The sequence below is a fragment of the Chinchilla lanigera genome, unplaced genomic scaffold, assembly GCF_000276665.1.
Source record: "Chinchilla lanigera isolate Chin_1 unplaced genomic scaffold, ChiLan1.0 scaffold00132, whole genome shotgun sequence".
Taxonomy (NCBI): domain Eukaryota; kingdom Metazoa; phylum Chordata; class Mammalia; order Rodentia; family Chinchillidae; genus Chinchilla; species Chinchilla lanigera.
In genome coordinates this window covers 2,823,593-2,967,771 of record NW_004955533.1, presented here as the reverse complement: position 1 = coordinate 2,967,771, position 144,179 = coordinate 2,823,593, and the positions used below count along the sequence as shown (strand labels likewise).

Here is a 144,179-nt window from a genome sequence, read left to right as displayed (position 1 = left end):
AGAATGCTGTTCTGGGCTCAATGTTTGTACCCCCTCAGTGCTCATGTGTTGACATTTTGACCTACAAGGTGATGGTGTTAGGAGGTGGGGTCTTTAGGAGGGTGATTAGTACACAAGAGTAGAGCCCATGTGGGTGGGATTAGTGCCCTAGAAAAGAGACCCAAAGTAGGTCCTTGGTCCTGTCACCATGTCAGGAAGGCAGCACTACATCAATGGACCAGGCAGAGCTTGAAATGCCAGCACCTTGATCCTGGATTTCCCAGCCTCCAAGACCATAAGAAATCAATTTCCATTGTATACAAGCCATCCAATTTATAGTATTCTATTTTAGCAAACAGATTAAGTTAAATATCATTGTGACAAGGTTGCCAATTTGCCCAGGTGTTATACTGACATCTCTAGAGGCCACAGAGGAACACACAGAAGGAGGTCACCTCCACGAGGGCATCAGTCAGTTAAACCCCGATAATGACTGCACAGCATCTTTGAAGACAAATGCAAACTAGAGCTGATATTATGCTCATCTGCACATGAATCCTGCTTACTCAGGTCCCCGGGGAGAGGTCTGAGCTGCTGGCCGCAGTGAGACACACTGTGGGCATGAGCTGACCCTCCTAGCCTTCCTTGCTTCTAGGAACTACACTCCCCCAGACAGCAGCCATGTTCCCCCCTAGCTTGGCCAGGGACGGAGGGTGGGCAAGGAGCCAGCCCCTTTGCCGACAGGGTCCTGCACTCAAGCTTCGTGGGGTGGGATAGAAGCCAGTTTGAGTTAAAACCACACTCACTGCCTTTTACCTGTGGACATTCCCTGCACATATGTCAAAACTTGAGTACAGCCTCAGGATTTCCTTCCCAGCCCAAGGTAAGGCCAACATCATCTTTAGAAAAAGAAGCTGGAGAGGCTGTGGAATTGAGGGCCAGTCTGTGCTTCCCCACCCACTGCTAGCTGTGTTTTTTGCTTTAAATTCTATGGACAGTTGCCCCAAGAAAATAAAACAATCAAACACTTGCCCAAGATTTGATAAGTGTCCAAGACACGTTGGACACTCCTAACTCAGATTAACTCTCTCACTACCTTTCCAGAGTAATATTACTCAACAGAGAGGCCCAAATTATGTCTCTTCCTAAAAACGATTTAAGGAAAAACTCTGTAATAAGAAAATCTTGGGGATCTTGGCTACAGTCCATCCTAGGAGTACTGACAACCTCAGTGTCACTGCTTCTGGTTGGGCCTTGTCTCAGAAGATAACACATAAGCCCAGCAAAGATTTCCTAAGAAAACTAAAAGAGGGGGGAAATGTAACAAAAAAATACACACACACACACACACACACACACACACACTCGTGTATGTCAGTTTCTTAGTTGCCCAGGTAATAGTTTCTCTTTCAGTTCTGGCTGCTCCTGTTTCTTAGTAATGACTCGTCACTATAATTCACATTATACAAACCAATTCCCAAAGGCCAGGACATTCTGCCTCTGTACTTGCTGCTTGCTTATCCCATATAAGCTCTAGACCACCAGAGATCAGGGCCTGATATTCTGGGAATGATCCCAATCAAGAACCTTTGATTTAAATAAATCTGCCTCCAAATCCTGGGTGTTGTTTCAGTGTTTCTGCTTGCCAGTCCAGTCTAAGCGGTTAAACGCTATTGCTGTGTGACTATAAGGTCATACATGGACTCTATTTTAACTTAGTCTGCACCTGATGAATCTAGAGTGGATAATTTCCTTTGAGCCTCATTGTTAGCTCAGCTCTGTATTAACGGGAAAGTATACTTTTTTCTGCTTGTCAATAAATATTAAGAATTAGCAGTATAAACTTTTGAAACAATAGACTAAAAAATCATAGTCTTGGTCTTGCAGGTACCTAAATTTCAGGATTATCTGACATGAATCAAGAGAATGACCTCTAACAGAATGGCCCTCAATTTTACCATTTCTCCATTGATGGGCATTTGGGTTGTTTCCAAAATCTAGCTATGACAAATTGTACTGCTACAAACATGAGTGTACATATATCGCTGTGGTATGAGGGTCTCAATTCTTTTGGGAAGATACCCAGAAGGGGAGTCGCTGGGTTGAATGAGACCTCTAATCCTATTTTTTTTAGGAATCTCCACACTGATTTCCATAGTGGTTGCAGCAGTCTACACTGCCATCAACAGCGGAGAAATGTTCCTTTTTCCCCACTACTACACCAGCATTTGTTGTTGGTTGATTTTTTGATGATAGCCATTCTTTCTGGAGTGAGATAGAATCTCAGGGTTGTCTCATATTACATTTCTTGACCGTTCAATGATGTGGAATTTTTTTCATATATTTATTTGCCATTTGTATTTCTTCATCTGAGAAGCATGTATTCATCTTAGATGCCCATTTTTGGATTGGGTCTTTGAATTTTGGGTGTCTGATTTTTATGATTCTTTATATGCTCTGGATAGAAATCCTTTGTCTGAGGGACAGTTGGCTAAAATTTTTTTCCAGTTTGTGGGTTTTCTTTTCACTATGTTGATGATTTCTTTTGATGTACAAAAACTTTTCAATAAGATGAGATCCCAGTTGTTGATTCTTTGAAATATTTCCCATCCAGTTTGGTTTCTATTCATGAACTCTCTTCCTACCCCTTCTCTTCAAAATTTCTACCTACTTTCTCTTCCAGGAGATTTAATGCTTCTGTTTTAATATTTAGACTTTTAATCCATTTTGACTTTAGTTTGGTGCATGGTGCTAGACATGGCTGTAGGTTTGGTCTTTGGCATGTGGAAAGCCAGTTTCTTCAGCACCATTTATTAAAGAAGCTATCTTTCTTCCAGTGAACATGTTTGGCCCCTTTGTTAAAGATAAGGTGGCTGAGTGTGTTTGTAGTTCTGTCTGCATCTTCTAATCTGTTCCATTGATCTTCAGGTCTGTTTTTGTGCCAGTACCATGCTGATTTTATCACAGAAGCTTTGTAGTATAATGTCAAGTCATGGATTGTGATGCCCCCTGCTTTGCCTTTGTTGTTCAGGATTACCTTTGCTATTCTAAGCTTCTGATTCCAGAAGAATTTTCGTAATGTTTTCTCTAGATCTGTGAAGTACACTAATGGTATTTTTGATAACAGAACTAAAACAAACTTGTGAACAAATGGACTTAGTAGAACTTTACAGTGTTCCACCCATCAACATCAGAATACACATTCTTCTCAGCTGTACATGGGACATTCTCTAAAATAGAGCTTATATTATCTCATAGAAGATTTTTTATTTTAAAAGTAAAAGAACAAAAACATATTAACAGACATCCATTTACAAAGTAGCACAAGAATAATACAAGCAATATTGAATTACAGACAAGGTAACAGGGAATTAATAATAGTTAATAATAATTAATAATTTAATAATAATTAAATTGAGTTGCTTAGCTGGATACAAAGTCAATACTCAGAAATCAATAGCATTCCTATACACAAACAATAAACTCACTGAGAGAGAAATTAGGGAAACCATACCCTTCACAATAGCATCCAAAAAAATGAAATACTTAGGAATCAATCTAACAAAGGAAATGAAAGATCTATACATTGAAAATTACAGTACTCTGAATAGAGAGTTTGAAGAGAATTTCAGAAAATGGAAAGATATTCCTTGCTCATGGTTAGGAAAAACCAACGCTGAAAATGGGCATACTCTCAAAACTGTCATACATATTTAGAGCTGGATTTCTAAAACTTATAAAGGTAGTTAATATGTACCTCAGTTATATGTGTGTGCAGGAGTGTCTATAGATATAGCTGGTCTTTGAACTGTTTGCAAGATGTTTTTTTAACTTTTTTAGAGTTTTATGGCCTGTATGATGTATGTATAATTTATTTAGTCTACTAGTTGCCAGTGCTACAAATGCAGGCCCATTGTCACTGCCAATCATTAAGGGTAGGCCCTATCTAGGGATAAGTTTTTTTACAGCAGGACCTTACAAACTTTTATTGTCTTCTCAATATGGGTAGGGAATGGGAAGTCAGGGCCAGTGACACAGATGCTGAAGCCTGAGCCAGCTGCAGGGGTAAGGGTGCCAGTGCAGTGGCTTGAGCTTGCAGAACATGTGGTAGGGACAGGTCTGGTGGCTGGGGTTGATGTTCCAGTCAGTAGGATCCCTGGAGAGGAGCTTAGGCCTCTGGACTGAATTATTTTGTATCATTGGTAGCAGGTTTCCAAACAGCAGCAGAAAGCTGTTTGCTATGCAGATCAGCCCTGCAGGAGAGTTTTGGCCAAAATAGTTTTGTCCAAGGTGTCCACAGCATATCTAGCCTGTTGAACTGCATTTGTAACAGAGCTAGTTCCATCCATAAACAGGGTGTACTCAGCATCTGTCAGAGACACACTTTTTAGAACCGTTCATCCCAGTACAGCATGTGGCACCTGGACAGCTAGGTCTCGGTCTAAAGTGAGCTTGTCAGCTTTCTTGTTCAGAAGTACAGTGGCTGTTAGAGCATGGAAGCAAAGGTGGGGGGAGGCAGCCCTTACAACTGATTCAAATATTTGCCCCGGTAGGCCACTAGGAACTTCTAGAGGCTGACAGTCTGAGTACATATAACTCAAGGACCCAGATATTGTAGAAGCCAGCAGCTCCAAGACAGTTGTGGAAAGTTTTTTTCCTTGTAACCAGTTTCTGCCAGATATTGTAGTAGAGCTTTTGTGCCTTTCCAGCAGGCAGCTTGGGTATCATCTATCAGAAAGGCAGTGATCTTCTCCAAGAAGGGTAAACAAGTGTTTAAGCCTCTGGGAGGTTGAGTCCAAGTCAGTTAACCTTTGAGTCAAGAAGTTGGGCCTTTGCCAAGAGAGGTTGGCTGACAGGAGACAACTGAAAGCCGAAGAAGGCAATCTGTAGATCTAGGCAGGTATACCAGAAGGTTGTGTGTGGTAGAAGACTGGGCAATGTATATAGAGGGCAGTTGCAGTGGCACTGGCAGCTCTGAGATCATGAACTGTCCTTACAGGCAAGAGAGTTGTATTTTATCAATTTGACAGTCTATAAGCATTTTGTGGTTAAATTTTTAGCATGGGATATTGTTTGATGCAGGCAGGGGTTGCCCTGTGGAGTTTCACAGTCAGAGGCAGGTGATGCATCGCCCAGCCTCAGAGCCCAGGGAGCACTGACAGAATTGTAGAGCTGGAAGGGACAGAGAAACAGGCTGTCTCAGAGTGGCCAAATCTGCGGTCAGAGCCTCTCTAAAAATAGTGGCAGAGTCCTCAGACCATTGTGGCTGAGTTGTTGTTAATGGCACAGAGATCTTACCCAGGGTGATTAACAGTCTATCAGGCTGAGGTGTGGCTGGAGGCCTGTTTGTGTTTCCCAGGGCATCTGACAGCAGTGGGGTCATGGTTAGGTGACATGGCCAGGCCCAGAGGTGAATCTTTAGTCTGTACTTCTGGGAGGAGAGTTTTCAGAACTTCAGGACTGCGTTTGTGTCTCAGACTGATGCAGGCATCACCTTTCTCTCGGGGAACAGTCAAAGTTGAAAGTGCAGGGTTAAATGAGAGGGAGGCTTGGTGTGAAGGAGATTTCCTCCCAGGCTGTAAGTCTGTGCCTCACAAAAGGGGAAAGAGGCAAAAGTCCCAGCGGCCCCAATTTCGGTAACTTTTTGACAGAGGGAACTTTTGAAGGCAGAGCTCTGTTCCGCTGTCTACCAGGAAAATCACAGGTTTGTCCCCAGCTTTTGCAATGACTGTAGGCTCTTGGGGGCCCAGTCTGACAGAGCTCAGTCTGTCCTATGTATTTAGGCCCAACAGGACACAACTCATCTGCCAGGGCTGGCAGTCCAATTTTTTTTGCAGTCAAAATGTGGAACTCAGAAGAGAATGGTGACAGTCATGTCGGGTGGGAATGAGATGACTCATCTGACGAGGATAGGCATGTCCTGGGGGGACTGTGGAGCTGAATGCAGGCAATGGCTAGCTGGAGCCCATTCAGTTGGTTGGAAGTAGATGAGTTGGAAGTGGGGAGTGAAGCTATATGTGTTGGTAGCAACCCTGGCAGCCAACAAGGGTTCCAGGGAAGAATGGGCCCCAGTTTTCTTTTTTTTTCTTTAAGATGCAGGGAGGGGTGTGGTAAATGAAACCCTATAAAAGCCTCTTTTCAAGCAGTCAGGGATCGTGGGTTTTAACTAACTAGTTCCCATCTCTGACTTCCTACATGTGTACTGTGCACCCTTGAACACAATGGCCCTGCAGACAGAGTGGATGCCCCTCAAAGAGAGAGACCATTTAGATGCCCACCTGGTCACACCCCTTGTGGTGATTTAGGTGAGACTTAGCTAAGGAGGGTGCGAGGCCTCCGTTATGCCATATGTCAGTCACACAGAGCCACAGGTGAGGGCCCAGTCAGCCACCGTGGCCAGCGCTTCCCAGTCTTGGTGCACGGACGGAGCAGCCTGTTGCTTATGCTGTCCTCTCCACTCACTCACACAGTCATTCAGCAGCACTCGGAGGTTCAACACTCCAACCCCCTTGCCTTGAGGGTGGTCCTGACTAATGAGAGTTGATCAGACAGCTCTTTGACTCAAGCTGAGCAAGACTGACAGACAGACTAACTGGGGTGTCCCTGGGGGTCTTACCAGAATCAGGCAGGCAGGCAGACAGACAGACAGATTGCATCCACTTCCCTTTGGGGTCCAGTGTGAGCTGCTTGAGTGGGGAGCCAGGAATCCTCCTCCACACCTCCAAAGAGACTCAGGAAATCTCGAGGGTGCACCTTCCCATCACATCCTGGAGAGGTTCTTGCTCCATCCTTGAGGGCGATGACCACTGACCAAAGAGGTCTTACCTGTTGATACACCAAATGCAACAGCAAGAAGAAACTGAAATGACACCCAGGATTTGGAGGCAGATTTTCACAGAACTATTGATTCAAGTAAAAGGGAATCATTTTTGTTCCAAAATTTAAACTTGTATTAAGGAAAACTGCTAGAGTTAAAAAAATTTTTTCTACCAGTAGGATTTATAGATATTTGAAAACAACAATGAATAAATGTAATTATTAATACATTGCTCTTAGTTACTTTTCTTATTGCTGAAACAAAATACCCAACACCCACAGTTAAAGGGGGAAAGATTAATTTAGCTCACAGTTTGTGGACTGTTCATAGTCAGCTGGCTCCAAGACAGGGTGGGGTGGCAAAGGGGAGTCACAGTGGGAGGAGAAACAGTTCATGGCAGGCAGCAAAGCAGCAAAGTAGCAAAGAAGCTGCGAAGCAGCAAGTGAGAAGCCACAAGCAGTGACAGTAGCAGTCCTCTTTTTGTCCCTTACATTTTATCCAGGCTACCCTCCCTAGGGGGGAAACCTTAGCATCTTTAATCCTGGCATCACACCTTGAATCCATCCCAGTATCACATCTTCAATCCCAGTATCACATCTTCTAGATTCAGCCACCTCTGAAAAATCCCACCTATGACTGCATGAGGCTTTGGGGGGACATCTAGATACAAGCCATGACAATAGCCTAATGAGATCATGGACATACACATTCAGTACATGGAATGCCTTGCTGTCCTTTCTCAGGGTTGTGTAGATGACAACCAAGGTAGCCATGCATACACTTTATTCCCAGGATAACATTATACAGACCAATTCTAATGATGGTGGATGGAACACAGCAGTGAATGCAGTCAAACTTCCATTAGCAGCATCAAACACCTGAAATAATAAATCATACATACACAGTTATACAATTTCAATTTATTTTAATATTAAACATGGAGAGCAGGAGCCCTGCAAAGTGTGAGTGTTCACAATAGCCATCTAGAAAGCACACTAGAAAGTATTATCTTTCCTCCATGGGCCGCATTCCAGTGCCTCCTTAAATCTGCACATTCTTCCTGTCTTTTGCAGGCTCAGGCTTCAGCCCCGGCCTTGAGGCCATGCTGCAGGACCATCTTCCTTTCCTACCTCTGCCTCAGTGAGGACACGCTAGATGTCATCTGCTGTTCTCCACTGCACCTTCCATGAGGTCTGTTTCTTTTTTCTTTGTCATGGTTCACACATCTTGAATTCCTAAACTCACCCCTGTGTTTTTCCATTTCTGTGTGTGTGGAAGCATGACCATCCTACACAGGTGTTCCCCATCCATTGGAAGATCACAGCCAGCCCCAAGCAGAGCAAAGAGTTTTGGCAAAGTCCTCCTTCGTGTCTTCTGCAGAGAACGGATGGTGTTATTTTGACTCTATGCTTCTGCCGGACTAGAGTAAACAAAGATCTTGTTCGTTCCAATAAACTACTTAATTAAGAAGAGTTGTTGAAATGTCAATAAATATTCAAAAGGGAGCCTTTCTGGAGATAATTTGAAATTCAAATTATCTGGCTGTGATAAATGAGAGCTGATGGTAGAGATATTATTAGTCATTCATCTGAATGTGCTTATTAGTCCCATAGCAGTACTTAGCACAATGTAGAGAAAGGAAGGGACAGAGAATAAAGTCCTTGAGAAGCTCACCCAGACACCAAGCTGGCAAAGAAGGAAATCCACTTCTGTGCTTCTAACGAAGGCAGTTGTGCATCTGCTGGAAGCCAGTTGGAGACATGCATGCCCTCAGAACAGGGACGAAAAGATGTGAAATAGAAACGTTCTCTCTTAGGTGGTACCAACTTTCTAGCACCTGTGTCAGCTGAAATCCTCCTTTAATCACTACATCTCCCGTCATCTATTACCCTCACCCAAATTGTAAACCAAATTCCAATTCAGGAGCCCCCCTAAGGGAAAAGTAAGTGTCTGCAGCCTATATGATTGGGTGTTCCAATTTTTTCCATTGTCCAGCGCATTATATTCTATTGATGATTTTGTTTGTGTTTTTCTTTGTTCTGCTTTTCAGTTCTAGAAATGAAACCCAGGGTCTTGAACATGCTAAACATATGATGTATGTCTGAGCTGTATCCACATCCCCTTCACTGATAATTCTTGGTCCATTTCTGAAAGGAAAGAAAGAGGAGTGGTAGGTAGCAAACATCTAGTGTCTAGTAATGCCAGACCCTCCAGTGATCTCTCCTTATGAAACATGACCTCCAGTTTTTACTGAAGGCACCTGAAGTTTCAAAAAAGCTAATTAACTTATCCAAAAGCTTTGATATAAAATCTGGATAACTTTGGAGTTGTGAAAGGTTTCAGTTATATTTCTCTAAAGCTAAAAAAGTGGGTTAAATTGGCTCCTTGTTTTTATATTCATGTGTTATTTACCTTCTTTTTCCATACATTTGCATATAAATTCTGCCCATGAATGAGTGTCTTCAATTTTCAAGAATATTATAAACCTCAGTTTACAAGTTTTATAATTAGTTAAACTGTGATATTTATTTTTAAATGTATAAGTTTAAGGATATGGATTTATTATTCTATTTAGCTTAGTATGCAAATAAAAATGATACCACATCCAATATCAATACTTCTACCTATAGATTTTTTTTCCATTAGCTGTCAGAAGTGATGACAATATCAGAGCTAGAGTGTCAACTATGGATTCAAGCTAAAGTAAACACTTCTGAGTGCCAAGTTTTCTCAACACCAATTGCATTAATATACAAAACTAGACATAATCATACTACCCACACTCATTGTACATTAATGAATCTCGTTTCTAAGTAAAAGGTATTGCGTTTAATTTCTTCTCTTATCCTCAGATATTCAAACATTGTTAGTGACTCTCAGTTATGAAGAATAATAGCTTTCACTCTGGCACATTCACGCACGCATTCCCCGTTTTCCGAATAGTCCCGCTCTCCTTCCCCTCCTTCCACTTTTGCTCTCCCTTGACTCCAGTCCTCCCTTGTAATAGTCTCCTTACGACTTCCCTGTCATGTCTTTTTTAAAAATAATCTTTTTTACATTCCATGTAGGAGAGGAATACTGTTTCAATCTCTTTGCTTTTATTAATGTTACATGTTTTATACCCTTTTGGCCCAGTTTTGGTTCAATTTTGGTTGTATAGGTGTGTGTGTGTGTGTATAAACTTAGTAATTTCTTCTACGTTTTCCAACTTATTAGGACATAAATTTTTGAATAGTTCCTAACAATCCTCTGGATGTGAGTGGTATCTATTTCAATATCATCTTTTCTGTGACTAATTGGTGGAGTCTTCTCTGCTTTGATTGATTTAGTAAGAGTTTTTAAATCTTGTTTATATTTTCAAAGAACTGTTTCATTAATCCTTTCTGTTGCTCTTTTGGTCTGTATGTATATCATTAATTTCAGTGTTGATTATTATTATTATTTCTTGTCTCCATTCATTTTGGATGTGGCTTATTCTTGTTTTTCTAACATGTTAAGATGTGTTATTAATTTACTTATTTGAAATTTCTCAAATTTTTTAAATATAGGCACTTATAAACTCTTGGCACAGCCTTTGCTGAATCCCACAGATTGGGCTTTGTTGTCTTTCCATTCTATTTGATTGTAGGACATTTTAAATCTCCTCCCCCCCCATTTCTTCAATGATCCATTGATATTTCTTAAATGATTTGCTCATTCTCCATATGTTTGTGTAGTTGCTATGATTTCTCTTTTTGTTGATTTCTAGTTTCATTTTTTTGTTATTTGATAGGATACATGAAATTATATTCGTTTGTTGGTATTTGTTAAGACTTGCATTATGGCCTCAAATATGATCTATTTTGGTGAAAGTTTTGTGAATAATATGCTGAAAAGGATGTGTATTCCACAGTTGTTGGATTGAACATTTTGTAGATATCTGTTAAGTCCATGTGTTGGTTACTTTTCTCTTGTTGCTGGGATAAAATACCCGAAACACAAAATTAATGAAGGAAAGGTTTATTTAGTTCACAGTCTGTAGAGGTTTCAGTTTATACTCAGCTGGATCCAAGGCAGAATGGCACATGGCAGAGGGCAACAGTTCATGACACAAAGAGTACAAGTCAGATCCTGAGTGATCTGAATTCTCTGTCAATCTGAGGAGAGTATGACGCAGCTGCACTTTGGCAAAGTGTGCTCCAAGCAGCACAGTATGTGAAGACGGACCGTCGGTGGGCACTTGCTTTTCTAATATTTTCAGCACACTCTGGTCTGAAATACTATGATTTTACTCTATAGTGGAGTCCTTCATAAGTGTGGGATCTACTGAAGTATTTATCTCTGTTTTCATTTTGATGGTAAATGTCCAGAAATAGTACATCATTTCCTCTCTAACCATGCCTATGTGGGTCCAGTTTGTTGGTTGGGGCTTTTATTCCTGATATTGTTCAGGCTGAAGTGTTCAGCAAGGATGGGGCCAGACTAGGTGGTTGCTGAAATAAGGTGCATTTCTGTCAGTGGACTGGGTATAACACAGCCCCAACATGAACTCTAGCACTGTCCAGAGCAAAATCAACAATATCAGTATTAATCCCCACATGTAAACAAATCCAATCTAGCAATACACCACCAACACATAACCCCAGCACTAATAACAATAAGAAAAGAAAGGGGTAAAGACAGTGTACAGTATACCGAATGTTAAGGATTAATGTCACAAAGCATGACAAAACAAACCAGTAATGAAACAGAAAAGAACAACAGAAGTGATGTATAAGACAGAGGAAAATAGATGAAGAAAGAAAATTAAGTGTAAAGAAAAACTGAACATTTTTAAAAGAATTAAAATTGAAAATAAGAAAAAATATGAATGAATGGAGATGTGACAGGTGAAGGAAAAGTTGTGAAATAAGGAACAGAGCAAAAACAAAAACCAGAAAGTCAACTGAAGATGAGTCAGAGATCCTACAGTCTGAGGAGCTGAGCCAAGAAGCAGGCTCACAGTCTCTCAGGCACCTCTGGCGGTTCGGCCGATTCTGTGTGTGACACGCTGCTGCTCAGAGCCCATGCCGAGGTGACTATGGCTGTGCCCTGCAGTGCGGCTCGTGGGGAGAGCCGTTGCATGTACACAGGGGTGGGGCAATGAACTGAGTGGCAACCAGGGGACCTTGTCTCCAGCCCACCTCAGGGTGTGTACAACATGCAGGGCAGAGACACACTCCTCCTGCTTCTTCTGCCTGGATGTGCACCAGTGTGGCAAACAACCAAGCTTTTGTCTCCTGCCCGCTGCCGTCCCCTCTGAGCTCCTTGGTCTAAGCAGTCAGTAGCAGGATCTGTGTTTGGACCGCAGCCCTGTGCTTTTAGTGCCTGTACCTTTGTGGCTGTGTGCTCTTCTGTAAAGGCTTCCCCTCAACCTTAATGGGTCTCCAGAGCGTATCTGCGGGGCCTGGCAAATGCCAAGCTGCCCCACATCTGAGAATCACAAGCAATGGAGCTGCCCCGTTCTATGCTGGAGGGGAGGCCCAAGCGCAGCACACTCTGTGACCCCCTCTGTAATGCACACTCTTCTGAAGCCCCGAGCACGAGCACTTGCGCATCCACTCTCCAGCCAGCGGAGCTTCATGGTAAACTTCTTTCGCACAGGCTCGCAGCAGCGTGTCCACCAGGAGCTCTAATTCAGCTGCCCTGAGCCACCTCTCCAGGGAGGGTTAGTCCCTAATAACAGAACCCCTCTCAAGGTAGCTTCAGGTTAGTGTCCCCAGAGTCTGAGTAGACCAGCACCAAGCTGCGTGTGGGTGGCGTCACTCTCAGACCTAACTCAAACTGGTGTGAAAGTCTGGGGATCACGACTTTCCCCACCGATAGGAGCAGCACTTCCCTTAGCCTTGCGTCTTTACAATCGCTGCCCACCAGCCCCAAACTGGGGTTAAAGTTGACTGTTCTGTCGCACTCAGCATTGGTTTGAGAGATTTCCCCCATGGTTTAAGTTTCTTTGTGCTAGTCTATTGCTCGCAGAGCTCTTTCTCACTGTCATCGGATAGGAAATCTAAATCTTTTTATTTTATAAGCAAATGTCACTTTCTGAAAATTTTTCAGTGCGTACATTTCTATTTAATGAAGAGACTCAGTCTAAAAATAAGTAGATCTTTTCTGAACTTTTAATTGATCTGAATAAGCTTTTCTTGACTTCTTGATGTTCACCTTGCTTTCCAAAACAGCAGAACAATTTTCCAACCCCACCAGCAGTGTATGAGGCTTTACATTTTTCTGAAACCTCAGCAACTCCTATTTGCACTTTTTGGTTTTTGACCATACCAATCTATCCATCATGGTTTTGGTTACATTTCCCTGATGACTAATTGAGCATCCTTTCAAGTGCCTATTGGACATTTGTATTTCTTCCTTAGAGGTGTGAACTTATATCTTCTACCTATTTTTATACTAAGTCATTTGTATTTTGACTGTTGAGCTGTAACCGTTCTTTACATATCATAGAAGTCCTTTCAGGCAAATGATTCACAAATTTTTCCCTATTCTGTGGGGTGTCTGTTCATTTTCTAGATTGTGTGCTCAGAGCTACAAAAGTATTTATTTATTTATTTATTTATTTATTTATTTATTTATTTAGACAGAGTCTTATAATGCAGCCCAGGTTAGCCTCAAACTCATTGTGTAGCCCAGGCTGGACTTTGACGTGCATCTTCCTGCCTCATCCTCGCTAGTGCTGTGATTACAGGTGTGCACCATGTGTAGCACACAGAAGTTTTTAATTTTAATAAAATCTAATTTACCTATTTTGGTGGTTATTTGGATTTCTCATTTCATATTTAGAAGTTCTTTGCTAGATACAAGGCTGTAAATATTTGCCCTAGTTTTCATCTAAGAAGTCTCACAATTAGTTTTTACATTTGTATGTTTGATTTGTTTTGAGTGTTTCATTTGACTAGTTAACTGCTCCTGCACCATTTATTAAGAATACTGCTCTTTCTTCATTGAACAGTCTTTGCATCCTTATAAAAATAAGTTTATCACTGATATACAAATGTTCTTCTGACTTTGAATTCTATTTCACTGATCTATTAGTCTATCTCTGTGCCAGTACCACACTGTTCTGAGTATCACTGCTTTGTAGTAAATTTTGATGTTAGGAAGTGTAATGAGTCATATTTGCTTTTGTTTTTCAGTGTTATTTTGCTGTGCTGGGTCTTGTGCATATAAATTTTAGAATCATATAAATTTAGAGGAATCATATTCATTTCTGAAAAGTCACTTGGGAATCTGACAGAGGTAATGTAGACCAGTTTGGGAAGAACTGCCTTCTTAATCAAATGGAGTCTTCAATTCTAGAATTTGGGATGGCCTTCCCATTTATTCACAGCCTCTTTAGTTTCTTTCAATAATGTTCCATAGTTTTCTGAGTATAATTTTTTACTTTTTTGTTAAATTTATGCCTAAGAATTTTATTTCTTTTGATAGTATTGTGAATAGGTTTGATTTATTTTCCTACTTTCACATTTGGATGGCTCACCTAAGTGTAGAGAAATGCAATCAATTTTTGTTTTACTCTTGTATTCTGAAAGCTTGCTATATTCACTATTAGTCTAGTAGGACTTTAGGGAGTTGCATAAAATTTTGTATACATGATTATGCTGTCTGCAAATAGAGACCATGTCTTAGTTACTTTTCTCATTGCTGAGACAAAATACCTGCCACGCAAGGTTCAAGAAGGGAAGGTTTATTTAGCTCCCAGTTTGAGCAGGTTTCAGTCCATAACTGGTAGGTCCAAGGCAGCATGGCACATGGAGGTGGAAGGTAGCAAGAACAACAAAAAAGGAAAACAAAACTCTTTGTGTCCCTTATAGTGTATGTAGGCTACCTGTCCTGGTGTGGGTACAGCATTCACACCCTTAATCCTAGCCAGAACTGTGCCAAACCAATCAGCAGACTGGTTTGCTTAATCACACATCCTTAACGCCAGCATCAAACACTCTAAATTCAGCCACATTTGAAAAAACCCTATGACTACATGAAGTTTTGAGGTCACATCTAGACACAAACCATAACATTCCACCCTTGGAATGCAGAAGGCATTTAGTCCATCTCCAAGAATTGCTGAAGTCCTAACAGTTTCAGTACTGCTGAAAAGTCCAAGTCCAAAGTCTCCTCTGAGATTCCTGGTAAACTCTTAGCTGTGAGCCCATGTATGAATGAAAAGAAAGTTAAACACTTCCAATGTTCAATGGCACAAGATAGGCATTTCCATTTCAAAAGTTACAAACAGGGGTATACAAAACAATGGGACCAAAGCAAGTGCAAAATCCAGCCAGGCCAACATTAAGTCCTGTAGTTCTATGTCCAGCATCAGAGGCAATCTGTGGCAAGTTGTGAACTCCAAAGAGTTTGGGTGACTCTGCCCCTGTGACACTTCTGGTGGTCCTAGCTCCCAGAGCTTCTCTCTTGGACCAGCTCTACTCCCTTCTTGCACCTTTTCTCAAACAGTCCATGTTCCTGGATTCTCCAAACTTCTGGGGTCCCTACTGCACCTTTGGCTTCACACTCACAGCTTCACACACTTCCCTCTTTGGGGCATACTGCTTGGCCTTCAAGCCCTTCTCAAATTGGGAGGAATCCTTCTTAACTCCATAACTCATGCATTCTGTTTGCATCCAAAACCAGCACCATGTGGATGATACAAAGGTCTACTGCCAGGAGGAGCAAGAGCCAGGCAGGCTTCCCACTCTCTTGGCTATAGGGGTCCAGTGCCTGGATCACTGAGCACTCTAAACTCAATTCCAAGGAACAAATTCTTTACCCCACTGCCATTCTTGAACATGATGCAGCCACCACCATTCTGGAACATGGTGTGCTGGGGCTTTGTTCTCAAAGAAAAGTCTTTCACTTTTGCAATTTTGAGGTTGCAAAGGGTGGAGTCTTGCTGTTGCTTGTGATGCCCTTAAACTAGTTTTTCAAAATCTTCTCTACTTTTTCTTTGCAGTTCATAGCTTCACTGGAGCTTCCCCTCTGGCCAAATTCAGAATGTTTTAAATCATTCTGCTGGGCTCTTTGCTCTTGATAGATCTGGATAAAAACCCCCCAACAATAGCCATGCCACTGCCTCAACATTTGACTGCCTTGAAATTTCTTTTGCCAGACTAATTAGTTCCCCACCCTTAATCTTAGACTCAGGCAAAGTGTCTGGACACAAACAAAATGCAGACAAATTTTCTGCCAAAGCATAACACAAGTCATCTGGAGTCTGGCAGACAATGCAGTCCTTCTTCCCATCAGAAACTTCCTGAACCTGGACTTTACTGGCTTTCTGGTCTTCTTAGTTCTGAACAGAATCTCCCATACATTACAGCCTAAGGCATTCTGGTGCTACCTTTTCATCTGGCATCTCCAATCTTTTCTAAACTCTTCCCACAAGCCAGTCCTAAAGGCTCCTGAACCGCATGGTCAGGTATAGTCACAACAAGGACCCCAATTCTCTGGTACCAAATTCTGTCCTAGTTACTTTTCTCTCATTGCTCTAACAGAATACCAAACACCCAAAGTTAAAGGAGGAAAGGTTTATTTAGCCCACAGTTTGTAGTGGTTTCACTCCATAATCCGCTAGGTCCAAGGCAGGGTGGCACATGGCAAAGGGCAATGTTTTATGGGGGTGGAAGACAAGAAAAGCAAAAAGAGAGACTCTCAAAATAACAAAAAACAAGACTCTTTCTGTCCCCTATGTTTTATGTAGGTTATCTAGCCTAGTGGAGGTGTAGCAGTCACACCATTAATCCTAGGCAGAACTGCGCCAAACCAATCAGTGGACTGATTTACTAATCACACACCCTTAATCCCAGCATCACACACTCTGAATTCAGCCACCTCTGAGAAAGCCCTATGACCACATGAGGCTTTGGAGGAACTTCTAGACACAAACCATAGCAGACAGTTTTACTTCTTTTCTGATGTGGGTGTCTTTTTTTCCTCTTGTCTAATCATTCTGGTTAAAAGCTCTACTACAGTACTGAACAGAAGTGATAAGAAACGATCTCTTTGACTTGCTCTTGTCTTAGAGGGAACGTATGTGCTCTTTCACCATTAAATAAGGTGCTAGTTGTAGGGTTGTATAGATTTCCTTCTCCAAATTTGGATCATTTCTTTATTTCCAGTTTGTTGAGTGTGGGATTTTTCATTTTTGTTTTAATCATGAGTATGATAGAATGTGTTAAATGCTTTTTCTGAATGTATTGAGACGTTCATATAGATTTTGTTTTTATTCTATTGATATGCTATATTGCACTATTTATTTTTTAGAAGTTAACACAATCTTGGATTTCTGAGGTAAATGCTATTTGATTATGGTGTATAGTTCTTTTATATATTGCTGGAATTTTATTGGAAGTTTGTATCATAAGAAATATTGGTTTTCTTGTGATATCTTCAGTTTTGGTACTAAGGCAATAATGGAATCATAAATGATTTAGAGAAGTGTTTGCTTTGCTTTTTGAAAACATTTGTGACATTTGATAATACTTTTCCTTTAAGTACCAGCAGCTGCATGTACAATCTTGTCCTAAACTTTTTCTTTATATTTTTGAAAAATATCACTTCAATCTTTTCATTTGTTGTGGATTTATTGAGACTATTTCCTCTTGAGTTAATTTTCTTAAAAGAATTTCTCAGTTTCATCCAAGATATCTAACTTTTGCTGTGAAGTTGTTCATGGTTTTGCTGTATAATAATTCTGTATTTTTAAGATCAGTAGTTGTGTCTCCTATTTAATTTCTGAGTCTAATAGTTCAACTACTCATTTCCCTTTGTAAATTTGCCTAAAACTTTTTACATTTGGTAATCTTTTCAAAAAGCCAGTTTTTGTATCATTGATTTTCTGTATTCCAACCTAATTCTGACTATTAGGTATGATCAGTTTTATTGAAATTCTTACTTCCTAGAGACAGACTTAGAGTAAAATTTTATGCTTTATAATAAACCCGCACAAGTGATCTTTTTAAAAATGTGTGTGGCTTAGAAGCAAGACATTGTCCTTCAAAAATTAAAGGCCCTAAAGTTTATTTACATTTTAGTTTACATTTACTCATTATTTGGGGAAGAAGTACTATTTTTTTCTAGGACAACAATGTGTATAAAACTGGAAAATAATCCAAAGTAGTAGATCCTACAAAAAATAGTTTTCCTTCCATGGAGAGATTTATTCTTCTAAAAGACAGGAATTCCCAACTTGGTGAATCAAGTGATAATTTCTGCTCACTTGGGTCTGTAAGATACTTAAATTTTTAGGCAGTAATACTAAATAGTTTTTACTTGATTTGTTTAATAATATAAAATTTGAATTTTTACTTTAAATCTTACTGCTGAACTTCTCTTCTAGGGGAACCAATGACTGCTCTGAAAATGAGCAAAATGTCTATAGGTGAAGTAACTGACTAAAGCTATGACCAGGGGCAAATTTGATGGAAAGGGATATTGATTCCAGGTTATCTAAAGCAGCAGTCCATAAATTCTTGTCTATAAAAGCCAGAAAGTAAATAGTTCAGGTGCTGCAAACTCTAATCTCTGTCACAGACATTCCATTTCACCACTGTAGCATGGAAGCAGCTATAGATAAAACACGAGACTATTGTTCTGTTCAATAAAACTTTATTGTCACAAAATGACATTGGCAGCATAGCTCATTGTGTGTTGTTTGACAAACCCTCATTCAGGGGAATATGTAACCAAGGTAAATATAGAAATGAGCACTCTGGTTTTATCTCAGGTGGTACTTTTCTAATTTTCCTAAAAGTACATCCCCCCTACACCCTAAACAAATACAAAAGATTAAGAATTCTCTGTTCCATCCTTGAATTATGTTTTTGTTAATGGTCCTGAATCAATTTGGTAAGCTCAGCACAAGTCTCTGATTCCCCTCTTTCAGGACCATTTATTAATATGATTATTAAAAGGGATACTCATCCTAGTAAAGTTAACCATCAGCAGCCAACTGATTTCAACAAACTTTTAAAGTTTGAAGGAAAAATAGATGGTGATCTATTGGTGACTAATGTGACTCAAATAAAACACTCCTAGAACATGAAACGGCATTCTAGTCTAGGAGGATACTGTTTCAGGACATTCACAGAATGAGATAGAAATGTCCAGAAATCTTGGAAGTTACTGGAAATATCTATAAGAAGCTATCAGTACCATCAAATCTACACATTTGCTAGCATTCTATTATCTTCTCTCCAACAGCCTTCATTGTGTATTTTATCACCTGGATAAAGCAAGCAAAGAAACAACAAAAACAGAGTCTTCACAAGCACCTTCAGTAAAGAAATGGAAAAATAATTACTCATAAAGACCTAGCCTCCTAGAGAGGGCATAAGTAGCCTAAAAACAATGCTAATTCTGACATTGGGGTCCCCATATGTAAGTCAGCTTTCTGTTTGCTCCCCATAAAATAAAACATTTCTGCTAAAATCCCAGAAATATATTGAGACCTCTTATTTAGCCCTGATATTTATAGGAAAACCCTAGTTAAAAGAAAATCACACAGGGTATATGCTAACACCTGAGAAAACTACCAAAAAAACCTAGCAAGAGGTTATCATTCTTAGAGAGACAACCACCAGTGTCGGGGAGAAAATCAACCAAATTATCAAAACATAAAAGTTAGCCTTACAAATAAATAATTTGTGAGACTGATAAAAGTTTTACTATTATTGGTAGAATTTAAAAATTATGGAATATACAAGTCGAGAGAATGTTACTACCAGGACATAATCAGACAAAGCCGATGAAATTTGCTGTACATAAACCTAACAATATTAGTGTAATTACTTTAAATGTGAATTATCTATGCATCCTAATTAAAAGGCAGTGTTTATCATATGGGATTTTTAAAAGCCATTATATATGCTTACAAAATAAAATTGTACATGCCTATAAGAAATGCAGTACAATAAAAACAGGTATAGATTAAAAGTGAATGGATAGAAAAACATGTACCATATTAGCTATAAACAAAAGATTGGAATGGTCCTGTCAGTATGTGACACTGTACAACTCACAGCAAAGAAAATTGGTAAATATAATGAAGATGTCTCATAACATTAGGCTGACATAACAATCCCAAAATTTAGACACCTAATAGTGCAGATTCAAATTACATGAAACAAAAACTAATAGAAATATAACAAGAAATAGCCAAACCCACAACTATAGGCAGGGACTTTAATATACTTGATTTAATAATCACAAAGATAAGAAAATCAGTAAGGGTGTAGGTTTGAACAATGCTATCACCTAACATGGCCCCACTGACATTTATAGAATACTCCATCCAACAAGAGAATATACACTTTCCTTGTATGCTTATGAACACTGAAGACAGACACTACTGTGTCCATAAAATAAGTCTCAATACACTTAAAATGTTCCAAGCCATATAATGTTTGATCTTGGTTCCTATGAAATTAAATACAAAATAGCCCTAGAAAGATTCCTGGAAATGAGTAATTGCAAGTGTTTGCAAACTACATAAAACCAATTCTAAATAATCCTTAGATCAAAGAAAATACCAGAAGAGAAACTGGATAATATTCTGACCTGAACAAAAATCAAAATGCATCACATTAAAATGTGTGGGATATCATTAAGTGATACAGAAGGAGGAAATTTCAGTCCCAAACATTTATATTAAAAAAGAAAAGTCTCAGGTCCATGTCCTCAGCTTGTACTTTAAGGAAATGGAAAAAATAACAAAGATAAAAGAGGAAATAATAAAGATCAGAGTAGAAATTAATGAAATAGAAAAATAAGACTAAAAATAAACCAAAGACTTTTTAAAAGCAATTAAATAAAATGATCAACTCTTATCCAGACTCATCAGAATAAAGAGAGAAATCACACATTAGAGTTAATATCCCTACATATTCTACAGATATTAAAAAGCTAATCAAGGATTTTATGAACTTCCCACCAACAAATTCAGTAACTTAGACTTAACACAAAGATTATAAAGACAATCACGGACTACCCAATCTTACTGTACAAGAAACAGGTCAGTAACTAAACCTATAGCTATTAAAGGACTTCAGTTTGTAGTTGAAAACATTTCCAATAAGAAAAATTCAAGAGATGGGATGGTTTTAATCTACCAAGGAAAACTATTACCAGTTCTACACAAATGCTTCATAAAAACTGAAGACAAGAGAATAATTTTCAACACATTTTACAAGGCTACATAACACTGACTGACACTGACATGGGACAGAGACAGTACAAGAGAAATTACAGACCAGTATCTTCTGTGGACATGGATGACTTCTTTAAATTTCAGGAAGTCAAATTCAAAAATATGTTTACAAAGGATAATTCATAATAATCAAGTGAGGTATAGCCTAAGAATGCAAGATTGGCTAAACATTCCAAAATCAATAATACAACTCACCATATATTAGAAAGGAAAACTAACCCTACCATCATCCCACTGAGAGCAGAAATAAGCATTGGTCAAGGTCTAATATCCATTACTGGTGGGAACCTTTCAGCAAACTAAGAAGAGAAGGCAAATTACTGAGGCAGACAAAAGGCATTTATAAAAAAACCTAAGCAACTTAATGATGAAACACTGAATGCCTTCCCATGAGATCGAGAACCAGGCAGGAACGTCCTTGCCATTGTTACTCAACATTGTACTGGACTCCGTTTCTGACACAATAATGGAAGAAGTGTAAACAAAACACATTCAGTATTGTAGAAAATCTGATGGCATCTATTTTTAAAAGCTGTTAGAATAAATTAGTGAGTTTAGGAACATTTCAAGAACAAGGTCAACACAGAAAAATCAATTGTGTTTCTGCACTAGCAAAATCAGAAATTAAAAGTAGAGAACCATGATTTCCAATATCACCCAAAATATAACAGGAATAAAACTGACATAGTATGTGCAAGAGCTCTACATTTAAAATCAAAATCTATTGCTGAGAGAAATTCTAAAAGACTCAAAGCAGATGTTTTCAACTAATTTTTGCCCCAGGAGACATTCGGCAGTGTCTGGGACATTTCTGGTTGCTACAACCCAGGCTGTGGGAGTGGGGGTGGAGTAGGGTGGGAAATGTATGGGAGGGGTGAAAGGTCATTTATTCTCCTGGAATCTAGTGAATAGAGGTCAGGGATGATAAGCATCCTGCGATGCATAGAATGGCACCACACAACAAAGAAATACATGGTCCAGAATGGGTCAGGAACTATGTGGTCCCCACATAGGAAAAGCTACAAAGAATCAACAACTGGGATCTCATCTTATTAAAAAGCTTTTACACAGCAAAAAAAGTCACCAACAGGCAACCCACGGAGTGGGGAAAAATTATAGCCAGTTGTCCCTCAGACAAAGGACTTATTACATCTAGAACATACAAAGAACTGAAAAAACTCAGATCCTCCAAATTCAAAGACCCAATCCAAAAATGAACATGTAAGATGAATACACACTACTCAGATGAAGAAATACAAATGGCAAATAAATGCATGAAAAAATGTTCAGTGACATTTGTCATTCAAGAGATGCAAATTAAAACAACACTGAGATTCCATCTCACTCCAGAAAGAATGGCTATCATCAAGAAACCAACCAATAAGATATGCTGGAGGAGCTGTGGGGAAAAAGGAACACTTCTCCACTGTTGCTGGGAATGTAGACTGGTGAAGCCACTGTGGAAATTAGTATGGAGTTTCCTCAAAATCTAGGAATAGAAGTCCCATTTGAGCCCCCCATCCCCTTCTGGGTACCTTCCTGGAAGAATTAAAAACATTATACCATGGTGATATATGTGCACCCATGTTTATAGCAGGACAATTTGTCATAGCTAAACCTTGGAAACACCCCAGACGCCCATCAACCAAGGAATGGATAAAGATGTCTTTCTATATAATGGCGTGCTACTCAGCCATAAATAAAGATGAACTTGAGACTTTTATAGGCAAATGGCTGCACCTTGAGACCATACTCATAAGTGAAATAAATCAGACTCATATATATAAACATCCTATTATCTCCCTGTTGAGAGAAGCCAAAAGAGTAAATAAAGCCCAAAGTGTACAATAGACATTGTGAAATGGGAAGAAATTGTTCAAAAGGAAAGAGAAACTAGGATGGGGGAAAGAAGGGAAAAGAAAAAGTACCAGACAGCTAAGATAGTTATACTACTAGTTTCTCTTAATACATTGAAAAGAAAGGTTTGTGCTGATGCTGTTTGGACAATTTTTCATGCCTATATCTTGTACTCTGAGTAACTACTTTCAAGATAACTATACATATAGTATCAACTACTGTTACTGTCCTTTTATTTTATTTTGAAATTTTGTTTTATTTTTTTCTGCATAATAAAATAAAATAAAATTTGCCTAACAGTAAAAAAAAGAAAAGAAGTGCATGGTGCTAGTGTGTCAAGCCACAGAAACCTGGGTACAATGGAGAGGTAAGTTCTGTTTGGGAGTCAGGGGACACAACATGGCTACAGTGTCAGCTTTTCACACATTGAGCTATAAATTCAGTGCAGCCCTAATAAAATTCCTAGCAAGCTTCTGATTTATGCAAATCAACAAGTCAATTCTAAGATTCATATAGAAGGTGAAGGTCCTAAAACATCCAAAACAACTCTGAAAAAGTATAGCAAACTGGACAAACTAACACTACGTGACTTGAAGTATTATTATATAAAACTACAGCAATCAAAACACTGAGGTATTGAGCGCAACACAGCCAAATGGAATGGAATGAAGAATATACAGGCTTGTGTGTGTGTGTGTGTGTGTGTGTGTGTGTGTGTGTGTATACACGAACAATTGATTTCCAGCAAGGATGTGAACGCTATTCAGTGGGGAAAGGATTTTTTAAACAAATGATGCTAGAGTGATTTAATATGCATATGTAGAAAATGAACTTCTTTTGTCTCTCACACCATATGCAAACAACAGCTTAGTCTGTATCATAAGTCTAAATGTACTATGAAAAGCTTCTAGAAGAAACATAAGAAAAAGTATTTGTGACCTTTTTGAAACAAACATTTCTTAGATATAATGCAGAATTCATGACTCATAAAAGAAAAAAATGGATAAATTAAACTTCATCAAAATTAGAAACTTGTGTTCTTGGGAACATGATTAAGAAAATGAAAAGACAAGTCACAGGCCAGGGGGGAAAAACACTTACAAAGCATATTTCTGGTAAAGAATTTGTATCCAAAATATGTAAGAAACTACTTTCGGGACACAATTGGAAAGCAAATCTACTGGGAAATAGATTTAAAGGAACCTTTTTTTAACAAAGACAGACCGATGGGAAACACAAGGAAACATGCTCAACATCATTAGTTAACAAAACAATGAAAATTAAAAATAGAAAGAGTTAAAATAATTAAAAATAAAGTGGCTGACTTTATTTGGAGTGGATAGTGCTAGGTTATAGAAGAACTGGAATTTTACGCATGCCTGGTGAAATGTACAATGGTGAAAACATTTTGGGAAATTATTCGGTAGTTTCAACAAAAATTACCATAAAATCTACACTTAAATATTTACCGAAGAAAAATGAAAGTATAGGTTCATGAAAAGACTTCTACATAAGTATTCAGGTTAGCTTTATAGATGAGAATTAAAGTGGAAGCAGTTCAGATATCTGTCAAAGGATGAGTGGATACACTACTGGGGTACATCCCCACAGAGAACACTATTCAGATGTAAGATATAGTTAACTTCAGTACATACAGCAACAGGGATGAACTTTAAACTGTGATGAGAGTAGAGACAGAAACAGCACGATGTTTGGTTTCATTTATATAAAACTGTAGAGAATTCAAACTAATCTTCCACTTACCTGTTGTTGAAAGGTCATGAGTTTCTGCCTGGAGATGGGAATGCAGTGATTGCAGATGTTAGAAAGTGGCACTGGTAAACGTTTTGGGGTGGATGAAGATGGTTTCTGAGGCAATTCTTATTAAATTATGCACTTTACATGTATGTAGTTTTTGTATATTTTCTATAGCTCAAAAATGCTTTTCAGAAAATGCAACAGAATTGTTAAAAGGTAAAATAAATCTCCTAGAACACGTAGTTGATAGATAAATCAAAACAAACCTAGACTAGGATGGAAAGATGACCTGTCAAGAATTGCTGTACTTGGATCTGCTCAAGTCCTCAGAAGATCGGTATTGAGAGGTGAGGTCTAGTAGGAGGTGTTTGAGTCCTAGGTAGATTCTTTGTGAAGAGATCAATTGCTTTTCTCCTGAGAATGAATTAGCTACTCCAGGAATTCTCCTCACTTTTCTGTCTTTCATTTGTGCCTCTTTCTCCTGTTTTTTGTGTCATCAGTGGAAGGACCCCCAGATGTGACTGCTTGGATTTTCTGGCCTCCAGACTCCTAAAACACAACAAACCTCATTTATTTTTTAGTCTACGTGCCTGGGGTATTCTGTTCAGCAACAGGAAACAGACTATGACAAGGATCAAACCATTAACTGCAAACTCTGTCAAGTAGGAACATACGAGAGAAAATGGAGGAGATTTTCTTTAATAGAACAATGTCCTTCTATAACAGAACAATGTTTAGAGCTAAGAGATACAGACCTTTAGAGGGAGGTCTTCACCCAAGATCTAACACCATAATAAAGAAAGACTCACACTCCATGTACCACGTGAAATATCAGAAAGATATCATAAACCTTCCCTTAAATCAGGGTTCTTGCTGGGGCAGAAGGGGGAGTGAGGAGCTGGGGGTGAATCACCTATCAGTAAAAATGATCATCTGATATCACACTTGTTATCACTTCCACCACTACAGGATAAATCACAATAGTATGGTGATATCAGCATTTCAGGGAAACTAATTTTCAGTCCTTAAGTCAATACTCGGCTATCAGTTCAACGTAAAGACCAGGATGACCATTCAGAAATGCACAAACTTGAAGCACTTCAGCCATATACACCTTCCCTGGGACGTCAACTGGATGTGAGCTCAGGTGAAGTGCAGGATAAAATGCGAAGACACAGCAAGGGGGGAAAAGAGGGTAGAACGACTCCAGAAATCAAATGGAATGAAAGAATAGGAGGAAAGTTTTGCAGCAGATCCACAAGTAGCCAGTCTGAACGTGTACAGGTTCTAAGTCAGAACCATGGAGAAATCTTCATCACTGCCAGTGGAAAAGATTCCTAAGAGTCAGTTTAATGACTGAGTTGGTGGACAAGGTTCAGTGTATGGTAAGGAAGCATATAATTCCTTCCCCTTTAAGGAAAAAGAATGGAAAAACAGAGCAAGTAGTGAAGGTGAAGGGGAGGAGTTAAACCTAGGAAAATCTTCACACAAACGTACATGTCATGTTCAAATGAAAGGATGTAGGGAGAAGTAAGTAACTGACTTGAATATTAGAAATTTTGTCCTTCAAGCAGCCTGGACTTCTAAAGATGGAAAAGAAACCCAGGCAAACTGTTTAGTTCTTCTTTGAGTAACGTTTATGTAATGTTAGTAATATCGAAGTTGCTCATTAGTTTTCAATCCTTGGAATTAATTTATAAGTAAAATCCTGCAGACCGAACTGAAGTCGGAGTGCCGAATGTTCCTCGTCGACACAGCGACCCTGACTGGCTGAGCTTTTCTCCCATGCCATCCGCTAGCCTACGTTCTAGCTGGAGAAATTATAGCATTTCTGCGTTCGTTACCCTCTTGTCCCGACAACTATCTGTACACACTTAGACAAAATACTACACCTTCCACTGTGCTTACAGGTTGCCGCTTAGTAATGTAAGCTGCTCGCAGTTTTTCACTTTCAGGTTGTATCCATAAGCATAATATTCAACACTGACATATAATTTTAGGTTGTCTGGCTGACTGCAAACTTTTTAAACCTGATAATGTAAAAGGGTAGTTATAGCTAACCGAAGATAGGGGATGGAAAAGGAGAAAGAGAAATGCAATTAAAAACAACGGGAATGTGTGCCATGGCAGCTGTGGGTGGAGGACGGGGCAGCCGGGGGGATGCTCACCCCAGCCGTGGGGAGTGGTGCTGACCACAGCACTGTTTCTAATAGACAAGATGTGGAACCTTCCTGGGTGCCCACCCATGGGAGAATGGACAAAGAAAATGTGGTCTATACACACACAGTGGTGTAGTATTCATCAATCAGGGAATGAAATGCTCTCATCTGAGGTAAAATGGGTGGAACTGGAGGATATTTTGTTAAGTGAAATAAGCCAGACACAAAGACAATCCCACATGTTCTTTTGCTTTCATATGTGGAACCTAAAAAGTTGATCTCAAAGGAGGCAGGAGGAGTAGGTTCCGGTTCTCCGCAGCACAGCAGGGTGACTGTAATTAAAACTAACCTGTTACATATTTCATGACTCCCTGAAGGGAGGACTGTGAGGGCTCCAAATATTCAGAAATGATAAAGATATGACAATGCCAATCGCCCTGATTTGAGCAGTACACACAGAATGCAAGAACTGAAATAGCACCCTGTCCCCCATAAATATGTGCAACTATGCGCTAAGATGAAAAAGAAAAGCAGGGTGGGGAGAAGTACCCAACCCTGCTGAAAGGGAAGTGAGTTGTGCTGTGTAGGTGGGGTTTCACAGTCACCCGCCTATGGGGCCTAACTAATTAATTTTCTGTTTCAAGTTATTTTGTATTTTTGTTTTGTTCTGTTGTGTTCTGTTCTATTTCATTGCTTTTTTATGCTGAAGACTGAACCCAGAGTCCAGCATATGGGTGCTACTACAGGGCCATACCTTACCCCCAGGGAATTACATTTTACAAATAAGCATTCTCTACATTGCTTGCTGATGGATTCTGATTGAACCTGTTTATCTAAAGAAGCCATGGTCACAGGGTTTGAGTCCAGGTGACAGTACGAGTACCCCATTCAGTAACACTGATGGCTCATCCAATGTGGGACTCAAGGCCTTACCTTAAAAGTGTATCAAAGCATCAATGATGCAGTTTTCTCTGAAGAATAACGTTCTCACCCAGGGACAGCTGAAAATCCCTATCCCTTAGAAGCTAGTAAAAAGGAAGTTAGAAAAAGAATTATAAACTGGAGCCAAATATGAATGTGGGCCATAGCAGCTGTGCATCATGGGAGTGGGCAGTCTGGAGGGGCTCTCTGAGGATAACTGGACCCCACATTCAGTGAGGCCCTCTTCCAGCTGCCAAAAGTAGGATGCTTTCTACAAGAAACTTTCAGACCTTTGCTCAGAATTCCCAAACTCTCTCTTTGGCAGCTATTGGTCATCTAAAGTCATTACCTAGGACAGACAGTATTTAGCACAGTGAGGTAGTGAGAAGTGTTTCCCCCAGTGGAATCTAGCCATCAATACAGAATCAGTACGAAACATATCCGAGGCAGAGTGTCAGAGGAGAATGCAAAGATGAATCTGTACAATGGAGGGGCAGGACCTGCAATGAATTACAGAAGAATTTACATTGTTTTGCGTAGAGTCCATACATTTGGAGGTAAACCTGCTATTAAACACCTCCATTTTGTGAGATTTAAAACCACTCTGAGGTTTTTCTTAACGTGTTAGCAGATGCTCTAGCAGCCTGGGAGCCTCCAGATGTTATATTTCCACTGAGTTCTGACTGGGTGAGGTGCCCGCAGATCAGTCATTTATTCATTTCAAAGCATTGCTTCTTACTTTCTTGCTGGAAAGCACCAGGGAAATTGCCTCAAAATACCAAAGAAAGACCTATACCACCTTGGCCAAAGGTACTGAGTCCCCAGCCTTCAATATAAAACCATTTCTAACTTAAAACACTCATTTAATCACCAATACAAGTTAGAGTGCAGTGTGTCTAGTTGATTCCTGGAGTTCAGAATAAATTGTGATTTTTTTTTTTAAACATGATGGTTCAGTTGGTCTCTTAAGCAGTCGACTTTGGGTTTATTTCTTTTACTTTCAGCATAACCCAAATGCACGTGCAATTAAAAATGACTGGGATTAAAATAACCACACCATTTCAACAAGACAACCAAGGAAGAAAAAAAACAGTCTTTACATTTAAGTCAGTTAGTCCTTTTTTAATAAATTTGAATTCATTCATCAACAAGTTTCATATTGTATCTATCACTCAATTTTGCTGTTTTGTTTTTCATGTCAAATAATACCAAAAAATTACATCAATGTGCTTAAGCAAAACTGGGTTTAAATTTATCTTTACAGTGAAATGAAGTCAACATGGGAACTGATCTTGACAGCAATCGTCTATCCCTAGTAGAGTGATCCTGTACTTACCTTGAACACTCACTGACTTGTGAAGTAGGAAAATGACACAAGGATGACAGAACGGGCTCCAGGGTTGTCCCTCGGGAGAGGCGCGGTTTAGGGTAGTTTGTGAGCCACTCTCTGGGAGGTTGCAGTTTACCCAGGTGTTGGGAATTTAGTATTTCAGGAAAACATGGCACCTTTCAATGCAGTAAAAGAGGTAATCAATCCAAGGCACACTAGCTAGTGTCCTGGGAAATTTTGATCCACCTGGGCAGCTCTTTGCCCCAAGTTTCAATGTTACTCTGATGGAGGCTCACGGTGAGAAGAAAGCCTGAGTCCCTTCCAGGAGTGACAAAAGATTTCACCAATTTCTCAATTTTTGCTTACATAAAATGGTCAGAAATATGAACTGATTTTCAGGCAGAAGGTTAAAATAGAAGTCATGGAATGGTTTGTACTTTCAAGCCAGGAGATTTGAAGTTAGACACATCTCTTTCTAGAAAACACTGTTGTTGGGACAAACACCAATGGATTATCTAGTAGAAGCTAAACGTGAACATCTATGCTGCAACGTGTCTGTCCCCACAGCCAGGCCCTATGTGTACAGTGTCACCTCTAGATGATCTCCTTGGTGACGATGATGTTAATTCTGAGTTTGGACAGGAGGGAAGTGCCTTCGATGGGAGGGACCCCAATGTCAAGGTTCCCATGGTGGCACTAACAGCTCGTGTTACTACAGAAGAACAGGTCACTTTAAATCCCAGTAGGAATATTATTGTGACCTACTTTCTAGTTCATTTCAGACTGGGGAGAAGTGAATTTCTCGTGGTATGGACAGTGAAACCCCTCCACAGTTCTGCGGTTGGTGAACAGGGCTGACGCTCCTGTTAGAGATGACTCGAGTCTGATTCGTCTTTCTCCGTAGGACTCTGTGCAGGGAGCTCCTGAGTTGCCTCAGGCGTATCTGAGGATGAGCAATCACAGACTGTCCTCACAAGCCTCCTCTGTACATTCTGAGCCCTTGTGAAGCACTCTGGAAAGACAGGACTGCTGAGAAATGAATGGTTTGTTACTTTCAGTTGTGGAAAAAAAAAAACCTCATTAGATCCCAAAGTAAATTTTGTTGTCCTTCCTCCAGAGGTCTTGGCATGGGTAACAGCCACCTCCAATTAACGTCAGAGTCTGGGTCCCGAATCTCCCACCATGGCCCACGCACTGGCTTAGGTAACTGTGTGGGGTATGAGAGGTCACTGTAACAACAGAATCACACTGAGGTCACTTCTGTTAGCACAGCCAGAGTTCTCTTCTCAATACTTCTCACAACTTTTAAAAATGGAGAAGCTATAAAATAATTTTATTAGAAGAAAAGTAATTTTCTTCTGAAATGGAGTAAAGCAAACACATACCCAAGGATCTTAAAAAGTTGTTTTTCTTTTTTTTTACAGAATATATGTGTGTGTGTGTGTGTGTGTGTGTGTGTGTGTGTGGTAACAAACACTATTTATAGTATAGCTATTATGCTAACTTCATCGCAGTGTCTACAAAGTTGTGGATCCCCAGTCTTGGTGCCAAATGCATATAAAAAGCTCAAAAGCTATTATGACTATACCATGCAAATTTATATCCAGAAAATCTCGGGAAGTAACTGTTACTCTTCTGAGCCCCATGAGGTCTCCGCCTTCCACATTTGGGTACCTCAACTATGCATCAAAAAAGTTTTGAATCATGTTTCTCCCAGGAAAAAATGAATGTCACAGTTCTAAATAGCATAAATTATACACTTAAAGTGACCGTTAGCTGCATTTTTCCATGTTTGTTGGCATTTGGGGGTCCCTCTTCTGACGAGGAGCTCACACCTTGAATTACTGGATACAGAAAAAGATACCTGAAGCATTGAAAGGGATAAAGTCTTCACAAATGTCTCTTTTCTCTTTAACATATTAACAATGATAAGGCCACTTACAAGGTTTATCCCCAAACTGTTTAACTTTTAGAATCCCCCCCATTATTTCCCATGAAAAAAACTGCCAGAGAAATGCCAAAGAACAAGAAATCCTTGGCACACCTCCAGAGAAAATAAACTCAGAGGGCAGCAGTTGGCAGAAGACATTGAAGAAAGATAGGAATGAAGGAGGGAAAAGGGCATTAAAATCAATAACTGACTAGCATGAGATTTTTGTGGGCTATGTTTTATCTGATGGTGGGTTTTGATCTGTCACAGACTCCCACAAATGAAGGGTTGCTATGGCCACAAAAGCAAAAGCAAGTCATGGCCAGCTCCCAGTGACAGTTCATACCACACACATCCTCAGAGAGGGGGTGCCTGTCTGTACCTGGAGACGGCAGTGCCGGGCATTTGATTACTGGACCAGACCGTGGCCATTCGTTTGGGACAGAACAGACAGGGTGAGGCATATGTGGCATTTTCTAATGAAGTATTAATTTAGCAGTTCTTTCATGCGTATTTTGCTTTATATCTTGTCCTCCGAATGCTTAACTTCACTGTGACACCTGTCTGCACAGCTGTAGCCATACCAGTTTATGGATGCCTGTGATAGAAATATTGTTTACAAAAAATATATCATCTTTTTTTTTCTTTAGAAAGATCTCATCTAAATAGTAAGTTAAGGTTGCGTCTATGAAACCGGTGCACCTTGTCTTGTTTCTACGAGCTTTAAAAAGTCCAAATACTGATGAGGCTGTGGATCAGAAGGAACCGAAAGTGACTGCGTTTGTTGTCAGGTTGCCCTCCTTGGCCTCAGAGAACGGTCACGGGTCGTGGGGTGATGCGTGGTATGTACTGGTTGTGTTCCTGCAGATTCCTAGTTGGCCTAGGAGTAATTGGATGTGCTTATGAGATATGTCACATACAAAATAAAGGCATGAGGATGTTTCTTAGTTTCTGAAAGCGAACAGTAGAAGTGTTTTAGCTTCAATCTTAATTTCTAGATAACAGAAAGTAGTTACATCACATAATGAAAAATATGACATTGCATGCTGCCATGATAGCAAGCATAAGAAACAAAATCTTGGTAAATATACATATGTATGCATACTATGCAAATATAGTTTATATTAACATACAATGTCGTAAGAATGACTGATAACATAACTGCAAGGGGGAAATCATCCTAGATGGTTTTACCTTAGAGTAACAAAGAACCTGAGACGTCTATGCTTTCTGTATGATATCAGGCCTAGAAATCTGGACGAGGTGTAGAGCACATTTTCGGTGATTGAACTGTCATTATCAAGACATGCCACTGTGTTCCCACATGAGTGAAGCTGGATCCACTCCAAGTGATCAGAAAAACCCTACACACACTGGATGTTAGAGAACTTACAAGGGGATGCCGTTCGCTCCCGATGGGTTTTCAAAAGATGGACGTTCCGGCATCAGTGTGGGATCTATCTACGTTTAAGACAACAGGTAAACACTTCATCCGCTAAACCACCGCAGAGAAAGTATACCTGATGAGAACAAAACCCATCACCAGGAAAGCCAACAAGCCTTTGCTCAGTAAACCGAAAAGGAGGGTCTGAAGTGTGTGACTTGCATTAAACTAGCAATACCACTGTATGAGCTTCTGAAAATTAACTAAGAATGTCTTTCTGAGTTTTCAACTAAAACATCTAACTTATGATAATAAAAGACACACTTTTGGGATGATATTGTGTTTCACGTCCTCATTCTCAAGGCATAATATTTAGATGATACTTGTCCCTTTCAATTAAAAAAGAAAAACTATGACGTTCTTTAATATGCATCCTGTGTTAAATTGTCCATAGCTGCAAAATGTTTATATGTATGTGTATATATAGACATACACATGGGTGCTCACACCTGTGTGTATAAACATATACACATACATCCTCATATACACGTGTATTTTATATATATGCTGAGAAAGTTCACATATATATACAATTGCGTATGTATATATGTGTGTGTCTGCATGTGTGTCCGTGTGTACAAGTATAAAAACTTGACAGGCAGGGTAATATTCACTCAGTGTTAAATGAAGTCTTTGAAAAATCAAGTACAGTCACTCAATTAACATAGTACAGCCAGTAAACTAAGTTGAAAAGAGAAAAAGTGAATGGAAACACGATCCGGGACCATCTGTCTATGGCATTCACATCGGTGAGATCAGGGATCTTAATTTTGAGCTGCGAAGACCTCCTCCGTAGGTGGGTCTTCTTGTGCGGGATGCTTCTGTCTCCCATGTACCGCCCTTCCCTGGGCATGCTCTGTTTCCTGTACTGGATTCCTGAGTTGTCAAAGGATATTGCTGAATTCCTGGTGTCACCAACGCCGCCCGCAACCTCATTCATCTCATTGTGGACCTCCAGCGATGTCAGGAGAATATTTCCGTGGGCGTCCACCTACGGGGAGAGAGCACACAGCATGGGGAAGCCAGCACGCCCGCAAATCCAGCTCTCACGCCTAACGCGGGACAGAGCGGTGTCCTGTAACCCTGCCCCACGTTCTGGGAGGAGCCCTCCATCTGTCAAACCCAGGGCTTTGTTTTATTGGAAACTGTCATCCTGGAGATTTAAATGTGACTTGGAGATTTTATTTTCTTGACTGGAAAATTCTCACTTAGGAGATGAGACAAAGTAAGTGAGGGCTTTTTCAAGCTGAAATTTTATATTATAGGTATGAATCCTTACTGAACAAATTGAAGTGCAGATGTTTGTTTTCTGAGGACTATATTTAAAATAAAGTCTCTTTGCACAATGGAATTGAAGTTCAAATAATGTTTAATTCTGTGCTAAACAGAGCGTCCCACCTTTGCTGACAGTGCCAGCGGTCTGTCTTCCGGTCCGCAGTGGAACATCTGAGCGCTAAGTGCGGCTCCCTCTCCCAACAGCTGCAGCCCTTCCCGGGCTCTCCTGCCCTAGCCATTCCCTGCAGCCAGGTCACACCCTCCCCTTCATCCGCTCCACTCTGCCTGCAGAGCTGGCTCCGTCCCCTCTGTAGTCTCCCCGCACTTCTACACCAGACCGCGGCCTACGGCTCTCCCTGCGAAGGCAGCGCTTACCACTGTCTTACTCTGAGCCTCCATCGTCTGTGTGCCCCGCGATCTCACTCCAGGCAGGAAGCTGAAGGAGAGGCGGTGGGAGGCGGAGCGGACACCTCCCGGTGGACCGCGGAGAGGCAGAGCCCACACACAGCTCGGAGCAAGGCTGTCCCCCTCACAGGGGTGACTCCCCACACCAAGGTGGCCTGAGCTCCGGACAAGCTGCTGAGGTCCAGGAGCCACTCCGGCTACGGCACAAAGGATGTGAAGATGTAGCTGGAGGTCACTTGTGAGTCTGGGAAAGTGGGACCTGAGCATCAGGATCACCGCCCCCGGAAGGTCACACTGTGGGGCGCGGATGCCAGCAAGGTCACAGACTCGAGACAGAGGCTGGTGTCACCCGATCTAATTGCTCGAATTTTCATAAGCACAAGAGAGAAGTTTCTTTAGCTGGAAGCAGAAGCTAAAGTCAGAGGAAGGAAAACAGAGGGAGGCACAGCCTGCGCAGGATCCCCACCAGCCCTTGAGGGAGCTGCAGGAAAGACCTCAGGAGGAAGAGGGCAGCCGGTACCAGCAACGGGCAGCCCCAGCGACAGCCAAGGAGTCCAAAAGATGAGGCATTTGGCCCTGAGTGGGCCTGGCAGCACACTGACTCCAGGGTCCCTGATTCCAGCCCAGTGAGACGCTACGTGGAGGACCGCAGAGGTCCGCTGCTCCTGCACTTGTGCCTAAGGCTCTGTGATGTCACGGTGGAGGTGGCCTTAACCTGCCGAACCTGTGCTCACTCAGCACCAGCGCAGGGTGCTGAGGGAAGGTGCACTTGCACCTGCTGGAGGTCCGAGACGGTTGGCCCAGGACAACACCCTCTGCACTGGGGTCCCTTCATGAGATGCATCTGGAGGGCCAGTGGTGATGACAGAAAACTTATCATTCCATTATTTTTTATTCATTGAAGGGAAAATTCCAATGGTGCTTGTATCTTAAAAGTACCAAGAGCATTAGGGGTCAGGAAGGTTTGAAACTTTTGTGGTGTATCTGTTCTTTTTGTTATTTTCCCTGGAATAATGAGCAGTAAGCATCTTCCAGTGACAAACGCTGCCTGCTGTCTTAGGACCAGGGATGAATCCAGGGCTTTGGGAGACTGAGTCTCTCATGGTACCAAGAGGTCGTGGGAGGAGAAGCCTAAAATTAATCCAGGTGTTCCAGAAACAGGAAGAGCAGCAAAGGAGTGGCGCCGGTCAGCACCTGGCCTTGGGGGTGAGGGGGGCATCTGCGGGAGCACTGTCCCGAAGGAGTGAACTAGGCGGACAAGGACGCTGGGTGCTTGGAGAGGGAGGCCACCATTGGATCCTGCAAATTCAGTTTGCTCCACTCCTCGTTTACACCAATGCATGTGAATGACACCAGTGAAGACATAGTGCTTAGCACTGCGTGAGACTGGACAGCTGAAGTCATTTGTCTAAAGCTGTAAAGCGATCTACTTACATGGTAAGTTGGTATGTTTAAACTCGTACGCGTCTGAAGTTGAGTCAGAGAATAACTGAAGATCGAAGGCGTCTGGTTTTTTTTAGGAAGTAGTGATGAATTTATTCTTTTCAGTAATAAGCAGTTTGTTACACTTTTACCGAAAGTTACAGAAAACTAAATTGTTTTTCTTAAGATAGGAAAAAAGCCCAGAAAATATTATTTATCTCTACATGTTCTTCCTATGCTAGGAAAAATGTTCTCCGTGTGCTACGTAACACGCTGAAGGGAAAGGTGAGAGCTGTAAGAGCAAGTGGTCCACCCTGGCAGGCGGGTGGGCTCTCTTTGGGCATGTAGATCAGATCAGCGACCTGGGACTACTCAGGCAGAACCTTAGCAAACCCCTGCCATGTAGCCTTATCTTGCCTGGGGCTAGGGTGGGGCTGAAAAGATGATTCCAAGAATGCCCTAACCCTCCGGTCAAGGAGTCTGGCAGAAGACTTTTAAAATGTCACCTCTTTTCTTATTATCAAAAACAAATTATGAAAGTCTCCTTTTATATGTTAAAGGATTCAAACAGTTTTGTGGAACAAAGTGACAAGGAAAGAAATGTATATTCTTAAAGGAACGATGAACTTTCATGATTCTAATGACTTAGCCTGACCTGGCTCTAAAAGTATGACATTGGTGAGCTTGGTCCTCTTCTCAGACTTAGAAAGTGACGGAAAGCGACTGGCCTGGTGGGACCCGCCCACGGTGAACATCGGGCATCCACTGACACACATGACTCGAGCGTGTGTCGCGTCCCAGGCACAGAGCACAGACTTGGTAGGTTTAAGGAACTAGATGCTGCCTAGCGGGGAAGGCGTGGGGGACACGGGGAATGTAAATGATCCGACACTTCACAAGCACAAAGAGGGTGTGGTGAAAGTTGGGAGGACGGAACAACATCCGCTCCCTGGGTGAGGGAGCAGCCATGGCAGCATGCAGATGCGTGGTGCGGACGTGCTGTGGAAGCCAGCATCTGCCGGGGTCCCCAAGGAGGGAAGACACGGAGCGTGACGACAGAACTCCAGGTAGGGAGGACAGGATGACGGATTCCAAAGAGAGGAAAGTACTTGGTTGCTTCAGGAACCACAAGGACGTGAGGAAGAGGCTAGAAATGGGTCACCTGAATGCTGAGCTGAGTCTCCAGGACTCAGCGACAAAGTTTTCTGATCCAGTGCCCATTTTCCCCAGTACGGTAAGGCTAGCAGTGTAGCGGCGGGAGTCAAAGACGCTGACTTTGAAGTGCAGTGAAAGGAGCTTAGCCCGAGGAAATCACACCTGATCTTCTATGAACACCATTAATAATTTGCAAAACTAAAGTGCCCCGGGTGCTGTAGACATTTATGACTAGCTTATAGCTGTCTTAGGAAAAACATCCTGTAAGGTAGGACTCGAGCTAATAAAATCTGACATTATTCTTATTTCTGAGTGGGTAAACACTTGTTTCTCTCTCCCTCTCTCTCTCCCTCTCTCTCTCTCCCTCTCTGTCTCTCTCTGGTACCAGGAATTCAACTCAGGTCCTTGTGTTTACCAGGCAGATGCTTGTGCCACTGAGCTATATTCCCCAGGCCAAAAGCTTGAAATGGAAATAAAAATTCAGGTAACACTTACTACAGTGTGCAAAGGAACTTAAATATATATTGAATTAATAAACAAGAACTTAGTGTAGAATAACTTTGGCTGCTTTACTTACAATTTTATATCTGCTTGGATTTCATTTCAATGTGAAACAACATCTACAGAATCTATACCAAAATTAATAGTAGGGTTTTTCCTCAAAGGATTAAGGGTGATTAAATTCCTGAAATCTTAAAAATCAAATATTTTAAACAAGTTTTTCCAAAAGAGATGTTAATTTTTTCTATAATCTGGAATGTAAGTCTTAAAGTAGAAAAAAGGTGTAGGTAAATTATAAGGCTAAAATGCACTTTATAGAACAACAGATGACTTGTAACTTTTAAATTATTTCATGAATACTTGTATTTTGAAGGATCCATCTCATATCTACTTTAATTAGAATCATCAATTTCAAGATAGTTTTTTTTCCCCTGCTCTATAACCTTGAGAGGTGGAAACCCTCAAAACCTAAAAACATCTCTTTCATAATATATCACAGAAGGATTCTTGGTTTTTTTCCTAGAATATGTCACCACACGGGTGCACAGTGGTCATCTTATTTCCTACTTACCTTCCAACTCCAGTTAAGTGAGAGATTCTAGTTTTAGAAGAATGAGAAAGAATCTATAATATGCTGAATGAAATCTAGCTCTTTACAAAATGATACTGAGTCTGCAACTCTGAATCCTTGGCAAGAATTAGGACTTTCTGACACCTCATGAAATTCATTTATTTATTTTTTGATTGATTGATTAATTTAGTTTGAGACAGGGTCTTGCCACTCAGTTCAGGCCATCCTTGAACTCACTTCGTAGCCCAGGCTGGTGTCAAACTCACAAAGATCCTCCTGCCTCAGCCTCCCGAGTGCTGGGATTACAGGCATGCACCTGGCCTCATGAAATTTATATACCAATTGGTCAACTCACAGAATACTGCACTCTAATGTGTGTGCTGCAGCAAGAGACTGACTCCTGGGTGGAGAAACAGCTCAGAACCAATAGGCAGTGTGAGCAAATAAAGTCGGGATTTGCACTGCACCACTGGTCTGAGAGGAAATTAAGCGAATGTGTGAGCATTGTGACCATTCATGACTCAATTACTAAGTTAAAATATTATATACCCACTAAACCCCAGGAAAATAAACTCATAGCGTACAGTAGGATCAATACGTGCATATCCTAGAGCATCTGCTGGTGACTCAGATCCTTCCTTGGTAACTACGGTGTCCCTAAGGCACTGTCTTCCCTTGACTCGCCTTCCCCTGACACAGACAGTGGTCTCAGAAAGGCAATGACAGCCACGACCTGTTGCAGACAAGGAGCTGCTATGGGCAGCGTAGGCTGTGGCCGGCCTGCAGGTAAGCGATGCACAGTCGCTGCCGGCAGATCAACAAGTGGACAATTATGGAGGACTGCTGAAGTCGTCCTGCCATTTCTATTTTGCATAAATCTTGTGATTCCTTTCCTTTTCCACTTTTCTTGAATTCATTTACCTCATTTGATATAAATTTTGGGGAAGTTTATTTGTACTTAAAGTTGTATCTGAATTCGTAGGTGCAGTCAGAGAGTTTTCAAGAATTGTTCTGGCATGGGGGATAGAACCCAGGGCCCCGTGCCTGCAAGGCAAACAACCTACCACTGAGCCCCAACCCCAGCTCCAAGAGCAATTTTTAATGCTTGTCATTTAGAACATCAAATATGCTCTCAAAGTTAGTATCCATGTAGCTATTCGTATGCTGATTTTAAACCTCAAGGACTGGTCTACAATTATAGGTTTTTTAAAAATATGAACATGCGAAAGCTTTACCAAAACGGCTAGGACAAAAGAGAAACAAACTTTTAGAAAAGTGAACAATAGAAATGGACTCATGAATCAATCAAACATTTCCCCTGCATCCAATTTATAATATATTCCTTCCATAGTCTGCTAATTTTCTCTGTGGATGTTAAAGGGCTTTTTTTTACTTTTAAATTTTATGCTTTATACTCAGAAAGCTATTTCTATAACACAACAGTGTGACAGTTCTAAACAGTCTCAATTATAAGAAAGGAAACAAATTTATAGTCAGCATGAATTTGCAAAGATAGCACCGTGTGTGTGTATGTGTGTGCACATGTGCAGGTGTGCATGTGTGTGTGTGTGCACGCACGCGCATGTACTTCCATGTGCCTCTGTCATGGAAACAGTAATGATGTGATGAATTCTAGTTTCCTTGGCAACAGCACAGCCAAGGCATATTGTGTATTCATAGTAGGACGCAGACCTCTTTAAAAACAGAACAGTATGGTACTGAATATATTTTCCAGGAAGAAATTCAAGATAATTTTGCCTGTGGAAAGCCTGGTTTTATTCACAGATCCTGGTTTTTCTGACCAACTCTATTTGTGTTTTGCTACGCAGAAGGGAACCCTGCACATTCATGTAACAGGTCTGTCTCATTCATGAGTGGCTGGGACCTCTTCTGGGCTGCCCCAGGCAGGAACTCTTGTGAGGAGCTCCTCGCTGCCCTGAGAAGGGCAGAACCCTGACGGCAGCCAGAGCAAAGGAAGGTGCAAGAAACCTCCACGGCCTGGAGAGGCCAGTACTTTAGATGAGGAGAATCTAAAACACCAAGGAAACGTGGGAATAAACCCAATCTATGGACAGGTAGAAGTACATTCTTGAAGATTTGAGGAGATAAAAGAGTCGGAAGGATAAATTAGAAAAATTATATAGAAACTATCGTTTCCTTAAGGTATTGTTCACAGTTACAATAAAACTTTGCTTTTATTAAAATTAAACAAGTGGCATCTAGTGGCAAAGTCCCCGGGAGGAGGGACCGGTGTGCTGCATGCAGAGCTGGGCTGCAGGAGGTAGGTGTGGGCAGTGGCCTTGCTCTCAGGCCACCTGTGGGTGGCCCAGGGCTTCCTGAGGCTGGGTGTTCTCGGCCACAGCTGTTGATGACACACTTGGGAGAACGTGGCCAGCACAGGTGGATGTGTGAGCCCTCCTGAGCGCATCACTGCCTGTCACTCCCTCTGCCTTGCCCCTGTGTGCTTTGGACTTTGCCCAGGGGACATGGGCAGCAGGGGATGTGTCTGCCTCCTCCACTGCAGAGTGGCAGCAAGCTGGATGATCAAACTAGTAATTTTACAACTACAGGAACATGGAAGCATTTTGGAAAAACACTTCAGGGCTTCTGTGTGTCAGGTTTGGCTACCACACACCACAGTCTCCTTTTATTTCTGTTTTGCTCTTTCTTTCTTTCTTTCTTTCTTTCTTTCTTTCTTTCTTTCTTTCTTTCTTTCTTTCTTTCTTTTCTTTCTTCTTTCTTTCTTTCTTTTCTTTCTTTCTTTCTTTCCTTCTTTCCCAGGAAATTGAACCTAGGACCTTCACTTTGAGCTACATATCAGCCCCTATATTTTTTATTATTTTGAGACAAGGTTTCACTACGTTGCCCAGACTGGACTCAAACTTGTGACTCTCCCACCTCAGAGGGCACCAGTGTGCACACACCATCTGAGTTTATTCATCCTAGGACCGCTTGTTCTGTTCTTTGTAGAAGAAAGTGGGAAGATTTTGGCTTCTCCAGCACCTGCTCTTATGTTTCCATGGGAACCAAGTGCCTCGCTCAGGAAGACACCTCGGCTTATGATCAGCAGGCCCTTCGTGTGCTACTGAAAAGCCACACAGGTACCTGCAGTGTGCCGCCCATGCGCTGCCGGGCGGGGATGAGTCAGGGCAGGGGAGAGGCCTACCCGGTTGCTTTCGCTCTTGGAACGGTCATTCTTCGCCTTGGCTGTCTTCTCAGCAAGCTTCTTCTGCCTTTGAGGGCCTCTTCCAAAGAAAATGTAGTTGACAAAGGCATACTCCAGAAGGGCCAGGAACACAAAGACGAAGCAGCCCATGAGGTACATGTCAATGGCTTTGACGTAGGGGATTTTGGGTAAGGTCTCCCGAAGGTGCGTGTTGATGGTGGTCATGGTCAGCACGGTCGTGATTCCTAGGAGGCAAGCAGAGCGTGAGCAGGGCTGCATCTTTGCTACACCTGTCCTCCATTTCCCTCTCCCTTTCTATTTGCCCAAAGAGTTCAAAGCACTTGCAGATAAGGGACTGCCCGCCGCTGGGCAACAGGAGCACAGTAGGGCCCCCCACGTGTGGCAGCAGTGCCACTTCAGACGGCAAACAGCTCCACTTTGGGGAGGCATCATGCCCGCCACGCCAGGGCAACAAAGAGAACGGCATGTGAGAGCAAAGGAGAGATGCACAAGGGAGATCAGGAGAACAGACTTATGAATGGGGAGAGAAAGGAAACCAAGTCCAGAGCTCAGCGAACCGCACCGCGGGTCTGAGTGGAAGCCTCAGGAAGAAGCACTTGGTGAGCCCGGGGGCTAGAAAGGCAGCGCAGGGAGCCTGTCCCAGGGAGGAAGCCCTGCCTCCCACAGTGCTGACTGGACACAAGGGTGAGGCAGGGAGTTTTTAAATTACTAAGCATCAGGTCCAGTCCTGAGCTCAAGGAGCAGTTGATAAGGGCCCTGCAAGCCGATTATCTCACAGGGCGAGTTCCTCGCTCTGCTAAGAAAGTCCTGTGGCCTCAGAAATGTCTGCAGCAACCAAAGAAGAATGGCATTGTCACAGAGCCGCATCCTACTCTGGGATAAACGATCGGCTCACTGTTCTTTGTTTCTTGTTATTTTGTTGAATTCTTAAGGTAGCCTTTTGTGAATGATTGCACTGCTTCCCCATGGAGTTCAGTTTAGTTTCTAGCCAGATAACGATGGTATTTGTCAGCTCTTTCTTCTCTAGCCACAAACACAGTTCCTGCTTCACAAAGCTCCCATGTTAAATAACAGGAGGCTCTAGAGACCAGGCATGGAAGGTCAGTGCCACGGCCACGGCCTGGGAGCTCCGTGAAGCGATGAGAGTGGGCAAAGTTCAGGCTGCTCCTTCCTGGCAGAAAGGTAACTACTGCCCCATGTGCCCCTTGGAGACTGCACTCTTAGAATATGAAGACGTCCAAGCAAGCCAGGCAGCTCCAAGGGGTCATTTCTTTTTCACTCATGCACTGGATGCCTGTGAGGGTGATTACTGGTGTGCCTTCCAGGACCCAGGGCATGGAACAACTTCTCTGCATTGCCCTGGCATAAGGAGACTCTGAAGGAAAGTCTGGTCATAATTTTCATGCCAGTGTTATACACTGAGGTGAAGAGGTGGTGTGAGCCCGGAAGGTCCCACCCTCAAGACCCCAGACCGTCCCATAGTGGTTCCCTGCCCAGTTTTCCCTGGAGGTTTAGATCTGTTTAGCACCTGAGGTAGAACCTCTGGATTCCCTCCCTGTCCTCAGAGGCTGCCTGTCCTCAGCCGGAGACGCGACTGCCGCGCTCAGCTCTCCTGCTCTGTGCTGGAGCACAGCATGGGGAAGGGAGCCAAGCCGCGTCTCCAGCACACGTGCTCCCTCCAGTGAGCTCTGAACAGCTCGCTCCTATGGAGCAGCGCAGAAGAGCCCCGGAGATCCAAGGAACTATTTTTGTGTCTAACTGTAAGGCGCAGTCGCTTATGGAATGTACGGAAACCTAGGATGTCAGAGGAGTTTAAGATTCATCTCGAGCATCACATTCATGTGCACCTGGAGACTTTTGAAAATTTGAACATGGCAACGGGATAATTGTAGTTTATAAGTAAATGGGAAAACACCATGCAAATGCTACAAAATTAGGCTTCTCACCATTATTCAAAAATCCTGTAATGCTGCTGCCACTACTATTTTTTACCCTTCCAGAGGATTCAGGAGCCTGAGCGCTCTGCTTTAGTCTATGCTTTGCCTCTGCAGCCAGCTATTTTGAATGGGCTTGCATGCGCAGGCCTCAGTTTACTCCCCCAGGGAAAGGGCCAGGGATAGAAACCCCACCTGCTCTCAGCCTGGGCAGTGGGGCCCTGAGGAGCACAGGTAGGACCCTAGCTGGAGGCCTGCATGGGGACCTTACAGCACTGGGGTCGACAATGATTGCCTGCGGTTGTGTGTGTCCCCGGGGCTCCTGTGTTGGAAGACTGGGCCCTAAGGTGGTCGCTTTGAAGCGTGGTGGGACGTTTAAGGAAAGGACCCTGTGGGAGGTGTTTAGGTCACCTGGGTCACTGCCTCGGAAAACATGAAGTAGTTGCCCGAGAGATAGTTAATTGCTCTGAGAGCGTGAATTCTTATAAAAGAGCAACGCAGATCCTCCGGTTTCTGCTTTGCCAGGTGATCTTTCCCTGTCACATACGCTGCCTCTGTGATGCCGACAGCCATGGGAGGCCACCATGGGAGGCTTCATCAGAGCTCAGTATGTGTGGTGACCTGCTATTAGGCTTACAAAACTTTCAACTAAGCACACTGCTTTTCTTTACACATTGCCTAGCTTTGGCTAGTCAGCATTTAGATGGGTTATCTGCTATTTCAGTGGAAAGCAGACTAGCGTGGTGCTCTGGACTTGCAAACTCCTCCTGCCGCTCTGCCTCCCTGAGGGCTCTGTGGACAGCTGTGTGCTGTCATGGTCTGCAGCTGGGGCAGTAGAGTCACGTGGGCTCAGGCTCAAGCCCAGCTCTGCCTGAGTCACCCGCTGCTGGTGTAAAGTCTAAATGCAATGCCTCAAGTGGCAATGGTGTGCTCACAAGTGTTGGCTGGCCTTAAATCCAGCATTTCAGAAGATGGTTACTCAGTAGCCTTTGGGTTGCGGGCCTTGCTTTGAATTCGCCCTCTCCAGAGGAAGAGCGCCTGGCTGCTGTACAGGAAATGGCTCGGAGGACATGATGGCTTCAAGTTCTCTGTACACTCATCAGGCTGTTGGGATTCTTTACTAATGGTTAGCCTCAACTTAGTTCTTATTTAATTACGCTAGTGAAATGTGATATTTTAAAACTACAGTTATAAAGATGACTATGAAAGAAGAAATAGCATTTATTTGCATCATATAATCAGAAGATGGTATTTTTCTTCCCTGTAATACAAATGATAAAGTCTAAGTGATAGTATTCACTGGTCATTGGATCTCAGGGATTTGAGGACAATCCTCTAAAGACAATACTCCACACTGAGTTAACCCAGAGTCGGAGCCAGGTCCTGCACTGGCAGGGGGACAGACGAGACGGCCGCTCTCACACTGGGAGAGAGGCCGCTGGATTCCGGCCTCGGCAGAGCGCATGGTCCTCAGGTCGGAGCTGTTTTCCGCCTTCCAACCCCCATTCACCTGACTCTCACCCATGACCACCTCTTCTGCCCTCACCCTACTCCAGGCCTTGAACAGCTTGGAGCCTGACGGCCCAGGCATAGCTATGGTAGGAGGAGTCTTTCCTCCCAACCAGGCCAAGGGGAGATTCAGGCTCATCATAAAAAGGCTGTGTCACTAAGAAAAAGTGGAGTCTACTTGCAGACACTGCAGTGAGGCTGCGTTGAATGTAAACTGGAGAGATTATCTGTTTCCTGTAGTGGAAGACGATATTTTACAATCAAGGATGCATAGAACTTGTAGGACCTGGGAAATTCGGTTTTGTGTTTACAACACACCCCACCCCTTGTGATGCCAGATACTCAGGGCTGTTTGGCACTGACATTTTTCTAATGATTATACTACCAACAAATCTACAGCAGATCTGCCCTAAAACTCATGCTGTCTTATCTTCAGGCCTCATTTACACAGATTCAGGGGCAGCTCCCCAAAATGTTGTATTTATTTATTCTATATTATTTTTCTTGAAAGAAATAGTTTAACAGTGCCACAAAATTTGGATCTTTCCCATAAATGTTTTGTATCTCTGAATTTTTCAGGTGAGAAGAAAACAGTTTAAGAAAGAATAATCTGGGGCTGGGATTTAGCTCAGCAGCACAGCGCCTGCCCAGCAAGTGCAAGGTCATGAGTTCAATTCCTGGTACAGGAAAAAAAAAAAGAAAGAGTAATCTAGTAATTTTTTTTTAAAAAAGTAAAACCTATAGGGAAATCTTAGTTATTTAAAAAAATTTTGCCTTCCAGACCACTTCCAAGATTTATGTTATGAAGATTTGGCTGTTATGAACTGTGCTTCTGTAAACATGGGGAGGCCTGGAGCACTGTAATACAATGTCTTGAACTGTTTCAGGAACATACCTAGAAGGGGACTAGCTGGGATGAATGGAATTTCTAGTTTTAGATATTTTTTAAAGGGTAAAAAATAATTTAAGAAATTAGAAGTGATACAGAATTTCAAAAAACCCAAGGAAGGTAGGAATTCAACAATAGTTGTTATATTGCATATTGTTGTCCTCAAAGCAGCTGTTCAGATTACCAGATATCAGCATGCAAAATTGGTCAAAAATATTAAGCATTTACTGTTCCTTTCAATAAAACGATAGAAATTAGTAGTACAATTATCTTATATATAACATATATTTTATATATATATATATATATATATATATATATATATATATATATTTCCCTTCTTTCTTTTCTCCTTTCCCTCATCCTAATTAGCTAGTTTTAGATTTTTAAGGACTGTCCATACTGATTTCCATAGTGGTGGTGCTAGTTTACATTCCCACCACAGTATGGAAGTGTTCCTCCCCCACTCAGCTTCACCAGCATTTATTATTATTGGATTTCTTCATGATGACCGTTCTTTCTTAAATAGATAAGGAAAATGTGGTCTTTGCAAATGATGGAGTACTAGTCTTCCAAAAAGAAAGACATACTTGAGTCATTTGCAGGAAATGGGACACACCTTGAGATCATAATGATGAGTGAAATAAATCGGATATACAAGCTTAAGTATCGCATGGTTTCTCTTATATGAGAAACCCAAAATATAAACAAAGAGCAAAATAACACAGAGATAGGACATGAGGAGATAGATCTTTCTCAAATGGGAGGGGGATCAAGAGATGGAGGGGGAGGGAAGGGGGATGCAAAAAGGAATCAAGATGTTACATGCAGCGCCAACTCCAAACATGGAATGTACGTATTATGTGCTGCAAATGCATACTAATAAAAAAGGAAATACACAGCAATACCGAATCTCTTGTTTTTTGATACATTATTCTTCTCAAGGTCCTTCTTTATTCACCTGCTATCTTTAGGAATAGCCACTTGATTTTTTTCCCTCAACTGATAGTTACGTGTTATTTCCTGGGAAAATCTAATCTTGGAGATAATTGTGCAAGTTACACACTCAGATCTAAACTAGACATCCACACACACATTCTCTTAGAAAAAAAAATTAAAGTCCTGGGAAAAGTCGGTCCAGAGAACAGAAGGCAAGAGGGCATAGCTGGAACACCAAATTACTTCACAAGCAAGTATGTCAACCATGCTTTTCCATTAATTTTTAAAGCACCTCTTGTTAATTACAGTTTTAGGCAGCAAAATCAACCTGAGAAGGCATGGATTATAATTTTTTGTTATCTCTCTACTTACCTAAAATGTATTCAATTATTATTTTGTTCATGAGGTTTCATAATAATTAGCTAGATGATTTTCCTGAAAATATAAGCCTTCCCTTCATAACAAACTACTAAAAACAATATTGAAATGCATGATACATTGTTTATCAGCTAATAATCCAGTTGTCAAGTAACCAATGGTCAGTAAAAGATCACTACCACTTTTTGGAACTACTCAGAATCTAATTGCTGATTTTAAAGCTCATGAAGTTGTGTAATTCCAATTATATTCTGCAATATTTGACTTTTTCTGAGTTGAAAAAGAAGAATGCACAATTAATCAAGTCTTTTTTCTGGGCCATGGAATCATTTTGAGCAGGAGATGTTAATTGTTGCTTTAAAATTAGTGTCAAAAATAGTTGTATTATGCAAATACACTGCAAGCATATTTCCCTTTCACGGGCATGGAAATTCACATTTGAGCCTTATAATTAAATTAACACATCAGGGGAATTGTGCATGAAATTAGTGTTTCAAGATAAAAAGTGACTATGTGGGCAAGGCTGGTGTCACAATGTCAAAAAATTGTAGTTGAACCTTTAAACTCCCTTAATATTGTAATGATATGGTCACTTTACATTTAGATATCACTTAATAGTTCCACATACCGAGGGCAACTCGAGCTGCAGATGCGTCATAATTGATCCAGAAGGACACCCAGGAGAGAATCGTGATCAGTATAGAGGGCATGTAAGTCTGCAGAATGAAGTAGCCAATGTTTCTCTTCAACCGAAAACTCAGTGAGAGTCGAGGATAGGCACCTACGGTAAAGAGAGAAGGTCACTGTGGGAGAGAAGGGACACGGCAGACGAAGAGCTGGCCTGGATTCTCGTGGGTCAGCAGCTCACATGTGAAAAGTCCATGGCTGATGGGTTGCCCACAGCCATGGGTGTGTTTCTGTCTGCCTAGTGGTGTCTGCAGTAGAGCAGAGAGGGGAATATATTCCTGCCTATTTGTAAAAGGTAATGATGAATGTATTCTTCTAGGGTAAATCCTCAGTGCAGAGCTGTCCCTGGGAAAACCATGGGGAAAGTTTTAGGTTAGAATACAGAATGATGCCAAACATCTTGTTTCTTCTTCACTGGTGACTCTTCCACTCTCAGCAGGAGAGATTTGACTCAAGACTCATTTGGGCCCAAGGGCTTCTGAGAAAGGTTGGCCCGCGATCAGTGGTGGGGGAACCAATGGCGTGTGAGCCAAGTCACCCCACAGCCGAGCATCAGACAAAAGTTGCTTTATCTAAACTAAAACCTCCGCACTGAGGTTGAATTGGAGTACTGGCCCTCTGTGATACGTAAGTGAGTTCTGGGTTGCAGGTTGGGCCCTTGGTGTCTAAAACATGTGCCATCACTGCGCTAGGCCAGCTGAGATGGCTCGAGGGCAGCCTAAGACCCAGAGGGCAGGAAAGCAAGCTCAGTGTCAGAGCAGCAGTGTCCGTGGGATGCTGGCTGGCCACAGAGGAGGTGTGCAGGGAGCTGGGAAGCACCTGTCCACCTTCTTGTGGGAATCGAGTGGGAAGCCTCGGGAGTGTCCGCTCCACTAGCACCCGCGGAGAATGAGAATGGACCTCAAGAATGACCTCTGCCATTGAGAATGAGAAAGGACCTCGTTCAGAATCCCACACTGGATGTGCTGTTTATCTCGGCCATTTTACACTGTCCTTCCTGGCATGAAGCAAGTGCAGCCTCCCTTTCCTTCTCTCCATTCCAACAGACCAGCGTGGAGTCCAGTCCTTCCAGTTCTTCACCTCCTGGATGCTAATCGGCTCCTCATGTCTTGGATGCTAATGCAGCTACCTGAAGTTCAACCCGTGAAACCCAATGACCTCCTCTCATCACACACTTCCTTGCCTGCTGCCCCCACCCCTCCCCGCTGGAAGGTTCACTCTTCCTGAGACTGCATAGCCGTATGATTCCAGAAACCCGGCCTTTCTGGATCTCCTACTCCGAGACTGACAGGCGCCTGTTTTCTTGCTGCCACCCAAATACAAGCATTTCCCAGACTGGATTTTTTGTCCCTTTCTGCCTCGGTTCCTGCATTCTTTTCACTCACATGACCGTTACCCTAATTGTACAAGATGAGCAATTTTGTCCCCTGGCTTCCTATTTTATTATCAACCACATTCTCAGACAGAATTATATAAAAGATAAAAGAGATCACCTAGTAAGCACAGCAATTAAAGACGACAGTCTGGGGGTTCCTCCAGTCTTTTCTTGTGTGTGGGGATACGGTTCCTTTTGTGCGGCTCTGATCAAATTCCTATAACATATGGTCGCCATAGTTGTCACAAATTATGTATAAACACAATTTTAAGTTCCTTCCAATTTCCCACCAACTACATACAAATAAAATCTAGTGTATAAATACTACTTCTTGAGTGCTATAGATTTAAGTGATTTCTACTTTTATAAAACTATAAATATCTTTTATCAGGGCTTTTTTGCTATATTTAGATATACTCCCTTCAGATAAATGTGCCAAAAGATGGCTTACAAGGACCATGTTGAAGGCTTTTACGTATATTATCAAATTACTTTGCAAAAGAATCATACCAAGGTGCACTATCCGCATTTTATAAAAGCACCTATCACACATTGCAAGCATAGTAATATTATATGACATCTCTTAACTTTTGCTAATTTTCATGAAAATAATGTGCTTTTAAAATTAATTTATTTAACTGAATATCACCTGTATGTTTTCCTCTGTATTTAATCTTGTAAATTATCTCAAAAGTATTTCGTTTTCCTAATGTCTTTCCTCTCACTGTCCTTACCTTTTCATTTTAGTATTTTATATACCCAACCTTGCCTGTGCTGTCTACAGGCATGCTCTCAGTTGTTTACTTTAAAATTTATAATGGGTTTAAAGGGCAGACATACAGGTACTTAACTTTTTGTATGTAAAAATGCATCTATCCATGTCATTTTTCTCCTTGTGCCTTTAAAAACTTGTTTTTAGGCTGGTGGAAGTGAACAGTAGGTGTTTGCCCGTAGGCCAACATTTTGCAAGCTGGCGGTCATTTAGAGTTTGACATGAGGGGAAAGTATGCACTGATTTTTGGTTCCACAGCCAGCCAGTCTCTCAGGCACCATCAACATGGCAATGCTGCCCTGTGCCCAGGTTTAGCACAGCTCTGCTGCTCTCCGGGTCATTCCATGCCAACGAGGACTGCTGACGTGATGGGCCACTGAGGCCTCCAGCCCCGGCCTTCTGTACACGCACACCTCGTGGGAGCACAGCATCGACGCTGCTCTTCATTTCTCAGCAATGGTCTGTGGCTCCTTGCTTCCCGCAGACACCAAAACACTCACCTGAAGATTTTAGTTTCTCCATGTTTTATTTCCCTCCAAGTCTCTGCATTATGCATATTATTTTGTAGCCAAAGAGACTCACTGCCTCCAAGTAGGGTCCACACTTCCTGCCTTCACTGATTCATGCCCATTATTCTTAAGAACAGCTTTCCCTTACCCACATCCCAAGATGCCAGGCAAGCAGCACATCTGCCATGAATCCTTCCATCTTTCTCCTTCCAAATGTGGATGACCACCTTTTATATTATTGTCTTTCTCATTAAAAGTAGATCAACTTTGGTAAGGTGTGCAGTTTCCCAGGCAGAGTTTGGGAACAAAAAGTTTATTTTGTCACACACTGCAGTGCCAAGGCAAGTGTACAAACCATCACAGGCTGTGGATCGCTGTATCCACGTACCGGATGACTGAAACTGGGGAATTAATTTGACTCTGTAATTGAGTTTAATACACAAAGCATTCAGCACCTTTGCTGAATCTCAGTTTGAAACCTGGCAGCTTCAACATCCTTACTGGATTCAACATCTTAACTTCAAGATTGAGTCCTGGTCTGTGCCTCACTGGCCACCTCTGCTGCTCCTGCCGAGTGGCTCTGCCTCCTCTGTTTGCCTTAGCTCTCCCTTGTGCTCATCACTCGGTACAGGTTGGATTGTGCTTCGGGAACAGAGGGCGTCCGATGCTCCCGTAGTTCACAACAAAGATTTCTCTTCCATCTTTGCGGTGGATTCCCTCAGCTCTGACTGCAACACTATCAGTAGAAGTGCCACACATATTTCCTGTCACATTTCACTGACCAGAGCAGGTCTTCCTGTCAGCCCACCTGTGACCAGACCGAGAATGCCTTCCTCCTCCCCCAGAAAGAGCAACGAACATTTTTGAACAACAATGAAATTTACAATGTTTCCCATTTTCCAAGTCAAATTTCTTAATGTTTTCCAAAACACATCTTCAGAAAAACTATCAAACTTAACCCTGTGCAGCTACATATCACTGCTCCTCCCTTGGGAAACTTACGCTGTGGCGTAGGAGGATGCCGACGTGACCCCGTAGTCAAAGACTCTGAACATCACTAGAGACCTTTGGGAAGAGACTATTCACCTGATCTCAGAAATATCTGAATCTCATGAAATGTCCACAATACCAACAACACAGAATTTAGCACTGAGAAAACTTTCTTATGTTTTTGTGGAGCAAGCACACTTGATTTGTTAGAAGTGAGGCACCGCTTCAAAGCAGCAGCACATTTCAACCTCTAGCTTATGCCCCACGCGTCTTGTCCAGAGGGGCAGGGTGAGGAGAGCAAACACAAAGATGAATACAAAGTCACCAAGGTCCTTGACTAGTTTCTAATCCACAGCAGACAGACTCAGACAGAACCAGCCTTCACAGAACTGAAACACATGCAATGCTGGAGACAGGAGTCCGTGCTGGGGCACAACGCTTGGTGATTTTAGGGAAGGTTTCACACCATGTGGACTGAGATTCCCATGGCTGAATAGGATTCCTTTGGACAGAGGGAAGGAGGGACTTCATGGTAAATGGTCCAGAAGAGCCATGAGAGAGGGACAGACAGAGAGAGACCAAGGGAGAGAGAGAGGGAGAGAGAGAGATCTCAGATTGTTAGTAAACTCAACAATTACTACTATAGGTTTATTCCTCTAGGCAAGGTTTCTGGCTTTTGACGGGCAGCCTAGAGAGAACATTAACATCTTTTCGTTGCTCTGTTGAACAAAACCCTTACATGGGCAAGATGGAATTCCATGATATACGCTACATCTGCAGGAAGGACTCCCAAAGGGTCTCAGCTATTGGCTAATTCTTTAAAATGGAGAATCGGTAGGTCAGCTCCATGAGGACATACCCCTCATGGTAGCAAAAGAAGCTTTAGAATTACATCAGAAAAGCACAGAGGCCCATTGCCTTTGTGGCAGTGCAGATGTAGCCTGTCCCCAAGTAGATGCGGAGCTGACAGGCAGAGGCTCAGCCCCAGAACACAAGTGCATCCTTCCGAATCACAGCTTCCCTGGCAAAACTACCCAGTGAAGATGCTGATCTCAAGCCTTTTGGATGCATTAAGAGTTATGCTAAAATCAAGGCTCTGGATCACCAATCCAGCCTGAACCCATACCACTCTCTATAGGCATCAGCATTTTTGAAGGACTCATTAAAAATACAAGTATGCACAGAGAGTGTCACGTCAGCTCTGTAGAGTGAGGACAGCCACTCCAACAGACCTGTGAAGTGATGAGCTGACAGAGTAGCTACTGCAGAGAGCTTACCTACATGCACACACCTTTTCCCCATCAAGACAGCGCAGGGGGCTCCCCTACCGCAGCCTGAGAAGCTCTGTGTGCTAGGACTTTATCGTGCTACTTTATTCCCTTATTCCTTGCCTTCTACTTGTAACAGAACCTAAAATTAAAAGTAGTATTTCTAATTTTCTCACTCTCATTTGAGATCAACTTGCGATATGCTGAAAAAAATGTATGAGGGAAAGGTAATATATGAAACAGAACTAAAAACACATCTGAAGTGGGCAACACGCCCTTCAGGTCTTCTGTAATTAAGATCAGAGTGTTGAACCATTTGTTGATGCAACAAAGAACAAGGGTGTTTAAACAATACAGCCTCTATACAGCTGCAGTTGGGATTTGCTGTTTGAGAATCTGACCAACCTCTCAGACCCTGTGTTTCCTCATTTGTAAAACCAGGAAAAAACATAATGGATAAAAAAAGATAAATTACAATTCATCAAAATGAAAAACTATTATGTTCCTAAAGATAACATCAAGAAAATGAAAAGGCAACCCACAGAATAGAAAAATATTTGCAAATAATTTATCCAATAAGGATCTTCTACCTAGAATATATGAACAATGCTTATAAAAGAAGACAACTGAATTTAAAAGCTGGAAAAGGCTTTGAATAGATATTTCTCCACAGAGGGCCAAGTGGCCCAAAAGCACCTAAAAGACACCCCAAATCATGATTCATTGGGGGAAATGCAAATTAAATGCGCATTAAGTGACAAATCACTTCACATCCACCAAGAGGGCTATGACGGAAAAGACAGATGTGAAGTGCTGGTGAGGATGTGGAGGAGCTGGTTCCCTCATCTACGCACTGCTGGCAGGAGTGTGAATGGTGCCATACAGTTAGGAAATAATCTGCCAGCTCTTTAGAAGATCAAGCACAAAGTATCACAGGGCACAGAAATTCCATTCCTAAGGATGGGAGCTCATTTCCAAAAGAATAAGAGAAGTGCCCACACTAAAGCATGCACACAAGTATTCATAGAGCATCTATTCCTAACAGCTAAAAATGGGAAATGTTGATTAAATGATGACTGGATCAGAAACACATGGTATGTTCACACAATGGACTATTACTCAGCAATAGAAAAGAATGAATGGTTAATCCCAATCATGACATGCATGAACCTTGAAAATGTCATGCTAAGTGAAAGAAGACAGTCACAGAGGGTTAGCTGTCGTATAAGTCTATCCGTAGGAGACACACAGAATAACCAAGGCCGGAGAAACAGGAAGGCCTGTGGCTGTCCAGGGTCAGGGAAGGCACGTTAGGGGAAATGGTTGCTAAAAGGTACACAGATTCATTTCAAGGTGATAAGAATATTCTAAAATCAATTATGTCATGGTTGTACAACTGAAAGCACACTAAACCCCACTGAGTGAATTCACTGTAAGTAGGTGAATTCTGCAGTATGTGAATTTCATCTCAAAAAATCTGTTATACAGAAAAGCAGCCATTATGTGTGCATCGTTTGTATAAAGTACAAAATATGTGAGCTGGCCAATAACTGCGCTCAGTGAAGGCACATTTCTGCCTCACTCCGTCTCCCTCTTCGGTAACTCCTGTGCTCAAGCGTCTGTAATCTTAAAGTCCTCTCACCTCTGACCATATTTTGAAAATTTTCCTGGAGGTCTTAAAGGCAACTACAAAAAAGTGAAAATAGATAAGAATTATTTTTGTGAACAAAAATGTAGGGCAACATATTTTGGAAATAAAATCTGGCGACATATGTCAGAAGCTCCTAAAAGAGAGGGCTGCAGCTGAGATGGTTAAACTCCTCCTTAGCATGGGAGTGAGGGTGCCCCAGGCTACCATTTTGGCCTGAGGGACTCAGGGTAGAACCTGGTTGAAAAGCAAAGCAGAAGTGTCCCTAGGGGAGTCCTAAGACAAGAGTATAGAGGAGCAGAGAATGGAAATCCGTCTCCAGAAATTAAGGTTAAATAAATTATACATAAGATATAAATGGATATTCCTTTTAACATTTCATGTATCTTCTCTGTATCTATCACAACTTTATTAATACACCCAGTGAGTAATAATTTGATCACAAGCAACAATGCTTAGTGTTCATGAATGCACTTCTAAAGGGAAACTTAAGCACAAGCTTTAACAGTGGCACGTGTGAACTTTAAAAATTCACAGTTTGTCATAATCACTAATGAAGAAGCAAACTCTCCACAGGAATGTAATCATATATTGTAAATGTGTACTACTAATTTAAAAAGTATCAGGGGATCAGGCATGGGTGGAGCGAGAGGGGGTGAAAAAGGAGCTAAGATGTGTCGTGTACATGTGACAACTCCACACGGTGAGTGTGAGCATTGTGTACTACACATGTGTGCTCAGACACTAAAGTAAACAAATGAAAAACAAATGTGATTCACAGCAAAAATTTTTTGAAAATTGATTTCTGAAGAATAAAAAAACCACACCTCTTAATTGCCATTCACTATCATCCATTCATTCTGGATGTTTCTCTTTATCTACTAATCTTGGCCAAAGTATTTCAAACAGAATTCATCATGATCCAAAGGTACACCAGAAAAAAAGTGGAGAAGCAGAAACATCACACCATTGGTGGAACATTAAACGATCTCCTCTGCCTATCTTGCAAAGTTTCCAATCGTTCGGGAGCAGACAGACTTAGCAATCCTTGTCCAGCACTAATTGTTCTGGTCGGTAGAACACAGGTGCAGAACCTGCACCAAAGCTGTAGGGAGTGCCACCCCCACCCCCAGAGCAACATCGAAGGGGCATGGTGACGGCTAGCTGGGGTATCCGCTGAAGTACTTTAGTTCAGTATTTCTTTCACCCCAGCCCCTTTTTCTGTCTGCTACTGCAGTGTTTTGCCCAAATTCTCACAGTTTATTACCATTACAACCAAAGACTCAGATTTCCTGACTTTGAGCTTTATGGTATATTCTTGAAAAGCATACTATTCTGGATAAATATTTCCTCCATATAATGTTACCAGGAAAGTACAAAATTAAAGGACTTGCATTTCCTGAAATATTTCCTAGGTTTTCTTCTCATATATTTAATTGCCCAAAGTAAATGAGAATAAGATACTGAGGTAACTATGAACTCTTCTTAAAAAAATAGAGTGCAATGAAAATAAACCACAGTGTTTAGGTACTGTGGAATAGGTCATGCATGTGCAATTGTCCCTCAGAATCTTTGCAGGACTGTTTTCATATATCAAGTCACATGTAAAATGTTGTGGTTTTTGCATAGAACATACACATACCCTTCCATAGGCTTAAAATCACAGATAGTCAATTTTAATATCTAAAACTAAGTGAATGTTAAACAAATAGTTGCAATACTGTGTTATTTAGGGAATAACAAGAACAAATGCCTATACGTATTCAGGATATGTACAGTTCTTTTTTTCCAAATAATTTTGATCCTTTGTTCATTGAATCCACAGATATGGATGTCATAGATATGGAAGTCTGTACTGAAAACATGGGAAAAACTTAACTATATCTGCTTGAAGTCACTGGAGAGGAAAAATACCAGTAAAGCTCTGTACTAAGATCTGGGAGAAAAAGGAAATGGAGCGAGGACACAGGTTTATGCAGCTTTGGCACAACATGAGGAGCTAAGCAGATCTCTGACACTCACGGGCCTGGGGGAGCAGACGCTGGAGACAGAGGCCGTGAGGAAGGAGTCACATTAGACCTTGCTATAGTCGGAGTTGGCCATAAAGAGTTTTTGCTAAAAATACAAAGACAAAAGAGAAGGGTTCGTGCACACATAAAGATTGAATCCGAACTCAGCTTCACCTGAATCTCAGACAGTGCACAAAGCTCACTGCAGATTGCTACCAGCGTTTGCTGCCTCCTGGGCCCCTCTGTAAGGTAAGTCAGGAGATAATGTCCACGGGAAGCGTGAGAAGAAAGTGAGAAGGCAGAAAAGAGGGACAGAGCTACGGGAAATAGAGCAAGGTGTGCAACTGGGATCGCAGAAGAGGAGAGGGCATGAAGTGAAAGCAATACCGGGAGACTCCAGCCGAAGAGTCAAGATCTGCTAGCACAAAGAACAGTAATTACAGAGAAGTGCACCACCTAAGTCCCCACGGTGTCACAGAAAACCAGACAGAAAGACTCTGAAGGCGTCCAAGAGGAGGAAAGACAAGACTGTCTTCAAAGTAATGTGGATGACAGCTGGGCATGGTGGTGCACACCTGTAATCCCAGCACTCTGGGAGGCTGAGGTAGGAGGATCTCAAGTTTGAGCCCAGCCTGGGAAATTTAGCGAAGCAGCAAGACCCTGTCTGAAAATAAAACAGCAAAGGACTGAGGATGTAGCTCAGAAAGTGGACTCTGGGTTTAATCTCCAGAACCACAGACACATTAGCCCCAATTAACCCTAAAAGTCTCTTCTCAGTAGATACAATAGCGGACAAAGGCAATGAAACAATCCTTCCCAGAAGGAGAAACAAAACCAATCTAGATTTTTAATCACCAACAAATTTGACCTACAAGAAAAAATGATATGGATTTTTAAACACAAAAATATATATAATAAACAAAATATGGATATTGCCATAAAATTTTATATACATATATATATATATTTCACAACTATAAGAAATTTGTTACCAGAAATTGCATTAACAAAAGCATTGCTGAAGTGTTCTTTAGGGACGAGGAAAACTCACAGAAAGAGACTTGCAGATAAAAAAGAGAGAGAAGTCCATAACTGTATGTAGTGAGCAGTTAGCTCATTTAGCAATAATAACGTTGTGTACGGCTTGAAGCGCAGAAACTGTGTAACCCACAATGGCGATAACGTGGGGGAATGAGGCAGTGGAGTCACACAAGCTTGAACATCACACGAGAAACCCACATCATAAATAAAGAGCAAAATAAAAATACTGAGAAGCAGGGAGACAGATCTTTCTCAAAAGGGAGGAGGATCATGAGATAGAAGGGTGGAAGGGAGCGGAGGGAAAGAAGGTGAGGAAAGGAATTCCGCTGTGTTATGCGCATGCGCTGACCCCACGCAAACGCGAGGGCATCACAAATTGTAAACATGCACTAATAAAAGTTAAAAAAGAAACTACTCAGCTTTTTACATTAGAAAAACAAAGATTCTATCTCAAGAAAATTATTCGAAGCAATGAGAATGTTAACAAGGTCATTCAACATAAAATAGTTTTCTTATAAATATGGAATAGACTAACTGTATTTATGGAAGTTATGTGTAAAATATTTATAGCACCAGAAAATGCCAAACATCTTGGACATTTCAGAAGGATGTGCAAGGTTTCTACACTGATAAACATAAAATGGCAGAGACAAATTAAAAACCTAAATAAGTGGAGAGATAAAGTAGACACAAATTGGAAGAATTATAATGATGTCACTTTTCACTAAATTAACTAACGCAGCCCTAATAAAAAGCCAAACCATTTTAAAATAAAAATTAACAATCTAGCCATGAAAATTATAGGAAAATGAAAAGGGCTAAAAATATCCAAGCCTAGAATAAACAGAATAAATACAAAGAAAGAGAAAGACCTTCTGTAGATTAGAGAATGCAGGAGTACCATGGTGTACAAAGATGAATAAATGAACCACAGGAGAGAACAGTGTTGGTGCAGATGTGCATGAGGGTGTGCACACACACACACACACACACACACACACACACACACACAGAGGGCAAGATCTGAAAGCTGATGCATACTGCACACCATTCTCAAAAAATAAGTTCCTGGGAGACCATAGACACAAATGTAAAAAGCATACTCTTGTAACACATGTGAACTATAATAAGATCTAATTATTTAATTTTAATCTTTGCATATGTATTATACAAAAAGTTCCAAAAATTAGTAAGAAATTGACAAAGAGACCAGCATAGCGATTCACAAAAGCTGATCTCCAAACAGGCCAGCAGGAAAGCTGCTCGACCATACTGGTCCTCAGAGAAATGGAAGTTACATCACATGACAGCTCCTCACTCCCAGCAGACAACTTCCATGCCAGGGGTAGGCGTGGCTGTAAGGCCAAGGGGCCATCCAGGCATGATGCATTGAGAGGACTTGATGCTATCTTTGTGGAAAATTCTGGCATATCCAATTAAGTCTGAAATTCACAGTTCCATTTCTAGACGTGCACTCCTGTGCGTATGTTCACAGAAAGATGGGCAGGAGACTGCTCACAGTAGCAGTACTCATATGTGTGCATAAGCAGCAGCGTGGACAAAGTAGTTGTGGTTTTTTGTGAAGCTGTCTAGCACAGAAAGTAAACCAAACACAGGGATCATATGGGTTTCGCGAACATGAGGTTGATTTGAAGAACAGTCACAGAACAATCCAAATGCTATCAAGCCATGAAGGATGGTTCAAAGCCAGGCAAAACTGACCAGAAGGCAGTAAGGCAGTGGTTATCTGGGGAGAAAGGGAGGGGAAGAACTTGTACTACTTGTACTACTTCTTGCCTTCATAGCCATTACGTGACTGATACTTACTGATAATTCACTTAGCTATTCGTATTTACCTTTTAACATCTTTATATGTGCACATATGGAAAACTTATGCAGATTATCTTTAAAGTTACAAAGATTATAAAAGTTTTATAAAATATTAAAATATGAGAAAAATTACAAGGATTGCAAGTACACATTAATTAATTAGAGCCTATGAGAAAGTTCAGTAATTAGAGGTTGACAATTTAAGTTCTCACATTTCTTTTGATCAACTGAAATCAAATTGCTTAAGGACATTCAGTGAGGACTTGCTGGGCACATCTCAAATATTTTGGTAATAGGCACATTTATTATGTTTAACTAAACAGATAAAAGAGTGAAAAAGATTTCTTTCATTGAGATTCCTGCTGGTTTTAATTTCACTCATCAGAAGTGATGCAGTACTTGGTTTATTAAATATTTTTCTGAGAGGCATGTTCAGGTTGAACTTTTAGTTGATAATGTTTAACATTTCAGTAAACAAAACTCTTGCAATATTTCTAAAGTTTATTTAGAAGGCCAATTACCTTTTCAAGTTTTAATCAAAAGAATTCCAAAGAACTAAACTAACCCAAGTTTCACTCAAAAGATCCTTACTGAATACCCGATTTACATAAGTGTGACAGTAATAATACATGACAGGTGATAAAGAAGTGATTACGATAAAATTCAAAGTTTTCCGAAGGAAAAGGAACCAGCAGAGAAGCTTGAAGAAGATCAAGCAGAGAGGTCTGCACTTAAACTGATCGCTGATGAATGTACTACATTTGGATAGAAAGAAAAAGAAGAGGTAGCAGGAAGAGAAGGAGAAGGAGGAGGAGAAGAGGAGGAAGAAGAGAAAAATATAAAACAGGAGCGAAAGTTGAGAAATAGAATGCAGAAGTGATCGACGGTGGGAGGGATAAAGAATTAATGGGGAGAACTAAACTGCAGGTTTCAGGAACTAATCTGAAGAAGAGCGGATGAGGTTAGGGACCTCTGCAGCAGATAAGGCGCAGTGCCGAAGCATAGGGCTGAGGGACGGCTATGGATGACTTCTGGTCATTAGATTAAGAAATTCATGTGCTCAGAGTTAGGATTCAGGGACTTCTAATCCCCATGTCAGCTTTGGAAACCTGTACAACACCACAGCTCATCCGCAACACATTAATGCAGGACTGCAAAGGAGAGGGGCGTGTCAGTGCTACAGTCATCCGGGCACTGCAGACTTTGTCTGCCATACCAACACTGTGGATTGTACCACTTTTTGTTAAAAGTTTACGTATTTATGTTTTAGGTAAGAACTATTATAAGATGAATGTGTGGGGGCTGGGGATGTAGCTCAGCGGCACAGCGCCTGCCTGGCAAGTGCAAGGTCGTGAGTTCGGTTCCCGGTACCAGGAAAAAAAAACAACAAAAAAAGATGAATGTGTGGAAGTATGGAAAATTATCACTTAAAGCTTATAAAGCCTACTTTGGGAAATCTTTATTAAAAATATGTCAGGGGCTCCTATGAATGAGGAGCCTTGGGAATTAACGTCTGTCTTCACTATTCTATCTTTGCTTTGTAAATTTGGTCAAATCATTATCCCTACCATTTTATAATTTTTTACTTATGTGCTTGGAATGGAACCCAGAACCTCATACTTGCTAGGCCAGCATTCTACCACTCAGCTACATCCCCAACCCCTCATTTCTTAGATTTTAAGTGACTGAATTTATCAAATATTAGTCTCCCAGGTACATTACTGAATAAATGTTTTAAAGGTTGTAGTTGAAGTTAGAGTAATACGGTCTTGCTTCATTTTCTTTGGAGTTCCAAGTGAGTGGAAACAATTTCTCCAAAAGGTATTTATTAAATCTTCTTTGGAACTAATTATTTTTTTATAAAATTTCACTTAGTTGGTTCTTCCATGTGTTAGAACACGGTTATAGAGCACGCTTCCCTCTTTATGACAAAGGTATATTTAATTTCTATCCAGGGCCAAACAGGCTTCTTCAACATGTGATATTTTAGTGCATTAAACATCTGAGTACATAATGTCATTCATTTACATATGATCTGTTTTGCAGAAAAGATTCATTTGGTTATGTACTTGGTAATACTGGCTAAATTTCCTCTCTAATCCAATAGCCATTCATCTTGAGGTGATATAGTGAGTGGAGTGGACCCCGGGGTTTGATTGTAAAATATGTTAATGTGAAGAAGTTCAAGCCATTTCTTCACGTATGGGTATATTAGGACGATTTTAAAGGCCAAACTCTTTGAAGATTAGAGGGTTCTACATGTGAGTGACGGGAAATCTCATGCTATTCCCGGCTGATACTGGTCTCAGGACATGCTAGAAGAAGATAGGATGGTGCATCCTGATGGCCCAGTGGCTCTGCAAAGAGCTTAAACCCTCCTCCACACCTGCTGCGTGGATTTTCCCTGGCCAGGCTTGACATGTGTCCCACTGTACACCTGTTCCCAGACAGAGACAGCCCTAGAGAGAGTTGGATTTCAGAAGGCCATGCTCAGTGGCTACAGAATCCCAGGGGAGTCAAGCCCTGCACAAGCTCCTCCGCACACTTTTTGATGAAGCTGCATGAATGTGAACTAAGACTCTGTGCCAACACGCTAGTGGGTGGGACTGCCATATCCTAGACGGAGCAGTAAAGGCGTGACCCTGCCCTGCGAAGATGCTGCCCCTGTGTTCTGGGCAGACCTTTGGCACACAATGCTTTGCAGCATGGGGCGGTTTATACCCCAGGTTAGATGTAAAAGTCACTTATTCCATGCACCACAAGACAGTTTTCTTGCTGTAGGACACTATTCTGTAATGCTAACCTTGAGTTCCTGCTGTCTGTCTCTCCCTGGCCATGAGGGGTGGACACCTGAGTAGGTCCCCCACAGAGACTGGGGCATTCGCAGCACCTCTCGAAGCAGAGGATGAAGCAACACTGCGTGGAAACAGGCCTGGTTAGGCTCTGTCTCTACATCTCACATGCGTGGGCTCACGGAGGCTGGAGTGCAGAGGAGCGATGCTGATGACAGCCTCGACGCCATGTCTGCTCACTCAGTGACGACCGCCACAGTGTCGGACTGTGGCGAGGAGGGGCAAGGACGGGGACAGGTCCCCCTGAGGCACTGCGGAGACGCAGAGCAGCCACCTGACACAGCCTGCGGAGCTCTTCTGGGTAGAGCAGTCAAAAGGGCTTCTAGAAAAAGTGGAACCTAGATGATCAGAGCTGGCTGGGGAAAACAGAAGCAAGTGGTTGGGTCAGGAGCCCTCCTTGTCCAGGAGAGACAGCAGAATGCCTGTTTTATGCGTGTGGTCATAGGCCAGGGCCAGGTCCTCCCCAGCGACTGCTCGAGTGCAAAAGCAGCTCCGGCGTCATTTAGCATCCCCATCCCCAAGTCTGTGCATTTGGCAATGCCTTAGAACTCACACAGCGCCAGGCACGGCGTTCCCTGTGAAGACAAAGCTACCGAGCAAGCGAGGCAAGTCATATAACACACAGCGCTGCCACTTTGTAAAACCTCGGCAAGAACAGACAGAAGAGCAGAAAACACCATCTTACTCTTATAACAACTGCAGCAAGAATGACAGGAAGCCCAGGCCAGGGCCACCTTCACCAGATACGATCCCAAGGTGGCCGTGTTCAAAGGGCAAGGCAACTGTCACAGCCTTGGTGCCTGGACCATCGAGGCTGACGTCCAGCTGGAGTTGGGGGAGGTGGCCAGCTCTGGGAGGAGAGCACCGTCTCCCCTAGTCTCTCTCCTCCATCCTGCCTGACACCCACTGAGGGCCTCTTGTCTGCCCAAGGATGTCATCAAACATCGGCTGGCTACACTCGTGCTCACTCTTTCACCTTCAGTGACATTCCCCAGGGAGTATCTCACTCTAGGAGGTCCTGCCTATCCATCCAAGCCTCTCGGTCCCCTTTAGACGTGGAAGAAAGGCTTGGTATTAACCGAGCTACTGATCACGGTGCCTCTGTGAGCGGCCAAGCAGTCCACAGAGAAACCACCAGGCCTGTCCAGCCAGCGCCCTCATGGAAGTGGGAGTGGACGCCCAACTCACCTGTGGCAAAGACAACGTTCCTCGAGACCAGCCGGTGCTCCACAATGGAGAACTGCGGGAGCTCAATCCTCTCCACTCCAGTGACGGCCTTGTCCCCGCCACGCCAGTAAAACTCGATGTCGTCTGTGGTGTAGCCATCTACCGGGAAGAGAAGCAGGGACGCGGAGGCCGTGAGACACCGCCGTGCTTTACAAATGCACAGCTACGAAAGCTCCCCTTCATAAACTGGAAGTAATGGCTTTGCCCAACTTGGAAGCTTTGCAGAGGTACTCATGTATGAAAGGCATCTGCAGAGAACTAACTTGTACATGTTCTTGCCTTGCTCGTGCTGTGGGATTTACACTGCACTGATCTTGAGAAGTAGAAAGACAGGGGACACGGAGGCTTTTACCAGAGTTTGGTTTGCAAAGGACAACCTTAGGATTGGCCCAGACTTCATGCCGAAGTGAATTTAAAACACATCTCAATGGCAAGGATTAAGATGGGAGGAAGAGGAGATGATGGGACAAATGTGAAGACTCTGGAGCACAGCTCTTCCCAAGTGCTATCAATACGTCGCACAATAGGGAGAAGTTAACCAACCAACGGTTGATCACACGGCTCTCAAAGCAAAATAGTGGTGTCCTTGCATGTTCAGAGGATTTCATGGGTTCCTTCCTTCTAAGGTTTAACACTCTTAGAAGGGCCTTTGGTGGGACACTCCTGGCCCCGAGGAACTGGGGCTCGTGATACCATCAGAAAAAAGGCAGCAATCAGCCAGACTACAGCTCCAAAGCCAGCTCCTGGTGCAGTGCTCCAACTCACTTGGTAATTAAGCCAGTGCTCCCTGAGAATGAATGTTTGCCCCGGACAATGAAGACCCATGTTATCTGTAACAGCCAGGTGTCTCCTTGGAGATCAGGCCAACCTTTTAAATTAAGATAAACTAAAACATAAATCTAAAGATATGTCTTTGATATAGTAGACTTTTGCATTTGAGCATATCTACCAAAAAGGCAGACAGTCAGAAATGTCTGACAGGAGACAAAGGGAGCAAGCCACTGGACACACGCCCCTCAGCTGATGCCACTCCCAGCGCCCTGGCTGTCCTGACTGTGAATCGTGATGCTTGGATCTACTCCGCTCCCTGTGTGCCCCTCACCGCCCACTCTTGCCTGGCAGCCCTGACAGTCTTTAATAAAACACATGCCTCGACGCCAGGCCTATGCTTGAAACCCTCCAACATTTCCCAGGGCAGTTGGCAAAACAAGTCCCCAGCCCTTACAGGAGTGGCCCGTGTGCCTGTGCTCCCTGCCCCTCACCCAGTGGCCCAGCCTCACTGGCCTCCTCCCACGCCTCAGACCAGCACCCTGCTCCCAGGCCTTCAGTGCCTCCAGATCTTCCCTGGGCTCATTCTCCCTCACCTTTTCATCTAAATAGACGAAGGTTTCCCACAGAAACCCTCCCTGAGACCCCTCCTCTAATGAACCCCCCCCCAATCTCCGACAACTCTTATATCAGGCTTTGCTTCCTTCAAACCATCTGTCACTACTCATTTCCGGTCTGTTTGCTGCCTTCCCTGGAACATAAGCTCCATGCAGATGGGCACTTGGTCTGACTTCCCTCTACATCCTCATACTTACCATACTGCCTGCATAGGAGCCGGGCTGCAGCTCAGTGCAGCAGCACATGCCTCGTACAGACAAAGCCCTGGGCTTGACACCCAACAACAACAAAAGGGAGTGTCTGCACAGAGCTGAATCCAGTACCCATTTGCTGGATAAATTCCTGGAGCAATGAACTTGCCCTCAGACCAGGAAATAAAGCCACACCATTTTATTCTCCATTCCCAGTGCAGAGATATGAAGACTGAGACTACCGGGAAACTGGGAGAAGCCCTTTTCGCACACACGTTTGAAGCATGGATCATGTGCAGGGCAGGGCCTTGTCTGATGGAAGACCTTCCTGCTCTTCTCCTCCACTGCACGCATCTCACCTCCACAGAAGCCACACTCTCAGAAGCCGCCACGTGTTCCGGCAGTGAAAACAGACACTGTTTCCTTACTTAGACCCCAGATGTGCAGTCCTGAAAGTCTCGAGGTCTCGTTGGAGCTGTGCCCTGTGGCCTGGGAATTTAATCCACCTAACGCCCAGCATAGCCTTCCATCTGTTGGGAAGTCATTATCTTTCCCCTGAGCCCTTCTCCCTGTGGTGAAGGTCTCCAGATGATTCCATTACGCTCACGTGACAGGGGTTTATGTCCCTCGTCTTGGGAAGCCAGGGCCCAGAAAACAAGACGTCGTGTGGAAGAGACGGGACAGCGGTCGGCTCCGGCCGAGACCTGGACACCAGCCTCCCCCCACCTTCTGTCTCGGCACGCGTGTGCGGGGGACACGTCCCTCTCACACCACGTCAGGTGGCCCTGCACAGGCCAGCTCACCCGGCCGCCAGAACCTCGGGATGAGAGCTGACAAGCCTGAACCCGCGCTGCCCAAGATAAGCCAGTCTGTAATGGGTCAAAATCAGCAACAAAACCGGCAGCAGCACCCTGTTATGCCTCGAAGTGCGGCTCAGGCAGGAGGGACATCTGCTTGTTAGCCGGCCGAGATGCAGCTCTTGTCCCTCCTGTAGAAGTACTCAGCACCGAATTATCAATCAACCATCTGAATACTCCTCAGATTGAAGAAAATTGCTGAGATGCGCAATGGCCTGCTTGTAAAGCTGAGGTCCTGATGGAAAACGAGTTTTACGCTGACTGTCCAGGGTCCCAGCGGTGCTGTCACACATGCGTGAGGAAACACTGTACCGAAATTGCATCTCGTGTTTGCTGTCTTCCTGCTGAATGGCCTGGGATGGGGCGCATTTATTTTCTCGTGTCTCAGCCTGGCACATGGGCCCTCTTCACCAGCTTACAGTAAAGAATTCGTTTGTACCGAATGTCACTCTGTCTCTATCTCTCTCCCTGTGTGTTCCTGTTTCTTTCCGTTTCTTCCTCTCCTCTCTCTTACCTCTTTGTCTATCTCTGTCTGAGTCTGTCTCTGTCTAAACCTCTCTCCTTTCTCCCTTCCCTCCCTCTGTTATGAGACTGAAATTTGCAAACTGGAGTTAAACCTCTAATTTCTAAGACAGTGAAAAACGTATGTTGAGAACATCATCAGTGCCTGGGAGAAGCTGCTAAACAACAACAAGAACGAAACACAAAGTGGAAGAGAAAGAAACCCAGGTGCAGATACACACAGCTTTCGATTTCCAGAGTGCAGTTCTGCTCATCCAGTGGGTACCTCCGCAGGTCCATCATGCAGGCTGCCGTGGTGGTGATCCTGCAGCAAGAACAGGGAAGAGGTCAGCGTGGCTGAGCAGCGCAGCAGGGAAACTGCTTCTACACAGACCACCGGCTCTCCCACTCAGACCACCCCCCAAAGCACACTGACAAAATACCTTCCCCACTACACACTGTGAGATGTAAGTAAGAAACTCCCTGAGTATGCTAGAAACCAGCTTGATCAAGAAAAACAATACAGAGGCTGGTATGGTGGCCCACACCTGTAAGTCAACACTTGGGAGGCTGAGGAGGGAGGTTAAGGCCAGCCTGAATGACCTAGTGAGACCTTGTCTCAAAACCAAAACAAAACTAAACAAAAAAGAATTAATACTATGCAGTATAACATCTTGAAATACATGCACATTGTGAAGCAGGTAGATTGAGATATTCACTATTTCACATAATTTTTTTGTGACAAGAACAGTTAAAGTCTATTCCCTTGGAAAATTTAAAGTACATGATACGTTGTTATTAATTACAGGTACTATGTTGTAACCCAAACTTTAAATCCTATGAAATTATTCCTGGCTTGTTGGTGTTGGAGAGTCAAGGGTTTCTCAGCAAACCCTTACCTTCAAATTTTGTTTGATCTCCTGGTCTACTGGATTTCTTATCTTTCTCATACAAATAGAACCAATGTTTAGGATGAACCAATCTGGTTAAAACTGAGTTCTCTGGTTCCCCATGTGAAGTGTTAAAGCAGTGCCATGCCACAAGCCTCACTTTGAAGCTCTGAACTAAGCTCCTGCTGGTTCTTCTATCATAATTGTCTGCAGACTAGATTCTAATACCCTAAGGCTTTCCACCATGCGACCATCTATTTTTTCAAAGAGAATATTTTGCTTCTCTGTTATTGATTATGAATCAAAACTCCATGAGTTAACTTCCCTTGGGGCCAGTGAAAGCCACGGAAAGAATTTAGATTTTGGACCAAAGACAGTTAAATTCCCCCAGGTAATGGATAAGCCAGGCAAACACTGGAAAGCAACACTTCCAGAAGTCAGTCCATTTCCTGCTATTTCTATGGCTTTGTCTGAAGGAAAGCTGCCCCCTCAAAACCACTGTTGAAAATACAGTAAGTGGACTTCCTTATTTCATGCCGCACATCTGTAGAATACCGTCCTTCCCTCCACTGTGGAAGCTCACTGCCCTGGGTCAGGACAGTTAATCAAGGACAGGTGGCCAGAGATCTATGGTGCGGTCGGAGCTAAAAGGCAGAACAGAGCTAAAAGGGCTTCTCGGTCATGAAAATAAATTAGACTGCAAAGGTAAGAGTGAACGTGACCACACACAAGGCCATGCTTTACGGCCTCAAGATGCTACGGTTTTCAAACTGGAGAGGAAAGGACGGAAAGAACCTAATAGAAGTAGAGGAAATGCAGAGTGGACAGAGGAGGAAACCGCAGTAGTTGCACCCTGTCCATGTCCCGGGGAGCAGCACCCCCCGGCCCTCACTCAGGAAGGGTGCAAGACGTGCCTGGCCAGGGGAGCAGCACCCCCCGGCCCTCACTCAGGAAGGGTGCAAGACGTGCCTGGCCAGCTCCACCCAAAGGTGGACTAAGAGTGCAGGCCTGAAAGCGCTTTCCCCTGGGGTTACTGGAGTCAGCGTAAATCTCCCTTCCCAGTCCCGTCTTTCCTGAAGTCCAGTGTCCCGGAGGCAGTGTGAGCCAGCCCTGCTCCCAGGGACACACCCCAGCCAGAAAGCTAAGCTCATGCAACTTCTGATGGGCTGGTCACATTTCACCTAAAAGAAGGTTCAGTGAAGCAGTGGAGGTCACTGGTATGTCCTCCGTCAGCATCTGGCTGGGCACCATGTGGAGAAAAGTTTTCTTTTTTTCAGAGTTGAAAGAAGCAGTAAGGGAAACTGTCAACATACTCAGAAAATAAGGGCCGATGTAGACCCCTGTATATGAACAGCGCGCATCTGCCCAGAAGACAGATTGTGTATGACCCAACCCATGGGGCAAGCGTGCTCTTTCCAAACTTCACAGCACTTGCAACTGTCCTAGAATCGAGAAGTGCGTTATGCCTATCATCCAGAACCAACACATGGCTCTTTGGCCTATTTTTCTATAGCACCTTACTTGCTGGCGACCTGAAATCCCAGCCTCACACTTTCAAATTCTGGCATGCTTCACAACAGACTGACAGCTCCACATCCACATAAAATATCTAAAAGCCAAACTTAGACTCAAATTCTGCTGAAATTATGACATTCTATGAAGAAGAGAAAATGACCTTCAATGGAAATGTTCAAACTTAAATTTTCCTGTGTGTTTTGGCACCTATTCCTGTGAAGTGACTTAAAAATTAAGATTACTATTTCTCATTTGGTTTTGTATTTGCCAAACCAACCCTTAACATACAAACACACACATGCACACCACACATGCACATACGCACACACACATGTGCGCATGCATACTCACAAATAGGGAACACCATGTGCATCAGTCTCACACTTACAGTGATATCACGGAGCGTGCTTCATGGAATTGGGGGGACGGAGAAGCTAGAATCAGTGAAAGACTGTCCTCTTCTCACAAATGACTAAGGTTTTCCTCCACGGTTAGGATTTGTCGAGGTCTCTTCATTTTGGTGTAACACTGACCATAAAACGGAACCCTTTCTCTACTCGCTTGAAGAACAACACAGAGACATATACTCCCTGCACCTGTTCTTTTGGAAGAAACATGTAGGCAATCCTGCCAGTCATAGAAGAGAGGCACAAAAGCCCACTCAGGCTCCAAGGGAGGCACACAGGTAACAACCGGAAGAAAGAACAGGGTCTATGGGGCCACCAAGGCAGGAAGGCACGAGGAGGGGAGACACGTGGAAGCAGAAGCAGAGGTCTCACAGGCGTTCTGCATGCCGGAGTCACTCCCTGAACCACAGAGCCCTCGTCCAAGCTGACCAAACTCCTGCAGCTTGGAGAGCAGACTTTCTGCATGAGATGAGTGAAATTCATAAGAATGAGACTTGTCAGAAATCACTTGTCAGAAAGGTGGAGGAATCCTACAGACGGAGAGCTTGAGCCCCCTGAATAGATACTGTCCAAGGGCAGATAAGCCACAGCAGCATCTGGGCTCGATTTGTGTAACCCTGCCACTTGCACATGCACTCTACATTGCCTGCAGTGCATGCCACGTCCACAGTGCTCTGTGATTTCACAACTCCACTCTCATTTCTCAGTGACACTGATTGACCCAACAAGCTGGCATCGAGCATGACTGCTGCGAGTCGCTGCAGTATCACTCCTGAGTAGACCCTCTTTCAGGTGCTTCTTTTCTGTTTTTTGATTAAGGGACAACAGGGTTTAGAGTCTCTATGGTTGCGAGATATGCTGTTAGAAAACCGGAAAGAGATGTGGCCACGTGGTAGAAAAAGTAGTGGTGCTGTCTGTGCCTTTTCTTTACAAATATGCATACTTTGAGGAGGCTGGAAGTGGAAAGGAAAACTAAAACACCCAACCAAACAAAAGATATCAACAGACAGATGGAGAGAGAGAGACAGAGAGAGAGAGAAAGGAGAGAGACAGACAGAGTCAGAGACAGACAGAGACAGAGAGAGAGTAGTAAAGAGCATAAGCCTGAACAACACTTCTGGGATGGCCACTTTGTCCTGTCTCTGGCCAGGGCACTACCTGGTCATATCTGTACTTCACACAGGGTTTCAGTGCCTGCTCAGTATCCAGTGCTTACACACACACACACACACACACACACACACACACACACCCCTAATCTCATAAAACCACAGGACAGATGTATTATTCTTTGCATTTTTCAGATGCACAAACATGGCTGAGAAAGAATAAACAGCCTGGATGTGTTCACGGTGCCCCTAGAAGGCAGACACAGCATTCGGACTGAGGCAGATTGAATTCTACACTCCGCCTTTGACATCTCCTTTTACCTTACAGAGAACAAAGTGTATCCAACTCTTCAAGGCCTGCTTGGGGAGTGGGGTCCTTGTCTCAAAGTGAAGGTAGAGAAATGTAGGTAGGTGATAGATGACCGAGAGGACAGTGATGTGAATACAGATACACGTGGATCACATGCACATATGTCAATAGTATTCTCACTCTATAGATGAAAAACTGGAAATATGAGTAAAGAAGGGTAATAAATGTTCTACATACTATTTCTGCAATCACTATAGTGACCTTTACTCCTATTTCTCACTATTCTAGAATAGTTTATGAGCTCATCCCACCCTTATGAACAATACATGACTAAAGAAATGTTTAAGAGTTAAATGTATGAAAAAGCAAAGAATAAACTAGATTCTAAGGAGGACACTCCCCAGTATGTATAAAGTCCTCTTATGAGATACCTGGTGATTCCCCACCGGTGATTCTGCCTCCACACTAGCAAGGCCTGAGCCAAGCCAGTGTGTATCTGTGGCTTTTGGTGTGTTGAGAGTTTTGACTTTACCTCAATTATGTCAAGCTTGTGGAACATAGCTCAGCATCAGCACTTCTATTTTTAAATATCCACCAATTTAAGAATCATAATAAGGCCAGATGCAGACTTTTTGTGTCATTGCACAAATAGAGATTTCTCACTAGACCCCTTTTGGGAGCTGCTGTGGACTCGTCGCTGTGGGCTGGTGAAGGATGTGTTTACTACCACAAATGCTGGTCTGAAAAGTCAGCTTGTGGCCCAAGTGCAAAAGGAGTCCCTGCTGGTGTTGCAGAGAAAGGGTTACTGTAGGTGGAGTCTGCAATTCAGCAGCAATGTGCATAATCTCCTTCATCATTTGCATGATCTTTCAATTTACCATAGGTAACCAGAGAGGACAGTTTAAATTCCAATGTGAGTATTCATTCTGATGTCTCTGGCTGACCACTGCAATGCAAGGTCCTAGACTGTCTGTCTCAGAGGCCTCCACATCCAAAGTGTCCTGGACCCCGTTATCTCTCCTCTCCTCAGCCCATCTCAGCGCTTTCATTTCATTCAGCACCATCTTCAGAGAGGAGCATCATCCATTTCCTGACTCACTGGCCCCTCAGCTACTCCCATGTGACCCTGTGATAACAGGGCTGGGACACAGCCATTTCCTCCTGGCCTCAAAGGGGGCAGCACACTTCGAGTACCTGATAAATACACACAGCAAGTAACCCATAAATACACGTGGTGAATACCCCATAAATGCACGTGGTCAGTACCCCATAAATACACATGGTCAGTACCCCAAATACACATGGCAAGTACCCCATAAATACACATGGTCAGTACCCCATGAATACACACAGCAAGTACCCCATAAATACATGTGGTCAGTACTCCGTAAATACACATGGATAGTACCCCATAATATACATGGTCACTACCCCATAAATACACATGGCAAGTATCCCATAAATGCACACAGTGAGTACCCCATAAATATACATGGCCAGTATCCCATGAATACACACAGCAAATACCCCATAAATACACATGGTGGGTATCCCATAAATACACATGGTCAGTACTGCATAAATACAAGTGGCAAGTACCCCATAAGTACTCACTGAACAAATGATTTTGGAGATTTAAGGACCATGGATGATCTGGTCAAGATGTTTTGATGAGCACTCTCTGCTTTAACGGTGAAGTATTTTCTGAGTTCTTTAAAGAACACCCCTCTCACGGAACCAAGGCCTTCACACTGAGCGACACACCAAGACCTTGCTAAATGTTTTATCTGACGACAAGGTCTCACTGAGTGACTCAGAATGAGTTTGAACTTGCTCTCCTCCCGGCTCAGCCTCTGAGAGCAATCTCTCCGAGTGTGGTGGGGTTACAGGTGTGCGCTAACATGCCCCACTTTTCTGTGAATTCTTATGCAGAAGAATTAAATTCTTATGTGCAGAATACAATCCTGCAGAATTCAATAACCAAAGAACTGCAGCCTGCAAAACTGAATTCTGCGTCAACACCCGGAACTTTATGGTGTTCGTTGCAACGAGGACCCCAGTGAATGTGCCTCTGGGGCCTCAGGGTGCTCTGATCACAGCCTTGGCAAACTCACTGGCCCTTGGGACAGTTGACTCCTGGCTGGCCCTCAGGAGGTCTGGGTGTTCAAGAACTCTGGGCGAGAGTTGTGCTAGGACCAAGAACAGCGCCGAAGGCAGGCTACTGCGTCATGGGGAGCCAATCAGCTCTCCGCAGTTGCTCCTCAGCCACAGGAGCTCATCCTAGCTCCTCGCTCCCCAGGTACCAGGTGTACTGGGTGGTGGAGGCGGCTATCGTTTTTCCCAGAAAAGGAACCTGAGTGCTAGAATTAAGCACCTAACTCATAACTCAGACCAAGCATTTTTTTAAGTAAGAGATGATGGATGAATTTGGCCAACATCTCAGTTGTGTCAGTGTTTGCTTTGCTTTACAAACACACTGAGAGAACTGTCTGAGGACCTTGCTAAGGAGAGTGCAGAGGACGCTGCTGAGAAAATCCCTACAGTAAGTGATCACAGCCCAGGCCCTCCCTTCCCAGGGTCCTCTCTTCAGCCTGGCTGAAGATGCTGACTCCCTGTCTCTAACTGCAGGCCAAGTCTGTGACTTGCTTTACCCGACATGGGCAAAAGTAACAGTTTGGCAACCCAAACTTAGACCACCGAAAAGACATTTATTTCTATTCTCCTCTTTTGCCTGTGCTGTGAGAAAACACGATGAGGATGCTGGTCCTAGAAAAAGAATGGGAGAGTAGCAGGATTGAGGCCCCTGCTCACCTTACCAGAGCCTGCCCTGGTGAGCCAGTGGGACACTCACACCCGCCCTGTGAATGAGGCCACCAGAGATGCCCAGTAATCACCCCGACACACCCGCTATGGGCACTTGTTACTCTACGCACTGGGGCTCTCTAGTTGTTTGTTATGCAGAACTGCTTTAGCAATAGATAACAGATACAACAGTTACCACAAGTCACTGGTGAGCAGAAATTATCTGAGAACTGTGTTGTCCAAAATGGTAGCTGCTTAGGCATATGTGACAGTGTATGCTTAAATTTTAAATTAAATTATTAAGCTAAATGAAGACTTCAGTTTCCCTGATGCAGTAGCCACTGTCCAAGTGCTCAATAGCAACCTATGGCTGGTTGATAGCTACTGTATCATGCAGACTATAGACTGTCTCCACCAACGTCACAAAGTCAAAGCAATAGCTCTCTCGCTCGCTCTCTCTCTCTCTCTCTCTCTCTCTCTCTCTCTCTCTCTCTGTTGCTCTAGCTTCAAGAAATTTAACTCTCTGTATGAAAGTGGCTGATGGGATACAACCTATGTTGGAGATCCAGCACCTTGAAAGAAATTTCCATAGTTAGAGGGAACCCTGCACGCTGGGTTGGCAGATGTCACTCAGAAGTCTTCATGATGTTCTACACTGAGTCTGACTTCACGCCTAGCAAAGAGAAAGATTTACCCTAAGTAAATGGGAATTAAGCAGAAGGAATGGAACACAGTCATATGATCTTCAGATTTATGTTATAAACGCGAAAGCTTCCACTGTGAAACTGGGATTGACAGGGCCCACAATAACACACCCATTTTATTGGCAAAAAATCACTTCATCTCCATGGCTCTGTCCTCCCAAGGATGAACATATGAATCACTATGGAAACACAAGTCTAAAGTTGAAAAATGTGAAGGTATGTCTGGGGATCAACAGTTTCAGTGGACAGGGCCTCTTTCAAACCAGAACAGGGAAGCATAAGAATGAATAGCCAGTGTAGGGCATTGCTGATGCAAGTGTGGAACTGAAAAATGTCAAAAACAGTGGCACTGACACTGCCGAAAGACATTTAGTAACACGAACTGCTTCCTAAATTGTAATGGGTACACAAGTCACAGCGAGAGCTTGTTGAAATCCAGAATCTGAGCCAAAGTGTGTAGGGTGGGCCCACAAACCCGTGTTTCCCAGATGATGTCCCTAAGTGCTGGTACTGAGCCTTGGAACCACCCTTGGAATAGAAAGAAGATGGCAAACTTTAAAAACCTGCTCCAAAGCACAGAGAGATAACAAAACTTTGAAAACAATATTGATATAAAGGAGAGAGAATGGGAAAGTAATTGACCTTTACTAGACCGAGCAAAAACCAGTAGCATCAAAGTCAGCAAGTCAAAATTAAACATAAAAAAAGGAAACCAATTTTAAATGGAATCAAATATACACAACACTAGCTGTCATTTTCACAACTTCTACGTGTACGAGTCAGCAGCATTCAGTACATTCACACGGCTGGACACCTGTCAGCAAACATCAAAAGGGAGACTCGCTATCCAGCAGACACTTCTCACGCCCACCGTCCCCAGCCTTTGGGAATCTCTTCTCTACTTTGGGTTGCTATGAACTGACCTGTTCCAGGTACTTCATACAAAGCAGGATTATAGGATATTTGTTCTTTTTTGCCAGACTTAGTGCACTTATTATATTGTTTTCAAGAGTCATCTACATTGTAGAATATATCAGAACGCACCTCTTTTGAAGATTTACTAATAGTCCATTTTGAACTATCCATTCAGTAGTGGACACCTGTTTCACCTTTTGACTCTTGCACATAATGCCGTCATGAAGACTAAAGACCAAACGTCTTTCTGAGTCCCTTTTGCTTCTCTTGGTGTATATGTAGAAGTGCAGTAGCTGATCACATGGTAGTTCTGTTTAAATTCTGAAGAACCACCATACCGCTTTCCATAGTGACTGAGCCATGTTATTCCCACCAGCAACTTCTAAGGGTTCTAGTTTTTCTACTTTGCCAACACTTGTTTTTCATTCCCCTTAAAAAAATGATAGTCACCCTAATGCGTATGAAACAGTGTCTTCTTATGATTTTAGTTTTTATTTCCTTGAAGGCCATTAACATTGAATATCTTTTCATGTGTTTATTGGCCACCTATAAATTTTCATTGGAAGAATGTATGTGCAAATCTTTTGTCAATTTTTAAAATGAGTCGTTTTTAATTGTTAATTTCTAAGAGATCTTCATATATTCTTATTATAGCTCCTTATCGGATATAGGATTTACAAGTTTTTTCCATTTTGCAAGGTTTTCTTATAGGAATTCTATAGTTTTAGCTCTTCAGTTTATGTCTTTGGTCTGTTTTTAGTTAATTTTTGTATACGGTATAAGCTAAGGGTTTAACATCTTTCTTTTTCATGTGCATATCCAGTACTTCCCAGCACGGTTTGTTGAAAAGATTACTCAGTATCCATTGAGTAGTCTTGGCACCCTTATCAAAAACCATTTGACCATATATGCCAGGATTTATTTCTGAGTTCTTTATTTTATCCCACTGGATTTTTTTTGAATGTTTGGTATCCCCTGAGATTCCATATGAACTTTTAGGATTTTTTTCCATTTGTACAAAACAAAAGAAGCCACTAGGATTTTGGTAGGGATGGTGCTGAATCTGTAGACTGCTTTGGAAAATACTGTCATCTTAATATTGAATTTTCTAATCCATGAACACAAGATGCCTTTCTATTTACTTACATCTTTTAAGAGTTCTTTCCACAGTGTTTTATGGATTTCCATGTGCAAGTCTATGGGCTTCTCTGTGAAGTTTATTCCTAATGTTTTCATCTTTTTAGCTGCTACTGTAAAAGGAGAGGCTTTCTGAATTTCCTTTTTAGATTGTTCATTATTTGTAACAGAAATAAAACCTATTCCATTTGGTTGATTTTATATTTGGTGTTTTTTCTGAATTCAATTTTTAGGTATAATCTGTGTGCATGCATGTATAATCTTTGAGTTTTTTACATAGAATCATGCCATCTGTGAACAGGTAACTTTTTCACTTTCTTCCCAATTTGGATAGAAGACTCCAAACCAGGCATCTTCATAGCTTTTGTGGGAATTTTTTTATGGGAAAAAAAATTCAGTCTTTTACCATTGGCTATGATATCAAATTATGGGATTTTCAAGTACAATTCTATCATGTTTAGAAAGTTTCCTTTTATTCCTAGCTCACTGTATTTTTAACATGAAAGTCTGTTTAATTTAATCAAATATTTGGCCTGCATCAATTGAGATGCATATTTTTCCTTCACCATATTAATGTACTTATTAAGGTCTATGTTGCTGAGTTCAAATCTCTAATGTTTTGTGGATGCTGTCTGCATTATTATTGGTATGTGATTACTGGTCTGTGATTTTTTTTTTGATAACATTTTTGTCTGGCTTTGGATTTAGAGTAATGGCCTCTTGAACAATTAAGCAATCATTCTCTTCAACTTTTTTTGAACTTATGTTAAATAAATTTTATAAACTTATGTTAAATCTTTAAATGTTTGATAGAATTCACAAGTGATATCATGTGATATAGAGCTTTTCTTGTTGAGAAGTTCCTATTATTCATTTTCTTCATAATTCTGTTTCGGTAGGTTGTATATTTTTAGAAATTTATCCATTTCATCTCAGTTATCCATTTTTCTGACATATGATTGTTCAAAATGTAGTATTATGCACCTATTTATTCCTTTAAAATTGATAGTAATGTCCCTATTTTAATTTTTGACGAGTTATTTGAGCTTTTCTCAATCTAGCTAAAGGTGTATGACAAAATTTTAGTTTCATTCATTTTTCTACTCATGTTACACTATCTCTGCTTTATTTTTTATATTATTTCTTCTACATTTCAGATTTAGTTTTCTTTTCTCCTTTTAATTACTTAAAGTGGAAAGATAAGTCATTAGTTTGAGATTATTCTTTTCAATGTATGTGTCTAAAGGTATAAATGCTTCTCTTAACTCTTAGCACTTAGAAGTTTTGATATTATTGTAAAACTGCCTATTTTTCCTTTCAATTTTGTGGTTGTTTGTTTCATATGTTTCAGAGCTCTGATGTGGAATATATACATATTTATAGAGTTACATCTTCTTGGTGAACTGATCCTTTAATGTATAAGGTTCTTTTTTATGTCTTGTTACAATTTTTGACTTCAAGTTTATTTTATCTAATATTAGCACTACCACTTTGGATCTCTCTTGATTACTATTTGTATGGAATACATATGTCCAACTTTTCACTTTGAACTTACTTAGATCTCTGTTTACATCTGTATTTAGATGTGTTTACATTCACTTGTTTTTGTAGACAACACATAATTGCATCCCCTTTTATTTTTGACCCCTCTGCCAATATCTGAATTTTCATTGAATGGTTTAAACCATTTATGTTTAAAGTAATTACTGACAAGGAAGAACTGATTTTTGAAATATTGATATTTGTTTTCTGTTATGTCCTATAGTTTTTTTTTTCCCTCAGTTCTTTTATCTTGGCTTTCTTCTTTGTGTAGTTGATTATTTTTTGGTAGTAGAATAATTTAACTCTCTTCTCATTTCTTTGTTTTATGGTCTGCAGATATTTCTTTAAATTATCATGCTGATTATATTTAACATTCTAAAATTTTAACAATGTAATCTGTTTTGATATATAATCTCTAAATAACTCCCTACCCATTGTAGTGTTGATGCTATAAATTGTCTTTAAACGTTATATGCCCAGGGAAACCCACTTGGCCCCACTTCTGTCCCTCTCTTGGACATAAGCTTTCTTTCCCTCAATAAATATATCCTGCTTTTAACCTCCATTGTTCCTAAAATTCATTCTTTGATTTTAGAGAACACAAACTCGTCCCAGATATCATTCAGGCTTGGAGTTTTTATTTTCCTGTATCATATTGGAGGTCCCCACTGAGATCCTTGGATGGAGATTTAAAGCTACACTCCTACCCAAGATGAAAATGCCTGGTGTCTATTAGATAGGCCCTCTGGAGAATATCTCTGACCGCCCATCAACAACTACGACCCCTTTCAGCCTGAAGAAGCCAGAGCAGTTATCACCTGTTACTCCCTCACAGCAGTTCAGGTTACTTCTTCAGAGGGGACAATGTTATAGGCAGCTGAGTTAGCCAGAAATATTACAGTCAGACAGGGCCAGGCCCTCGAAGGAGCCAACTGAAAGACAAGATACCTTGTGAATGGAGACATTTGCTGTGGGCCAGACCTCAAGACAAAGGACTAAACAAATGGACCCACATACCTTCCTAGGTGTGAACATCAGGCACTGATATTCTAAATAGGTAGCAACCACCTTAAGGGTCACTGACCCAACCCCTTACAGTAAAATCCCCTGCTCTGTATTCATACCCGCTTGCTACTTGGCTCACTTCCCCATTTGATCCCAATTTAATCAATTTTACCTGAACAATTCCTTTTGGCTGACCATAGTTTTGTCCATTTTTCCCTTACCTTGGACCCACCTCACTTTGTCGTTTTGCTCTATAAAAGTCCGTAGAAAAGACGGAGTCTGGGGTAACCCACTTGGGCCCCTCTTCTGTCCCTCTCTTGGACAGAAGCTTTCTTTCCCTCAAAAAATGTATTCTCTCTTAAAAAAAAATTATATGCCCAACAACATGGATTTGTAAGTACTCTTACATACTTGTCTTCTGAATCATGTGTAGTTATAAACAAATATTGGATTTTATCTCTCTTTATTGGTGATATTACACCTTTGAGTTACCTTCCAGCACCCTTTCACTTCAACCTGAAAGACTCTCTTCTAAAATTTCTTTTAGAGCAGGTAGTAAAAAATAATCTCTTTTATCTCTTGGTTATTTGAGAGGATCTTAATTTCTCCTGATTTCTGAAGAATAGTTTGACAAATATAAAACTATCCACTGCTAGCTATTGTCTTTCAGTACATTAAATATATGATCTCTCCTCTGGCCTTCAACAGTTCTGAAAAAAATAGTATGACGTTCATTTTTTTGAGTATTCTTTATTTATAGTACATCACTTTTTTCTTGATACTTTCAAGATTTTCTCTTTGTTTCTGGTGTTCGAAAATTCTATTAGAAGGTGTCTCAGTATGCATTTCTCTAGTTTTATGCTAACTGGCATTCATTGAGCTTCTTGGATTTGTACACAGATTTTCCCATCAAATTTGTCAAGTTTTCAGTCATTATTTCTTTACAAACTCTGTCCCTTTCTCCCTCTCATTTCCTGGGACTCCTATAATGCATATTTTGATTACTCAGTTATAAGAAATTTAGGCTTTTTTCACTTTTATTTCTTTTTCTTGTTTCTCAAATTTAAAATTTCAATTGCCCTATTTGCAAGTTTCTGTTGATTCTTTCTTTTGCTTGCTCAGATGTGATGTTGAACCTCTTTAGTCAACTCTGAATTATAATTTTCAGCTTTAGAATTTTTCTTTGGCTCCTTTTCATAATTTTCATTCACTTACTTATTTTTAATTAATTTTTTACATGTAATTGTCCCATTTCCTTAATTCTTTGTCCAGGTTTTCCCTTTTTTTGAGAAGACGATCATTTAAAGTCTTTATCAGTTAGACATTAGATCATGTCTATGCCAACCTACTGTGTTTCTTTGAATTAAGCATGTTTTCCTCTTTCTTTGTATGCCTTCTGATTTTGTTTCTGAATACTGGAAATCAGATTTTTTAATTTTAATCAAGGTTTATTGCTTTTGAATTTAGTAATCTATTTGCTCTAAGATATTTCTAAACATTTTAAAAGATCATTCTTTGGTAAGTGAAATCAGTGACATTTCTGTTCACTTTACGTCAGCTGATGTTTTAAACACAGCTTTCTTTGAGTACCAAGAGCTTAAACAAACAAAAGCAAAACAAACACACAGCATTTCTCCACATTTTTGCAGATTAGTTACATGCTGGGGCATTGTGTAACCTCTTAGCTAGGCTTACTCTTAGTCCAAAGCAAAAATTTAGGGTCTTATGACTTCTTTTTTTTCTTTTTTCTTAATTGATTAAGTTTATGGTACACTGTAAACATACATAATGATCAGTTTCATCATAAGGACTTTGTACCTGGACGTGACTTATCTCAATTCCTCTTTTTTTCCCCATTCCTTTATCTTCTCTTCAACCCTCTTCCTCTGCTCAGTTATAAAAGCTTTGTTTCCGTCTCTCCCTCTTTTCCCTTTTTTTCTTATCCCTTCCTTCCTTTCTCCCTATCCCACCTCTAGTTCCCTTTCCCAATTGAACATTTTCTTCCTATTTCATAATATCTAGCATACATTCTGGTCCTTATTTACACTTTTGGTTTCTCATACCACAGAAACATTTATACATATGTGACATTTATACATATGTGATATTTATACATATGTGATATATATACATACGTGATATTTATACATACGTGATATTTATATATACTACTTTCATGAACAAGGCCTGTCTCTTGCATGTATTTTGAGTTCTGCAGAACAAAGATAAACACCTTGCTTCAATCCACCAGGTACTCACTGTGCAGTTTGAAGTATATGTATGCACTTAATAATTTGCTTGGGAACTGGGCTCCACCTGCTCAAGACCCAAAACAGTGCCTGTGCTGAAGAACTACTGGGAGAAAGGCAATAAAAAATACAAAATTTCTCATTTCTTTTAATATAGCTTTTCTTACTTGGGCATTTGGTTCGTAGTTGTGTAACTTGGACTCCATGCTCTGATTCATTATAGAGAACCTAAATAATGGAACGCATAAAGCAATAGAGTGGAATGGTGGGCACCAGAGGCTGAAGGGTGGAAGAGTGTGGAAAGAGGACTGTCCCAGGGAGCAACAGCTCAGAAAGACACAAGGAAGTTTTTCTGAGATCTGTTTTCAAGCCTGGTGAACATAGTTAGTAGAACATTGTCCATTTAAAAATTGCTAAGAGAGCAAATTTCAAATGTTCTCACCACAAAATTTGTTAATTATCTGAGGTAAAGGATATGTTAACTAGTTTTATGTAATTATCCCACATCATAAGCCATAAAATTACTTTGCATTCCAAAAATGTACAGTTATAAATTGTCAACTTACTATCTCAATAAATTGAGATAGTATATTAACATACAGTTACAGATATACATAGGTACAGATAAATAAGAGACTGTAAATACAAACAGTAAAGTCTTTCAATTGCTAATATTTAAAAAACCTAGGGTCACTCATCTCATTTATAGTTAGTTCTTATGAATAAATGTCATGAACTAAGGACATATGATTTATTCACCATTAAGTCTTGACCTATGACACCATTTCTAGAAACTAATTTGACAGTCTCTGCTCTCCAAGCACACACACACACACACACACACACACACACACAATGGAAGCAAGAGAATGGGTAATAGATACATTAAACTGAAATTGAGGTCAATTTCCTGATGAAGCACAGCAAGCACACCTATTATAATGGAAATTGAGGAGATACTGTATTCTGTTATCCACTGTGTACCAATACTCAGGCAGTTCCATTAATGAAATAACCCAGGAAACACAAATGAGAATAAAAACTGTTGGAAATGAGAATAAAAATATCACTATAAACACTATGAATACAAAATTTCATAGGAGGATTAGCAAAACTGTTAGAAATAATAAAAGATTAGCCTGGTTACATGAGTTTGGATGGATACATGCCTAAAGATAGTTATAAATTTATTTGATAGATCAATAGCTTCCTCAATTTCCAGCAAAAGCCAATTAGAAAAACAATGGAAATGAGTCCCATCCTTTGTAGTACCACACTTTTTAAAAATTAGAATAAATTTATCAAGAATAGACAAAATGATAAAACTTTATCAAAAGCCATAAAGACAAGAATGAATGTAGACACACTATGCTCATGTGGAAAAAATGATTATAAAGTTTTGATCTAAGTTCATGTTTAAGGAGGATAATTCCAACATCATAACTGAATTTTTAGGGATTTGATAAAGCAAATGATCCTAAAGTTCATGTGGAAGAATAAGCCAATTAAGTATTAAGACAGACAGCTAATCATTTAAGAACAATAAATTGGACAGTTAGGTACCTCACATTCTACTCCAAGGCAAATTCCAATGAAGTAAAAATCTAAATATAAAATGCAAAAATGTTAGTTGTATTTCTTGTCCCTGGGACACAACTTTGGACATACACAGTTTAAAGGAGGAAAGAATGAATTTGGCTTACAGTTTCAAGGGGTTCAGTCCATGGTAAGCTGGCTCCAAGGCAGAAACACCACAGCAGAGGTGTGTGGTAGAGCAAAATGCTTAATTGGTGCTGGCTGGGAAGCAGAGCTGGGGAACAGTGCCAGAGAAGAGGCAGCCAGGAACCACACATAGTGCCCAGGATCAGGCCACTAGAACCTGCTCAGACAAACCCAGAAGAGTGCTTCCCTAATCCTCTTAGCAGCCCCCAAGCCAATCCAGCTAACACAATAATCTTAATCACCACACTAATGCTACAGAAAGAAAAATGGGAATTCAAATTTAACCTACGTACCTTTTTTTCAGCAAGTACTACTGTAGCTATTGGGAGTAGGACAATAAATAAGATAGAAACAGTACTCTGAGATAGCTTATATTCTTAGGGTGGCTTCCCCATGTTGGGAGAATAGTAGCTGATAAGAAAGGTAGTAAATTCATACGATAGTGTCAGATCTGAATAAGTACCACAATAAAAATGTAACAAGGTGACAAAATATAAAGTAAATAGATGATCACAGCAGGGCTCTCCATGTGAGGGTAGGAGTTGAACTGTCTTCAATTACATAATTACATTATAATGATGCTAAAGACATGAATGTGAGATGTGATCAAAATATACAGCCAGTGTTTAAATTTTAAAAATGCATTGCAGTAAAAGACATGCCATAAATTCCCCTCAGAATCCTCTCCCCACTTGGAACACACTGGTCCCATCATTCTTGCCACATTTTAAAGTCCTCCTTCTTGCATGTCTTTTGAGCTATGATCAGACATTTAGTGAATGCTGCTGAGCACCATGCAAAGGAAAGTCTGGACAGTAAGAGCACCCTCGCATGTCCTTGTCAGGGTTTGGATCTGAAAGGTCCCCAAGGCCTCCTAGGTTCCACAGTGGGGCTTTCAGAAGGTGATGGGACCGTGGGGGTGTCAGAGCTGACTCGTAGTTAGGAGGGGCTGTCTGGGTGGAGGCTGTCGCCGCTGGTGTGACAGGATGAGCCCACCTCCCTCCCCAGCTCTTCCCTTTCCTCTCAGCTTCCTGGAGGCTGTGACCTGAGCCACTTTCCTCCAGAGTGGGCCTTTCTGCTGTGCCATTCCTATGTCTGGACCTGGCAACCGGGCATGGAAACTTGAAACGGTGAGCCAAAATAAGCCTCTCCTGTATTTGTGAGTGTGGGGCACCATGTCTCAGCAACAAGGGAAGTAACTGAGACAGTCCTCCGTTACCTTACTCACCAGACGTGGCGCTGTGCAGCCTTGGACCTTCCCCAGAGTCAAAATGACCATGAAAGGTAAATGTTTTGAATCAGGGCAACTAAAAGTACTCCTGAAAGAGGACTGCCAGAGCTGCTTCAGAAAGCAGCAAGAGGAATGGGATAAGAACTGTATCTGAAGTGAGGGGGAACATTTTGTGGGAGATTAATGACAGTCTGTTTTACTGTAATAACATTCTTAAGTTTAAATGTGAACCACATTTTCTGTCACACCTCATACCTAGCAACAGGGTATTCAGCATCCAGAAAAGAGAATGGACAGAGGCCCTGAGATGGGGACATGAAGTCCGCATACTGTAAGTGCAATGAGCAGAGAGACTATCAGATGAAAGGGAAGGGTTAGAGCCACGGAAGCCAAATTAGCATTAAGAACTCACTGTGCTTTAAACTAAAATAGAGATGATACCTTCAAATGAGGGCAAGGGGGAAGTTTCAAAGAGAAAATAGAAACAATTCTCATAAAGAAGGAAAGAAGGAACACACTCAGGCAATGAGGAGAGTAGAGAAATGTGTACGTCTGAAGTTAAAGTAAGATAGGGGATTTCTCCAGCCTTGAGAGGTGAAGAAAAGGGATTAACTATTTTTAGTAACCTTAATAACCACAAACCCCATACAAGTGTCACAATCCTAAAGCTAATATGTATAATCACTGCCGAGAACATAAATTGGCACAATCCCTTCTACAAAGCAATCTATCGATGTTGCTTACTTACCTAAAAATAATTGGGAAGTGAATAGTGGCAAACCAAGCATTTGGGAGTTAGGCACTCTTACCTTCAAGTTGCGGGGGGTTGGGGCCTTAACTCTGCTGTGCTTACACCTTTCCTGGAGTAAAATGGTAATTGACCAGCAGCGCTACTTCAGAGTAAGATGCTAGCTTATTACAATGACTTCATTTGAAAATCCTGAAGTACTTTCTAGCTTTGATTTAATATTACTTTCAGACTGTTTGGTACAGAAATGACAACATTAACAATTTAAAGCCCTTGCAACAGCATAGGTCTTAACTAATATATTACAATATATTGTCCAACAGATTTTTCAGCAAACTACTCAGACAAAGTGAACTACCTGATTTTTGTGAAGGTCTCAGAGTCTTAGGTACTTTTAGGGCAAACTGAATTCTATCTGTGACCCCTTAGGCCCCTCTAGCATCAGAGAAATGGACTGGAGATGAATGAAGAAAAGACCACGTGCTTAACTGTATAAACAAGACATTCTGTGACTCCGGGGGATCCAGCTACGGAGGAAGGTCAGGGAGATGGTGTAATGAAACAATGGCTCCACCTTCTCACAGGCAGTGCAAAACCCCACCTCAGTCCAGGAGAAAAGAAGAAGCTGGGTGGAGCAGGACCAAGGTGCATGAGCAAGCCAGCCCAGGCTGTCCCAGTGTCTTAAAAGGCTTGGCTGCCTTTTTTACTGTAATAACATTACAGTAGAGATCTATGTAATAACATTACATAGAGCACTTTGGGAGAACTCATGTGCTGCCTTGGGTGGTATGCAGCAGGCCCTGTGCAAAGTCCCTCTGCAGAGGCTCAGTGACCAGCGAAGCTTGTGAGGTGTTGGCCTGACTTTCAAGCTCAATGGGCTATAAGATTCAGAAAGAATGGTGTCCCATTTACAAGGACCTCTGCCACTATGAGAACACGATCACTCTCAAGCATCTGTGAAAACAGTCACGGACTACTTCTGCAACCATCTGAGTGAAGGATCAATGATTTCCCAGAATAAGGCTGAGCTGACGCACAAACCTACGTCATGGATGGCTCGTCCACAGCCAAAGATCCTTGTCTATCCTAGATAAGGTAAAAGCCCTCATTGCTCCTAGTACTGCAATGGCTGGCTCATATAAGGAAAGGAACCTGGAGGAAAGAAGTACTGCCTGACTTATCAGTGTGGGCTACTAGTTGATAGATAGGTAGGAGCCAAGCTCAGGGTCCAGCGGTGGGAAAAATTTCACTTTAAGACCTCAGAAACACAGGTAATCCTTCCTCCACGGTACCTTACGAGGAGAGCTGCAGTGACCCAGGGCTATAGGCTTTCTAGGGTGGGGAACTTAGCTATCATGTCCTCAGCTGTTCCCAAATTCTACAACTGTGCAAAGTACACACAGGCCTCATTTAACAATGGTTCAAATCCCAATTTTTCAGTTTTACAGTGATGTGAAAGCAATACGCATTCAGTAGAAACCATACATAAAGTTTTGAAGTTTGTTCTTTTCCCAGGCTGGCGATATGCAGTATGATGCTCTCTCACAATGCCGGGCATCAGCGAGAAACACAACACTCTATAGGATGCTGTGCTGCTGCGCTGTGATGTTCAGCAATTCAGATGCATTTCTATGCAATTTTGATTTAATGGTATTTTATATTTTCAGTGGTTTTTTCAGGACATAAAGCTACTGGAGGTAGCTACCAAAAAGATACAAAAGGACAGATGTGTAGTTGGAGTTACATACACCGGTTCCACCTGGGTTTGCCACATCAGCAAGTGCAATAGTAAAAAGGAAGATAAGGCTTGGGGCCAAGATTAGATGGCCCACCAGTGTGAACACACATGCCTCAATTTTTATCAGACCACACACACACACACACACACACACACACAGACTTTGAAATATAATAGTACTTACATTTACACAGAATGGATAAAATTAATATATGTATATGTGAATTTTTTAAGAATCAGTACTGTGAACACTTTTTGGCCCAAGATTTCAAATTAATAGCTTCAATTATGTGTTTTTTTAAATATCAAAGCAGAAACTTCTAGATTAGCTGATGTCCAAGAAGTCAGGACATCATGCCGTGACCACACATACATACAATAAGGTGGTTAGTCTGCAGTTTGGAGATTTTCTTTATGACAGTTTGCCTGAAGTCACAAAACTTTGAAGAATTGTTTCAAAATAGCACATTCAAAATAAAGTTCTAGGTAATATATGGAGCCTACACATTAATAAATTCAGCTACATGTATTTGCTGATTTAACAGGTTGCTTGGAACATATAATAAATATAACTTTGACTAGAAAGATTAAGCAGGTGTCCATACGTTATTATCCTATTATTGTTTAATTGTTACATGTAAACTTACAGGTAGCAAAAGATAGAATTTTTAAAACTTTTCTTGCTTTTTCTTACTCTTGCCTGTTTTGTGATGCTTACTGCAATAAAATTTCAAAATTTATTATAGCACTCTCCTACCTATGACATAACTCTATCCCAAAAGAATTAAAGCTACTCATTTTTAACAAAAACATACTAATATACTCTACTTCTGGTAGGAAAATGAAGAAAGCAAAAGCAAAAGTGGAGAGAACTCATATAGCACATTTTGTTTACAAAATGAAAATATCAGAGATTAATTTTCATATTTCTTTATTGTTGCTCTCCCCTGACTACAGACACATGCATGCACATATGCACACACACAAGGGCGTGAACATACAGATACACATGTGCGTACACATGTGTGTGCAAATATTCACATGCATATACTGGCTTCTGACTCATTTTTGGCTGGGAGGTGGGAGGCAGGTAAACGGCTCCTCACTTCACATTCACAAGATTTCTGGATAATCTTTTGTACAACTGATATACTTGACAGAACTTGCAGGACTTTACAATCACATCTGTTAAAAATATAAAATTCTGAAAATTTCCCAAAGAAACTTCATAGGCTCATTATAAAGTCATAGGCTCTTGGTTGACATGTACTACTTTTTTCTCTTAGAATTGCAAAGATCTGATTTGGCAGAAACCCTAAAGTTTTCTCTAATCCTGTGGTTTTGAAAAAATCATTCAACATTTCCTACTTAAGGGGAAGTTCAGTAATTCCCTAATATCACCTAAGGGCACTAAAGGTCACACAGGTATGGATTTCAGTTTGTATTGCTGTGTTTCCACCATTAGCTGTGGATCTTCTTAAAAGACTATAGATTCACAACAGTTCAAAATGTCTTTCTCCATGATATCCATATGTGTTCCATTTAGAACTAAGAGCCACTTCTAGAAAGGACACATAGAGGTAGGGAGATACACACACACACACACACACACACACACACACACACACACACACACTACCATTCAAAAACAAAACTCAGAGCAAAGTAGTGCAAGAGATAAGACTTTTAAGAGTACCACTTAGCAAGGTAAAATTTAAAACAAGTAGCAGCCAGCAGCAATGGAAGTTAGATAACCATGCTCGGAAGGTCTGGTGGTTTCCAGAGCACCCAGGGAAATCCAGGTCCCCTCCTCAGGGCTCAGAAGGCAGCCTGGTCTCTCAGTTTGAGCCATTGCACTATGAGACCTAGAGAGAGCTGCTTTTCATCTGGAAGCTCTCTCTTAGTCATTCCCATAAATATTCGTGGCTCCAGCTCAATGAAGCTCCGTGGAGACTCTACCTTATAATCTGCATAGCAGACATCTTTTCAGCTGTCAAATAGCTTTGAGAAAACTTTATGAAAGCCTCTGCAGTGTCAGGGCAATATTAATTACAGGCCTTTGTGGCTATGATGTGGGAAATCCATCCTAGGGGAATCTGTGTTCTGAGATATGGCAACCCAATTACATACAATCCATCCAAGGAGGCTGCTTCGTAACTGCTTGATGGCTATTTTTAGTCACAGTAATGCCCCAAATCTTACAGCAATGAAATTTTTTTTCTTGTGCAAAGCTCAAAGTGTTTCGTGGATGCTTCCTAATTAATCTGAGGGCATGGCTTCACACACCATCATCATCTCAAGTGAGAAATGCAATGCCAGTACACCATGCAACTGCAAAATTGGCCCTGAAGAGGCAGACAGACCTGAGCCCGTACAGCACCGTCCCATCGGGGTGTAGGCGGATCATGCGGTTTTTCACTGTCACTCCGTGCACAAATGACTTTTTGTCATTTAAGAAATATGTGTCAGGCACCCATAGCTGGTCAGCCACTCGATTGTCAAGCGTGAGGTTGAGAGGGATCCCAGAATAGGCGAGCCTTTTATCTCTCCAATATTGTTGAAAATACATGGTTAGGGTATAATCCTGGGGGGAGGAGGGGAAGAAAAAGAAAAGAGAGAGAATTAGTTTGTGCTCAGCCACAGGTATAATTCCTCCACAACTGACCACATTTAGGTTGAAATCTACACTGTGCAGTGAATATCCAGGAGAAATGGGTGTCATTTTTTCAGCAGAACAGGAAGCAGGAGTTGCTCCTTACCAATGCAAATACAAGACCGAATGGGTGCCGTGCATAAAGGCTTTCTTTTATGTAGTTAACAAGGAGACCAGACAAATTGTTTCTTAGGAGATAACGGCATAGAAATAAAGGCAAGAGAAGAAAAATACAGGTAGTCGTAGAATGAGGCTGCCGGCAGGGAGCCGATGGCTCCCCAGGTGAGCTATCTCCCGCCAGGCAGACAGGAGCTCTAACCACCGGCAACAGATGAGCTCCGGCTGCACACTCTCTTTGCAGCCGAAGCCGCTTTCTCCCCATCCCGCCTTCTGTGAGGCTATAAATACCAGCCTTTTATAAAGAGCCATGGAGATGGAATGGCGCGTGGGAGGGCTTTACATTCTATCTACCACATTCTCTTTCTCTCAGCTCACTGTGGCCATTTCTACATTAACTGGGCCATAACATCACCTGGAGATGATGACGTATTAGTCTGGGGCACACAGGAGCCCGAAGCCGCTGAGGAATGCAGGCGACGGGCCGCAGCGCTGCCCACAGCCTGGCCAGCAAAATTAGCAAACTCCCCTGCAGGTGACTGTCGTCGCTGCACAAAGCAGTTGGTCCAGGGGGGAAACAGCAAATCGGAGGACGTACACAGGGAAGCAAAAAAAAGAGAGAGAAATTGTTTTGTTCTTTTGTTTTCTTCTTTCAGTGCAGGGCAAGTACTGTTTAATTCTAGAGTGACCAAGTCCAAAAACTGGTTATTATTACAGATCATTCTGAACCCCGCTGTGGAAGGTGCTGAAAATGAAAGGCGAAGAGGTCAACTCTGCAGCCAGGTCAGGAAGAGTTGCTGCTGTTCCCCGCAGGGAGCTCTGCGAGTCCTCAAGCTGTCAGATGGATCCGCAAACACCCTCACTTTGCAGATGGTGCGGCGGGTAGCAAATCAGCACAAGAACCCACCCTAGACACAGATCTACTTTCCTGTATGCATGAGGCAGTTCCTGGTGATGAGAACCAGCGAGGCCTATGTATCCCTACTCTCCACTGTGTTGGGACTTAGAGGCTTCGGATGCTTCGATAGCAACCTTATTTCCAGTTGTACACAGCAAGAGGAAGTAAGAAAACACACACGCACGGAACGATATGCTTTAAATCATAAAACCCCAAAATGTGGAGGAGGCAAGAATATCCGGAGAGGCTGGAGAGTCCTTAGAGAAGTCTGCTGTCACCCTGAAGGGGAGGTGGCACTTGAGTAGAGGGGAAAGAACAAGACTTCTCCCAGGAACTTCCCTGGGCAGAGCTCTGGCCCGGTGTCACCTGTATGGATGCCCTCCCCCATACCCCACACTCTCAAGTAAAGCCTCTCGCAGAGCAGGGGCCCTGGACGTAGGCTCGGATGCTGGGAAGGAGGCGAAAAACCCTCAGGAGACTGGCGGGCACAGAGCTGATGGAAACTCCGAGAAGCTGGGGTATGCTGGAAGGCAGGGCTCGTGGAGCGGTTGGCGAGGACCAGAGGAAGAGAGACTCGTTGTTCACTTTCCAGCTGGTGAGACCCATCGCTCGCTCCAGTGCAGCACAGCCGCACTGCCGCCTGTATTCGCCACCTGCCTCTTATTTTCTCTCTTCTGATATTTTGACATCTGGGGCCTCGCTGACCCTAGAGGCTCTGCTCTTCCAGGGCTCCCCAATTCTCACAGTCAATGTCTACTGTGAGCACATCTTTCATATTCATAAGCAAAACAACCTGCCCAGAACCCACACTCCAAACACCTTCTTTATGGGGCCTCACACTCTAGGCTACTGTCCACCTGCCATCTGGCCTCAGGCCTGGGTACCAGATGATAGGAACAGCCCCTCTGCCCCTGAGATTATGACACAAGCTAGTCCTGAGCCTGCCTATCCCGTCTCCGCGGGTCTCCGAGCGGAACCCGCCACACAGGCATTGGCCCTGGCTGCCCGCTCCCCCAGCTCTGACCCTGCTGTGTCTCTGTGTGGCCCCCGCCGAGAGCTGTGTCTTTTCTTCCTGAGAACTTACAAACCAAAGCATCATCTTAATGGTAGCTGCCTCCTGGTCTGCTGGCCACACCACACCTAGAAAATGAACCCTCATCCTTCAGACCTGGAGCTGTGGGGCAGGAAGGTCAGTCTAGGGTAGAGCCCTCTGCTGGGCACCTTTGCACCCGACTGTCAAGATTAAAAGTTCTTGAGACCAGCCAAGCCCCCCAGCAGGAGCACGCCAGGTCCTGGTGGCACACGAGACCAGAATGATTTAGCCATGCAGTTATTAAAAGGTTTCCCATTTAAATGTCTACTCCTCCGAAGTATTTTCTCATTGGAATATAAGAGTTTTGCTCCCTTCTTTCATTCCCAGCCCTGCAGCTCCTTGCCTGAGTCACCCAGTCTAGCGCTCTCCTCACGGTCCCATCCGACTGGCTCTCAGATGTTTGCCTCGGGAGAGGAGAAACCCGCAGCGTGAGCTGGGGACCCAGCTGCCGCTCGCCCTTGGAGAGCTCCAAGTTTTATCGGTGGGGTTCGGGGAGGCGTGCCACTGTCCTTACGATCAGCAGCTCCTTTCAGCTTGGGCTTTTGGGGTCAGCGGAGGTGACTTAGTGGGTCGGGCAGAGGCTCAGGGAACAGAAGGAAGGGACAGACAGCGTCTGAACCCAAACTCACTGCCTTGCTTGGCCCGGCAAGGAAGCCCGGCTGCACCAGTGGGGGTGCTGTCCACAGCCCCTTTCTTGCCCCGCAGACACTGGAGGACAGGTGAGGGGAAGGAGGTGGGAGAACGGCCTGAGCCTCCCTGCATTAGCTGTGCACTGGTGGGCTGGGAGTGGAGGGCTTTCTGTCTCGGAATCGTGCCACTTCCTCGTGTGATGCTCGTGGCGAGGGCTGCTCTTCGTCACCCGGGTAGCCGCTGATGTGTCCAATCCTTCCCTGTATGTCACACCTCATCTGCCTACATCTTATGCAGATGCAAAGTAGGTGCTGCCAGCATTGTTTTTACCATTTTGTATCAACAAAGAAAGAAGAATGCAGAGAACTGATTTAATTTGTCTCTCTTCTGCCCCCATCCCATTAAACTGAGGAAAGGGGGTTGGGGAACTGGGGTTGCCTCCCTCCAGGGCCTAAGGCCAGGAGCTCGAGGGATCAGCAGAATAAACTGAAGAGAAGTTGATTGAGGCGACAGTCACACCCGTCGTGGAGCGTGGGGAGCCTGGTCCCCTTCCACCCCGCCGCCCAAACATTGACACCCGTCCTTTAAGAATTGTTTTCTGCAGAAGATCCCAGAAAAGCTGAGCACAGTCACAGTTGGAGTGATGTGGCCTGGGCCAAAGTGAAGAGCTCGGCTCCAGGAGTGGCAATGGTGTGGGGCGGAGTCTGTCGTTCTGCATCTCAAGCCTGCTCCAGCAGCAGATACCTTTAACCTTCACCTCCAGAGATCGAAAAAAATCTTTTCTGTGAAGGGTGGAGGGGAAGATACTGAACCCCTCATGGAACACAGCTGAGAGGAAGAATTCAGCTTCTGTTCCACAACTCTGAAGCTCAAAGTGCACTCAGAGGTAGCTGGGTTGGAAGGTAGGGAGAAGAGTAGGGAAGCCACCCTGAGAAGGGACAGTCCCCTGCTGCCAGGTTCCTGCTGGTGGTTAGCAAGAGCTTGGAAGGTGGCACTGGACATCAGACAAGACACACCTGATGCTCTTCATGGCATCAGCCCACCTGCTCCAGCAATTTTGTCAGTCAGGCCCTCTCCTTTGCCAGACCCTCAGCGTGCACAAGAACATATCTGTTTATTCAGATAGCCACTCAACCACTCAACAAATATGTACTGAGTGCCTGCCCTGTGTCAAGCAGTGACCAGGAGGCAAGATGAACTAAACACAATTTGGGTGCTCGGGGGCTGGTATTCTGGCCGAGGAAATGGCTGCAGGGAGCTGCAATTTAAAGGCAATCTGAATTAAGTGCTGTACTAAACATGAAGGGAGTCACAAAAAGAAGCTATTTCTGGGTAGGATGATCAAAAGCAACTTCCCGGAATGACGGGAACTGACCGCTGAAGGAGAGGTCATGGGTCTGAACACCTGTGCAGGAGCCCAGAAAGCCAGTGACATCACAACAGTCTTCACAGGACCAGGTGCCCGAGGCCCAGGCCCAGGATGCCTCAGCTCCACAGGGTGGGCAGGAGACCTCCCTCCTCCGTGCAGTGGTGACCCCAAACACAGTGCAGCTGAGGAAGCCCCTAGAGGGGAGGAAGAGGACACCGCAGAGTCCGTAAGATGGTAACCCTCAAATGGTGTGGCTTGATTTTGGAAAACTACTGTTTGAGGAAAGGTTGAAATTCAACCCTCAAATCCAGGTTCCTTGGATTTAGGGTTCAGTAGCCCTGTCAGAGGCCCTGACAGTTCTGCAAATCCAAACCAGTAGAGACTGGAGAGCTCCCCTTGGTGATGGCTCATTAATGACTCCACACCTGGCCTCACAGAGGCCCCCACTTTGATATTTTATGTTTACTCCACAAAGAGGGACAAGCCTTTGGATTCCCTGAGGTGTCAAACTACCTAACACGCCAAGACCCTCAGCCAAGGGAGCAGGAGTGTTGACTGTAGCTTCCTTTTCCACCTTTGCTCCTTTCAGTGGAGGCAGAAACACCTGGCACGTGGTGCGTCATGGAGGAAGAAGGGAGGTGTGCATCAGCTAGGGGAGTGTGGGAGGGGTGGGGCTGGAGCAGGTCCAAGGTGGGGAAAGGAAGTGGCCAGTGGAGCAAGTGCCCAGAACAGGAGAATGGGGAGGAGGGGTGCCCGGGGAGAAGCAGGGCTGGGGGAGAAGGATGACCCAAGGCAGGGCGGGTCTCAGCGGAGTCATGTGGTCAGGAAGGAGCGAGGTTTGGGGGCAGGAGGCACGGGGCAGGGTGGCTAGGGAAAGAGGGGCCTCAGGAGAGGAGGTAAGGATGGGTCAGGCTCAGAGGAGGAATAGGTGCCCATGCAGCCTCCCAGAGCCTTGCCCTGGAAGAGACAGGCTGACTCATGGCCCTAGTCTCTGCCTGTGGCACCATCAGCCGTATTAGCACATCTAGACTGTGTGCTTCAGGAGTGGAGGGGGTACAGCTGAAAGACCAAGAGCTCACAGAAATAGCAGCTGCCACAGGGCTGCAAAGACAGGCTGCATTCAGGAGACAGACCCGTCCTCTGCTGCGGACAGAGCCCTTGAAGACTCAAGAGGACCAACAATAGCTCCTGCCCCTATCCCAGATCTTCAGTCCTGGCTCAGATTTTAGCCTCACAGAGTTTTTCCAGTTGCAATTTGGTGTGGCTTGATTTTAGAAAACTACTGTTTGAGGAAGGGTTGAAATTCAAGCATTCGTAAAATGTCCCTCTTATTAATTGATGGACATATTGAGTGTGTGTGAACAAATGCAGACTCAAACACATTTGTTTACAGGCATCTCAACATCCCTGGGCACCCTAAGGACGTGTGGCTTCTGGTTAGGGTGCAGCTATGCAGTGGGACTGGCGCCAGGTGGCTGGAAGGCTGGGATAAAAGCCCTGATCCCCTGGCACCCACTGCTCTCCAGGATGACTGCCCCATTCACACACCTGTGAGCCCAAACACTCAGCAGGAATGGCTCGCTCAGGGCAGCTACGCTTGGGCTCCAGGGTTCCTCAGCCAGGCTTTGTCGGGTGGAGACTGTTCCATCGCCAGCGGCCCAGGACGGGTGAGTGTGAGCCCCACCCAGGACAACTGCTGGGCTCTATGGCCTCTTTGCTCCAGGTTCACCTACACCTGAGCGTGGTCCTTAGAGAAGCCTCCCAGTGTCCTGGCCTGTGCCTGGGCAGGTTCCTTGGATTTGGGTTCAGTAGCCAGAGCATAAGCAGTAAGGAAGAAAATCCAAGTGAGGCCTCACCTAGCATTCTCCGGCCCACAGGGGATGGAGCTCTCTGGGTACACCGCATATATGTGCTTTATTTCAGTTCATTATACTTGGTTCAAACTTTAGTAGTTCATCAAAATCATTATGTGAAATAAAGCAACTTGAATCAATACCTCTGTCTGTCTTATGAGGCTTTTTGAAGCTTTGGGGATTTTTATGAAGAAATATTCGATAAGAATTGTATTCCAACAAAGGGTCTTTCCTAAGGTTCATTACAAACAAAATCACTTGATTCAAGGTCAGTCATTCTCTGGACTTCATTTAGGGATTGTGAAGCCCTTCAATAATCTAATGAGGTCACAGTCTCAGTCTTGGTCTCAGTCTCTCTCTCTCTCTCTCTCTCTCTCTCTATCTCTCTCTCTCTCTCTCTCTCTCTCCACTTAGGAGGAAACATGCAGTTCACTAGCACATTATTACTTGCTTCAAATTACCTTCCTAGGCCTGTACTAATACTTACAGGTGGAGTAGCATTCCATGAATTTGAAATTCATTTGTTTATAATTTATAGAATTTTTCTCATTGAAAAATTATGACAAAAGTGTTGTTAGATTTCTACCCCAGATCATATAACTCTATTTCCAGCAAAGGTCAGAAGCCCTAGTTTGCTGGGTGAGACTCCAGGCCTAGCCCAAGCTCTGAATTTGGTGCCAGGGTGTGGCCACAGCAGGGGGTGATGCAAGAAGGGGCAAGATGGTGGTGGTCCACCTGGAGAGTGAGGAAGGTACTGCTGAGCTCTCCGAGCTCTAGGAGAAGCTGCCACTGCTGCAGGTGGGGAGCAGCCGTTCCAGAATGCACCTTACCCACTGGTCAAGCATTTACACATGAGTAGCTGTACTTGTTAAACCTCCTGAGGATACACAAGTGGCAACAGCAGCAACAACAACCAAATAGCAAAGCGGAACCTCCGCTCATCTGTAGGTGTGTGGTTCAAGCTGCTCAGATAAAGTCCAGCAAGTTATAGAAACAACAAAGTTTCTCCATGCTTGTACAGATCTCTTGCCACTTATTGCATTAAAATGACAGGAATACATCTTTGGAAGTAGAAATATTGCTCATTATTCCACAATTAAGTAATTGACTAGATTCTTCAGCACAGGAAATGAAGAAAAAAATTTACTATCCCTGAGAAAGAAATGCAATCTCTAAACCAAAGTTAAATATTCAACTGCAGCTGTGAAAACCACAGGGCACCTGCATTTGCTTCTGGTTCAGCAAGTTTATGATGCCAAATCTTGCAGGTAAGTTGTCCTCAGCTCGGAAAATGGAAAATTGTCCTGGGAAGCTTACATAAGCCCTAGGTGGTGGTGACTCCCTTAGCAGGCACTTTTACAGCTAAGGTTAAGGCTGGGGAGATCTTGGCACTTCTGTTAACAAAATGTTTTTAGAGAATCCCAATCTATTTCATGTAAGAGCCTGAAAATGAGCGTCCATCATTACGGATCAGTGCACATTTCTTCCCGCAGCCGACCTGAATGGTGTCTGGGTTCCCACTTGTTGAGTCTCCTGTAGTGTTAATACTCTTGTGTGATTCACCTCCTCTCTTCTCTTCCTCCTCCCTTCTTGCTCCAACATTTATTATCCAGCACCAGCTAAGAACTGTGCTCAGGGCTAGGGACCCAAAGATAAGACAAATTGTTGGCTCACCATCTAGTGGGGAAACCTAAGACTGAACCAAAGAAAGTTAGAGTAATTAAGCCAAGGAGCTTTAGAATCAAACATGCCCAGGTTTCACTTCAGCTTCCTTTTGGCCAGGCAAACATGGGAGGACTCTTGCATCTTAGAAATAATGTCCCGAAGTCAAGACCTCAGAACCAGCCTTAGAAACCAAGTTTCCCTCTGACTTTCACTGCCCTCCTGCCTGTCACTCCTCGATGCCTCCAAGACAAGCCACAGAGATAAGTCCTCCTCTTCCCCAGGTTGGGGCACAGAAACCAGAAGCTCCCTCACCCCGGAGCCAGGCAATAAACCTGTCACTGTAGTTCTCTGCCACCTCCCTGTGTGGGAGCTGCCCGTAGAGAATTCTTTGACCTGCCCAGTTTGTCTGCAGATCAGGAGCCACACCCCCTCCATTACAGAAAGGACCCTACTCCCCACCAGCACAAAAGGAAAGTGCAGAGAGAGGAAGAGCCTGAGGGACAGAATCTGGTCTTCTGGTCCAGCCCTGTCTCTGCACAACCATCCACGCTTCCTCAGCCTCAGCATAAGGAAGGGTAGTTCACCCTGGGCCTGTGCGTCAACATGAAAGCTCCAGTGTCACACAGGTCTGATCCAATCAGTCTGTTTTGCCTTTCTCTTGTTAACATCTTTTGACACAAGAGTATCAGCCATGACCTGCAAGGGGCAGGAAGAGACCACCCCTTTCCCACCCTCTCCCCATCCTGAGCCCAGGCACTTAGGTCCAAGGGCCACTGCCTCACATAGTAAATTGCTTCGCATCAGGGAGGGCACAGCCTAATGAGGCAAGAAGCATACGGTAATTCAAAGGAAGTGGATATTTAAGAGGCATCTAAGTCTGGGGCTGCCAGGGAAGGAGCAGGTTGGGGTATGACAGTGATGCCAAAGTCACAGATTTTCCAGTCTTTCTGTAGCCTTTTCACCGGTCCAAAGGTCCACAGTTTCTATCTTTTACTTTGTACTGCGTGCTGGATCTACTGAGAAGGTGCACTGGTCACTGCTGCAGGACATCTGAAAGGCTGGTGAAAACCGGTGCCGTGTGGGTCGCCAGCCCTGAGGCCATCAGAGCCGCTGGTGCGGGGTAGGAATCATTCTGAAAATACATTTTCCTTCACAAGTGTGAGAAGACAAAACAGATTCCTTTTTCTGGAGCCAGACAAGTCTGAAAAACAACACGACTGTACTGACCTATATGCAAAGGACGAATAACTTAGCATATGAGAAGAAACTGGGAGAATTCAACCTAAGCTGAGCAGAGCACTTGCCCTTCGCCAAACTGAGTGGAAGCAGGTGCTGGTTCGCCAGCCTCGGAGGATGTGCTGGAGGGGGAGGCGTCAGACTCCGGCTGGTTTCCTTGCCCTGCACTTTCCTCAGGAAAGTTACCTAGTAACTCAGTCTCCACAACCGCTAGCAGAAAAATGGGCCCCAAAGTGCTTATTCTACAGAGGTGCTCTAACTGTGCATAGAGCTAACAACGCTTCACCCTGTGCTGCTGGACTCCTAATAGGGAGATGGGAAATGCTAGGTTCTCTTCACTCATCCTGGAGCCAACCTCCAAAGAGCCCCCGTCAGCCCCCATTGTAAAAGGACCCCCAGCACTATTACTCCACACCAAGGACACACAAACCACGAAGGAAAATCTACCCTATTTTCCTGAGAGGTAAGTAAGCTTAGGCTAACACTTCAGGATTTTTCATACCATCCAAAGCAGATCTCACCCCTTGCTCTCAAATTCCAAGTTCCAGCTTCACCTCAATATCCAAAGGCAGCTCAGGTACAAACTTGTTTCCTCAAATCAGGTCACTGAAATTTCTACAAGCATTTTTTCTGCTTTGGATTATTTTGAAATTACAAATTAAAACTAAACACCAATTGTGAAATTGTCACAGAACTAATAAAAATGAAAACCCCCACCGGCCACTCTGCCCCAGCCTGACTGGGTGTGGCTGCCCCTCATTGGGGTCAGCCTTCCACTGTCACCAGGGTCCTACCACCCACAACTCCCCACTGTCTAGTGAAACCCACATTCTAGAAGAGTGACCCTGGGCATGAGGACCACTTTCACTAGCCATCCTACCGCAGCCTCCCTTAGTTGTGAGCTGGGGTTGCATTGTAGCCTTCCTTGGAGTAGGATACTTATTCTCCTAAACCAGGCACCAAGGAGCTGAGAAAGAGGAGCATCCTCCTCTTCTGTTCCTGACCAACCTCCCAGGCTACGTTAGTTAGCAGTCTGCTGCTGTGCAAAGATACCCAAGACAGTCAACTTTCAAGAGGAAATGTTGACTTTGGATCATCGTTGTGGAGGCTTCGGTCATGGTCGCTTGGCCCCAGAGCCTCTGGAACTGTGGTGAGACAGCAGACCGTGGAGAAAGCATGGGGCTGATTGAGCTGCTCCCATCAGACAAGCTAGGAAGGAAAGGGGGAGGGGAGGAAAAGGAAAGAGAGGGGTAGGGAAGAGGGGGCCGGAGTCCTAGTACCCCCTTCAAGGGAACACTCCCAGCCACCTGACTTCCTTCCACTGGACTCCACCTCCTAAATGTTGTGCCACTCTCAGCAGGCCTAAGGACCACGCTTGGCACACAGGAGTCTTTGGGGGACCTGACCCAAACCATGGCGAGGCTTTGTTCTTCCACTGAGTCCATGGCCCACCGTACTTTCCTGAGATCCAATGAATGGGGCCAGCTGTTTCCTGAAGGCTCCACATGCAGCCCAGCTACCTTTCCACCTCGCCTGTTTCCCATTACGTACCCCATCCACCCACCCGTTCACCCAAACCCAAAACCGGAAGCGCTATACTGGTCTTTGTTTTTTCCCTCCTAACCTCCAAATTCATTCAGTTACTTTGTTATTTGACACAATGTCCTACAAATCTCCCATGTCTAGATCAGCCCATGAGGTCAGCTGCAGAAACAGCAAAGGTTAGAATGTTTCCCCCAATGTTTTGCAGTAGATTCAAGGAGGAGCTCAAGAACTCCCAATTGCACACAAGGAGAATGCTTAGTTATGGTGTCCAGCACACACTGAATCCACACTAGACCTCAGACACTCTATAGACTACACGAAAGAATATACAGGAACAGATGTCGCTGTATATGGAAACAATTTTTCCTACTCCACATGCATGCTGTATGAATGAGCTTTTGGAATGTGCCACTATAGACTGAGGGGCCCTTCCACATTCTTCTCTATTTTGAGTGAGGATTTGTTTGAACAATACTCACCAAAGACATGTGTATGTGCAAGCCAAATCAGCTATGTTATTTTCCAACAACTATCTTCAAATAACAGGCTTCCAAAAGGAAGTGCAATGACTCACAAATTATACTATCATCCAAATAATCTCTAAAAATTAACTGTAAACAATGGGCATGATTCTTAAACAGAGTACCTTCAGTTTCTGCAAAGACTTGCACAGCTAGGAGAATGTTACAACTGAGACCAATGAGTTACTCTAGTGGTGTTTACCAAGCTATATAAACCATCCTTAGGTGCCCTTCCTTTGCTTAAGAATAGTACCTGTACCCAAGATTTAGCTATTATGAGTTGTGCAACTATAAACACGGGTGTTCGTGTGTCACTGTAATACAATGTCTTTACCTTTTAAGGGAATATGCCTAGAAAGGCAATCGCTAGGTCAAGTGGAATTTCTAGTTTTAGTTTTTTGAGGAATCTCCATTCTGATTTTCACTGTGGTTATATTAGTTTACATTCCCCCCAACAATGTAGAAGGGTTCCTGTTTTTCCCCAAGCTCACCAGCATTTGTTATTATTAGATTTTTTTGATGATAGACATTCTTGCTGGGGTGAAATGAAATCTCAGTGTTATTTTAATTTGCTTTTCTCTAATGGATAGTGATGGTGAACATTTCTTCATGTATTTATTGGCCATTTTTACTTCTGTGAAGTGTCTGTTTCAGTTAAAATTCTCACTTTTTAAAAATTTGGTCTTTTACCTTGGAGGAGTCTACCTTTTTAAGTTATTTATATATTGTAGGTATTAGTCCTCTCTCTGAGGAATAGCTGGTATTTTTTCCCATCCGGATGGTTGTCTTTTCACTCTGTTTGTCGGTTCTTTTGCTGTGCAGAAGCTTTTTAATTTCATATGATCCCACCTGTTGATTCTTGGTATTGTTTCTTGGGACCAGGGTTCTGTTCAGAAGGTCCTTGCCTACAGCCTATATGCTCATCAACAGATAAACAGACGAAGAAAACATGGTATGTACACACAATAGAGTACTACTCTACCATATGTGAACTTGACACATCTGTGGGAAAATGGATGCCCTGTGAGACCACAGTGTTACACGGGAAATAAGTGAGACCCACAAGCTTAAATATCACATGGTTTCTCTTATATGAGAAGCCCAAATTGTAAATAAAGAGCAAAATAAAAGACAAGAGGTCGAGAGATAGATCTTTGTCAATTGGGGGGGATCAGTGATGGAGGGGAGGGAAGGGAAGGGAGAGAGGGGGAAAAGGATGGTAAAAGGAATTAAGATGTGTAACATGCAGCTACCAACCCTCCACAACACATGTAAACATTATGTACTCTGAACATGGAGTGATAAAAAAGAGTAGGACCTGTAGATGATAGTGAGTTTAATAATTTTGAATTTTTAATAATGAGAGTGTGATGGCTAATACGTTGTGTCAACTTGAGAAGTTTAGAGGGTTAACTAAGTGACTCAGCAGGAAGCCAGGGTCCTCACTTTGTAAACACCCTCAGCCTGTGCAAAAGGAGGGCAGGGAGGTGGTGTGAGTGCTACATCCACCTCAGGGTGGGTACAATATCAGTGAGGAAAAGAGGCTTGTAGCCCCCGTTTTTGCTCTTGTTGCTTCTGCTGTCCCAACCATGCCATGAACTGTTATTCCTCTGCCATGTGCCACCCTGCCTTGGAGCCAGCTGATTGTGGACTGAAACCTCCACAAATGGAGCTAAATAAACCTCTCCTCCTTTAACTTTGGGTGTTGGCTATTTCCTCTCAGCAACAAGAGAAAAGTAACTAACACAGAGAGTCATCTTAGGTCACACAATTTATAGCCTGCATGGTTAGATTTGTTCAATTATCACTTAAAATTAACTTCTCTTTGAATCTCTCCAAGAGAGTAGACAAAGCAAGGGTAAAACAAACTACACAAATGCTTACACATGAAGAAAAGTATTTATCAAAAGTAATAAACATTGCTGTACACATTTGTCAGGGGAGAACTCAATAACCCTTGCTTTTATTTGTGCCTCTACCTGAAGATGTTTTAAGAGATTTCCTTGCCTCCAAGACCAGTGATCCCACAGATTGTGAAGAACTTTCAACATGTGAGAAATGTGCTATGTCTAAACAGACAGCCCATTCGTTTCTGAGATCATGTCTGTTTCTATTTATTTCCCAAAACTTGTTGGAATATTGCTATTAGACAACTCACAATATTAACAATAGTACTTCCTATAAATGAAAAATATTAGTTCAGTTATTGTTCATTACTAGGACTGAATCCAGGGCCTTTGCACTGAGCCACACTCCCAGCCCATTTTTTTATTTTTGTATTTTGAGACAGGGTCTCGTGAAATCACTAAGATGCTGGACTGGGCTTTAACTTACGAATCTTGTGTCTCAGCCTCCCAGAGTGCTGGGATTGCAGACCTAGTGTGTTCATTCCCTAATACTGCTAGCTTCATGGTTTTGTAGTCCAACTATATGATTAGAATTGCCAAATTTGTTCCTCAAGCAAACACTTAAATCCCCCAAACAACTCAGTGGGTGTGAACTAAACTGCAGGGCTTACTCTTAAGACAGACAGACCCACTTGCAGTTCTCCCAGTTCACAGGAAATCTTTCCATTCTGGCAGTTACTCCAGGAAAAAGCTCCTGGGATCACTTTTCATTCATCCCTTCTCTCACTTCCCGCAGCGATCCATCCAAAGTTCTGTTCACTCTACATTAAAAAGAGGTCCTGGACTCACCACTTCTCACCACTGCTCCTGCTGGTGGCTATGCCACCTTCCCCCCTCCCACCCTACGAGCCTCCTGAGTGGCCCCTCGCACCCCTCTCCTCCTTCCTAACCCTGTTCTCAACATGGCATCCCAAGCGATTTCCTGGCAATGTAAGTCACCTCCTTTGCTCTTTTCTTCAAATCTCCCTAGCTCATGGAAAAGAGAGCTAAAGTCAGCACGCCTTGGCCCACTTACCACGTCTCTGAACTCATCTCCTGCTACAGTCATCTCTGCTACCTTGGTTCTAGCAGCAGTAACCTCCATGTTGTTCCTAAAAGCCCCAAACATCCTCCTCCCTCAGGCCCTTTGTTAGCTATTCCTGCTGGCTGACTTCCCTGGCTGCCAGCCTTTGCTCAAATTCTCCTCTTCAATGCACCTTCCCTAACCATCTTAACCTGCACCCTCCGTGCCCTCATCCTTCTGGCCCCAACCATGTTCTAGGTGATATAGTTGCTTGTTGCACTGATTTATTGTGTTTCCTTCCTCCTCCATGAGGACCCACAGCACACATGCAGGAATGTCTGCCTCTTGGGCTCACAGTAACCTCAGCAACTCAGGCAGCACCACTGCAGCACACGGGAATCTGCTGACTGGGCAGAAGGTCTGTTTAACCTGGGTGCAGGGTGTCACCACAGAAAAAAATCCTCTGTGCTCTCAGCCAGGGTTCTAGATTGGTTGCTAACCTTGGAAAATGTCCAGTGAAATTTCTATGTAGTACAAACTTAAATCCACGTTTGAGGAACAGGACATGCTACTAGTTCTCAAAGATGTTTTCCTTGATAGCCAGACGCATTTCCTGTCACCACCTTTTGTTCTAGAACATCCTACCGTAAAGTCCGCAGTTCACTGGTGGTGTTGAGACACAGTTCCATCCTTTGCCTTGCGGAGTTCCCTAGTTCTGTGCTTCCTGCTTGCACCTGGCCATCGCCATGCCCACAAGCAAAGGACCCCAGGGCTCCACCTCGGAGCCTGCCTCCTGATGCTTTCACCTCCTTGTCTGTCTTGTTTTTGTGGCTCCTGAGGACTCACAGAAAGCTATGAATTCAGTGACACATTCAAATGATGCATGTTAAAATTTATTCACCATCTCCAGTGACATTTTATGCAGAATTCCTTAGCATTTTGGTCAGTTATATTTTTGGACACAGAAATCCCTACACCTCATCGACCTGTCTGGGGGTTGCTTCCCTCTCCAGCCCTGTCCCAGCGAGGAGGTCACCCAGCGACCTCCAAAGGACACTCTTTTGTTCTCATCGGACCCATATTCTGGACAGATGTAACCAGAAGGAGCATGTGTTGTCCTTAATTCTTTGCTCAGCTCCGAGACACAGGTCCTTGCTGGTGTGCACCACTGGCTGTTCTGCTGCGGGTTCCCGGGCTGCCTGGCCCCTTCTATCCACATCTAAGTGTTTCCTGCCTCTGCTGGCCCAGCACCTTTCCTTCCCATTCCTCTCTTGCACGGTGGTCTCATCCATTCCTAACATATGTAAGCAAATCCAAAAGGGATGACTTCCTTTTGTTTCTGAAGACCAGAGACCCATCTGAGCACCAAAGCCTTACACAGCGTCTCTCCCGACAGCATTGCTTCACAGTCCCTCTGTCGCATTTACTTGTTCTCTGTCTTTCCCCCTTTGATCCAGTTGTAGGACTACCCCAGCTGCAGGGTCAGAACCACAGGAAGGAAAACCAGTAGTTGGGGCTTTTGAAACCCTCCATGTGTTACACTTATTTTTGCATGTCATCATTCTTCATATCATTTGCACTATTTTTATTTAAACCCTTCAATTTCATCAAAATCTGGAAAGCGTTTCCTCAAATCAGAAATCTGTATTTAGAAAACATGCATATGTGTACTGAAACACAGGCATAAGAACGGCTCCTACCATGCTCTGCCGGGACCCAGGGAGAGTCTGTTCATGTGAAGTGCAAGAACAAAGCCTTCCACTGGCTTCTGGGACTCTAACAGAGGCCAAGAAGGCCTTGCTGCAACCCGCTTCACGTGGGTCTCAGCAGAAAACATTAACTCCACGTCAGCATGTGACATGGTGGGAGTCCCGGGTCACGGCTCTACCATCCAAAGTCTCAGCTCACTGCAGAACAGGTGTCTGTGACAGCTTCACAACAGGGACCTGCCTTGTTCCAAGTCCCAGTGCTATAAATAACTGTGGCCACCAACCCAATATGCACTGTTAACTTCAGACTAGCTAGCTGTTTCAGTAAAATTAAGAAAAGATTATTTCAGAATACACTTAATCAGTACAGGCTAACTTGCTTATTTATGTCATGCCATAAGGGATATTCTTGCATCAGACAGCATACCCATAGAGTCGTGTATTCATAAAAATCACTATTCTCGTGATATTCAGACATTCTACTACATTCAATTTCTTACGATGAGTAATGCCTGTGTTTATTTTAATTCCTCTAATATCTACTTCTGGTAAGTGTAAACAGATGTTTCTAATTACTCCCTTTCAGAACTGATGGAAGATTTACGTTTCATGAAGAGAAGGTGAAATATCTGTGGTATAAAGGGGTCCTGCATGGATGATTTTGACTGCAGAAATGCCCATATTTTGGTTTAGAACTGGTAAATAAAGAAGAACCATTAAGTTACTCAAAAGAAAGAACGCTTTTTTTAGGCAAAGACACTCCTCAGCTGGAAGCTGTGGCACTGTTACACTGAAACATAATATCGGATGCTATCCACATTCAAATGAGTCCAAAGGGGTTCTGACGCAGAGCAGCAGAGCAGCCAAGCCAACCGGAGACCACTGCAAGCACTTTTATGTAGCATCCAGATGGTGATTTAAAGTAGCAAAGGTCTCTATTCACCAAGGCGATGTTTAGAGCATCAACTATCAAGTTAATTGTACATTTTCCTGGTTTTGTGAGTAATGATGGATATTAAAATACAGGTTTTCCATATGTGAGTTGCCTCCAGTTGGATGGAAGCTGGAATATTTTTAGTGCGAGAACAATAATTCAAAGTGTCCTTTATGTTTCCCATTCCTTTTTTCAATCCTAGCTGTGCAGTTCCTGGATTAACCCACTGTGCAGACTATTATGCAGTTTATAGGGACATTTTCTTCCTTTTGATGTGTCTGGAAGTATGCACGCCAGATTCAGTCATAACGTAACCAAAGATGTCAATTAATTAGCTGCTGTGTTAATCAGAATTAGAATTCATAATTTATAACTGGCAATATAATTAACAGCTGGTAATTGAATCAGTCATGATTCACTTGCTTTAGATGCAGGTTTCAAACTTTTGTCACGTGAAATCTGCAGGTTGATATGTCCAGCAGATACCGTCTTTTGGTTGTGTCCTGGTACATTCTGACTCCAAATCCACACTGTGTCCTACAGAGGCCACTTGAGTAAGTTTAAACCCAACAGTGCTGAGTGGCAGACACCTGTAGAGATCCACAGGCTCCCATCTGAGCGTCTGTAGGCCACTGTCAGGCTTATCTTTGCAAATAACTGTGTAATAACCTGACTGGCACCCAGTGCAGGGCACAAGCCAGAGGCAAGACATTTAGAACTGGGTTGCTGTAGGCTGTGCCTTCCCAGAGCCGCAGCAAACCTTGGGAGGCGTCCTGCAGCGGGCTTGCTCCAACCACCCCTCAATCCCAGGCATACCTCCCCGCTGGCACTTGGTGACAGCAGCAGAATGAGGGCGGAGGAACAGGATCGGACTGATGTAGTCGAGGTTCACAGTGACAACAAACCCAAGGACACTGAAATACAAGTGTCAGCATTCCTGTGAAATAACAACTCCTGCTTGGAATTAAAGTCTCCAGGGCTCTTTTTGCCCCTCAACTGTCCACAACTAAAGCTGCTCGACCTGAAAGATCACACCTGCCTCTGGTCGGTTTCAGCAGCACTGCCTGCGAACTACACTTGTGGTACTGACACCTGTCCACAAGTGCGTGGTTGGGCCAGGGCCAGGGGCCATTTGGCTTCCCCGGCTGTGACAGAAGACAGCTGCCTGGAGGATGCACACACAGCTGCAGAATGTCTGCAGTGATGAAGTAATGTCAAGAACAAAGAACAGGGGGTATGTATACATAAACATATGTGTGTATGGGAAGACACATACATACACACACCCGTGCACGCAGCTGCCTGAGTCACTGATTCCTGGACCACTGTAGGCACCAAAGTCTACAAATACTCAAATCCCTTGTATAAAATACCACAGTATTTGCATATAACCTGTCCACATCCTCCTAGTTTTTTGAAAAATCATCTCTGTATTGCTTTCAAAATCCAATACAATCTAAATACTAAATGAATAGTTGTTATGCTATATTACTGTGGGAATACTGACAAAAACTTTCTTTACAAGTTCAGTACAGATCCAGTATTTTTGCAGATATATTCAATACATGGTCAGTTGAATCTATGGACATGAAAGGATGACTTTACAAATAAATACATTTTATATTACATATATTTACAGGCACATACACATATCCAATTCCAATTCCATTAAAAGAAAAAAAAATGTATCTATAAGCTGTACAGTCAACTGCACAGCAGCAGATAGCAAGCTACATGGTTCCTACCCAGGACGCAAGGAAAAGAGAAAAATAAAGGACACTTTATACTACTATCCTCATGCTAACAACAGTCTAATCACTATTATGTCTATATCTACCTACTTATATATGTGTATTTATGCTACACACTTGCACCACATTTTAAATGCTGGGAGTTATGTGTAAGAAAAACTAGCAGTTAGTGGACAAGCATGTATTAAGTAAAGTCATTTATTCATGAATTCATTCATTCAGTGCTATTTGATGATTCATCAGTTCCTGTTTATATATGAATTGCCAGGTTTATAAAAATATATATGTCAAGGACTAGGGCCACAGGATATCTGAAATTGTGCACAGACGCTGTCCTTGAGTCCTGCGTTCTGTCTCATGCACGTCTTCTCCACGCCTTCTTGCCCTCTGTCCTCCACCTGCACCCGGATGGTGTCTTCATTGCCATGCGCTGGGCCAAGGAGGAGCCCACACACTCTCCACTGCCCAGGCCACCAATTAGTGTGGTCTCCAACCTGGGCTCAACACTGCCTCACTGGGGTCTCATAGGAGGAGGGCAGAGGAGGGAGCGTGTCTACAGCCCGGCCACAGGCTGTCCTCCGCTGCCCCTTTTGTGTCCTGAGTGCTTTCCAGGCTGACAAGTGGGTCCTGCCCAAACAACCCACACTGCAGGAGGTGATACTATGCACCTGGTCCAATAATTTGAGGCTCATCTGTATTGTAACATGAGTCAGTGCCTTATTTCTTCTGATTTTCAAAGATCGCATCGTATGGATAATGCGCTGGTTGGTTGGATCACCTCCACTTTGGGGATCTCTCACATATGCTGCCGTGAAGTCATGTGCAAGTCTCTGTGGACGATGTTTTCACTTCCCTTGGGTGTATGCAGAGGAGTAGAATTGCTGGGTCTGATGGTAAATAATGCAAGAAGCTGCCAAACTCTTTCTGTAGTATTTGCACCATTTTTACATTCACTCTAGCACTGCCTAAAATGTGCAGTTTCTCCGCACCCTCACCCACTTCACTATTTCCTATTTATCTATCTCTACTTACCTAATGTGGGAGGTGCTTATCGTGGACATCCTAGTGGGTATGCAGTGGTGTCCCCTTGTGATTTTAATTTGCTTTCCTCTAGTAATTAATGATGCTTATTGGTCATTCATGTAATTCCAATGGGGAAAAAGTCTATTCAGATTATTTGCTAACATTTTAAAATAATTTTTGTGCTTATATTTAAGAATAATTTATGAAATCTGATACAACTCCCTTGTCAGTTACAAATATTGCAAATATTTTTCTCCCTGTCTATGGATTACTTTTCTAATATTTCAAAGAGTAGAAGTTTTAAATTTTGATGTAGTCCAAATTATCAACGTTTCCTTTCACCACTTGGACTTTTAATGTTACAGCTGAGAAATTTGTGCTAAGCCCACGGCCAGGAAAATTCAGTCCTAGGTTAATGTTTATTTCCAAATGTTTTGTAAGTTTTGATCTTACATTTAGATCTAGGATCCACTTTGAATTTGTTTCTGGGTGCAGACCATGTTACTGTAAATTTGCTTGTTAGAGAAAGGAGGAATGACATCCACTTCCAGTAAAGAGAAGTTTATATACCAAAGCCAAGATTCTGCAGAAATGAGTGCAAGTTGAAAGCTGGAGTTTTTTCAGTTCGTAAGATCATCTGAGGTACAGCGTACAGGACAAAATGAAGAGGCAGCTTTCTTAAAGGATGAAACCGAGCCAGGCCAAGCTGCAAGGAAGGAGGGGCCCCCCGGGGTAACCAGGTGAGTACCAGACACAAAGTAAAGAACCCGAGGGCACAGCAGCGACCAGGGGCTCACTCCACAGAGAGACTACTCCCAGGTACCCACTGATGGGAAAGGAGAAAGACACATTCAGGTAGGGAGAGGTGCACAGCAAGTTCAAAGCCAGCCTGGGCAACTTAGAAAACTGCCTCAGATGAAAAGAAAAGGAGCTGGGGGTGCAGTTCTGTGGGACAGTGCCCCTGGGGTGGGGTATGGGGATGGATGGGACCGGACATAGCACTATCTCCCACTAGCTGAGTCACCTTCAGGTGTAGTTCAGGGATCCTGGGTACATTCTCATCATCCAACAACCGTCTCCCCATCCATCTCCCCCTCAGCATCTCAAACTGAAACTGTCCCCAGTAAACTACTTCCCAGCCCCTCTCCCCGAGGCCCTGGAAACTACTTGCTGTCTCCATGACATTCAGCTACTCTACTAGGTGAAAGCAGACAGCTCTGGCTCATGTCACTGCACACGGAAGCTCCATCGTGTTGTGGCGCAGATGCGAGTCTCCTTCCCTTGTGAGGATGAAGATTACATCAAAGGATGTTCAGTGTTGCACACACAGGAGGGGCAAGGCAGCGAGGACCAGTTACTGTGCATGTGGAAGAAAAGACCTAAAGCTTTAAAGTTAAAATAGGCAGAGGCTGAGTGAGATGGCACATGCCTATAAGTCTAGCTGCCTGGAGAGGCTGAGGCAGGAGGTTTACAAGTTCGAGACTAGCTTGGGCAAGATAACAAGACCTTGGCTCAAAGTTTTGAAAGTGCTAGGGATGTAGCTCAGTGGTTGCGTGCCCCCGAGTTTGATCTACAGCACTGCACAGATCAGTCAGTGAATGAACAAATAGGTGGAGGTTTTGAAGTGGATAACTGAAAGAAGAACCTTTAGATCCCTAAGGAGGAAGCAGATGAGAATCCACTAATTAAAATTCCTGAGTGCAATGAGCAGCAGCAGGAAAGCCAGAAGAGGGAACCACCGGGAGCGGCAGAGAATGAGACAAGGCCGCTGGAAAGTAGCTGTGGACTTGAAGCGAGGCAGTCACCAGAGACCTTGGTGAGAACAGCATCCCCACAAGAGAGGGGTCCAAGGACACGCTGGTGGGTGGGAAGGACTGGGAGCCAGGAGCATGGAGCATGGTGCCCACTGCAGGGAAAAGAGCAGACAGTGGCTGGGACGCTGAGCAGCAACTGGACAGAGAGGAGGAGGAGTCTTCAGCCGTGGACGGCTGGTGGGGCAGGGAGAGACTGAGCTAGGGCCTCCAAGGGAGGTCACTGAGGAGGGAAGCCCCCTCGGGCAGGGAAGTGGAGGAGCAGGAGTGGAAGCAGGGCAGAGCTGAAGCGCTAAGAGAAGGCAGGGCTTCTGTGTAGACAGGGAGGGGCCAGCACCATCTGCTTCTCTCTGCATGTTCTTCACAGAAAACGCAGCTGGGCATCGGTGAGAAGAGAGACACTGCCAGGATTTGAGTACATGTGTCCTCCCAAGTCTGTGTGCTGCAAACTAAGCACCAAGGGCCTTCAGGAGGCCCTACGCTGGGGAAGGGACCCATGTCCACATCCGAGGCTGGCAGGAGCTAGCCCGGGTCCTTTACTTCACGTCTCTTTGGCACACGAGGACACAGTGGTTGGGTCTCCCTTCTCCTCCACCACTGGAAGATGCATGGGAAGCAGAGAGCCGGACACCAAATCTGCTGGATCTTACTGCCTGGATCCTGGATTTTCCAGCAACCCAAACTCTGAGAAAAACAATTCTATTATTTATAAATTACTCAGTCTATGGCGATTTGTTATGGCAGCAGGAATGAACTGAGAGACGCATTGAGGTAGATTAAAGAGATGTGTCAAATCCTGGAGCAGCTGTCACAGGGGAAGTGAGCCAATAAAGAGAAAGGAGAATACACTGAGCACAGGAAATCACACACACGCGCGTGCGCACACACACACACACCCACACAGTCACACAGAGGGGATATGAAGGAAAAGATACTAAAACACAGTAATATGGGAGAATAGTTCTATCTGGGAGGTGGGGTCATGGAGTTTTAAATTTTAGTATTTAATCATGTTTTATAATTTCTGAGCTTTCTACAAGGGGATGTTTTATTAGTAGAATAAAAACATCTGATTCTATGTTTAGAGATAATTGGGCACAAAACCAAAACAAAATGCTGAGGTGTTAGGGAATCCAGCAGAGACCGAACATGACCCTTGTGGTAGAGCCAGGCAGCATGTCTGTGTGGCTTTGTTCAGCTCCCCGCAGAGCCCAGCGAGGAGCTGGGAATCATCAGGACCACAAGTCTGCGTTTTGGAGACACTCCGTGCAAGGCCGCAGCCCTGCTGTGTTTGGCATTCATCGTTCCTGTCCAAGGCGTGGCCAGCACCTCACCGACTCCCAGGAGAGAAAACTGAGATGCCCCTTAAAGAGCTCCCCTAGAGCCTCACCAAGGGGGCGGGGCAGTCGGGGCCCACACCCAGCCCGCACTCTCCACCACCCAGCTAGAGGGACTCAGACCTGGGGCACTGGGCTGAGGGACAACTGAGGGAAGGCCGGGCCAGGAAGAGGGGGTCGGGTCAGAGACTCTGGAGACCCGGCAAGGGGAGAGGTGAAAAGGTGCAGACCACTGTTGGGCTGCTTCGGTCCCCAGCGGGAGACTTTGGAGCTGAGCCCTGTGTTTCCTCCAGGAATGGTTCCTGTAGCTCTAAATGAAGTACATTTCAGGCCTGAAGAATACATTTTAAAAATATACTTTTCTGTGATTTTCTAAGATTATCCTTATTGTTATGATATCCAAATGTGTTTCCCTCTTTTCTTCTCTTCCTCCTTCCTTTATTCTTTTTTCCCTCCCTTGCTCCCTCCCTTCCTTTCTGTACTGTACCGGGGGCACTGTGAATGTTAGCCAAGAGCTCTACCCCTGAGTTACCTACTTATTTCTTTTAAGACACACTCAGGTTTAAGTTCAGTTTTCAGATAATTATTTCTATATTGAATTTGACACTTTCTGACCTCCCACTGCCAAGCAGAGATTTCTCTGGGGCCGTCTACACCACAGGCAAGGATTTGTGCTAGGTTATTTCTCCTCTTCCAGGAGCGGGGTGACTCGCCTGTGTTTGGATTAAAGCAGAAGAAACATGGGAAATCTGGGGTCTCTCCTGCAGTGCCAGCTCAGGTTCCCCATACTGCCAGGGCGAGTTATACAAATGAGGGGTGGAGACCATCAGGCACCCCCGCATACCAACAAGGTAATCTCCGCTCGAGTTCACTAGCAATAAACCTAGCATTTGATTCTTCTCAGTTGACTTTATCGCCTTTTCAATTGGAAAGAAAGGATGTACAGTAATATCAGAAGCACTAAATTAGCACTGTGATGTGTATCCCGCTGTGCATCCTCTGACAACAATCTTCAATATGTGTGTTTATTTTACCTTCACTGTTATTTTCTCCTTTTTATTTCTTCTCCTTCTTAAAATATATCTTTTCCCTTATTGCTCCAGATGGATATGCAGCATAATTGTGGCAATGACTAACTGATACATCTCCCGTGAGAAGTCTTGAAGTAGGACCACCTCAGGATTGCTTCGTTCAGTGCCTCGGTGACGGCATCAAGGGCCTGGGATCATTATTCTTCTTTCTGAGTAGTCTACCCTTCAGGCAAGTATCCCACCTGGCTGCCACATGGCCACCCAGGACAGCAATCCCGTCACAAGTGCCCTATCACAGCTTCACAGAGGGCTCCGGTTCTGCCTCCTGACTCACATTAGAATGGAAGGTGGATTTCCCACGCATCCCCTGACCTGCTGCATCTCTAGCCAAGACATGACTGCATGGCCACACCTGTGATGGCTGGGGCACGCTGTGAAATCTCCCAGGGGTCCCTGTGACTGACCTGCAGGCCGGCACTATTGGAAGGTGGTGGAGCCTGTAGGAGGGGAAACCTAACTGGTCTTCAGAAGGTCACTGGGGATGAGAGGCAGCTCTCCTGTTACACCCAGTAGTAGTTTTAGTAGTTTAGTTAGGAGGGAAATCAGTAGTAGCAAGCCCGGTCCACCTCTTCTTTCCTCCATTTCTCTCTGAGAGGTGACTCCCTTGCTCACACACATGCTCCCACCACAGTGTGCCACTGTCCACCACCCTCACCAAAGGCCAAGCCAATGGGGCTGCCCAGTCATAGACTCTGAACCTCAAACTATGAGCTAAATAAATCTCATCTTCATAAGTACCCTGTGTCGGTGTGAGGTTACCATGGATAAGGCTGACTAATAGACCATCTAACAAAGTCACTGCCAAGGGGAACAGGGAGCCATGATGACTCAGAATCTAGTCCTGTGTGAGGAGATGTCCTTGTCTGAGGGACACATGAACAAGCATGGGAATGGGTGGGCAAATTATAAGGGAAAGAAGAGGGTGCTGGCTAGTAGCCAACACTGCCCACATAATCCTTCAGGCTCATGTGAGGAAAGTGCATGCATGCTTCCACAAAAAGCAACCTACATAAAGCAAGCTCACACTGCAGTCTAAGCTTACCCAGGTGTTAATGAAACAGGAGGTCAGAAGGGTAAGAACTGCACAGGTAACCCAGGAGCTATGATGGATAGGGAGCTGTGCCCTCCCAAGCCACCCTGCCTGGCTAGCAACTAGAGGCCCGATGGTCCTAGAGGAGCTCTCTCAAACATGAGTTGGAGCGACAAAGCAGGTGTACGTATGTGTGTTATGGAACTGTCTGGAAACTCTGTCACATTTAACCAAATGTGTCTCTTGTGTGTGTACACACGTATTCAACACTTTTTAAACCATTGTTAATTTCCTATCATCTTGTTTTGAAATTCTGTAATGTTTTTATTGTTTTTTTCTCTCTTTAAAAAATGATAACAGGTTTCTAGGGAAGGTTCCTTATTTTCACAGTAAAAGCAATGGAAAGGGTGAATCCTGCCACTTACTGGTAGTCCTCAAAGGTCTAGACATGCAGTGTCCCTTGCTGCTGGGTTATTTGCCATGTCAGGGAAGAAGCAAAGCATAGAGCAAGGAGAAGCTCCTCTCTGAGCACTTTTCTCACCCTCGTCTGAGTCCCACAACTGCGTAGGAAGTTTCCACTCCCCATCTCCCTCCCCTGCAGTACAGACAAATCCCCTCACCGGGCGCAAATCAGCAAACAAACTCAGCACAGAGTGTGTCCACAACAAGATGTTGATGAGGATCTTACAAGGCAGGCCGGCCTAACTCACCTGGCCTTCTCCAGGTCCAGGTCCTCAGTGGTGGAGGGACAATCCACCCAGAGTACTGCGGTGCTGGGAGTGGGTCCCCAGCCACACCCAGCAGCCTGAGCCAGGAGAGGCAGGACCAGGCAGGGACGTGCAGAGGCTGCTGAGAGAGCAAGGTGAGGGAAGACAATTGCGGGAAGGAGAGAAGCTGCCCAGGTGGAGAGTGCATCTGGTGGTAAAGCCATGGAAGAAGCTGCTGGGGCTGGAGACAGGCAGGAGGATGAGACCGTCAGTCTGCCCAGGCCAGTCAGGCCTGCGGAAGGCCGAGGGAAATCAGCTGACCCAAGCTCAATGGACCTGAGGCTGTGAGACCTCAGCAGCCCCAGATTCTGCAGTTAAGGAGAAGGAAAATCGGTGTACAGGCACTGTTGCCCAGCTGTGGCTCAGAACAGGCCACGTGCATCCCACTGCAGCTCCATCGTTTATGCAGCTGTGCTGTTCGCTGAGCTGAAGGCCTCTGTCCCTCACTCTGGTGTGTTGCCCAAGAAGGCTTCTACAGCTCACTCACCTCCCTTCTTGGCCTCTGCTGCTCTCCCCTGCAGAAGCCCAGAGCTCCATACCACCCTCCTCGCCTTGCTAGTCCTGGCAGAAGCCACACAGCTTCACATGCTCTGCAGGCCTGGCTCTTCTCCAGGCTCCATGCCCTCGACCTTGGCCCAACCTCAGCCCCTTCCTGGGCTTCCCTTCAAGATGGAGCTCGCTTAGCCACACTGTAGTCCTTGTTCTGCCTTTTCCACTGCTGTTCTGGATAGCCCACTGGTGGTCCTAAGCTGTGCTCTTTGTAAACAGACATCTGTGGCAAGTCCACGCTGACTGCTGCAGCTCAGCCACCTGGTATCTGTGGACAGAGACACAGAGATGATTTCCTTCGGCCTTCCTCAGGCCTGACTGGCCTGGGCAGACTCACAGGGTCTCATCCTCCTGCCTGTCTCCAGCCCCAGCAGCTTCTTCCATGGCTTTACCACCAGATGCACTTTCTACCTGGGCAGCTTCTGTCCTTCCCAGAGACACATGTGGACACTGAGATACACGTGAGACGGAGCCAAACAGCAAGCCAATCCTTCCTAAGCCTGCGTGCCCTCCCAAGTCCACATTTCAATCCACAGCATCTTTCCTTTCAGGAGCTGAAGACCTGGGAAAGGCTCACTGATGACCCCCTTGCTCTAACTACATTTGCGAATGACTGTTAATTCCATGAGTTTCCCCACCCTCATCGTTTTCCAATCAGTTCCTCCTTCCCAGTACATATTGAACACAAGCCCTTTGTGTTTCTACCTGGACGTTTCTGAAAGCACCCCAATCCACCTCCCAAAGCACACCATCCTCCATACCACAGCAACCTTGAAGATTCTCAGAAAACACTTGACCAGGACTTCCTCTGATTAGAGCCTTTCATAATTCCTTATAATTCAGTTTTGGTAGTTTCTGGTTTTCAAGGAATTCAAGTTCACTCATATTATTATCTCCCCCACACCCCACCCTAGTGATTGAACCCAGGATCACCTGCATGCTAGGCAACCACAGAAACACGCTGCTACCCCTTTATTATCCTTTCCAGAGCTGTAGGACCTGTAGTGATACATCGTGTTTTATTTGTTATGTTCACATCTGTGCCTTCTCTCTTTTCATCTTTGTAATTCTTGCCAAATGATTATCAATTGATTTTTTCAAAGAACCAGCCTTTCATCTCATTGATTATCTCTTTTTATTTTCTATCGCACTGATATTTCTTCTCTTACTTTTATTATTCCCCAATTTATGTTGCTATTTCCTTTGTTTCACTTCCTGAGTTAGGAACTTACATTGATTTGTGTTCTTTCCCCTTTTCTGGTGTGAGCATTTAGCACTGTAAACTTGCCTCTTCACACTGCGTTAGCTGCATCTCACAAATTTTGATACATTGTGTTTAGATTTTACTTAAGCTATGTACATTTTATTTTCTTCAAGGCTTCCCTTTTGACCTATTAGGCTATCTAGAAGTATGCTGATAAATTCACAGGTATATGGAGATTTTCCCATATTTATTTTGTTATTGATTTCTACTTTGGTTCTAGTATGGCCAGAAAATGTACTCTATATAAATTGCATTACTTTTACATTTGCTGAGCTTTATTTTAGAGAACTGGATATGGTGTTGTTTGGTGAATATTTTGTGAATAGTTGAAAAAATATGTGTTTTAATATTGTCAGGCACATACTTTTTTCTTATAAGTGGTAAAATCCAAATTATTGTATTGTTCAGTTCACCTGTATCCTTACTGGTTTCTACCTAATAGTTCTATCAGTTACTCAGAATGGGGTATTAAAACCCCCAGCTATCACTTAGATTTGTCTATTTCTCCTCTGTGCTCTACCAGTTTTGGGTTAATGTATGACATTTAAGACTGTTGTGTCTTGTGGATTATGTAACAATCTGCTTTGTGACAAGTCCCATATGTTTGTTTGTTTGAAGGTACTCAAGATTGAATGCAAGATCTTCATGCTGAGCTACAGCCCTAGATCTTTTAATTTTTCTTTTTATTTTGAGAAGGGGCCATATTAAACCACTAAATTGCCCAGACTTGTGATACCCCTGTCTCAACCTCCCAGTGTACTGGTATTATAGACTCACGCCACCAGGCCTGGCTGCAAGTGGGTTTCTGTTTCTAAAGCACAGTACTGTATACTCTGTATGACATTTGTGCAATCAGTCCTTTTTCCTTTATTAGTGTTTGCATAGTGTATATTTTTCCATCTTTTTATGTTCATTCTGCCTAGATACCTGTATTTGAAGTGAGTTTCTTATAGGAAGCATATTACTGAATCATGTTTTCCTTTTATCCCATTCTGCTATTTTTAAAAATGTGTTCTTCAAACTTAATAAAAGGAGCAGGTAACATCAGACAGGCATGTACAGCATGAGAAACAATGACCAGCAGCAATTTCATCATAAACACCCTCCAGCAACACTGAATGCACACTGCTGTCACGAGGACTGAAGCTCGCACACAGGTGGACTGGCGCACTCCTCAAGTGTTTAATGAACACTACCTTTTGTATGCGTATACATTAAATTTGAAAAAGATTTAATTGGAAGCCCCAGATGTACTTTTTTTTTGTTGGTTTTTGTGATGTTCTAGCTCTTGAATCACCTAATGAACGCAGATCTGCTGGACACCAGGTGTCCTCCCCTCCTCCTCAGACTTCAGGTGGGTTTCAGTAGTGGTGTGGAAAGTTCTCTGGTATTGTGACTTTCCTGTGGTGCTCAGGAAGTGCTTGTCTAAGTAGCAGACTGGCTTGGGTGGGGGGCTTGCTGCTCAGTAGGAAGAGGTACAAGAGCAGGAAGGGCATTCACCACATCCTTGTCCAGCTAAAGCAGCAATCTGGCAGAGAACCCTCTCTTCAAGCTTCTTTCCTTTAATTGGCTTATTCAGATGACTCACATTTATAGGAATAAATGATATGTTGTAGCCTATCTGCCATTTCTTTTTATTTCTCTTGTCTCTCTCCTTTTTAAAAAATTTTCCTGTGCTATTTGAATTTTTAGGATTCTATATTAATGTACTCATAGTGTTCAAGCACATCACACTCTACATTTTATTTAGTAGTTGTTGTAGATAGTGCAATATTCAAGTGTAACTTGCCACAGTCTACTGCTACCAATATTTTAGCACCTGAAGTGGAGTTTAGATGCTTACTTTCATGCAAGGTGCTCAAGTATTTCCTCTACTTACACTGAGCACTATATCAAGTAATGTTTCAATTTTTTGCTCAGATCATCTAGCATGATTTAAGATAACAGTGACAACCCAGGCTTATTATATTTTCCTTCTTTTAGCCTATCCTAATGTTATTTTTCTTCTGAATCTCGAAGACTATTGTTATCATTTCCTTTTTATTCAAAGAACTTCCTTTAATCATATAGGAAGAATAGGTTTGCTAATAATAAATTCTCCTAGTTTTTCTTTATGAGAATGCATTTATTTATCCTTCATTTATGAAAGATATATTCACTTGTTGTAGAATTCACAGGTCACAGATCTTTCCTTCCAGTGACTGAAAACAATTGTACTACTTGCTACTGGTCTACATGGTTTCATACAAGGAAATAACTAATTGGAAACTAGTGTTCCCCTGTACGTAAGAAGTCCTATCTCTCTGGCTGCTTCCTAAATACATTCTTTACTTCTAGTTTTCAGATTTAGAGCTATTATTATAATTATGATGTATCTTGGCATAAATTTCCTTGAAATTAGCCTATTTGGGGTTGATACAATGCTTAAGTCTGTATGTTTATATCTTTTGCTAAATTTAGGAAGTTTCAGCCATTATAGACATCCAAATACTTTTCAGTCCCACTCTGTTATGTCAACGTGGAGCTCTTCTAATGTGAATCTCAGCTGTCACAGTTGCACAGGCCTCTAAGACGCTGCTCATTTTTTCCTCAGTATATTTGCTCTTTGTTGCTCAGACTGGGTAAATTTTGTTGAATTGTCCTCAAGTTCACCGATTCTATTTTCGTCATTCCCCACTCTACTATTGAGCCCATCCGGCAAGTACTTTTTTTATTCCAGTTATTATATTTTGCAGTTCTATAATTTCCTTTTAAAAAACTTTTTGTTCCTCTGATTAGGTTTTCTATTTTCTCATTTGTTTCAAGAATGTCTGTAATTGTGCATTGAAGCACTTTTACAGCAGCTGCTTTAAAATCCCTGTCCGATAATTCCACCATCCAATTTATCTCCATGTCGGTATCTGTTGATTGTCTTTTCTCATTCAAATCATGACTGTTCTTGTTCTTTGTATGACAAGAGAATTTCTATTATATCCTGCATATGCAGTGTATTTTCTTATGAGACTCTGGGTCCTGTTAATTGTATTTAGAAAACAACCCCCATGTTGAGGGGTTGCGCTTCATGTAACTGAAGGTGCAGGTAGGTGTGAGTGTTCACTGGATCCCACATACACCACGCAGACAAAAGTGGGGAGTCGAGCCATTTTGCCTTATTAAAAATGCACCAGAGTGGATGGAGTCGAGTTGCCTTCTTGGTCTCACTGAAAAGTCCTTGAGAGAAAGGGGGTATGGGTGTTCTTCATGCCTCTGAGTTGGGATATTCAGCGTGAATCCTGCAGGTCTCCAATGACATCAGGTAGTTTGTTTTACGTGTCTATAACAGAAAACCACAGACTGGGTAATTTATAGAGAAGAAATTATTACTGCAGTTCTGCAGGATGAGAAATCCAACGTCAAGTTTCTGGTATCCTGCAAGGGCCTTTTGGTTTGGTCATTCCATGGCAGAAGGTTAAGAGAGTTTGTACAAGACACAACAAGAAGACCGAACTCGATCGTCTAACCAGCCCTGCAGTAGTAACAACCTTAATTCATCCATGACAATGGAGCCTCCGGAGCTACCGCTCGCAGTGCTGTTCCATTAGGATTGGGTGTGCAACACGCGAACTCAGGGACATACTCAGAACACAGCAGCAGCTAGAGTTGCTCTACTGCTGTAGGATGGGGTGAGACCCAGCATCCCGGGGGGTCACATGGACTTGGTGTTGGGGGATGAGGAGAAACAGAGAGGCAACCAGCCTGTATTCCCACCGCAGAGCCTTGGACAGCCCAGCTTCCCTCCTTTCCCTCCCCGTCTCCTGTGTGTGTCACATCCAGGGCATTCAGCAGTGAGGGAGCCGCACCTGAGAAGAGCAGCGCTGCCCTGTAGTGGCCAAGACCGCAGCCCTGTGATAACTGCTTTAATGTACTTGATTACTAATCCGAACAACTGTCTTCAACAGAAGTCAATTTTGACTGTTGTTTTTCTTTATTCTGGCTCATATTTTAAGGTGTGTGTGTATGTGTCTGGCAAATTCTAATTAAATTCCAGGTAGTATAAATTTTACCTTTCTGGGTGCTGGACACTTTTGTTTTCCTGTAAATATTCTTGAGCTTTATTCTGGGAGGCAGTTTAGTTATTTGGAAACATTCTGATTCTTTTGCCTTTTGCTGTTAAGATTTATTAGATACTGTCAGTTAAAAATAAAATTCTATAGAAAGATTTATGAGGTGGCACCAAGGTAGAGCTGAGTCTACGGCTAATTATCCCCATGATTGAAATAAACCCCTTCTTTGCTGAGCAATGCTGTTCCCAGTGCATCGTGACTTATCAGGAAGTGCCCCGTCTGGCTCTCGGGAAAGCAGCACCCAGCCCTGCGTGAACATGAGCCAGAGGCTCCCTGGCGGCTGCTGGTGCCCTGGCCTCGGTCTCCTCACAGGCAGGCACAATCCGAATACTCTGCTGAGTCACTGAGGAGGACCCTCTGCAATCTCTGGGATTCTCTGGGCACCTCTCTCTTCTCAGCCCTTTTTCCTGTGGACTCAGCTGTCCTGGTCTCCTCAGAAAGTCCACTCTACCCTTCCTACCTGAAAGACCAAGAGATGCTGCCTGGGATCCCCTCCCCACACTGCACCCTAGGATACCCCTTGAGGTGGAGAGCGGGGCACTCAGGGCTTTCACTCCTTTGGTTCTCACCTCTGCGCATCAGAATCATTTTGTTGTTGTTCTTTGGTGTTCAGTGTCTTGAATACGATTGCTTCACATGCTTCATATTTTGCTCTTTGAGGTTGTAAAGCATGCAAGAAAATCGGTTACTTTAAGTGCAAAAGCAAGTCTGATCCTTGTTCTTTCATTTCACCAGATTCATTATAATTTCATTATGTTTTCCTACCTTAACAGACTCTGTGTTTTTGCAAACACTTCTGTATTTTCCATCTGATTTGATTCTCATTATCAGCCTGTGACATCGATCATGAGTGCTTTGCACATGAGTGCTGGGCACACTCAGGGAGGCACCCGCACCCCCTGCTCACTCTGCTTTAGTCATGAGAGTGTGTCCTCCGGTGTCTGCCCAGCCCACAGTCACCGCCAGTGCTGTCTCTGTGCGTCTGAACCCTGTGCACGAAACAAAGTAGCAGCACATGGTTTCCAGCTTTTCCTCTGTCCTCTCCCTGCTTCTGCACATTTCCACATTTCCCACGTGATGACCCACCCATTAGTTTATCCTTCCTGGGCTCTGGGGTGTGGGTGTCCAGAGCTGGGAAGCAGAGCTGCACGGGGCCCAAGTGTCTGTCCTTTGCCATGTGTCCCCTGGAAGAGTGGGGCAGGCATCCACCGGGGTGTCTGCGCAATCTATTCTCCAGGCACCATGAAGGCACCGTGGCTCCTTGCCTGACTCCTTGACACGACTCTGGCCAACACCAGGCTGCTTGCGTGGAGCTGCAGCAGTGTCTCTGCGCACCAGGCCCTTTGGCCTCAATTCTGCTGAGCGTCAAACTTTCCAGGATGCAGCAATTCTGGCTCCAGACATCTTAGTGTTGCTCGAACCCCAAAGATGAAACATATTGTGGGGGAGAAAATAAATTATGAAATAACAAATACAGTTCTCTGATGCAGCATCAATAAACAGTGTCTTCTTTGATTTTTTAACATAAAGGAATAAGTCCTTCCTCTTCCATATGCAAAGGAGAATAACGAAAAGATCATTGATTAATAACCTACATAATAATTTATGGAGCTTTCATATAATCTCACTCATCTCTTCATTTTAAGCTAAACTATTGTGGCATATATTTAAAAATCTACCATAAGACTAAGAAGTAGCACAGTGCTTGCAAAGACTCAAGATCATTGTTTACAGGTTAAAATACATGTTCAGGTAGTAAGAGCAGGCTTATTATCGGGGTTCCACTAATATACACACATACTGAATATTTCCTTTCACCCAGTTCTATTTAGATAAAATTGATGGATAAAAGTTGTTCTTATTCTAGGAATGCATGGTGATGTTTTGACACATACTGTGAAATAATTCGTGCAATTGAGCTAACAAATGCATGGCTTCCCATAGTTACCTTTACATGTGGTGAGAACAGTTTATCTGCTCTCTCAGCACATTTCACACGCATATTGTTAACTGCTGTCACCACTGCAGTACATTACATCTCTGTAATGTTTTCATCTTACAGCTGAAAGTTTGTATCATTTGACCACGTCTAACACCTTCCATTTCCTAGGGCACTCCCCAACCTCTGGCAAGCACCTTTCTACCATTTTTAAGAGTTTGTGCAAAAAATACTGAACTTAAAGTTTAGCATTAAGTTCTACTTAAAACATAGTGTGGAAAGAACAAAGCAGAAATCTATCCTATAAACACAACCCACCCAGTCCCTTTGGGGTAAAACAGGGTCACACCTACTTCACCAGGCAATGGGGTCAGAGCATGTTCCCTCTATATATGCAAGTCCCAAATAGAATCCCTGTTGCTTGGTTTAACCATGGAACAACAGGGCTGAGAAATCCCTGAGTGATGTAAGTCGCAGAGAGCAACTCTGCTTGCTTAGCTCCCTTGTGGAATCTTGCAGCTACTTATTTGAATGGAAAAGTTTGGACCTGTACTTCTTCAAATGTAGGCCCCCATCTCTCTTGTAAGCACAAGAGCAATGCTTTATAGAGAATCATCTTATAGGCCATTTCCTTCTTCATCATAAATGTCACTGGTAATATACATGCATGTTGACAGATACTAACCCGTCCTACCTTTCTACCATAGTTGATTACTAAACTCATCCACTAGCATTGCCATGAGTTCTTGAAAGGATACTTCATAACTAGAATGAATATCTGATCCTAGAAGCTGCTTGCTATTCTTTCTGGGACAGTACAGAACACCCATGGGCAAAATTACCTTTAAAGGCATTCTTGAACAAGTCTGTACGGAGAGATGTCAGTTACAAAATCCAACCATGAGCCCAGATATAGGGGAACAACCTTAAACACCTGAAATACTCAGGACAGCTTGTGCCAGTGCTTTAAGGGGAGGGATTCATTGTTCTAATGTAATGAGCTCTGGAATGCTAGAAAAAGGACTAGATGGGACAGGGGATGTTCAGAGTGCTTCCCATAGGAGGCAGAGAACAAGCTGGATTTTGAAGTAAGCATGTTCGCGGCTTTGACACCACGCGGCCTCTGTGTGGAAGATGCCTAAGAGGACCCAAGGCAGGAAGGGGAAAGTGCTGTCAGGCGTTTCCCACATAGCCTTGGAGAGCAATCCAAAGGCGTTTCGGCGGGACTGGGAAGGACAGCAAGCATCCTGACAGAGAACAGGCGAAGACTAGAGTGCGGGAGCAGTCATATCATAGGGAAACCAGCAAACCTTCTGCTTTCACATGCTGTATAGAAGTGAGGGCAGGTGAGAAGGAGGAATCTGCTGACAGAGAAGCAGTGGAGGCAAGCAGACCATTCCCACCCACTCTGGCCTCGCTTTCCCCACGTCTTCTCTTTGTAGCTTTATTGGTTCCTTTCTTTCCTCTACTTACAGAGCCAAGCCATTCCATCGGAGTGAAGTCCAACAGGCTCCCCGGTCGGGTATCGGCAAGGCAGCCACCTCACTTGACTCTCCTCCTTCCGGGCAGTAGATGTGTCCGAGGTGTGGCTGCAGTGACTTACGCGGGCCACTGAGCTAGAGGGGAAGCCTCAAGTCAGGCAGGGAGGCTGCCCCAGTAAGCTCCCTCATTGGTCCATCTGACTTGGTGATGTACGTTCAGAAGATTGAGGGAAATGTCACTTTTATGGATTTTACATGTTGTATAGTATATGTAGAAGCAACACATATTTGTATCTGTATCAGAAATTACCATAAATTACCAACTTTAATATAGGCTGCTGAGGAGAACATACGCTGCTTTTTTCATGTGTGATCTATCACAGAGTTACGTGTGCATGAAGGCATATGAAATAGTGTGTATGCATATACCATGTGCAAAGTATAGCATATATAAAATGGTTTACCTGTATATACATAAAATGCACACCAAAGGGAAGAGGGAGGAAAGAAAACTTCAATATTTTCACTTAACAATCTTAGTGAGTGATAAAAAGTCTTATTTTATGAATGTTAATTTCAAAACTTTACATGTTTTATGACCTCATGCAGTTTTCAAAAATGTTTTATAGTCACTTGTGGTAACATAAGCCTTAGAGTAAAGACTGCATTTACAATTCATAAAAGCTCTACGGTTAAACACCATGGCTTCTTAGAGGGCCCTTCCTAGGGGGCCTCAGGAACACAGATGCCAGTCCCCCAATGCGAGGGAGCTGATGGAGCGGAGCAGGGGGACACCCAGCCCTGAGAGACTCCCTGGTGTCCAAAGGGACCACATGTCTGCAAGGTGTGGGTTCACTCAGTGTTAACTGTCAACATTTTGTAATCTCCTCTTATTCTCCTTGGGTTCAACAGCCCAGCCAAGTCACTGCACTCACACCTTGGCCACATCTGTATGCATAGCACTGCTGCCTTTTTGGAAATTTCCCAGCTCGTGGTAAATTATAGCTCATTATTGTTTTCCATGAAGACTAGGAAGAGCTATCTGTCTGTAGCCTCTGTGCCTACAGGTGAATATAGAAAGCATACATTACATATATAATTCCGTATCCCTGTTCTTTAAAAGCAGAATCTACTCTCTAATTATATATTATACAATCTTCTCTGTTTTTAGCAAAAGCTGAGGAAATCAGTCCAAAAACCTGAGAGTGGGCTGCTTACCCCACGTGCTTTGTCCTCATTCTTTTATGAATGAACAGCTACCAGTGCCCCAGGCTGCAGGTCCCCAGAGCTCTCGCTGGTTGGGCTGGAGGCTCCATGCACGTGCACTGGTCCACACGGCTTTTGTATGTGTTTCTGTCTGTGCCGTTGTTGCTACTGTCAGTGCTAGGGATCAAAGCAAGGGCACCTCACATGCTGGATAAGTGCTTGCCGCTAAGCTATATGCCCAGTCTTATCCATGTTTAAATGCAATGGCCCTGCCCTGAGTCCACTGCTACAGAGTCATAAAAACCCTCTGGGGAACTGTGGCAGTCCCTGTGCATGTGCCCTCGGGATTTGCTGAGCTCCTCAGGTCCCAGAGGCAGCCAGGTCCTTCCATCTGGTCTTAGCACATCCTCTTAGAGCTCCATCGTAATGATCCCTTTCTCTGTGCTCAGAGCTCTTGGGGGACAACGACTGTCCATCAAAAGCCCCTCTGATTCCTCTGCTTCCTGACCAGGCTGGGTCTGTCTGTGCTGAACAGATACAAGAAGGAGGACTACCAAAGGGTTAACCTGGGGACCTATGGGCACACTTCCAACAGACAGGGATCCCAGTGAGGGTGGGACGGACACACCCTGACGCTCAGGAGGGGAGGCTGCTCCTGTGCACGGGGAAAAGGAGTAGAGAACTGGAGACCAAGCCTGCATCTATGGAGGAGACTCAGAAAAGTGCTCCGGACCTTGGCGACAACAGGGTCATTACATCAAGAAACGCTCTAGCAAGGCAGAGTGGATGTAAAGAAATAGAGGTCATTGAGTCCAATGAATGTCTACAAGAACTTGGCCAGATTTTTGTGGGGCCTGCGAGGCAGGGAAAAGGCAAAAAAACACAAACCCAAACAACAAAGCCCACCATGGAAAGAGCGGTAGTTACGTCCAGCACAAGCACACAGAAATGAGCTAAGAGGAAGGTATAAACACAATTTTAAAGCGACAGGTATGATGTAGAGGGCTCCGCCACATTGTCCTCCGCCACTGGTTGCTGTACGAAAGACCTACTGAGAAGGCAGGAACGAAGTGCGGAGAGGAACGGAGTGAGGCCGGACCCTCCGGCAGGTGCTGGAGAGGAATCTGCAAGGCCGAGAGAAAACTACAGGCAGGCGCCGGGCAGGAGCACAGGTGTGCCAGTGAGTGCGGCAGGGAGGAGCCAGCGGGCCTCTGGCCAGGGCAGGACCCCCTGAGCGGGGAGGCCCCGCCAGGATTCTAGGCTTCACCTCAGTGAGAAAAGAATTCCACAGGATCGGAACCAAGTGGGGGTGAGAGCTGCAGACAGGGAGTCTAACAGGGGAGGCCGAAGACCGGACGTGAGGTCTCAAGGTGCAGGCATGATCTCAAGAGAGAATATCCACCTGAGGAAGGACAGCAGCTGAGAGGAAGGTGAGGGCCGGACAGTGGTCGGGCAGGGCCCGACGGTGTGAAAGCAGCAACTGCTCCCTCCTCCACCCTCCTCTCTCTGGAGGCTTGCCCATGTGCTAGGGATTTCCCCTACTGCTCTGGACACAGGGAAGGCAGACCCACCTTAAACACCCATGGAACAGCTCTGGATTCATAAGCAATCTTTTTGCGATGGTTTCAATACCCGCCTCCCCAAATCCTCATCCTGCCATGGTAAGCATATCAAGAAATGGAACATTAAGGGGCGATCGGGCCACCGGAGCTCAGCCCTCAGCAGCAACTGTGCGTGACTGTGAGCTCATGGCTAAGGGGCCAGTTTCCCCACCCTACCCTACCCTCCTGAGATGGATGCTGAAGTTTGAGGCCCTAAGAGATGCTTCCTCTCACTCTTGGTCTTCCCAGCCTCCAGCAGTGAGCCAATAAACTTTTCTTCTGTATAAATTACTCTGAGTGTGTTATTCTGCTACTGCAGCACCAAATGGACTAAGATTCTCCTCCTTGAAGGAAACCAAGGCCCAGCGAAGGGGTCACTGCTGAGATCCAGGCTCTGGCCTCCTCCCAGAGTGCTGTCTGAGCACATGTACCTCAGCCCTCGGGCTAGGCCAGCTTCAAACTTGACACCCTTCCTCCCTCAATCTCTGGAGTAGCTGAGGTCACATGTGCAGCACAGCACCCAGGGGACCAAACACTTTAGAAATGCAATGCCTATGAAGAAAATATGTTGGTATTGCCACAATGACAATATTCTGTAATCTTATAACAAATAATACAGAAGTGAGGAAACATTTCACCTAAAACAGAGGTGAGGAATCATTTCATTCTCTTCTTTACTATCACCATGGGGTAATAATTTGATTAATTTCAACAACAGGAAGCAGCATTATACCTTACCAAGGTTTTATTTACTAGTACAAGTGTTTTTATTTACTAGTACTTAACTTTATTTTAAGCATTTTCTATTTAACAATGATGAAGACTTTCAGAACAAAAAGAAGCTTTGCTTCAACAAACTTAGGGAAAAAATTAATGAGTTTCTCAAAACCCTTTGAGAATAAGCTTTAAAGAACTGCATTCTGTGCACCCAATTCTGTATGCACACACAGGTTAAAAAAAAAATAAGGAAATGCTTATTGCATTTAAACGCTATACTCTTCAGTAGCATGGAACGGAGATGCTCTACAGCACACTGACGTATCTTTCCCCAGCACTGGCTTTTTTAGGAGGCTACAACAGAAAAGGCCAAAAACAAAAAACCTAGCAACAGCAGGACGAATAACGGTACTTTAAAAATGACTTCATGAAAAAACTCAGAATATTTGAAGTGATTTCATAATTCCCCGGTGGCAGCATCACATAGCATCTTGTATGACTACGACGCTTTGGTCTTAATAGGTGGAGAACAGAGGCCCAGGCAGCGCTTGCTCTGTGGACACGCAGCCTGCAGTGAGGCCCTGTGCTGCAGGAAGCCCTCTGAGGCAGTCAGGAGGGAGCCAGCCTGCAGTGGCAAGTCTGCCCACACAGGAAAGCCCAGAAAATCCATTTGCAGCTCCATACTCAGCCACGCTACTTCAGAATTCCCTTGGAGAGCTTGAGGGTCTGAGGCAGCCAAGCAGGCTTCTGACAAATCAGATCCTAGTGTGAACACTGTCACTTGCTCCTCACACATGCTGTCCCTGTAGCCACATTTATGTTCTGTTTCATCACCTGATCATTTGATCCTAGAGGAATCTGATACCCTGCTTATTTCTGGCAAGTGCTTTCCAGGTCCCTCAGCCCTGGTCTGCCCGACAGTGAGCCCACCTGCAGAGGACAAAGGTGTCACCCTGCCGGGCTCAGTCCCTCAGGCCACCTCCAGCAGATCCTGCACAAGCCCTCCAGGCCCACCCCAAAGCCTCCCTCTCCTGGGGCTCAGATTCCCTTCTTCTCCTGGGGCACTTTCCCTCCCCACTCCCAAAGCCTGAGAAGCTTCCTAAACCTGATCTGGAAACTCCATGGCAGGGTCTCCAGCAACTGTTCTGCTTTGTTTTGTTTTGTTTTGGTCTGGTCTGGTCTGGTCTGGTCTGGTCTGGTCTGGTCAGGTCTGGTCTGGTCTGGGTTGGTTTTGCTTTGTTCCTCCCCTTACTTTGCATTTTAATGACGGCACAGGGGCAGATCTTACACCACAAAGGAGTGAATTTCAGAGAGTGTAAAGTCTCCATATTACCTATATTGGGCAATCAGCTCTACAGAATCAGCCCTACAGAAGAAAGTCTGTCCTGCCTGGAGGTGACTGTAAATTCTCAGGACTTTTAAAGTGAGCTGCAGCGATAGAAAATAAACTAAGATATGAATTTGGGACTTGGAGACCATTAACTATTCTGCAGGGAACTGCACCCCATCGTCCTCCAACCCATGAGAGTCCCTGAGTATGTTTTTCCATCATCAGTGCATTTAATTAAAACGTCTACAGCAAATAAGAATCTGCACTCCACCTAATTTTACTAATATTTGTATTATGCTGTTGCAAGCCTGGATGTTAGGGAAACAGAAGCAAATTTTCAAGGGAGCCATATCTTCAGAAGCAAATGGAAATGTTCCCTTTAATACCAGTGTCCCTGCAGTCCCTTACATTCAACTACTTGCTGATAAAAATCAGGGTGTACTGACCTGTGGGAACATGAAGCATATTAAGAATTATAAAAATCTTGTTTAAATATCCCTCTTATTATTGATGGTTTCCAACTGAAAAGCATCAGCAACTGGAGTCCTCACGTCACTGCATGGGTCAAAAGAAGCACCTCCACCCAAAGAAAAGGCAGGAGATAGAAACTCTAACTCTTCCCAGTGCACGGAGTAGGTAGCGGGTTGCCTGAGCTATGTCACAGAAAAGCATTTCAGGATGCACCAGTGAAGGCACAAACAGATTTTTAGGCGCAATTGAAGGGAGTGTGAGTCCCTGAAAGAGAGAGGTGCGCTAAGGTCTGGGGCTGGAGATATTTATGCATTCCTGGGGTTGCGGGTGCCAAGGCGGAGGGTCTCAGATGTGTGTTCTAGGGTCTATCAGGTGACCACTGGGGGGCCGGCTCAGAATGCAATCCATATTTTAAATTTAGCGATATGGTGCCAGTAGTGCTGTTTCCTTGAGGATAGAAGTCTGCAGGATTTGTGAAGCTGCAGCTGGGAAGACAAACAGAGGCTCAACTTGCAGCTGAAAAGCATGTGCCCTGTGTGCAGGCATACTGTAACTTTAGGACTCTGGACATTTGGAGAGATTCTCAGGAGAGGGGAATAAAACAGCACCGTCACTTTGAAAACTTTGTCCTGAAGCTGCACTTTCACTGAATGCAGTTTTAAAATGGTGATATTCCGTGTGTTGGTACTACCTATCTCTATTTCTTCGATCTGACTTCACACCTAAAGGTGCTGAGTGAGAGGATGATAAGGAGCTTCTGAGGGAAAATATTTTTATGCACGATTACCAGAGTCAAACAAGAGAAGGGGTACAACCAAAATAAAGTCTCCAAAATTTTCACCGTGTGACACAATGGAAATGGGTGGGTCCACAATACTGAAAAATATTTAAATTTATAGCTAACAAATACAATTGAAATACAACTAGATGCCACACGTCTCTCTCGGAAATAGTCAACACCAAGTTAAATATGAGTCAAAGTTTAAAACTCTTGGTCATCACTAATCCATGAGTCCAAAGCCAAAGCATGGAGCGATGTAATTTCCTGTATCATTGAGTTAGAGCCTAAATAGCAGGGGTAAATAGGCATCTTTCTCATGTGACAGTGACACACTTACTTGCATTGATTTGCTCTGGGTCAAGGATACAGAACACAGGTGTGGAGCAAAAAGGGGAAGGTGGGAAAGCCTAAGGAGTAGGCCTCCCTTTTCCTGTCTTTAAAATCAAGATAAGCTGGGATGCAGCCCTGTGGTAGAGTGCTTGCCTAGTACGGTCAGTGCCCTGGATTGGATTCTCAGCATCATCTAATTAATCATTAAATCAGGATAGCAAAGGCACCCAACTAAGCAGGCTATTTTGAAGTACTAAATAAAACTATGATTAGATATGATTTGAGTATGCCCCCCAGAGCTTCATGTGCTGAAGTTTAATCCCATGAGATGCTGCAATCAGACCATGGTGTTTAGAGGTGGAGCTCTCAGAAAGTGACTAAGATTAGATAGGGACTGTGTTGGTTACTTTTGTTGTTGAGACAAAATACATCCAGAATTAAGGAAGGAAAAGTTTATTTAGCTCACAGCTTGTGGAGGTTTCAGTCCATACTCAACTGGCTCCAAGGCAGGGTGGCTCATGGCAGAGGACAACATTTCATGGCAGTGTAAAACAGCAAACACAGCAAGAGCAAAAAGGGAGGAGCAGCAGAGAGCAAGCCTCTTTCCCACTCTTAGATTGTATGCAGGCTGCCCGCCCTAGGGGTGTAGCCCTCACACTGTCAATCCCAGCACTAGACAGTGAACCAATCACAAACTCTAGATTCAGTTGCCTCCACAAAGCCCATCCCCCATGACTGCATGAGGCTTTCAGGGGACATCCAGACACAAACTACAATGGGCACATAAGGTGGGAGCCCGTGACTGACCTCAGCCGCTTTGTAAGATGAAAGAGAGGGATTGGACAAACAGACACATTGGCCCTTTCTTCTCTTGCCCCAGGGTGTTCTGTCTGCCTTGGGACTCTGGCAGGATGAAAGCATCAGCTGATAGGACAATTGACCCCTTTGCTCTAAAAAGTGGCTCATTTCTGGCATGTCATTGTAGTAATAAAAGTGGATTGATACAGCACATAAGCCCTTGGTATATCAAATAAATGTTGGTCATTAACCTTTAAAAAAACAAACACAGATAGAAATCTGAGAGGGAGCAAATTTCAGTATGTGAATATTTAATAAGTGCTACTTTTCAAGCCTCTTGGAAATTTAAGAAGCAGCTTGAAAAAGTACCTAGTAGGATCATGACTGACTAGGTCATAGTTTTAGTAAGAATAATTCCCCCTCCAAAGTTTAAAATAAATAAATATGAAGGATATGAGGGAATATCCCATTATGAGGTCTGAGTCAGCTCTTTCCTGGTCTACAGAAAGGCACCCTGAACACACAAGACAACGAAGACTTTAAAATCCTTAAACTTATGGCAAATCAAGATACTCTAAAAAATGAGTTTAATTTTAACTTTGTATATTACTTATAAATACATGCATTCCTTGTTCTGATTATCCCTGCTTTGTTGTAGGAAGTTTGAAAAATAAGGAAAACAAAGCCCCCTCCATCTTGTGAGAGATTCTGGTGAATGACTACACACTTTTGTGGAGTAATGCAACACACTCAGCGTTGTGTTTATATAGGGATTGTGTGCTGTGTGCTTCATCTCATACCAAACTAAATTTTGAATGTTTTCCCATATCCAGAATTGTTTAAAGGTCTTTTATTATACACTTACCTACTATTACAGGAATGGACTATAGCCTATTCAAACCACGCCCTTTGTGATTGTCATATATGCTGCCGTGATGGTGCCTTTACATACACACAATGCTGGAGGCAGACGCCGGCTTTGCAGCTCGCGTCCTCTGGACCTGACCCTGTGCTCCGTTACAACTCACCTGCACTTTCAGTGCGCTCTTCAGACCGAAAAGAATGTGTGCTATTTCTTTCCTTTCCTTTTTTAAAATTGCCAACTAGAGGTGAGTCCCACCGTTCTATTTCCTCTTCTGTGAGTAGAGGGAACACTCCCTCTTCCTGGATCTTTCTTGAGATTTGTGGTCCTTCTTATCCCAGCACTCCATGTGTTATTGTCACCAAACTTCTCACAGACTTTGACAAGACACCTTTCCTTTTGTCTTACCGCCCTTCCATCTCTGTGACTCTTAGACCTGGAAATCTAACAGCCGTCAGGTGCAGAGCCTGCTGCGGCTTGCCTTGTCTCTGAGACAACACAGCACAGGGTCTGGCCCTCGGCTGGGACTGAGACACTGTGGATACCATGTACCTCACCTATCTGGGCCTCAGTTTCCCCACCTATAAATCCAGGGAGCTAGTTGTCTCTCTCTCTCAACCCCTCACCTCACACCTCCAGAAGTATAAACTGTGTATTGACTGCATGCAACACAAGAAGCCAAACTCAGCTCATCCCTCCTAAACTTCACAGATAACAAGTACTCTCACTAAGAATTAAGTGACACTTCTAAAGTCAGATCTCTCTGAAAACCTGAGGACATGATTTATTTGGTAAAAACTTAAGATTTTTCTTTACACATTTTAAGCATGATTAGCTTCTACTGACTTTCTCTCAATATTGTAGAGCACAAGATTTTGAAAACAAGTTTTACCTGGGTTTTGAGATCCTGGTTGATCTGGGTCCCAGAAAATGAGGTTTCAAATAAAGATCGAAGCACCCAAAATAATACACATCTGGTAGCTCTGATGTGTCTCAGAGTAGAAAACAAACCTCTCTTCTGCCTTAATAGCGAGGAAGAAAGGAAACACATCCCTCTACTTGAGGATTTACAGTTTGGGGTATGTTCTTTAGCTTTTTCACTATGGCCTCTGGGAAATAATTATTTCCCCTTTCATCCTAACTCAGCACAGAAGTGTGGTTACTCCATTTGCAGCTTTGTCCCATGGCGGTGTCTGTCTTTTTAGTGCTTTATTTAAGCAAACCTTCTTCCCCTTTGAGTGTGAGTGTCTAATGCTGAGTGTCCTATCCTTATTAATTTTCAGAAAATTGCAGAGAAAACAGGTGATCCACGGTTTATCAGTCTCTAACTTGAACCCCAATGCAAATGCAATGCAAAGTGATTTCAGCAATGAAATGCTAGTGACTAGCCCTGGTTTAGTAATGCAGACCCACAGAGGGAAGGCTACGGGTGGGTGTTTGGTGACCGCCCAGCAAGCTGGAATACCCAAGTGTGAATAAAGTCCCAGAAAATAAATACAATGGGCTGTAGCACAGAAAATGGAATGTTAATCAAACATGGTTTGTCTCAAACGGCATGTTAGGTGTGGCACTTTATGTGGATGATCTTGTTAAATTCTCACAGCAGACGTACAGGGAGAAGAGGTAGCATCCCCAGCTCATAGGTGTCTGAACTGAATGTTGGGAGTATCAGATACGTGCTTACACTAGCTACTTTTGTCCGACCACAGAACCCAAATGCTTGCATTGCATGAGGCTGCCAGTGCAGAATTCCCAGGCTTTGCATAAGAGTCCTCACCTCTGCGGCTTGACATGAAGACCTCCTTTCCCCGTTGTAAAGGGCTGTCATTCGGGAACAGGACATTTTGACCCCAGTGTTCTCAGAACTGCTGTTATATTGCCAACTGAAATGCAGCATGCTACCCTAAAATAAATTGATCACATTACTGCTACAGGCAGCTCCATTTTCGTGTCCAAGATTTATTTTCACTTTCCCGTTTGTCCACACGAATACAGAGCCTCTGTCTACTCTATTTTGCAGCACAGACCGTGAGGGTTGCTTAGGAGGCAGAACGGAGGCTGCTGAAGGAAAGGAGGGTTCGTGTTCCATACTCCAAGCCACACACTATTTTTCAGTCTATTCAACGTTCATTTTCTGTTGGAAAAATGCAGCCACTAATTTACTTGATTCAAGTAGCACGTCTTCCAAACGTGTTCACCCAGGCATTGACCAAGCGAAGGAGTGGAAAGAAAGTTGGGTCCGTCGGCATAACCAGCAGCACTAGTCAGGAGGAAGCAACATTCACAGCAGGCACCAGCTTGTGCTGGGCCACCCACAGGTCACAGAGAGCACCCTGCAAAGATCAGGTTGCCCGGTGAGTAAAAACGACATCTGTAAAATGTACACTCACTCCAGCTTGGCCGTCAGACAGGACCGGGTGTGAGAACGAGAGACACTAGGACCCTTCCAAAAACCCAGCTGCTTATGAAGGTGATGACCAGTTCCATGGCAAAGGAATATGTGCAACAAACAGCACTGCTATGTTGTGGTTAAAGCCACCGGATTCAGCTGGTCAGGGAGCTGTGAAATCCCAAATCAATTTTCTCGCTTCTCCCTGAACTTCTATATAGAGTAAATATATCCGAGTAATAGTTGCCTAATTTAGAACGAAAATCAGCTGGCAGCTGCCCAAAATGCTTTGACAGTAAAAGCTATTTCTGGAACCTGGCACAATCCCAGGCCTGTTTATCACGCAGAGAGCAACCACCACATGGAAGTCAATATCAATTGGAGAAATTTTTATGCCCATGTCTTATACTCTCAGTAACTACATTGAAGGTGACAACATGCAATGTATTACCTACTGTTATTCTCCTATTACCTTGTTATGAAATTCTGTTCTACCTTTTATGAATAAAATTTTTAAAAAACTCGAAATCAGTGCGATATTTTGGGACAAGCACCCAAGATGTGGTAACTTGGGCTCCAGATCTGGTTTTGCTTTTTCTAACTGCAACTCTTGTGAGCCTCAATTTCTAGTGTGCAGAGAGAGACAGAACCCGCTACAGCTGCTGCACACCTCTGTTACAGTGCTGCAGCCAGATGCCGGGCTGCCCAACCTCGGTAAATGATGAGATGATTCAAAGGAATACTTCTCAGGGACAGGCAGGTGAGGGGAGACCGAGTCATCTAAGATGATCACAAAGAAGCCTCACGGTTCCTAAGCACCGGCTGAAATCTCAGCATGTTACCATCAGGGTTAAATTACAGCACATGTGTGCATACCCGAACACACATGCACATGTGATATCTTCACATGTGTGCACACATTTATTTTAGGGTAGCATATACAAACACAAACACACTATTCACTGCCTCACTGTGATTAACATTAAACTTTTTAAAGTGAGGTACACAGTGCAAGTAGGGCTTCTTTCTAGTTCTGAGCACCTGTGTGATGCTACAGGGAGACCCTGCCAGGTGGCTGCCAGAGGCATCTCACTTCCTCTCCTGCTGCCTTATCAGTCAGCAAAGATGTGGTGAGCACTTGATTCCAGGCCAGACACACTTCCGGGCCCTGGGGCAATGCAGAGCGCACCTCTGTGCTATCTAAAAGGCATAGCAGTAGATGGGGAGGGAGGAGAGACCCAAGGGCTAGAGGCCCTGGAGGTGCGGGGACAGAGAGGAGAGGAGCATGGGCCAGGCATAGCCACTCAAAGAGGAGCTGGCCTAGGAGGGAATTCGCAGGGAGTCACTCATCATACAGAGAAATGGGGGTTTGGCAAGGGTCAGGAAGCTGAAATGAGAATCCGGACCAGCAGGAAGCAGGCCTAACGGGATGTTCACAGTCTTCAGATCAACATACCAACTGGGAAGGTCGTGGACTAGTCTGAGGCTAAGCCCTTAATGTCATTACATCTAATGCGTAGTGCTGATTGCCATGAATCACAAGAAAAATGGTTACTTCTGTGGTAGACATTGAGGACCCAAGTAAATACACCCAAGGTAACCAAACCAACTAAACTTTCCCAACCGTGTTTCTTTTACAGCAAGACTGATAGGAAGTGTGACCTACGTCATGGATCACCTCCACTGCAGTCCTCTTTAGTAACTACTGGGCTGACAGTGTAACTCAGCAGCGGAACGTTTGCCCCCTGTGCATGAGGTCTGAGCCCTAGCACAGTAAAACACAAAAAACGAAAGTATTGAAGCATAACCCACTTGGATGAGCAAAGGCTTTGTTCTTGTGAGGAACATAAAAAGCAATGACTTTTACCCAAAATGCATCACCTCATTTGTTTTACTTGTGCCCCTTAGCCTATCCACTTCGCAACAGAGAAAATGAGCGTTTCTGTTAACCACAGCAAAGCACCGTAATGTGCACAAGTATCACGATTTAAAAGATAGTTCTAGAAAGCAACCCTCCGGATACTCTCTGCTTGGCGGAACACAGAAGAATTCTGGTCTAAGTGGAGATGTTCTACCATAGAGCTACTTCCATGAATAGAAGCATCCAGCCACGTGTCTGCGCCGCTGGGTTACCCTGCCCATCATGGCCAGGAGCATTTCCACAGCTGTTACACCTGCGTCAGGAAACAAATGGCCCTATTTTTAGCTTCTGATTCTTTGAGTAAAGCCTCCAACAATCAGACCTGATGATTGTGCAGCTCTATTGCCACGGTCCCTCTCTGCAGATGAACACAGTCTGCTCTCAGGAGCCTGGTGCCCATGGCCCCAAGCCCCATGCATGCAGCGGTGCCTCTACAGCCAAGAGAGAAAGGCCTTTGCTTCTAAATCACAGGACAGATGTGTCCCTTTGAGGGCTGTGACATTACAGCCTAAATCCAGGCACAGAAGAGGGCCACATTTATGTGACGATGATGATTGAAACTCTGATTGAAACTACAGACACAGCTCCAAGGAGCCCCCTGGCATCCTGCAGTGTTAATACTGTTCATTTGTTTGTCTTAAAGTTATTTTAAAATAATGACATATCGATAGCAGTTAGCAAGAAAAAAATGTAGCGAGAAGTCCCATTTACCCTACTTCCAGTTTTTCCTTGCAGTGGCCTTCAGACAATTCACAGACCTTATTCAAACTTCGCCAACTTTATACGCACTCCTGGGTGGCAGTGTAATCTTATTCTGTGTGAGATTTGTGTGACCACCACTAGGATCAGAGCACTGTTGTATGCCTGTTCTTCCTCAGGAACCCTTTAAATCTCCAATCCCCCCACGGGCAAAGACTCATGTGCTCTGTAGATTTTTAACTTTCTCATTCTTAAGAAAATCATATGACTTTCTCTCTAGTAGTTCTACAAATTGCTAAGAGTAAGGTGTGGAAGTCTCCAGCTATAATTGTGGATCTATCCACTCTCCTTTCCATTTGAAGCATTTCACCTTCAGGTACTAAGTACATGTTTTTCCATGCATGCATATTTCTTATTGCAATGGCTTCTCAACTGGTGATCTTTTGATTGTCATAGACTCTTAACTCTGTTTTTGCTTTTTAATCTGCTTAATCTAACTTAAATATAGCCATATCTATCTTTCTTAAACATTAATTCTTCCAGGATACATCTTTTCCCATCCTCTTACTTCTAACCTGCCTATGCTGTTTGATTTGAAGTGAGTTTCTTCATTTTATTTGTACAGAGGTATGGAACCCAAGCCCTCACACTTGCTAGGTAAGAACTCTACTATTGAGCTGCATGCCTGGCCCTTGTTTATTTTTATTCTGAGACAGAGTCTCGCTAAGGTGCCCAGACTAGCCTCATACCTGACTTCTCTCTGCTTCAGCCTTCCAGTGAAGTAAGTTTCTTGGAAATCATAATCTGTATTTGTATGCTGTTTCTTATCTACTCTGTCAATCTATAAAAATAGATATTTATATCTAAAAGAAATCTTTTGATATTTTTATTGTAATGTAACAAGCAGATATTAAAAAATTATAAAATTACTGTTCTTCTATGAAAAAATAAAAATTCCATCACAAAAATAACAATACTTAATATACTGTGTATCGTGATCTTATAAGAGTGGCCAAAGTGTTACTCAGGGTACAAGTCATGCACAAAAATTGATTCTGTCTTACAAAGAAAAGCAAATAAAAGGACAAAAATAAATCTTAATAGGTTTGAGCTGAAACCTGCCCAGTTATTGCTTGTTTTCTATATGTCAGTTCTGCTTTTCATCCATATTTCCTTTTTCTTGCCTTTTTATGAGTTACATTAACTTCTTTTAGAAATCTGCTTTGATCCTTCAATAGGGCTTTTTATTACAGTTTGTGTGCCTTTGTAGTGATTCGGTTTTAACATTGCATATAAATAACATCTCAAGAGACTACACCGGCACTTGAGCCTCTTGAGTGCAATGTAGAAACCTACTTCTATTAAGTCTTCTTACTCTCCTATATTTTAGAATAAAAATGTCTTAAGAATTTTTCTCTAAGGTCCTTAAGTACTATCAAATTTTCACATTCATTTTTATTCAGACTTTCCATAGCTTTTGAAAACTGGCAAGGAAAAGGGTACTCTACTCTACTCACCCCTCATTTACTCATTCACTGTAAATCTTCCTTACCCCCTCCACCCTTATTCTCTTCCCTTGTCTAATATCGGTCTCACTTCTATGTTCTCCATGTGTTTGTAATAATTTCTGTAGCTTCTCTTGCTACTGATTCCTAGTGTCATTCCATTGCAATGTGTAAGGTGTGAGAAATAACTTGCTTTTGAATTAGATATGATGTTCTAACTCTAGAGAAAGTTCCGTAAGCTGCTGAAAAGAAAGTGTATTATGCACTTGCTGGATGGAATGTTCTGTGGATGTATGTTAAACCCAGTTTATCTGTGATGTAGATTACCTCTGATCTTTGTTGGTTTTTCCTCTTGGAGTGGACGACCCATCAACTGGTGAGCATGGCGTGCTGACGTCACCCAGGATATTATACTGGGAGCTACGTGCCTGAGCATTGAGTAGTCCAGAGAAACTGGGCATGCCAATATTCAGCACATATGTATTTACAACTGTTCTATCTTTTTGGTGGATTGATCTTTATACCAATCGATATTGGCCTTCTTTGTCTCTTCTGATTAATTTTGTCTTTAAGTCTACTTTGTTGTCCATGCATCTGGGCTTTTTGCGGGGGAGGGTGTTTGGGTTTTTGGGTTTGCTTTTTTTTTGGTACTAGGAATTGAACTCAGGACCTTGCACTTGCCATGCAGGCACTTGTGCCACTGAGCTATATCCCCGGCCCGAGGTCTACTTTGTTGAATATAATTATTGCTACTCCTACTTGGTTTCAGATCCCATTTGCATGGTGTATGGTTTTCCTTTATTTCACTTTCAATCTGTGTGTGTCCTGATTTGTAAGGTGTATTTCTTACATGCAACAAAGACTTAGATCTTGTTTATTAATTCAATCTATCATTCTATGTATTCTAATTGGAGAATTAAGACCACTTACCATCAGAATTATTATTATAGAAAGGCATGTTCTGATTCCTGTCATTTTGTTTTACTAATGCTTAACTCTTTCCCTATTCTCCATAGTGTATTTACTTTTCTTCTGTGTATAAGATTCTTTCAAGTATTTTTTGCAGTGCTTGTTTAGTAGTCATGAATTTCTTGAATTTAGTAAAATCTTATTTCTCTTTTGAGTTTTGAGGGATAGATCTGCTGAATATAGTAATCTAGGTTGGCAGTTATTTTTTCAGGGCTTGAAATACACCTTCCATAACTTCTTGACCTCTAGATTTTCTGCAAAGAAGTCTGTAGTTACTCTGATAGCCTTACCTCTACAAGAGACTTAATTTCTTGTGGCTTTCAACGTTGTTTCTTTGTTTTTCATTCTTGACATTTTAACTATCTGTGACATCGGGATTTTTTTCCCATTGTTACTAGGTTGTATACATTTCTTATACTATTACTTTGAACCATGGTGCTGTTTTCAGTACCAAAATTTTGGAACTTTGGTTTTTTAAGCATTTTCCAAAGTTCTCGGATATTTTGCTTAAAACTTTTTAATTAGTGTCTGAATGTGATAATTCATCAACCTCATCTTCAAGTCCTAAAATTCTTGATGCAACCTATTAATGAAGCTTTCTACTCAGTTTTATACTTTACTTATTTTGATTTTTGTTTGTAAGATTTCTATTTGGTTATGATCTCTACCTCTTGGTTGAACTGCTCCTATATATCCTGAATTGTCTCCCTTAGTTAACTCAGATGTTCATCTGTACTGTCTTTGAAGTCATCATTCATTTTACTGCATTTTTCTTTTTTTCTTTTTTTGGTACTGGGGATCAAACTCAGGACCTCGCACTTGCCAGAAAAGCTCTGCACCACTGAGCTATCTCATCAGCCCGCTTGTTTTAAAAGTCAATTAAATCAGGCTTTTGAGCTTTTTGTCCAGTATTTCATCCACTACGCTATTTTTGTTTTCAGTTACTGACAAGTTATAGACCTTGTATACACTACCTTGTTTTCTCATACTTCTAGTATTTTTATACTGAAAATTCTGTATCTGTTGGGATGGGTATCTCTTCCAATTTTCTGTGAGGATCCTCTTAGTGTCAGGTATTCTTTTAAGAACCTGGTCCCAAGTGCTGCTCAAAGGGAGGAAACAAATTGCAGTACTGACTATGACACAATGACAAACCAGATATCGACATAAGGTAAAGACTAATTGGAATCAACAACTATGCTATTATCAGCAATAGAAAAAAAAGTAGCAATGGTAACACAAAAAACTGAAAAGCTGAAATTAATAAAGGTTGAAAGTAATAATAACAAAGTAAATGGACTTTAATAATAATAAAGTAAATGGAGAGAGAAAGGGACAAAAGAAAGAAAAAGAACTTTTTAAAAAAGAAGAAAGAAAACAAAGATGGGAAGAAAAATGATATACTAAAAACCCAATTAAATAATTGAAAAGTAAATAATATTTTGTAAATGTAATGGGTAAAACAATGAAGAAGAAAAGGAAAACAAATAAGCAAAAAGAAAGAAAGAAAAGAAAAATAAGCAAAGAAAAGTTCTTGATCCTGAGGTGTCTGCACAAGTAAGCTCCTTTCCAAGAAGCATAATATTGGAGTCCACCCGGGACGAGGGTGGGAGGACAGTGGGCCCCAACTCAGACCCCCTTTTAACTTCCTGTGGCTGTGTACTGCTCAGCGGCCTGTCTTGGTGGCCAGGGCCACGCAGTGGTACGATGTCTGCTTCAGCATTGTGTTCACTCCAGACCAGCATTTAAGTGTCTGTCTGTGTCCATCTGTGAGACCCGAGTCACTGCTGTCTCCAACTGTCTCCGTAGCCTGTGAGGTGTGAAGCACCTCCTGTGCTGAAGAGGGTGCCGTGTCCACACAGCTGGCGACATGATAGCCATCCAAAGAGAAGCGCTCCCTGAGCACATCCATGCACAGACAGGGCAGAGACCACTGAATCCTTTGCTTGAAGGGAGCAGCAGAATGAGCCAAGCAATGTGCTCGGCTGGGCCCCATCTCTTTCTGACACCGCCCCCTCAGAAAAGCACATGTGAGGAGCCTGTGTCCTTACCATGGAGGGCGGCCCTGCGCTTTCTGAGCTTTCCACGTCGAACTTGCCAAGGTCTGTGACCAGCCCTCCTATCTCTGTCACTGTCTGTGTCTTTCTCCTACCCAGCCCCTGGGCAAGGTGCGCCCAGTGACACACAAGTGCCCACTGCGTCCTTCTGTTCTCCACATCACTCTCTGCTTCCCCACGATTTTCAGCTTTCCTGTCACCTGTCTTGACTCCTGACACTCATGTGCTCTCTCCTCATGGGTGGCTGATTTCCACTTCTGGCTCCTGGAGAAATTGTGAACTGCGACCTCTTTCTCACTCCATCATCTTGAACAAATCCCTTCTTTGAGGCATTCTGTGTAGGTAGGTGTGCTGGGAATGAATTTTCTCTTTCATCCTAGAATATCTTTATTTTTCCTTTATTCCTGAAGGATATTTTTGCATATATAGAATTCACAAGTGACACTTCTTTAGCACTTGAAAACGTGCCTCAGTTGTAGGTCTTCCATAGTTTCAAATGAGAAATTGACTGTTATTCAAACTGTTGTTCCTATAGTTAGGTTTTTTGCATCTCTGCTTCTACAGTTTTTTTTCGTTTATTTTCATAAGTTTGGCTGTGATGATTTCTGGTGCTAATTTCTTTCTGTTTATTCAGGACTCACTCAATCTATGTTTGTCTTTTGCCAAAAATGAGAACATTTCCAGCTTTTATAAATTATATTTCCTAGTCCCACATCCTTTCTCCCAAGTCTCTGAGGATGCAAATGTTATGCCTTTGTGATCACTTTCATTGCTTCTGGGTCAAGATGTGGTTCAGATCCCTCTTATGTTAGTTACTTTCCTCACTGCTGAGACAAAATACCTGACACCCAAAGTTAAAACAGGAAAGGTTTACTTAGCTCACAGTCTGGAGGTTTCAGTTCATAATTGGCTGGCTCCAAGGCAGGGTGGCACATAGCAGAAGGCAATAGTTCTTGGCAGAAGAAGACAGCAAAAGCAATAGGAGAGAAAGAGAGTGGGGGCAGGGACAAGCCTCTTTCTGTCCCTTATATTTATTGCAGGATACTCACTAATATAGTTTGTGTCTGGATGTCCCTGAAAGCCTCATGCAGTCATGGGGCAAGATTCTAGAGTTTATGATTGATTCATGGTCCAAAGTTGAAATTATGGATGTGAGTGTTACACCCGCACTAGGGCTTGTAGTTTGCATATGATGTAAGGGAGGGAAAGAGGTTGCTTGCCGCGGCGACTTCTGTTTGCTCTTGCTGTCTTTGCTGTTTTCCACTGCCATGAACTGTTGCCCTCTGCCACGTGCCACCCTGCCTTGGAGCCAGCCAAATATGGACTGAAACCTCTACAAACTGTGAGCTAAATAAATCTTTCCTTCCTTAATTTCGGGTATCAGGTATTTTCTCTCAGCAACAAGAGAAAAGTAACCAAGACACTTACCCAGGATGAGTGTAACACACACCCATACGCACAGCACCCTTAATCCCAGCATGGCACTATGAATCAATCACTCTAGACTCAGCCACCTCCACAAAAGCCCCACCTAAAAGTGCATGAAGCTTTGGGGGTACATCTAGACACAAACCATAACAACTGTCAAGCTTCTGTGGTACTATCTCACTGAGGGAATGAGGGGGTTCTATTCCTGTAGAGCTAACCAAGGTCACCCCAGTGGGGAACAGGGGGACAGTGGCCTGCTCAGCAAGATGAGGGACAGGAGACCAACCCCTGATTCACACATCAACACTACCTGGTGGGGATATGCATGTTGCCACTTGGTTTTGCACACTGGAGGCAGGTGGATATTCTGTCCCAGCCCAGGCCAAGGTGCTCATGGGAGGGAGAGGGGCAGATTCCCTGAGCAGGCCAGGTTCTGTAAACACCATCTTCTGTTCTGTTAGGCTGCCCTCTTCCTGGTCCTCTGTCGGGACCCAGGCTTTGGTTGCAGCTCTGAGTTCTTGGTGCTTCCACATTGCCACCTTGCCAGCACAGCATCTGGGATGCAGAGGAAAAACACAAAACCCAGGAAGCGCACGTGATGCTGTTCTTTGGTCCTGATGTCCAAGGCAGCCTGCCCTCTCTGATTCACCTTCCAGAGTCTTCCTGTGCTCCATGGTGTGATGCTGAGTGTGCTACAGGCATAAGAGACAGGACCCAGGAGAGACGGGGACCCCACTGTGGCTAGCACTGGATGTCTGCTCTTCACTTGTAAATCCATTCCATCTTGGTAGTGTACCTCTCAGGATGGGAGGACACTTTAAAGACCATAAAATTGAATCCTCTCATCTCACAAATGTAAAACAGATCCATAACAAAAAGCCGTAGAGGAAGGAGAGGTCACAAAGTACTGCTACAATCCAGAATGTGAATATAAAACTAAAGAACAGTGATGAAAGGACTCAAAGCATCCTTTCCATGGTAAGAACACTGACTGTGAGTTTTCTCTTCCACGTCTGCCTTCTGTTCTGTCTCAGATGACTGACTTTTTGCTCCCCATATGTGACAAGAGGAAGAACACGAAACAGTGGAGGAGGGAGGTGGTGGTAGATAAAAGAGAACCCCAAGTGCTCATGCCAACACTGAGGAGGGAAGTCTGGGGACTCCTGACAAGACGCTGTATCTTTTGTGGCTACAGTTTTGTAATCTTCGAAATGGAGCTGATAAAACCTTATCAAACTGCCACATAGGATTGGGTGGGTTTTTATTTTTGAAAATACTAATGAGCTACTTTATGTGAAAGCACTGAGACAAATGATAAAGTTGCATATAATAGAAACCTAAACACAGCTATGTTCAGTGGGAGACAACAATAAAAGGCACCTTTCTGCACGAATAGCACTTACAGTAAACCAGTGGGACAAGCAGGGTTATGAGTCTACAACCTTTCTCTATCTCAGATAATTCAAAGATGAAACCGCCCAACCTTAGACTGCTATTTTATGTTTCTGTTCAGCCTGAAGCCACTGTCTGAAAGAAAGCACGCTTACATAAGTACAATAGCACTGAAAAATGGCCTCTGTGAAACTCCTCCATGATCTATCCGAGTGTGCTGCTATTTTTAGCTTTCGGGGAAAATGAATTGTTCAGATGAAAGCATTATTTCTCCGTTCTACCCAAGTACCATATTACTTATGATCAGATGGTTTTTAAGGCAGCAACTGAGTAGTGTATTTCTATTACGTGGCAGATGGGAATCGAGAACTGAATATTTTTATTGCGACTCTTTCTGAAAAGTAATTTGTTAGAAGTAATGTACTTTCCATGCACCAGCAGCATGCCAGGCCTCTTGTAAGTGCAAGAGCAGGAATCACTCGGGGTTGCAGAGCAGAGGTGCTGAGGCTGCAGTGACCCTTCCAGCTTGTTATAGGCCATTTGTGGTTCAGAAGCAAAAGGCTTACAGGGAAGAGCGTGCAATGGTCTACAAGCCACGGAGGCACATCACTGCTCCTGACATCATGAATCGTGAGTGCTTGTCAGATATGGTGCCAGAAAGCAGAAGCTAGGGTAGCAATTCAGTGTCTC

The 144,179-nt window shown here is 43.3% G+C and overlaps 1 protein-coding gene across 1 annotated transcript; it reads right to left on the bottom strand.

The window, feature by feature from the left end:
* Positions 1-28,819: 28,819 nt before the first annotated feature.
* On the bottom strand, positions 28,820-88,335 carry Gabrb3 (gamma-aminobutyric acid (GABA) A receptor, beta 3). Its single transcript, XM_005410413.2, has 6 exons — positions 88,118-88,335; positions 65,973-66,055; positions 62,757-62,894; positions 47,216-47,368; positions 40,918-41,162; positions 28,820-33,413 (listed from the first exon to the last, which is right to left on the bottom strand). Exons 1-6 carry the CDS (start codon positions 88,321-88,323, stop codon positions 33,078-33,080), a joined length of 1,161 nt encoding a protein of 386 aa, XP_005410470.1. The 5' UTR covers positions 88,324-88,335; the 3' UTR covers positions 28,820-33,077.
* Positions 88,336-144,179: the final 55,844 nt, after the last annotated feature.

What these genes read in the sequence shown, in the direction of transcription:
- Gabrb3 (XM_005410413.2), bottom strand. Translation starts at nt 88,323, where the DNA reads ATGTATTTTCAACAATATTGGAGAGATAAAAGGCTCGCCTATTCTGGG. An exon ending in ACGGTGCTGTACGGGCTCAG is followed by an intron (nt 66,056 to 88,117) that starts GTCTGTCTGCCT and finishes TTCTTGCTGCAG; the next exon opens with GATCACCACCACGGCAGCCT. An exon ending in CCAAGAGCGAAAGCAACCGG is followed by an intron (nt 33,414 to 40,917) that starts GTAGGCCTCTCC and finishes CTCTCCCCGTAG; the next exon opens with GTGGACGCCCACGGAAATAT.